This window comes from Pelmatolapia mariae, linkage group LG4 (assembly GCF_036321145.2).
Source record: "Pelmatolapia mariae isolate MD_Pm_ZW linkage group LG4, Pm_UMD_F_2, whole genome shotgun sequence".
In the NCBI taxonomy this organism is placed as follows: Eukaryota; Metazoa; Chordata; class Actinopteri; order Cichliformes; family Cichlidae; genus Pelmatolapia; species Pelmatolapia mariae.
This window is the reverse complement of record NC_086230.1, coordinates 12,081,347-12,182,280: the sequence shown is the minus strand read 5'-3', so window position 1 is coordinate 12,182,280 and position 100,934 is coordinate 12,081,347. Positions and strand designations below refer to the sequence as shown.

The 100,934-nt window shown below is 41.2% G+C and overlaps 4 protein-coding genes across 5 annotated transcripts; 3 read left to right on the top strand and 1 right to left on the bottom strand.

Moving 5' to 3' along the window:
* The first annotated feature begins 1,305 nt into the window (after positions 1 to 1,305).
* On the top strand, positions 1,306 to 45,063 carry myo15aa (myosin XVAa). Its single transcript, XM_063471472.1, has 64 exons — positions 1,306 to 1,388; positions 1,747 to 1,810; positions 3,368 to 3,477; positions 3,688 to 3,762; positions 6,014 to 6,104; positions 6,259 to 6,264; positions 6,503 to 6,606; positions 6,706 to 6,769; positions 6,856 to 6,969; positions 7,080 to 7,241; positions 7,444 to 7,557; positions 11,540 to 11,598; positions 11,879 to 12,002; positions 13,114 to 13,209; positions 13,637 to 13,768; positions 13,858 to 13,983; positions 14,102 to 14,179; positions 14,274 to 14,428; positions 14,519 to 14,564; positions 14,648 to 14,772; positions 16,087 to 16,204; positions 16,411 to 16,586; positions 16,948 to 17,032; positions 17,266 to 17,319; positions 17,477 to 17,558; positions 17,877 to 18,007; positions 18,201 to 18,296; positions 19,081 to 19,316; positions 19,462 to 19,652; positions 20,098 to 20,170; positions 20,299 to 20,490; positions 20,584 to 20,696; positions 22,493 to 22,584; positions 23,705 to 23,840; positions 27,891 to 27,955; positions 29,237 to 29,374; positions 29,485 to 29,545; positions 29,833 to 29,980; positions 30,085 to 30,178; positions 30,629 to 30,749; positions 30,855 to 30,970; positions 32,470 to 32,529; positions 32,794 to 32,869; positions 32,985 to 33,100; positions 33,199 to 33,317; positions 33,531 to 33,672; positions 37,345 to 37,456; positions 37,564 to 37,638; positions 37,791 to 37,993; positions 38,260 to 38,384; positions 38,510 to 38,573; positions 38,703 to 38,775; positions 38,967 to 39,040; positions 39,143 to 39,225; positions 39,321 to 39,451; positions 39,532 to 39,626; positions 39,926 to 40,003; positions 40,156 to 40,252; positions 40,370 to 40,530; positions 40,794 to 40,927; positions 43,166 to 43,299; positions 43,673 to 43,806; positions 44,098 to 44,238; positions 44,893 to 45,063. The coding sequence occupies exons 1-64, from the start codon at positions 1,306 to 1,308 to the stop codon at positions 44,992 to 44,994; spliced, it is 6,975 nt and encodes a 2,324-aa protein (XP_063327542.1). The 3' UTR covers positions 44,995 to 45,063.
* A 1,160-nt stretch (positions 45,064 to 46,223) lies between these two features.
* On the top strand, positions 46,224 to 80,162 carry llgl1 (LLGL scribble cell polarity complex component 1). 2 transcript variants are annotated; one of them, XM_063471474.1, is made up of 24 exons: positions 46,224 to 46,669; positions 50,607 to 50,704; positions 62,555 to 62,636; positions 62,770 to 62,930; positions 63,085 to 63,231; positions 66,097 to 66,259; positions 66,374 to 66,509; positions 67,438 to 67,492; positions 68,629 to 68,783; positions 68,879 to 69,099; positions 69,751 to 69,818; positions 71,489 to 71,666; positions 73,032 to 73,136; positions 73,390 to 73,682; positions 73,832 to 73,982; positions 74,067 to 74,205; positions 74,377 to 74,690; positions 74,836 to 75,027; positions 75,120 to 75,192; positions 75,442 to 75,556; positions 76,023 to 76,087; positions 76,921 to 77,056; positions 77,135 to 77,214; positions 78,310 to 80,162. In XM_063471474.1, exons 1-23 carry the CDS (start codon positions 46,589 to 46,591, stop codon positions 77,208 to 77,210), a joined length of 3,204 nt encoding a protein of 1,067 aa, XP_063327544.1. In that variant the 5' UTR covers positions 46,224 to 46,588; the 3' UTR covers positions 77,211 to 77,214; positions 78,310 to 80,162. The 2 variants fall into 2 exon arrangements, with proteins under 2 accessions (XP_063327544.1, XP_063327543.1); XM_063471473.1 differs by having other exon boundaries at positions 46,225 to 46,669; positions 77,132 to 77,214; positions 78,310 to 80,161.
* A 156-nt stretch (positions 80,163 to 80,318) lies between these two features.
* flii (FLII actin remodeling protein) lies at positions 80,319 to 93,150 on the bottom strand. Its single transcript, XM_063471471.1, has 31 exons — positions 93,023 to 93,150; positions 91,863 to 91,973; positions 91,289 to 91,360; positions 91,042 to 91,122; positions 90,669 to 90,916; positions 90,410 to 90,513; positions 90,151 to 90,326; positions 89,807 to 89,964; positions 89,591 to 89,675; positions 89,096 to 89,243; positions 88,838 to 88,968; positions 87,710 to 87,817; positions 87,176 to 87,280; positions 86,858 to 87,037; positions 86,687 to 86,769; positions 86,421 to 86,495; positions 86,157 to 86,240; positions 85,889 to 86,060; positions 85,431 to 85,538; positions 85,124 to 85,315; positions 84,900 to 84,998; positions 84,724 to 84,813; positions 84,492 to 84,631; positions 84,180 to 84,399; positions 83,898 to 84,052; positions 83,746 to 83,806; positions 83,522 to 83,650; positions 82,245 to 82,351; positions 82,016 to 82,121; positions 81,872 to 81,937; positions 80,319 to 81,793 (listed from the first exon to the last, which is right to left on the bottom strand). The coding sequence occupies exons 1-31, from the start codon at positions 93,083 to 93,085 to the stop codon at positions 81,659 to 81,661; spliced, it is 3,792 nt and encodes a 1,263-aa protein (XP_063327541.1). The 5' UTR covers positions 93,086 to 93,150; the 3' UTR covers positions 80,319 to 81,658.
* Positions 93,151 to 94,512: 1,362 nt separating this feature from the next.
* Positions 94,513 to 100,564, top strand: desi1a (desumoylating isopeptidase 1a). Its single transcript, XM_063471470.1, has 6 exons — positions 94,513 to 94,702; positions 95,013 to 95,034; positions 95,501 to 95,570; positions 96,846 to 96,955; positions 97,087 to 97,209; positions 97,929 to 100,564. The coding sequence occupies exons 1-6, from the start codon at positions 94,612 to 94,614 to the stop codon at positions 98,017 to 98,019; spliced, it is 507 nt and encodes a 168-aa protein (XP_063327540.1). The 5' UTR covers positions 94,513 to 94,611; the 3' UTR covers positions 98,020 to 100,564.
* The last annotated feature ends 370 nt before the right edge of the window (positions 100,565 to 100,934 follow it).

Genomic DNA, 100,934 nt, shown 5'->3' with positions numbered 1-100,934 from the left:
GAGTCCACATCTGCAACCTCCCTTTCCTCTTCTACACTCTCCTCTGCTCTTCTCAATGCTAATGTTCGTAACGCCTCTTATCGATTACCAGACGGTTCATTTCTCACACGTCCAGGAGAGCAGACGCAGAGTGCAGAGAGCTCAGTAGCCTCCCCTGGGCTTTCTAGCGCCCTGATGAATGCTAACTTGCGTAAGGCAAAGTTTCAGCTCCCAGAAGGATCTTCGTTGTTCTCACGGAACCAAGCTCAACCTTCTTCCTCTGCTTCTTCCGGCCCTGTCCTTTCTGGTGCATTGTTAAAAACCAACATCCGTGGTGCCTCTTATAGGCTTCCAAACACATCATTATTTAAGCAGCCTGGATCTACTGATGCCTCTCAACCGCGCTCACTTGACCTTTCCAACGCTCTTCGCAACCAGAACCTCCGATCTGCCACTTACCGTTTGCCAGACGGAACTCTCATGACCCGCCCTCAGCCGACCTCGGCACCCAAAGCGCTTGACCTATCTAATGCTTTATCAAAAAACCCAAACCTTCGTGGGGCGAAATACCGTCTCCCTGATGGCAATATCATGACACGACTCGGTGCCCCCAAAACACCAGAACCTCGATCACTCAACCTATCTGGTGCTTTGCAGAACCCTCACCTTCGGGGGGCCTCCTTTCGCCTACCCTCCTCATATGCAGTAGTATCACCCCAGGTCCAAGGATCTGGCCCTAGACAGCACTGGGCACAGAACGCTGGAGTTGAAGCCCAACAAGATGAAGATGTGTGGGGGGCAGAGAGGGTTTTACCTCATGGGACAGTGCAAAACTTAAATAAGTGGTCCATGTATGGTGAAGGGGAGCTGCTGGACCCCCGCAGCTTGATGGGACAGGAAGGCTTGGGGAATGAGCAAGGAGAATGGAATCTCAGCAGGGAGGGGGAACCACATGGGCAGTGGTTTGACAAGGTAATTTCTAAAAACGAATGTGGCATGACACAACTAAGTATCCACAATGGCTAAAATTGTCATGGTGTCAACCTGTGAAGTGCTTATGTTTATGCATTGAGTTCGAAATATCTAGTGTAACATTAGAGTGAAAAAGTTCCATAAATTATGTCTTGATGTTTTTGTTTTGAAAAAGCAGAATGTTTTGCTAAACAGCAAAAAAGGTAAAATTTCTGAAATGTTTTTCATAAAGTTTGAGGGTAAGCAAACTAATAATAATTCAAAAGTAAGAGAATTAACAGTTCCTTGTGAGTGAATGTGTTCTTGTAATATGTACTTGCATTTCATTTCTGAATGTCTACGTGCTTGTTTTAGATGTATGCAATCAGAAGCCTGCCCACCATGGTTCAGCGGGAGCAAAGAGAGGAAAATGGTGTTGAAGATATGACACAGCTAGAGTAAGTTAAAAACAAAAATGCCACAGTACACCACAGTTACACTTCGAACAAAGACTTACAATTACAGTGGGGACCTCGAACACTGTCTGGCTGTTCAGGATTTGTATATATTTAAGTCATATTTTTGGTTATCAGATTATGGAGGCAATGCATTGTGCTTAGCAGGCAGTGTTGCACAACACATTTTAAACCTTTATAACTAAAGAATGATGAAAGGGTGGATAAAGTATTTGGCTGTAAGAAAAAAAGGCCCAATTTAAATTCAGTTGAACTCAAACATGAAAAAATAGTGTGGTTTTGGGTTGCTTTTTTTGTTCATAACCCCATAAATAATACTCTAATTGCTTCTTTCCCCTAGTGACATGCATGAAGGGGCTGTTCTGCTGAACATAAGGAAAAGGTTTGAGAGAGAGGTTATTTATGTAAGTATTTAAAGTATTTAAGCAATACACACATTGCAAAAACAACCCTAAGGATGTTTTGTTTTTTTTGTTTTTTTGCAGCACTCATGTATGGTCAAATTATCTTGTTGTCTTAAAATTTTCCTTAATTTTTATTTAGTTGGATGACAAAAACTTTGTCTATAAACATCTATGGCTACTTCACAAACTACATTCAGTTTGAAAGACAAACAAAACCTGACCTGTAAACCTTGGGTTACACCAAAAAGCGTACATTTTTAACCTGGAATTAAGAGTTATAAAAGGGACATAGTGCATGTATTTATTTCTTTGGTCAATAATTTCAGATACCAGTTTTAATACACATTGTACCCTGATGGATTTACATCTTGGCTGTACATCTAAATTGACCAACAGGCTGATCATTTAACCTAAGTCTGCTGCCTTTAGCAGTACTTACTGTGGGGTTCATGCAGTCCTGGTCACCAAAAACATCGCCTGTCAAGTTAAATGTCTATGATATTTCAGGACTTTTTTTGTAATTCTTCATTCAATATTTGGTGGTGACTAAATGATGACAGTACGGTGGCCCTGAGAGCCCAAATGGACTGCAACTTAAGAAAACACCAGCAATAAGAAAAATGCTGCAAAAGCACACAAAACAGAATGGAAATAGGAAAAATGACAACGGAAATAGGAAAAAACACAAGGGAAGTGTTTCTGGGGAGACAATAACCTGACAGACCAGTTCCAGGAACCCAAAACATGGTAGGCATGTTTTTTCATGATTCATATAATACTGATGACGGATTTTTAGTCTAATAGTCAGGCTAACACACTTACCTCTCATCTTTTCTTTCCTCACAAAACCGATAGATCCTCCACTTCTTTTGAGTGTCTCCCAGCGCAATTCTTAGCATATTTTGGTTCCTGTAACTGGTCCGTCGGATCTCCCCAGAAACACTTCCCTTGTGCTTTTGGAAATCTGTTTTTTCCTATTTCCGTTGTCGTTTTTCCTATTTCTGTTTTGTTTTTTCCTATTTCCGTTGTCGTTTTTCCTATTTCTGTTTTGTTTTTTTCCTGTTTCCGTTGTCGTTTTTCCTATTTCTGTTTTGTTTTTTTCCTGTTTCCGTTGTCATTTTTCCTATTCCTGTTGTGTTTTGTGTGCTTTTGCAGCGTTTTTCTTATTGCTGGTGTTTTCTTAAGTTGCAGTCTGTTTGGCCTCTTAGAGCCACCGTATGACTGATACAAATTTTGGTGCCTTTTAAATTGCGCCAGGTGATGTATGTTGAACGGGACAAACAGTGAAATTGTAAGACTGCATTTGCAGGGGGATGGTGAAATGCACATATAGTAACACAGAAAATCAAAAGAATTGGGATTTATAATTAGTGTTTTTAAAAAATTTATTAATAATTGTGGTATGTGTGACAATGTTCATGAAAAGTTTTTGTTCAGATTGGTCCACGTGTTAAGGGATAGATAGGGTACACACAGACACATGTTCCTACACACATACACTACGATCATTATGGTAAAATGACTTTCTTTGTGAACCTCTTCTTTCTTTTTTTCCAGACATACATAGGCAGCATTCTGGTGTCTGTGAACCCCTATAAGATGCAAAACATCTATGGGACAGACATGGTGCTCATGTACAAGGGCTGTGCCTTGGGAGAAAACCCTCCGTAAGTCACTCTAAAATTGTTGAACCGTGAACCTTATATTTAAAAAACAAAACAATAAATGTCAAATTATTAAGTATGTTTCATCCATGCTGACAGCTGTTAATAACTGTCAGCAATAGAGGATCAAAGTGCAGAAAGAGGGAAGCACAATACTTTGTTGCGCTTCCTTTAAGTGTCTGAAAGCTTGTTGTGTATCTCTTTCTCCTTCAGGCATTTGTTTGCCATAGCAAACGCTGCTCATTCCCAAACGATGGATGCCAAAAAAAACCAGGTCATAATAATCAGGTAAGAGGCTGACTCTCATTTTCTCTTCAGTCACTTTCTCTGTAAATATGAATCAAACAACAGAGACGTGCATGCAGTTAATTATACGGTGCATTGTATTTTTAACATCTGAGTCTTGCAATGTGAAGCTTTTCTTTTGTATCCTTTGATATATCATTGGTAACCTTTCAAGGTTGTCCATGAAGCTTCTTGGTTAAAGGTTTCCATCTACAGATGGATTAGTGTTTGTAAATTCATGAGTGTCTGTCTGTGGTTTACTGGCCAGCAAACTTAAGATGGAGTGTTTTGCTCCATGTCAGAACTGATCTCTTGGAAGAGAAAACACACACACAAACACACACACATGCACATAAACCAGTGAAGTTAAATTTACCAACAGTTGAGTGTGACTTCATTTAGTGGCTGCGCTCATCTGTGAAAACAAACACACCGACATCCAGAGGTTTGCACAAACATAGGTCTATGCTTTTAGATATGACAAAAGACACTCATAATATACACATAAACGCACACTCACACATGCACACGCTCTCACAAACCTGGAACACTTTAGCCGTATTCGGAAGGAGACACCTGTAAGGAAAGCCCAGCCAGGTCTGGGTTGGAGCAGGTTATGTTTCAGAGGTGTGTGTGTGAGTACATTTGTGCGGGCTGTGTGCTTGCAAGTGTGTCTTTGTGTTTCAGTTAGTATGTGTTAAGGGGTAACTGAGGTCTGGTGTACAGTGACCAATAATGGTCCTGTTTTTAGCTAAGCAGCCATTGAGCTGAAACCCTATGCTGGAATGCGGTGAAGGTGCCAGCGTCCCTAAATGCACACACACAGCCCCCACCCCCCCCTTTGGCCAAGCTTACATAATGGTGGTATTTAGTGCTTGGCAGTGGTAGAGCAATGGACCTGTGTGTGCATGTGTGTGAAACTCTTTCAGGTGGTTTAATGCAAAAGTGGAACCGAAGCCTTGCCTAATGCAAGATTAGCCTTGTCTCACATCACTTAGTCAATTAAGTCAAACACTCCGCAAGCACCACCACAGAGGTGAAAAGGATCAAATAATGGATGCTCTAAATGATTTCTGGAAGTCCTGAGAAGCTGTGCTCTAATTCAGGGTAATGGTCACACTTGGTGAGCTTTTCCTTGCTTCAAACCTGTTTCTGTATTTCCACTAGTTTGTCTTTTAGAATACAGATGATCAAACTAGTTCAGAGTTATTTTTGCCTACCATTAAAGAATATAATCTTTTACACTGCTCAAAAATAAAAGGAACACTTTTTATTCAAAGTATACCATCAAGTTAGTTAAACTTCTGGGATGTCAGCATGTCTGGTTTGGTGGTGGGTCAGGGATGGTCTGGGGAGGCATATCCATGGAGGACACACCTCTACAGGTTAGGCACTGACACCATGACTGGCATTAGGTATCGGGATGAAATCCTTGGACCCACTGATACACCCTACTCTGGTGCAGTGGATACTGGATTCCTCCTGCTGCTCAACAATGCCTGGCCTCATGTACCGAGAGTATGCAGGGCAGTTCCTGGAGGATGAAGGATCTGATACCATTCACTGGCCCCCATGTTTGCCTGACCTAAATCCAATAGAACACCTCTGGGACATTGTGTTTCAATCCATCCGACGCTGCCAGACTGCACCTCAGACGGTCCAGGAGCTCAGTGATGCCTTGGCCCAGATCTGGGAAGAGATCCCCCAGGACACCATCTGTCTCATTAGGAACACCCCCCAACGTAGTCAGGCATGCATGGAATCAAGTTTGGGCCAAACAAACATTTTGAGTTGCTGCAATGAAATTTCAGCGAAAGGACTAGCCTGCTGCATTTCACGTCTTTTTCAGATTTTCATTTCTATCACTTGATGTGCCATCATTTCATTCAGCACATTGCCCAGTCCATATATGTGTAGATATCAGCATAATTTCTTTCCACTGAGATCAGTGTTTCCAAAGTGTTCCTTTATGAAATGGCACCTCATAATTAACCCATCATGGCTGTATAACAATAAAGCTTTTTCTATCTGGGCTTTGAAAAAGCACACACAAATTTTAAACATTAAAAACTGGGCATTTTAATGTTTCATAAGCTCAGTTTGTATGCACTAATATTCAAACTTTCCAGGTGCTGGTTATCTGAGAAAAAGTTGTCTCCAGCTCAGCTGAGCACTGGGGCAGTTCTTTATTGTTTTCATTGCCGTGTTGATGGGTTTTCTGTATTCCCAGTGAGACTCTGTTACTGTGTTTCAGTGGGGAGAGTGGGTCTGGAAAAACTGAGTCTACCAAACTCATCCTTCGCTACCTAGCAGCTGTACTTCACAAAACTAATCTTGCGCAACAGGTATGCACACACACTTCCTGACATGAATAAAGAACTGCCATCAGAGTTGGATATTTGCAAACTAAGACACTTGAAGTTTTCCTTTTTGTAATGACGACTAATGTGCTTGTGCATATTTTTTTATTTTCCTGTATCTGGCTTTCCTTGGGTGCAGATTGAGGTAGTTGGGGTTTTCTGCATGCTGCGTTTTATATTTTACAAGTAGTTTTCATTAATGGCCATAAGAATATCAGGTTACTGTGTTTTGCCGTGGTGTGTTTTTCTATGATTCATTTGGCCAGACATTCACACTGAAACAGCTTCTTTCCTGTGTGTTGTACAGTTACAGTTACTGCTCCCTTTATAAGGCGACCTGATAAAGGTTTATTTATTGTTTGTATGTTTGGCATCCCTGATAGATACTTGAGGCAGCTCCTCTTCTGGAATCTTTTGGAAATGCCAAAACCGTGCGGAACGATAATTCCAGTCGCTTTGGGAAATACATTGAGGTCTTTATGGAGAAGTGAGTTTTTTTTAAAAAAGCAACAAGCAAAACTTTGCTTCTTTTAATTCTGGAGCTGCTTCTTTTTCACGTGTGTTTTCTGTTTCCTTGTTTTCCCAGTGGTATGATCAGTGGTGCCATAACCTCTCAGTATCTGCTGGAAAAATCCCGCATCGTCTTTCAGGTGAGGCAAGCTGACGCAAAGGTCTCGATAGCTTGTTTATTTCTGTATATGGAAGTGTTGAGGTACATGTGGCGTGTGTGCTTCAGGCCAAAAATGAGAGGAACTATCACATCTTCTACGAGATGCTGGCAGGTCTTCCTTCGCAGCAGAAGCAGGCCTTCTATCTACAAGAAGCTGAAACCTACTATTACCTCAACCAGGTAGAAGATTGTTTGATCATCATCATTTTTAGTGTTTTTTTGTCACGACCCTTTCAAAAACCCTTCTCGGGTCACGTTTAGCACTGCTGGTCTTCTCGTTCTGCACACAGGGAGGGGATTGTGGGATAAAAGGGAAGAACGATGCAGAGGACTTCCTACGTCTGCTTTCTGCCATGGAAATCCTTCACTTCACTGCGGATGACCAGTCGTCCATCTTTAGAGTCCTATCTTCCATACTGCACCTGGGCAATGTTTACTTTCAGAGGCATGAGGTGTGAATTATTTTATTTCTCAGGTTTTTCTCGTATGTCATCACTTTTTTTTATTTTGATTAATATTATAATTAATCTATATAATATAATAATGTAATATATAATAAAACTATGTAAGATAAGCAGCAAAGATTTTCCCACAGGTAATTCTTCTTTTCTTTTTTTTTTCTTTTTGCATTTCTATTTTCCTCCTGAACTGCAGGCTGATGGCCAGGAGGTGGCGTCAGTGGTTAGCACTCAGGAGATCAGAGTAGTTGCAGAGCTGCTGCAGATCTCACCAGAAGGACTACAGAAAGCCGTCACCTACAAAGTCACAGTCAGTATCAAACCGTGTCCCGTCTGCATGTGCACTGATGTTCTGTCTTTTGTTCGTTCAGTGCTTGAAAACAACAAGCATAACACTGCAGTCTGTGACATTCCTGAACCTGGAGGTGATTTTTCTACATTGTCAACAGGAAGGTGATGTGGCACTATGCCAGCGTTTCTGCCTTACTTACACAGCTGTGGTTACATTAAAGGCATTGTATCGCCCAGAGTGTCGCTTACGCAGACACAAAGGAGACACATGTGTTGATGCCACACACAGAGTGAACGAATGAAAGACAAGAAAGCGGCAAACTGCTGTCATCGACCTACTTGGATGGTTCTTTTATCATCCTGACCTCCTCTGGTCAGTTATTAGGATCGTTTCTATCCAAGCTGACTATAAAGCAGGGGGTTTTGTGGAGTATATGGTTATCAATTCCAATGAACCATGTCATGTTTTTCAAGGGGAATTTAAATATATTGGAGTGCAAAACATTGGAAGATACTTTGTTTATGTTTGCGTTAAACAGAACCTTAAACAGAGCCTTAAACAGAACAATGAATTTAGAAGTGAAAGAATTGAAAAACAAATCAAACATGCGCATATAGCAGCCTGTAAACTAGGAGAGCCTTCAGCATTTGTGAAGGAGGTGTATGATTATTTATTGAAAGACTTCACTGCTGATTTAGGTTAAATCTAGGACAGATCATATCTCTGTGTAATGCAGGAGAGTGACTTAGTTTACCAAAGATTTATTGGAGCAGTCTGATTTTTAAAAAGTTTTGATTCCTTTATTAAGAGCCAAACATTCAACCCAGTAACTTTTTTGACCCAGCTGATAAACTACCAGCAAGATGGCAGACATCCTCAAGTGAATGTACAGCATGAAAAAAAAGTCTAAAACTGAGTTTTGCAAGTTTAGCTTTTACCTTTGTTGGTGTATTAGTGGTATTCAAATAAATGCAGATGTGCCTTTAATAGGTCAATTTTAATTATCTGTATCACTTTCACATGGTGAAAACAAGACTTTGCAACATTATACACAAACAGCACAATGGTGTCATTTGATTAAGCTCTTGACATCACTGAGGAGGAAATGTCTCTCACCAGGACCAAGATCAGGAAGGGCAGCCATCTGCCTCAGCCAGTGAAGGTAAAAGGGGCAAAAAAGTATGATGCACAGACAATATATAAAAAAACAAAACCAAAAAACAAGGACGGGCCAGTCTAATTCAATTCAGTTCTATTCAGTTTTATTTATATATCACCAAATCACAACAGTTGCCCCAAGACACTTTATATTGTAAGGTAAAGCCCCTACAATAATACAGAGGAAACAGAGAACAACAATAACCCTCTTTTAGCAAACACTTGGGAACAGTGGGAAGGAAAAACTCCCTTTTAACAGGAAGAAACCTCCAGCAGAAAGAGCCTCAGGGAGGAGCAGCCATCTGCTGTGACCGTTTGGGCTTGAGCGGATGGAGCCAGGACAAAAGACAGACTGTGGAAGAGAGCCAGAGATTAATAATAACTAATCATTAAATGGAGACTCCTAAAACGAGTGACTGAAACCATCAACTCAGCAGGAAATTGTATACAGTGGTCAAGTCAGAAAGTCCTCTTTCTCATAGGCTTCTATAGGTCTGGATGTCTTTTTGCAGCCATCTGGTGGTTTGCAGTTAGAATGCAATTTGAGGGCACTTCCACACTGGTTTAATTTTTCCAACCCAGAAGCTGCGTCCATATTTTATACTGTCTATGTTCGGAGCAGGAGGCAGCCCACAGCTCTGGAGACTCGCAGAAAAATACAAGGGGGAAAGCATGAATGTAAACGGCTGCACACATCCACACATCCTCGATACATCACAGCACACAGAAAAAATTCATATACAGTATTTAGACTGAGCTATGCTATTTTAAAAGGGAAAGCATCTTTTTACTTCTTTTATTTTTAGTGTGCCGCAGAGATGAACAGCCACATTCAGCTTATAGCTCCAGGGCGTGAATCTGTCAGTCATGCTTTTGTTGTGATTTCAGCTTTTTATGCTTCTGGTTTTTGCATCTAACCAGCTGGGAATCCTCTTTGTCCAAAGAACGCGGTTACTTATTTCCACAGGGTTTGCTGTTTGCATCTTAGTGTCTTTATTTCTATACCCTACACATTCTCCTGCATAAAGGAGAAATGCTGTTTTGTTTTCATGTGAACTTTCTTGAGGTCCATTGAATTCAAACTGGGACAGGATGGTAAATTGGTCATTTTTTTATGCTCTGAAGGGATTTCTTTAAAAACAGTAAACAGTAAGGTGGTGACAATTTAAAAACCTAGACTGTTTGCAGTACAAACGCCAAAAATAAATAAATTTGGTTCCGTTTTTCCTTATTGTTGCCCACATATAGCCAATTAAGTCAAGTTAAAGCCTTTTAGTCTGTTTAAAGCTGCAATTTTTATTGATCGCTACAAGAACAAGTTAATTCTCATTAGATTTATGGAGTTGATTTAGTGTTCATAACCCAGTCATGGTCAAGTGTGGTTAAAAAACAAACTATTTTTGTTATTAATTCCAAACTGAACCAAAGTGGGTGTGAAGAAGTGTCACAATACCCTTAAGTATTAAAACCAGAGAGCATAAAAACCTTTGCAGATGCCTGGCTTTTCTTGAACTTATCTCCTTTATTATTTTAAAGCAGCAGAAGAGATTTCACAGCTCCAGAAAGTTTGATGGAGCTTTTGAAGGAACTGTCAGTGTTAACAGCGCAGTTAAAAGACTTGCACGTGACTTGCGATAGCCAAAAAAAGAGAGGATCCTCCATCGCATTTGCTGTTCTGTTATCCTTAATTACCAGTACATGAGCTATTAATGTGGTCATTATCGTCCAGCTAGGAAATGAAGTGAATCCATACCAAATCCAGGAAGGGAACAATTAAAATATCCCACTGTCCATGCAAGTGTTCCAGTTGGTCATCCACCTATTTGTGTATTTCCTTGTTTGCTTAATTTCCATCATATCCATGAACAAAGTAGAAAATAAAACATATTTGTTTGGTAAGCAAAGTATTTCTCCTCTTAGTATTCCTTTTTTGGATCCATTTTCTTTTATGTATAAGTGTCCAGTAGTTTCTCTGTCCGGTTTAAGGGCTGATTCAACTCGTCCTGACCCCTCTGGTGCTGCCTCTGATGAGGAATGAGGGTGATGGGAGAATTAAAAGAGAGAAACATCTAATTGTGACCCACCTTATATCTTCCACATACACATGCTCCTATACACTAACCAAGGACCTTTTGTATAATTGAATTCCTAATTACAAAGGTGCCTGTGTAACAGGAGAGGGGTGATTCGTACCCACTCATTTCCTCTCACTGGAGGAATCATGTGTACACATTAGTGTCTGTGTGTGAGCACACATGTGTGTGTGTGTGTGATAATTAAGTGTGTTTAGGCAAGAGAGGGTCTCAAGTCTCAAAGCATTCTTTATCTGATCAGATCTCAAGTTTAAGACACCCGAATCAATGAATAAGAGAGTAGAAGAAAGGGAAGAAGGGAAGAGCTGAAAGGATGCAAAGGGGTGGATACAAATATAGGAAAAGAAGTTAAATAGGAAGCAGTTCAGTAAAAACAAAGGGTGAAAAGCCTAACTCTTCAGCCCAGAACTTATGGCATCCTGTTGTGATTCTTCAATTGCAGAAGAAAAAGTTCTGCTTCTACAAAATATATATTACAGTGCAGGAAATAAAAGGAAAAACAGACTGGAAGAAGCAGGAAGCAGGTGGAGGATAAGACCACCTGATCTGTCAGCCCAAGATGAGAGCCTCACCACAGTTACTGAACAAGCACCAATGAGGGGCACGTTAGCAGGAAACTGGGGTGCAATTCCATTTTTAATTTGAACTTAAAGCCTTTCAACTTCAAACCAAGATGAAAGGAGGCTTGAGACTCTATATTATCAGGTAGACGTCTGCAGAAAAAGTGCTGACTTAATGTTTTTCCACAGGAAACAATGAGGGACAAGATCTACACCCCTCTGAGTGTAGAAAGTGCTATTGATGCCAGGTGAGAGACAGTTACACACAGAACATGCCGTGCATAAAAAATCATTACATTTATTACCATTAATTTATTTAAATAACATGTTTGCATCTTTATCATTATGTATGCATGCACACTAATACATGTGCACTAAATTACTAACACATATGCAATCTTAAAATCCCTTTAGTCTTAAAGTTTTACCTAATAAAATTCTTGCTAATGACAATGCATATGTTTTCTTTCTCCTTTTAATTTCCTATATCACTGTGTCACTCGCTGCCCACCACTCACACACATCCAGAGATGCTGTTGCCAAGATCCTGTATTCGCTGCTCTTCCGCTGGTTAACAGAAAGGATCAATGGTCAGGTGTACCCTCGCCAACACACCCTCTCCATCTCCATCCTGGACATTTACGGATTTGAGGTAACGGAGCCTTGTTGTATGTTTGACCTTAAACCCCTCAGAAAAAACTAGAATGCAATGAATCCTTAGTAGGTTCTAAAATTATTTTAAGCTTAACCACAGATGAATAACAGTGCATGATATATTGCACCTTGTCATTATTTATTTAATAATTATTAAGCCAAAATGCAGAAGCAGCTTTACTTCTTCAATAGGAATTATAGGAATGCTACTTTCAGCTGCTCCTTTGCCACATGGGGTCGTCGCAGCCGGCAGCTCTACATCTTTGATTCATCAGAGTTTTGCACCAGATGCCCTTCCTGACACCACCCCAAAGGGGATTTGTGGCTTTGGCTGGAATTGAAGCAGCAACCTTTCACTCACACTACATCATGAGAATGATTAGTCAGAAGTGGAAAATATTCAAAACTGCTGCCAATCTACACAGGAGTGAACGACGAAGCAAATTCACCCTGAGGTCATACCGTGCAATATTCAGAGAAACTGCAAAAACCCAAGAGCTCCATCTCAACTCTACAGGCCTCAGTTAGGATGTTGAATGTTAAAGTTTATGACAGTATAGTTATATAAAAGACTGAACAAGTGTGGCCTGTTTGGAAAGGCTCACAGAAGGAAGCCTCTTCTCTCAGGACAGTTTAGGTTTGCAAATTTGCGGTGCACAAGCAGCTTATCAACACAAACACCTGATACCAGCTGTTAAACACGGTGGTGCAGGGGTGATGACTCTGGCTTGTTTTCCAGCCACGGGGCCTGGGCGCCTTGCAGTTACTATGTTGACTATGAACTCCTCTATATACCGAAGTACTCTAAAGTCAGATGTAAGACTGTCAGCTAAAGCTAAAGCATTTTAAATAATCCATCGCATTCCCAGTAATGCAGTCAAAGCTTTTATTGACATAACTTATAACTATAAGAGAAAAGATTCAGATTATTATCAGCAGGGAAGGAAGGAAGGAGGGCTTAACAATGTTGCACGTTAAAGATACTCAGAGGGACGTCCAAATAATCACTTTGTAGGCATGATGGTGAGACAGAATTACCATAAGAATTACCATATATGTGTGTGTGTGTGTGTCTGTGTATGTGTGTGTGTGTGCGTGTGTGACAACAGGATCTGGTCCTCAACAGCTTCGAGCAGCTTTGCATTAATTATGCAAACGAGTACCTGCAATTCTTCTTTAACAGGATCGTATTCAGAGAGGAACAGGTGAGTCCACGTCACACTTCCCGATAAAAAGCACACACTCACGCACTTGTCATATAACAACTGAGGACAAAAAATGCACATATTTGAGGCATCATATGCACGCAAATGGATCTCATTAAGTGTAGATTAGTGGCATATAAACATGTGAATCCTTTGCTTATTTCAGGCGTTGGCAACTTTCAACATCAAAACAGCCATTTTACCTCCTCCTACCAAACAGCAGGAGCAAAAGAGCAGCACTTGGGGGATGAGGGATAGACGGGTGGATGACAGATGTAACTGGGGGAGGATAAATTAATGTATTGCATATAGTATATGTATTAATAGGTAACCCTAACCTGTACCTACCTAGCTGCAGGTTGCCAACATCTGGCTTAGGTAATAATAATACTAATATTTTATGATCTTTTATGTGATCCTCTTGCAGGAGGAGTACAGCAGGGAGCAGATCCCATGGCAGGACATCACATTCAACGACAACCAGCCCTGCATCGACCTCATTGCTGCTAAGCCTCATGGGATACTGAGGATTCTGGATGACCAGAGCGGTTTCCCGCAGGTGAGGATGAGGAGGAAGTACTGACAGACTTTCAGATTTCTCTTATGGATCGTAAAACTGGGACTTTTGGTGTGTTAATTTGTTGCCAGGCAACAGACAACACTTTTCTTCAAAAGTGTCACTATCACCATGGCAGTAATCCACTATACATGAAGCCAAAGATGCCGGTCCCAGAGTTCACAATTAAGCATTTTGCCGGGCGGGTCACTTACCAGGTACTAAGCTCCTCACTGAGATTCTCTTGGCTAGTTCCATTGCATTATAATTCATTGAACTATTGAAAATGTGGTGAACTGTAATGATAAACAGAGTGATCATCTGTCTCTTATGCAGGTTTACAAGTTCCTGGATAAGAACTACGATCAGGTGCGTCAGGATGTCCTGGACCTGTTCATTCAGAGCAAGAACAAGGTTGGCTTGGTCGAAAACTTAATCTAATCCACGTAATCGCTAAGCAATGTTTTTGAAAAAATCTGTGTTAATCTGTGCATTTGTGTGTTTCCAGATGGTATCGAACCTCTTCCTGGTTCATGCAGAGGCCACGGGTCAGCAGAGAGGTCACATAAGGAAGAGCAGCACAGTCACCAGAAAATACCAAGCTCCCACCGTCAGCAGCAAGTTTCAACAGTCCCTCCTGGAGCTGGTGGAGAAGATGGAGAGGTGAAGTACATATGTTCTCTCTCAGATCATAAATGGTTATTGATTGTTTTCATTAAAAAAAATTATAATGTTTTTGTTGTTCCATTTCAGGTGCAATCCTTATTTTGTTCGCTGCATTAAGCCAAATAACATGAAGGTAGATCTTGAAGCGTCATGTATTTAAAGTTATTTACGTGCACATACATCAGTGTTTCTGAGCATTTGGAAATCTGTCTTTAGCAACCAGGTGTGTTTGAGGACGAACTGGTGAACAGCCAGCTGCGGCACTCTGGTGTCATGGAGACCATTAGGATCCGCAAAGAGGGATATCCAATCAGAATGCCATTCTATGTCTTCCTGTTCAGGTAACACAAACTCTGATCCTCAGCGTATTTGTTGAGTTTGTGAAGCTGTTTGTGTTCCCAAAAAAATGAAGATAATTGATCTCACAGCTGAGGCAGAGGAGAACCTCCTATAACAGAAAATCCCAGCAATAAATAAGCAGACCACGAAGTGGCAACTCACAGCTGATGCTCTTCTGATTTGCAAATATCATATGTAATGTCTTATTTAAGCTACTTCAACCGGTCCACAGTTGCACATGCCTCTGCAAGTCACTTTGCAACCCACCTTTAACTCATTTTCTTCTTCTCATGCTTTGTCTGACTTAATCAGTGTCATAGCTGCTGTCATTGCGCTGCTCTTTGCTGGGGTCTTGCTGCTGCCCTCCCAGTACAAAGCCATGCCACCAAATAAAAATGAATGCAGATGCAAATAACTGAATTAAATTAATAATAAATAAGCCTCATATTGGGCTAAGGTTCTATACCTGTACATTTATATATATGACACCCAATAATTTATGTTTGTTTACCTACAAGTGAATTAGGAGTTTAAAATTTTAATTCATGTGTAACTTTGTTTATGGTGTTGTCTTATTTGGCAAAAAAAAAAAACTGAACTATGGAAGAGTCTGTAACCATATGTATAAAAGCACACAAAAAGAATAATTACACATTTCACACAATATACACTACATTGACTATATGGACACGTACATGGATATGTATTGGGCGACTTACAGATTATGCCTATAGGAGCCTTTATTACATCCCATTATAAATCCACAGGCATTCATAATGTGTCTGTTGGAATTTTGACCCACTCATCCCTAAAGAACATCCCCATAGCGTTTTCCTTCCTCCACCAAATTTTAAAGTTGGCACAATGCAGTTTGGTGTTCCAACCCAGACTCATCCATCAGACTGCCTGATAGAGGAGTGTGATTAGTTATGCCACAGAACAAGTTTCCACTGCTCCAGAGTTCAGTGGTGGCATGATTTACTCTGCCTAACACTTGGCATTGTGTCTGGTGATCTAATGCTTAAAGTATGGCCTTCAGCTATGGAGAGCCATGAAGTGAAGCTGCCAGTACTCCAAGAGCTTTGGTGCAAGTTGGCGACCCTGCTCTGTAACTTTGCATGGTCTGAGCTACTTTGGCTCCTAAATAATGCAGCTGTTAAACAACAGTTTAACAGCTAATCATGACCCAATACTTCTGTCCATATTATGTGTCTGAATTGCGACACAATTCAGTATTGATTTATATCAGTACTTCTTTTTTAAAAATCACTATTATCGACTGAGCACCCCCTGATTTGAATGTGTGTCTCTGTCAGGTACAAGTCCCTGGCGGGGATACAGACACTTCCTGTGGCAAATGGAGAGAACTGTGTGTTGTTGCTCGGCAAACTGTGTCCTCTCCGACCAGGAGCCTACCATGTTGGAGTCACAAAGGTGAGCTTGTTCACATTAAGTCTCACAGTTAAAGACAGACCCAGCACCATCTCAGCTGATCTAATGGCTGAGTAGAGATTGTTTTCCTGCTTTGCTTGAAATTTGAGATATTATGGTTTGTTGGATCAATGTTATATCGAAAAAATTTTTTGCATGAACTCACACATTTATCTGATTGCACATATATGTGTGTGTATGAATGGCAGTTGTTCCTACAGGAGGACATCTACCAGCTGCTGGAGTGTAAGCGAGAGCGTTCTCGTCATCTTGCCGCCCTCACCCTGCAGCGTTACACTCGCATGTTCTTCGTCAGGAAACGCTACGTTGACTTCCGCAACAAAATCAGCAGGTTTCAGGCACACTGCCTAGGCTTCCTCGTTAGGTGAGGTGTCCCACAGAGATCTTACATTTTCAGTAGACTTTATTGCAAAAATAACCACAAATTTGGATTCTGATTGGAGTCCTGCATTCTTTGAATGCAATCATTCTGAATTACAGTATGCACTCAACCACATAGTTTAGGTTAAAAGGGCAGTGAGGTAAAGAAAATGTAAATTGTGTCTTTAGGGTAACGTTACATTAAAATCACTATAATTAAGAAATAAAGCTTTCAGTAAACTTTTGTGCTTGAGCTTGTAGCATGCTTGTAAAGTTTATCTCTGTGAATGTGGCAAATGTTAGGAAACGAGCTCAACAATCAGTGTGTTAGGATTCATTGTACTGAGATTCTCTTCATCTTCTAGGAAACGCTATGTGAAAATGAGGGAAAGTCTGGTCCGTTTCCGCTCTCTGGTCCACATGTATGTCAACCGGAAGCAGTACATTAAGGTACATTGAGATACTGTGGTTTGTTGGACTGATGTTGTACCTTCTGCCTGTGATTTTTTTAAGTAACACATGTATTTGATGCAGTGTCCTTTCAAACATCTTCATATTTTCTTCATTTCTAAGAAAATAATTTCAAATATGACCCACCCTTAATCCTGCTTTGTGCTTTCGAGTCTTTCTGCTCTGGATTTACATTAAAACACTGACTGTGTGTTTTTGGGATCTTATTGAAGATGAAGTTTGAAGCCAGGAGGAAAGCAGAAGAGGAGAGGAGGAGGAGAGAGATGGTAAGATGAAGGACTAGCTAAGACAAGACTTCAATGAGAAAAGCATCCGTGTTTTTGTTTTTGCACACTGGCATGAGTTCAAACCAGCAGCCTATGTTAAATCTCTTCTAACCTCATTGTCAGTTTGCAGATAGATTAAAAGTGGTGTTTCTTTCAGGAGCTGACCAAAAGGGAGGTTGTTAATGTGACCCACTTGGTGATCCCTGCAGAGCTGGGCGCTTTGCTGCAGGCAGCAGGAGGTGTGTAGACGTCTGTCCGTCTTTCCCGTCAGTGTGCATCACATGCACATAGATTATTCATGTGTGTGTGTGAGTGCTCCAGTCAGCTGTTTGAATGTGTCTTATCTCATCAGCACTGACAGTATCAAATTAAGAAATGATATGAACAGTTCTGACAGGATGGACCAGGAGGCCCATCATCTAATAAATAAACCAGACACTGAAAAATTGTCAAGGAATATAAAAAAGTTTTAGGATTTTATACATGTAAGTTTTTGGTGCTCTTGCATTACTCCTGGCTGACTCCTCGTTTAACCTTATCTCTGTTACTCTCTTCAGTCCGGAGGGAGTTGCACTCAGACTGCTTGGCTCTGCTTCAGGCTCCTCATATCCAGGATGATGCTGAACTCACGTTGCCTCTGGACATCAACAACTACCCTTTCTTCCGCTATGTTCAGATTTACTTCAGGGTGAGATGCACATGCATCAGCATGTCGTCATATGCTGTGTAACATACTGTGTATGTGCGTGGTTACTCAGATTTGAGGAGAGCTGTTGAAGTTTGTGTTTAGATTTATCGGTTATAACATCATTTTGAAAGGTTTTAGGTAGATTTGTTTGAAAAGCTGTTTATTAAACACAGCAAATCTTTTGTTGCTATAGGAACCAAAGTTTGGGATGTTGATGGCTCCTCTGGAGTCACCTCTGACCCGTGTGGAGGACGACCTGAGAGGGGAGGCTCTGGAGCTTTTCAACATGGTAGGCTGATCTTTGTTCTCCCCTTAAAAGGGAGAGACTATGTAAACTGTTCTTTTTGGTTGTTTGCCTGTCTGTCGTTGCACAGTTTTGAAACATCGATGAGCTTGAGCTGATTTAATTTTGGTAAAAATCGCCCAAAGGTCAAGGTCAAATGTGAAAATCAGTAAAAACCTTCATATTACCCAGTTTTTATCGATCGTCTTCAAACCTCTCAACAGTATAGCAGGTCTTGGGGAAATGAGTACATATGTTAGCTAAGTATTTGACCTTAATCTTCATTGTTAGTGCTGAAGGTCAAATTTAACCTTGAAAACAAACTTCAAGAAATCATATCAAGTGTCATACACTTTTTTAATGCCACGCCCTACGATGTCACAACTATGCCATAACAGGTTGTAATAAAAACATCATAAAACATCAGTTTTAGTTGCCCATGTACCCTGAATATTCTTGAGCACTGCAGTATTTTAAAATGATAACAGTTTCACAGAGACACACTTGCATCATGTCATTATGTTACTCTTGTTACACAGAAGCAAACCATCCTCTAATTATGAGGTTCTGCTACTAACTGGGAAGCAAATAAGAAATTTGGAACATGTTTTTTTACATTGTAAAAGATTTAACAGCAGAATAAAAAAGTCTCTTCCTAGCTCTTCTATTTTCTCGTGTTTGTAGGACAAACCCACAAAAACACACAAAAATACGTCACCAGACTGCCATAAATCTGTAAAACCAACAGAGTTAGCTGTTACAGCTTTCACCTGGATTCTGTTTTCTTCAGGTATTACGGTTTATGGGGGACCCTCATCTGAATGGGGCGCAGGAAAACATGTTTGGGAATTACATCGTCCAGAGAGGCTTGTCGTCTCCAGGGTTACGAGATGAGATCCTGGCGCAGGTTGTCAACCAGGTGTGGAGGAACATAAACTCTGAGAATGCAGAGAGAGGCTGGCTGCTGCTGCTGGCATGTGTCTGCTGCTTCGCCCCATCGGCCAAGATCGACAAATATCTGCTCAAGTGAGAAATCATAAAATGACCTCACAACTAATTATTTTGCAAATAGTTTGAGAGGAAGAAAATACGTGTTAAAAAGCTATAAGTAAGTAGCTGTAAGTAAGAGATGACTACTCCACTCATGAACCTCATTTCACCTCTGCTCCAGGTTCGTGTCGGACCACGCTCCTGCTGGCTGTCAGGTGCTGCTGCAGCACAGACTCATCCAAGCGAATCAGAAGATGCAGCTGGGATCAGGCTCCGCCCCCGAGACTGCGCGGACGTATCCGCTGTCGCTGCTTGAGTGGACCTCCAATAGGAAGAAGGCTAACATGGTGTTGCACGTGCACTGTCTTGATGGTAATATCTTGCCTGCTTAATATTGCATTGTTCAACTTTTCATCGGTCTGCTTCTTTGCTCTTTTCCAAGAACTCCAAACGATTCAAGCGAAGTAAATAAAAAATTCACAACATTTTCCTTTAAAATCAGTATCTTTCTTTTGAGGTGCACAGAAAAAAACCAAGAGCTCTTCAAATATTTAGGAAGTCTTTCACACCCGGGGTCTAAACTGGCACACACCTCAGAGAAAAGAAAGAGGGACAACCTGGCATCGCTTTTATTGTGTAGGATCAATTACATCCCCAGATCATTGATTATTCATTGTCATTCAGGATCAGGTGATGTGACTGTGGGGCTCATGTGCTTTGTATTGCGCAATTAACACAGTTTGTTATTTAAAGAGTGTCAATTAGAGCAGCAAAGGAACTATTTGCTGCTTGTTTATTCATTTATCTCTCCCTGCAGGAGGGTCCTTCTTGTGTCCTGTCCATTCCTGGACCAACGGAGAGGATTTAGCAGGAAACATTCTGCGTCACAGGTTTGGTTTTGTACTTTTAGCTCCATAAAGTTTAATGTAAACATCTGAACATGCCATGATAATGTTTAGAGAGCAGCTTTAACACGTGTGTGTAGATATTTTGAACATCTGAATCATGCATCTTGCAGGGGAGTGTCTGACTGGTGGAGGGGGAGTTCAATTCTGATGAAGGAGCAGGGCCAGTGGGTGGAGTTAGCTGGTCATGACTATGTCATGGACCTGATTGCAGATATGGAGCTTCCTATGGACTTCCCAAAGCAGAAGAGTTACTTCATCATCAGCACTGACAACCCAGCTAAAGTCAGAGCTAATGCCAGCCTGTCAGTATGCAAGATGCACACATGCAGTTCATTACTCACATAACTAAAGCTACACCACATGGCACATTACTCCTCTCTCCTCTCGTCTCTCAGTGCTTTGTTTGGCAGTGGCTTTGACTCAGACGAGGAGCTTCCTTCCTCCCTTCCTCTCAGCAGCAGCAGACCAGCCTACAGCCTGCCTGATTCAGATGGTTACTACAGCCACGGTACACACACACGGGCACACACACATACACACACACACACACACACACACACACATACACAAATACATATAAATATTGTGTATGCAGTTAACTCATAACATAAATGAATTTTTAAGCACTTACAAATTAAAGATTTTCAAATGATCTGATCAGATGTAAAATGTACAAACTAATCTTTCTGTGAATTGAAGCCCCCATTGGCTGTTGTTTTTAACTACTTACTAGCATGTATCACTCCCAAACTGCTGAACCCAAAGCTTTTATGCTCTTTGTGTTTAACAAATGCTTCAGCTGTGTTATAGATGAATCCCACCTGTCCAGGTGTTTTAAGCTGAGTACCAAGGATGGCACTCAGAAAATAGCTTTTTTGAGTCGTGAAATCAGAGGTTTCAGGTTTCCATGCACTCTGGGTTCCAAGAGATACAGTTAGCAGGATTATATGCAAATTTAAAACTTGTGCTAGTTTGAGTTCACAGACTATAAGAGGAACACTAAGGAAGCAAGCTTGATCCTTGCATATTTGCCACTGCATTTTTGATATGCAAGAAAACACGTGGATAGGCCTGCAGGGTGCTGGGAGTCTGTTTATGGACTGATGACACTAAAGAGGACCTGTATTGACATCTGGATGGGCTACGTGTGTGGTGTAGGAAGAGCAGGCCCTATTTGACCATCATGACAGCCAATCCCTCTGATGTTCTTTGTTGGGACTTAAAGAAAGCAGTGGATTCATAACTGAGCTGGATGCTTTTGGCTTCTTATTAGGAAATTACTGGAATGTCTTATTGTAGATTTTAAGAGTTAAAAGGTGCCCAACAAAGTAATGGATTTGTTGAGGATAACCTTTTTTGGAGAAGATTAAGCCTTAGTGCAGCCATTAAGCTTATTAAGTTGTATAAAAGCTTTAATTTGAATAATTTTAATCACATGACAGGAATGTCTCTTACATTAATGCAGTTGAATAATTGTTTGTACAAGTTTCTGTATTTAAGTAGTTTTGTTTATTAGAGTTTTGGTTATGATGTATGCTCTTAGTTTTGGATTTTCTAATTCTCACCACTGTGTTGTATGTTTCTAACTCTAATTAGTTACTTCCTGGTTCATTTTGCAAGCACTTGTTTTTTTGTGTCTTGTGTTTGGGTTTTCATTAGGTTATTGTCTTCGTTTCCCACATTATCTGGTGTGTTTGTATTGTGTGAGTCTCCATCTGTTCCTTGTCGCATCATCCAGGTTGTGTGTTTCCTTTGTTCAGTGTTTCCCCTACGTTTCCTAGTTTTGGGCGCTTTGCTCCAGCTGTGCTTTTGTTTTGTATCTTTGTATTATTTGAAAGCATTCAGCACTACAGCTGCCGTTTGAGTTTACATGCTGTTTCACGAGCCCTTGATTTGGGTCCATGTCCTGCCTGTCACAGAGCTGCACTTTGGCAACAACTAATGGAAGAGTTGGGAAAGTTTGAAAGTCTTGTGATCTTGAAACAGTTTCCTGTGTGTTGTCCGAAGAGAGAGAGAGAGACATAGATAAAAAGCTCGATCAATTAATCAAGGTTTCTGCAACAAATGTGGCAATCAGAATCGTGAAAAAACAATGACCTGACTTAGGTTACATTTTTGAGAATAAGATATTTTGATCAGTGACTAACAACCTTTTCACTACAGTTAAAGTGAACCTGATCACCTGATAAAACATGCTTGATTAAAAGAAAAAAATATCAAGCAGACTTTAAGATTTTTGCATTTGTATGCAAAAACACTGAAAATACAATGTTTAAAGCATTATTGCTGTTCGTCTGTGTTCAGAGTCGGAAACATTCAGCGAGGGTCAGCCTCAGAGAGGGATGGACCGCTACCTGGACAGCCTGTTTGACCCTGTGCTGTCAGACAGCAGCACGGTGAGTACTCGTCCTGATTTCCCATAAACTACACATGTCAACCAACTATTTCCTTTTCGTTTTCAAATAGCTGTAGTGCAATGAAACTAACACGCCAAATAGTAATACATGATTGCTTGGTATAATCTTTTAAGTCATCTACCAGGTGAAACACTCGACAGATGACCATATTACTGCATTACCACTGCTTTCATTTTGACAAAGACTTTTCACTATAAATGTGTCTATGTAGAGCTGCAAGTACTTTCCTGCCACTGCAACTCAAAGCTTATTACTTCTTTGTTCAGTTATATCAATTATATTATAAGACCAATCAGTTAATTGCCAACCTAAAAGAAAAGTAATAATACAGGTGGATAGTTGTAGCTCTGTGTCATTGATCTGTCATCTGAGTGTGAACAGAAGAGTGCTGATGGAGGAATTGAGCATGTGATCCTCGGCTTCTGTTTGGGTATGAATGGAGCACACAGGACGGCTGATTAGGTTACCGAGTGACCTACCGTATATGACCGCAGCAGCAGTCAGCATAAACGAGTCACCGTGTGGGGAATAGAGTTCCGCTCATAGCTTCATCTTTTGTTTATTAGTGGAAACAAAACGAGTTCAGCGTCCTCATCACTCGGGTTGCACAGGAAAGGTTGCATCAGGAGTGTTTTAGGGCTTTGAGTAGTATATATCAATGGCAATAGTGTAAATGAAAACATTATAATATCTGTGTTTGGCAGAAGTCTTGATAGAGTCGTTAAGATTTTCTTGAGCGGTTTTGGCTTTAAAATCTGACACTGGAAACAAAGTAGCTGAGAATTTCAGTCAGCTCAGGAGAATGAGGTCTGTTATGTAGTGAATTTTGTTATAGTCCATTTAGTGTGTCTTTATGCTGGAGCTTCTCCTCCTGTGTGTACGGTACTTCCTGGAGAGTATACTGTTCCTGCAGCTCTGGCTCAGAGAGGGTCTAAATCAACCAATCCAGTTCACTCCCTCTTGCTCGTTGTCTTAGTCCCTCTCCTTCCCTCTCTCCTTCTGGCACACACACCTTTTCTTTTTCCCCTTAAACTCCAGTTTCTCAACAATAAGCATCCCTTTCCTTCTGCTGAGTCTCCTGCTGCTCTTTGCTCACCAGGACATGGAGAAGAGTGGAAGTTTGTCAGAAAGGATGAAGGGAGGAGGAGGTATAGGCATCACAGGAGAAGGAAGGGAAGAGGGAGAGAGTCGTCCAGCTTCCAGCCGGCCTTATCCACCAGGAATACATCCTGGAGGTAAACACTGAGTGCTGTGTGTGTTTGTTGTTACGTGCGTCAGTGCTGATTGGCCATATGTTTGTCTCTGTACTTCTATTTTTTTGCTGCCTGTATTTTGCGTCTAAGCGGATATTGCTGTTTCCAGAATTATTTAGTCCTTTCTCCCTTTTTGTCTGTGAATATTTTGCTGGATTTTCCATTTTCAGACATTTCTTTTGTCCTCACAGTTCACTCTCTCTCTGCACTGACATTAATAATTCAGCATAACCTAAGTGCTCCTAAATCATTGGCTTTTGTCTCAGGCTAATAGAGTTTCCCTTTGTTTCTCCTTTGTAAGCTCCTCCTCAATAAATTAATAATAACACATTTAAAATGTTTTGGTGATGCTTTATTATCAACCTACTTTCATTCCCATAGTAATCAACTAATCAGAGTATTTCTTTATTGTTATCTCAAAGGCAATGAACAGACCTGAACTTTAAAAGTTTAACTTTGAGCAGTTGGCTGTATTGACTGTCCTCATAGATAATACATTAAAAGCCATTCACTATAACAGGTGACTGTTATTTCTCTTAAACACCAGTCATTACAAATGGATCACTTTCCACACAGCTAGTGTCATGTTTTGGCTGTGTGCAGGCAGGAGAAGGACCCAAACTCAAAAAACTGCTTTATTGCAGAATGGCATGAAAAAAACCAAAACTAAACTGGGACATGGATAAACTGACATACAGGGAAACACAGCCATGAAGGAGACTACGACACTGACAAAGAGAAACACAGGGCTTAAATACACTGAGGGATAACGAAGGAATGAGACACAGAAGGAGAGCACAGCTGGGAGTAATCAGGCTGGACGAGACAAGGGAAGCAAAACTAGAAACAGTGACATGAAACACGGACCTTCAAAGTAAAACAGGAAACACACTGACTGAACTCTAGACATGTAAACTTAACAGCAACTGGGGAGACAGAACATAGGAACCTGAAACATGGTACAGAAAGGCACAGTAGACACAACATGGAACACAGTGAAGCCATATTACAAAACCTAAGAACTAAACCTATGATAACCATAACTGAAACCTAGGGAAATAATAACTATAAAGATCAAAACAGCACAACCCACATGAACATAATGAACTCGCAGGGAAAGAGTAAAACTAAATACAGTGAACATAGAAACACAAGACCTCTTCAAAATAAAACAGGAAACATAAGACGCAAACATGACAACCTGAACTTGACAACGTAAGACACAGACATGAAACACATGAAGGGCAAGGGAGACTTAACAGGGGTTGGAAGACACAAGGGGAATCTAATAACAAAGAACTATAACAACCTAGGCATGATAAAAAATGAAGTTAGAAAACCTAAAAGGCTTAAACATAAACCATAAACAGGAACAAACTAAAACTCAAAACGCTAGGACAAAAGACCCAGGATCGTGACATCTAGTAATGTTAAGTACCTGGTACTATTTTTACCGGCTCTTACTTTCACTGTGTGCTCGACTGTAAAATTCCAGAATTTTTTATTTATTATTTTACAGTTTCCTCTTTTTTCCCCTCTAATGTACCTATGCCAGGCTTACGGCACTGAGCAAAACTCACATAGTGACAGTGCCAACATGCTGATGTTACGCTGGTTTGATGTTTATCATCAGCAAGCATGTTTGCTTTACTTCTAAACCAGGGTATTGGACAAATTGAGATTTTGACCTGACATGTGTTCAAAACGCAAATCTAAAAAGGGGAAACATACAGTATCAAACAGCATATAATGTAGAGAAATATTGGACTTTTAAGACCAACACTGATAACAATATTTGATGATTTAAAAATCTGATATTCTGATATATCACCAATGCTTTTTTTTCCCTTTCAGACACATTAAACATAAACAGATTTCCCTAGCGCTTGCTTATTTACTTGCTTGCATATTTCCTGACTCTGATTGGATAAACTGGTTGTTATGCTTGTGATGTTTCAAACATGTGTGTTGCCCTCTGCTGGACGACCTAAACAACGTCAACTCCCAGGACACGATTGAAGCATGTTTCACCTGTCTTTACTTTTTTTTTACATTCTCATTTGTCAGCCGTTATGTTATAAGTGTGACAAATAGCTGATATTGGCCAGTAATATCAGTCCACTGATGTGCTCTAACAGTTACTAAACGTTACTCAATAGTAAAAATGTTAATTTTACGATGGCTCCAGCGTAATGCTGAAAAATAAACCGAGCATTGACATGAAACTAATTTCTGAGATTTGTAGAAAGACCCTTTGCAACAGTGTTAATTTTGACAGCAAATTTTGATTTAGTTGTAGTCACAGACTTGACTATAATGTCATTTAGTTTTAGTCGACTAAATACCTCATGATGAAGTCAAAAGCTGCCCAGCAAATTGGGGAAGTTGGTTGTGTTTTCACTGATGAGATTTGCTCAACACGATTTACAAAGTGTCTTATTTTCCTTGACATCAAATGTAAAATGTGTACATGTGTCTACTCTTCTCTTCCTCTCAAGCGCTGACGTTTTGTCGTGTTTTCATGAGAATCAGGGAGCATGGGAGCTGGTTGTAGTTTCCCTGGGGCGGATCAGACGTGCGTGTCCAACCTCACAGCACAAGATTAGTTCTGCTTGGATCACTGCCAAACTCATCCCGCTTTTCTGTACAACTTAATTAGTTCTGATTGGATCTCGTCTCTCCAGAATGTTTTCATCTTGTTTTTTATTTGTTGAAGCATCAATACATTTTATCATAGCTTTTGTCCTCCTGCATACGTTTTTATTAAGTTATTGTTCTCATTCGAAAAAACAAGGTTGTTGATGAAAACTTTAATTAAAATTATTTTTCAATATAATTAACACGTTTTTTCAAAGTGATAAATACATCTTCACAAACATCTTCACACCAGCACTGATATAGAGCAGAAAAAGATAACAGCTTCTTCATACAAATTGTATGAATACAGACGTTGTTTGCTCAGCTTTAAGGACTTTTCTTCCCGTAGTCATGTCAGCACCTGCCTGATAACAAAGACACGGAAAGTGCCTCATGGCCTTGAACAGAGTTTACAGTTAGATTTGAACCTGTTGCTTCCCATCTTCACACACGCACGCACACACACACACTTTGTACTCTTTGTACAAGATGTTACAGTCACATACCAATAGAACACAGAGGTTAGAAAAGCTGAAACAGGTTTTCCATTACACACTCAGCAGGATTTGTCTGGGTCAAAGATGGGGAGTAATAAACACATTAATATTGATGTTCTATGAACCACGGCATCAGTGTGGCTAATAACGACCACTCTGACATATTTTATTTCTGAATCTGATCTTGATCATACATTGTTTGTCGTAAAATGTGAAATATTTCCCAGTCACTAACAATGGGTGGACTAACTGCCACTTAAGACCTGTCTATCTTCCTTTTCCCTGCCTGCTGCTCCTCAAGCTGTGCCAGTGCTTCCAGTAGCAGGAGGAATGATGCCCCCAATCCCTGCTATGCCAATCCCCTCCCACCACCATCATCACGAGCAACATCAACAACAGCAGCAGCAGCAACAACAATACCACCAATACAACCGACCTCAACACTCCTACCACCGTCAGCAATCGTTTTCTGCCACCACTCCTTCTAGTCATGTAGCACCCACGCAATCACCCACTCGCACCCCTGCTGCTGCCCCCGCAGCTACCCCTGCTGTTGATACCGATGTAGCTTCCAATGTGTCTGTTGTCCCTGGTCTGCCTGCGGCGCCCTCACTCCCAGCCATGCCTGTGGTTCCAGGCTTGCCTGTGATGACAGGTGTGCCAGGTAGAATAAAAGGATGTGCGTTAGGTTTTCCAGCATGTTTGGCCTGAAGTGTTTGGGCATGATGGACTCCTTTTTTTCTTTTTGTTAATTAAAGCCAGTTTCAAGTTTTTTTGTTTTTGTTTTTTATGTGAGGTTGCAAAGTTCATTCGTGTGGTTTGTTTTAAACAGATAATTCTGTTTCTTGTGCTCTTAGTGCAGCAACAACATAACAGTTATATATTTGTACTTCTCCAGGATCAGAGCAAGTGGTACTGACTCAGCAGCAACAAGCCATCATCAACCAGCAAGCCATCATTCTGGTCTGACATCATTTCTCTGAACAACTCTGATATTTAAACCACTGTTCGTACTGGGTGATACAGTTCTGTGTAAAAGAGAGACTGTGCAACACTTACACCTAATGATTCAGTAGTTTGTAGAAACACATCTAGCAGCATGTGAATGATTACTCTTGAAGTAATCATTTTCTGTGTGACCGGTTTGTCACATAGTTGTGGAGGAATTTTGGCCCACTCTTCTTTACAGCGTTGTTTCAGTTCACTGGGGTTTGTTTATGCTTTCTCTTAAGGTCACATCACAGCTTTTCAGTCAGGTTTCACTGGACCATTGCAACACATTGATTCTTTTCTTTTTCAGCCATTCTGTTGTAGATGTGCTGCTATGCTGGGGATCATTGTCCTGTTCAATGACCCAGTTTAGGCCAAGTTTTAGCTGCCTCATGTAGACAGACACCACATTGTATTTTTTTTCTGCATCAAAAATATGACACAACAATCTAGTTTTTTGTTTGTTTGTTTTTTATACTTGTTCAGTATATTTCCAACTTATCAGACATTTTCATATTTAACATGCTAACTGATGGCTGCAGAGGCTTACATGTAGCTCATGGGTGTTTTGCAGTTCCTCTGAGTATTGCACTGTCTGACCTTGGGGTGAATTTGCTGGGTCGTTCACTCTAGGGGAGATTGTGGCATTGAATTAACTCATGAATGCACCAGAGCAGCAAAGCGCCAAAACATCTGATTTTATAGATGTGCTCACACTTGCTGATGATCAGCTAATCCATTACATTTGATTTGCTGCTACTTACCCTCTTAATTTCTATGGAAACATTAATGGTGAACTTAGTTTTTTACAGGACTGCACAGAGTCTTTTTCACATGGCTGTACGAGCAAATGAAGTATGATAAAATTGTCTTTATGGAGTCAAATGCTAAAAAGATAATGCTGCACTCTGAGCCCTAAAACTAATGTTTAAGTGAAAGATACCATAATCAGTACCACTTTCACATTTGTATGTCACAATACACATGAAGCTAAAGGCTGTACTACCAAAATACTTGGATAATCTAAGCAATTAATTCATTTATTGAGTGAAAATTGACAGCTTTACAGATGTACCACATTACTGTACTGACTCCTGACATCAAATGTCTCGCTTAAACAAATGATATCAAGTTACAAATTGACACAGTTAACCTAAACATTAAGTTAAACCATAAAGATGAATATGTTTTAAACATAGGTATAAACTGTTGTTTACTAAATATTGAATATATGTGCAATTGTTTGTGTTGCAGGCCCAGCAGATGACGATGCAGGCCATAGCAATCCAGCAGCAAATGTTGTCTTCTTTCCCCCCAGCTGCTCCAGCCCCCCAGTCACCACCCTCATACTATCACGCGCACTCACAACAGCGCTCACGCACACCCAGTCCTGTGAGTAAACACACATGCTGCTGTGGTGATGTAATGTTCAATACAGTTTGTGCATGCAAATCTGAAATATAATCTTGAAGCCGTATCACTTATTGTTGTTTTTTCTGCAGACCAAAGAGAGTGAGGCGTCTCCGCACAAGCCGAGCGCTGCCGCTGTTCAACGGAAAACGAGTATGTGGTACACTTGCTGTGCGGTTTAAACGTCAGTGATTTCAGTCAGGGATCAGGATGCCTTAGTCTCTGAATCAAAAAGGAGTGGAAATAAAAATATTGATGCATTGCAGCATAGTGATTTGTGGTTGGAAAGCCCACTGTATATAATTGAAAATGCGGAATTGAGTAACTGCCCTTAAATAAGTATATGATTATCACTTTAAGGGTTTCCCCCTGTGGCTACAGGGGTAAGGGATGAACCCTGAACAAACCGGGTTCGTGTGTAATCGAACTTTTCATTCCAGGTCCATCACGTGGCCCCCCTCCCGAGGATGTGGTCCGCTCCACTGTGAGTAACACTGAGCACTTGGACCCTAGCCATGATATCAAAGACATTGTCAAACAGCATCAGCCTGCAGGCACAACATCTTCCTCTGGATCTCCCACGCAAAGGTTAACACACACACACACACACACACACGTGCGCTGATGTGAGATATTGATGATTGTCATACTCTGTGGTATTTAATCTGTTCTGACTACTGTGGTGTGTGTAGGAGAAGTGATGGAAAGTTGTTTGGAAAGAAGCCAGACCCTCATGATGAGGCGATGGAGATCCTTAAAGATCAAATGGCAAACCCACCACAACCGGTATCCTAACTCCACACCTACCACACATACACACACATGCGCACACACACACACACACACACACACACACACACACACACACACACACACACACACACACACACACACACATGTCTGGTTTGCTATCCTCGTGGGGACATCCCATTGACATAATGCTTTCCCTAGCCCCTTACCCTAACCCTAACCATTAAAAATGAATGCCTAACCCTAACCCTTACCCTAAACCTAACCATAACCTAATTGTAACCCTGACAGTAAAACCGCATTTTGAGTGTGAAAATTGCTTTCAACCCCGAGGGGACCTGGATTTTGGTCCCCACGGTGCAGAAAGTCCCCACCAGGATAGTAAAAGTCAGATTTTGGTCCCCACCAGGATAGTACGAACCCGTACACACACACACACACACACACACACGACAAAACAATATCTAACCATTTTCCATATCTCAGACTCACAGAAAGACTTCGTCCGCCCAATCTAAAGAAGACAGAGGACACAAGACTAGCCAGAAAGCCAAGTCTCGCCCCCAAGGGCCATCTAGCTCCAACATAAGCCCCGCCCCTCCTCCAGGTAAATTTACACTGTAGAAATACCTGTGAATAAGCTCCAGATTAGACTGATACAGGTGTGCATTGTTCATGATATAAATAAATAAATGAATGTTCTTGCTTCCAGTCTCCAGAGAGTTGCCAGTTGAGGAGGAGATCATTCAGACTCAGCTCCACAGCAGAACCAGTGATGAATATTACACTTATTCCAACGTCCCGTGGAAACTCTACATGAGGAAAGAGGTGTGTTTTTACTAGAGATGGACCGATCCGATATTAAGTATCGGTATCGGTCCGATACTGACCTAAATTACTGGATCGGATATCGGCGAGAAATAAAAAATGTAATCCGATCCATTAAATATCAAAAAAGCACCTCACAAAACTTGCGACACAACGTAACTCGGCTTGTAACCGTAGCACGTCGAAGCAGTGTGCTCACGTGATAGAGCGGCTGTGTTTATTTGTAGCCTCGCTAGCAATCCAGCATTTCATCTCCGAGGAAGTTATCCCAGAGAGAAGTAAAGCAAGTGTGTAAGTTCATCTCTGAATGTTTGTAAAGCGTACCTACGTTAAGCTTAACAACCGATATATGGAGCCTCTTCTCTCTCTCTCCCTCTCTTGCTGCTACTTCAATCGTGAAACTGCTTAATGATCAGCTGATCGGCTTTTCTGTCGCGAGTCCGTCTCTCTTCTTTGTTTTTGGCCCACTTTGCACCAGAAAGAGGAAACCAGCGGCTGAACAACAGCAGCACGTTTAACCTTGATAAGCTGTTGTTAGAATTTATTTAATATTACTTTCTACACCAGGATCCTTTTCTACGTAGCTGACGGCTGGTAACTGTGCAGGGGCGGATCTAGCAAAGTTTAGCCAGGGGGGCCGATAGGGCATTAACAGGGAAAAGGGGGCACAAAGACATACTTTTCTTTCTTATTCTCATTTAAAATGTCTAGCTTTTAATAAATAATTATCTGAATCTTACACCCAAAGTTTTAATCTGATGTAAAATGTATAGAAGTCCATTACTGTATATAGTAACTGTTAAGTCTGATATACCCTAGTAAGCTATAGTACTTTTTCCTTTGGGAAAGTACCATCTGTGCAGTTTGCAATTCTGTAGAAGAAAGATGTTGAATCTATTTAATTATTCTTGAAAAATAATTTATTTCTGTGCATTTTTTTGACACTGCATCAAATTAAAGTTGATTACGTCGATTAAGCATCATGAGGTGGAGGGTGGGGGTGGTTCCCTTTTTTTTTTTTTTGCTGGGAGTTTGCAACCCTATTAGTTAGGTTGCTTAATATTTCTGCTAAGTACTCTTTAAAATACCAGAATAGGAAGGATGGAGTAGGTTTAAGTTTATTAGATTGATCAGTATTGCTGAACTATGAAATATTTTGGGTGCAGTGTATTTTTTACATACAGGTATAACAGAATAGCTTTAGTGTTGTTGTTTATTTAAACTTGAGTATGAACTTATACAAAATGCAGCAAGATATTAAAAAAAACAGTTTTATTGATTAAAAAACACACTATATCGGATTAATATCGGTATCGGCAGATATCCAAATTTATGATATCGGTATCGGTATCGGACATAAAAAAGTGGTATTGTGCCATCTCTAGTTTTTACCTCAATTTTTTTTAGCTAAGTACAAAAAAATGGAGCTGTAAAGTCCAACGTCAGTATAATTATTTACATAAAAATACAGTTGATTTCTGTCTGTCCTCCATTTACAGGTTTTTTATCCTAAAGAGAACTTGAACAATCCACTGATCCTGGATCTGATCTTTAGACAGGTTGGTTTATAAATTCAATAACTGTCAATACTCATCTTCTTTATTTATTTTGCTTTTATGCAATTCTTTGTGTAAACTTGTGTAAATTATCACAGAGACCTCAGGGTGTCTTTCAGCTGGTCTAGTTAACAGTAATTATGGCAGTAGTTCAGATGGTCATGATTCATTAATATTAAAATGCTAAAATTGTGTCTATGATGTAGTTATTTTTCACCCTAAGTGTTTCCCATTAGCACATTCCTATTCCTGGCTGTGTCTTTCCAGATTGTACATGACACCTTTTCTGAGGCTTGCATACGTATCACGCAGGAGGAGAGACAAAAGATGAAAGACCTGTTGGGTATGATGAAACTAACATGCATGCTTTAAGGTTTATGACTTACTTGCATCTATGTGACGCTCTCTGTTGGTTCTCAGGAGTTCAAACCTTAACTGATCCTCTGTTTCTGTGACAGCGGAGAACAAGGTGGATCAGGTTTCAGGAACATACAATGAGAACGTGAAGAAGAAGGTGGTCACCGTGGCTAGAGACGAATGGGAGATCTACTTCTCTCGCCTCTTTCCAGCCTCTGTGAGCTGTTGTTTTGCTTGGCATAGATAAACTGAATTAATAAATAGTTTCATGTGTTTATATTGTGGTGTGTGTATATGGTTGTGTGTGTTTTCCAGGGCAGTGTCGGGACAGGTGTGCAGGTGTTGTCCGTGTCTCATAAAGGTATCAAGCTGCTGAAGATGGTGAAGAGCAGCTCTTCTGCTTCAGACTACTTCAGAGTGCTGAGGCCTTACAGGTGAGTCTCATACAACATGTTCCTGTTAAAAAACCCTGTAAGTTAGATTGTTTTAAATGCATTTTCTTGTTTTAAAAACACAAATCAGATGCTAAAAAGAAGATCTGGCCATAGATCTTATTTAACTTTCTGGGTATAGATGTCAAATGCCTGATTGCTTTGAACTATGACTTTAAGTTGACTTCCTGGTTTGGCATATCACTTCCTTTGCAGCTATTCAGACATCCTGTTTGTGTCTATTCCATCTAAGAACATGCTTGAGTTCAACCTGACTAATGAGAAGCTGATCTTGTTCTCCGCCAAAGCCCCGCACATCAAGCATATGATCGACTACTTCCTCACAGAGCTTAAGAAGGTCAGAGGAATGTTGTCAGTGTCTGCGTGTATGAAGTGTGAGTTATAAATGGATGAGTTTTTATAATGCACACTGATAGGCACAATTAAATTAGGTAACATTACTGTGTAAAAAAGTCTCATATAATTCTTTTTTAATATATGTATACATGGGCTTTACTCCATGTCCTCTTTGATTACAATCGGAATTTGTTGTGTTTTACGGAGCCCCTCTAATGACATGGTCCACAAAATAAATACATTGTGGCCACAAAATACTACTTCGTGCCCTCGAAATAGTATAACGTGCCCACGAAATACTATTTCGAGGGCACGAAATAGGTATAACGTGTGCACGAAATGCTAATTTGTGAGCATAAATTGGGTATAACGTGTTAACAAATTACGCATTTGTGGCAACGAAATAGATAACGTGCGCACATCATATTGATACAATTTCTGGACAGCTGCATAGAGACATAAGCATAAGATTAGGCTAAACCTATACACCATGGACAGAGACAGTATGATTGAGTTTTATTTTAGGCTGGGAATGAGCTACAAATGCATTTTGAAAAGCCTGGCAATGCAAGGAACCATTATTACGGAGAGACATTTAAACAGGATATTGAGAGCCCAGTTGCTTTACAGACGTAAGTACGACCTGGACGCCGGTATAGATTTTATTGTAAACCAACTGCAAGGGCCTGGGAAGGATCACGGTTATCGGTCAAGTGTTTCGTGCCCACAAATTAGCATTTCGTGCGCACGTTATACCTATTTCGTGCCCTCGAAATAGTATTTTGTGGCCACAATTTATTTATTTTTTGGACCATGTCATCAGAGGGGCTCCGTAGTGTTTTGAGGGTAACAAGTGTTTTTTTTTTTAAATTAACTTTCTAATTTTTTTTTTTACTTTAAAAAGACAAAATTTCAGGTGTAATCCAAATTTAAACTGATGCCATAACATTGACATCTAAGCGCTTTCACAGGGTGTGTAGTGCTTTTTATCCACGTGTGAAGCTGGCTCAGTTTTCAGTGTCTTAAAATTATGTGCAAAAATTTTTTTTTTTTAAATATTTTGCTTCCAAGAAGCCAGACTTTCTTGTATTTTTTAAAGTGGTTTTGAGCAATACTTTTCTTTCTTTCTCTTTTAGAGTTTTTCTTTGGACATTTTTATGGGCTCAAAATGTGGTCATAAATATTTTGTACTTGTAAATCAGTTTTGTACTTGTAAATCAGGATTTGTATGTGTAAAAAGAATTTGTGTGTGTGTAAAAAAGATTTGTATGTGTAAAAAAGATTTGTGTGTGTGTAAAAAAGATTTGTATGTGTAAAAAAGATTTGTGTGTGCGTAAAAAAGATTTGTATGTGTAAAAAAGATTTGTGTGTGCGTAAAAAAGATTTGTGTGTGGACTTAGACAAAAAAACCCTGCAAGTTACACGTACGAATTTTGACCCTATTTTTCTTCCTTTCATCTGATTGGTCAATGTCATGTCAATCACAAATGTAATAATCCAATCAGAGAACAGATGGGTTTGGCTGTCGGAGGGGCACTTTTTTTGAACTGCAGGTCTTTGAAGGGAATAAATGCCTTTTACATGCCAACCCAGCGTTTTCCTTCATCACCACGAAGGAAAACAGTCTGTGGTCTGAGTTTGGTGATTTTTGTGTCACAGGTTTACGTGCTTAATACAGGGACTTCCACAGCCTTTTCAACAGCGCTGCGGGCCGCGGGGGCGGGCAGTGTTTTGGAAATGACAGTCTTCATTACAAAGCTTTCTTCGTTATAAATTAGCATACATGTTTTTATTGAACATTTGAAGAACTAGCAAAAAAAACCCGAAACTCTTGTAGAGGACATAAAGTCAGAGATAGAAACGACAAGGAGCAGGTGCATCTAGTACAGGTAGAGCTGCTGCAAAAACCCACAGAGCCCAGCAGTCAGCGCAACAAATTCTGGATCCTTTGCTTTTAGTTAGCAGTTAGCATTAGCAGCACATCCTGTGTCCGATGTGAAAGGACTTTTATGCTGCGCACTGTGACTCACAGCAGTGGTCCCGGGTCAGCCCTGACTTTGTGTTAAACTAATCCTAAAGTAATGATGGTATTTCTAACCACTGACATACCACAACTTTATCCTTTCAACAGCTGCTGAAAGTTAGCGGACCTAGCTGCTATCGGATATTTATATAGAGATCCTCCAGCTTCAAACTGTATTACCCTTCAAGGACCTGCAGTTCAAAAAAGTGCCCCTCCGACAGCCAAACCCATCTGTTCTCTGATTGGATTATTACATTTGTGATTGACATGACATTGACCAATCAGATGAAAGGAAGAAAAATAGGGTCAAAATCCGTAGGTGTAACTTGCAGGGTTTTTTTGTCTAAGTCCACACACAAATCTTTTTTACGCACACACAAATCTTTTTTACACATACAAATCTTTTTTACGCACACACAAATCTTTTTTACACATACAAATCTTTTTTACGCACACACAAATCTTTTTTACACATACAAATCTTTTTTACACACACACAAATTCTTTTTACACATACAAAACTGATTTACAAGTACAAAATATTTATGACCACATTTTGAGCCCATACATTTTCTTCTTTTCCCCTCATTTTCACTCCTTGTCTCTGACCATTTTCAGAGGAATTTTTTGTTTTGTTTGTTAAGCCACTTAACACTGACCTCTGAATCATTCAAGCACCAAAAAAGGCACCTGAGTCAAAGGATAAGTCCGTATTTTGTCTACATGTGACACACAGCTTAGCAAAAAACAACAACAACAAAAAAAAACTAAACAGGCACTTTGTTTCTAGCAGCCTGTAAAAAAAATCCCCATTTCTGGAGCTGAATCTTCAAAAAATTCCAAAGACAACAGACATAAAATAGCAATTAGCAATTTTACACCAAACAGGTCCTTCCCAAAGAGCTGCTAGCTGAAACCTGGGTGTATATCGGCATGGTGTGCAGTGTGTCCTGACACGTGACCTCATCAGAAATGGTCTGAGTGGAAGCCATTCTTAAGGAAGGGAAATGGGAAGAAAAGACTGAAGTATGCCAAATAACCCAAGAAGTGGACTAAAAGTCAGTGACAACAGGTATTATGCACTGATGAATCCACATTTCAAATGATCGGTTCAAATCATCATCAGTATGTACGGAGGAGGGGGTCGGAAGAGATGTACAACACTGCGCGTCTCCAGCCATCTAAAGCATGGTGGAGGCTCCGTCATGGTTTGGAGCTGCAGACTACTTAAACAAAGCTTGCCTGATGATTTCAGGCTGTGCTGAAGAATAAAAATGGTCACACAAATCCTGTATTTCTTGTATGCTTGCACATGTTTCAATAAATCAATGCACATATTTCCCATTTTCCTTGTAAAATACAAAGCCGTGAGGTGTGACTTTTATACAGTACTATATTATATGGCACTTTAACCATAAAATATCACTACCTTTATTTCTTTATTTTTTACTTATGGAGATGTGATCAGTACGCAGGAATAACTATTTAAGTTTATAAACTTTAAAACAAACCTCTGTCTTCGACAGTGAGTAGCGCTGACAAACCCATGAATTCAAAGTGGACATTAAGCAGTGAGTGAGGAAAGTGATTTTCTTGGCACAAATGTTCTTTGGCTCTCTGCTGGATGTCAGCATGCCCTGTCTTTATCAGGACTCAGAGTATGTGGTGGCAGTGAGGAACTATATCACTGAGGACAGGACTCAGCTCAACTTCCACAAAGGCGACATCATCAGACTCCAGCACATGGATGGACTGGAGGCTGGTGAGATACAGGAACAATCCAACATTGAAAATTGTCACAGTGATAGATCTGCGTTCTGCCTCTGAATTATTTCACAGTGCCCATTTCATTGTGTGGTTGTATCTCAGGTAAACGTTATGGCTGCATTGTGAGGAAGAAGGTCATGCTTCTGGAGGAGCTAAAGAGAAACACCGCTGAGTTTGGTGCGTGTGGTGTGACCTTTTTTATTCTAGCTTTCTTCTAACATTTTGGAATTTATTTATGTTGGTTGTGTGACGCAAAATATTGAAGACATTGAAGAGTCTTTATTTTGTGTGCAACCTTTTACTTATTATGTGTGTGTGCACGCGTGTAGGCTGGCGGTTCGGCGCCGTGTATGGAAAGTCTGGAGTGTTCCCCAGCGAGTTCATCCGTCCTGTGGCTGCTCCGGACTTCTTGGTCCTGCCTCCTGAACGCGTGGAGCCCCGAGACCGGCAGGGACGAGTCGCCGCCTCTGCTGCTGTTGCCGTTGCGATGGGCTCAGCTGTAGCTGCTCATGAGCTCGACCTCTCCACCGAGGTGCTAACTGCATTTTTTTACTCTTTTTTTCTGCTTTTTCAAGCTTCCCACTGTCAGAATAATAGGTTAAAGGCTAGTGTAACATACAGAGCTCAACATGAATAGCACCCTTACATTATGGTATTAGCCAGTGTTTATACAGCATACATTGGAATGCTTTGGTTAGCAGAAATGGAAATATTTTTTAGATAATTACACTGTTGGTGCTCCCAGTAAGTGGCACTCTTGCTTTTGCTCTTCATGCTGTGGATTTGTGTGTGTCTCAGGTAGTGAATGAGATCTATGGAGACAGCCTGGGTGTCGAACTGGACGACCTGCCTCTGCACAGCAGCCAGTACCACATGGTTGAGTTTGCCAAGAAGTACTTCAGAGAAGCACAGAGGAACAGGAGGTCAGACACACACATGTGCAGTGTCAAAAACAAAAAAGAGTTAGAAGGGTTCAATGTAAAGCTAAAATTTACACTTACAGTGATAAATAAATAACCAAGAGTTGATTGTCTGCTTTTCCCCACAGTGATCAGAAAACGAAAAAGGGGAAGGAGCCCAGGGACCCTGCTGACATGGTCAAATTCTCCAAGGTAATTCAAATCACAATCATGTCTCTGTGTTCAAATATGTAGTATATGTTTCTCTGTGCCTGTGCACAGACATCTAAAATGTTTTTCTTGCCATCGTGTTCTGGTTTAACATCTTGTTTCTCTTTCTAGTCTCCAATCCAGGAGTCACTGATTGACTTCTCAGACAGTGGGATGAACCGAGTGGCTGCTGACATCTTCTTAGGTGAGAGCAGAGTGTGGAAACGAAAAGAAACATAGGAGGTTGAAGCAGAAGATAGCAGCATAAAATACGCATACATTTCGTGTTTCTTTGTGTTTATTTTTAGTTTATTTTTAGTATAAAAGCATTAATGTGCTTTAAACGAAATACATCCGAAAAGATGTGGTCCAGCTCCTTCTGTTTCGTTTTCCCAGCTATAATGAAGTTTATGGGAGACTTCCCAATGAAAGGCCAGACCGAGCAGGACCTGGTCACCACTATATTAAAGGTATGCTTACATCAGCAAATTGTCTACCCATCGTAATACTAAGACGAGGTCTGTGTGTGTGATTTTATGTTTTTCTTCATGCATGTGCTTAAATAAATCTAGTTAAGTGGTGACCATGGCCTGATGAAGGATGAAGCCTACTGCCAAGTGATGAAACAAGTTACTGTCAACACCAGCTCCAAACCGTAAGGCTTCCAGCACTCGCTTGTTCTTAAAGAGCGGTGACATGATCGTGGAGAGGCTTTAACCTGTGGCTGTGTGCGCGCTTCTCTGTGTGCAGGGACAGCTGTCAGAGAGGATGGCGGCTGATGTATATTCTCACATCTTTCCATCGCTGCTCTGATGTTATGAAGCCGTTTCTGTTGACGTTTCTCCAGGATGCATGTGCCAGCCCTGGTTTGCAATACCAAGGTGGGCATCGTGTTCATCAGTCCATCTCTTTTGATCTTCACTGGTCTAAAGTGTTTACTAGCTGCTCTTCCAATTGACAGGTATTGCCAAGGCATGCGAGCAGAATCTGAGGAGGACTTTTCAGTATGGCGGGCGTGTGCAGTATCCCAACAACATGGAACTCAAAGCAATGATGGTTAGTTTGTAAATAAGCTACACGGTGTTCCTCTGTGGCTTGAAATATGTCAAAATTGTAACATTTATTGACTGAAAGTGTCAACAGGTGTTTAAAAATACGGAAAAACAATCAGGATTGTCCTGTATAGTCTCCTTTATCAGGTAGATCAGGGCGTGCTAATTAATCTACAGCGATATCTTTCATACTGTGGTGTCTGTCTGTCATGTTCAGATGTGACTTTGCTACATGACTTCTCTCAGTAACAGCTGTGGACAGCAGTCTGTGACGTTTCCCTCTGATTTGTTGTCCGTGTACAGGCCGGGCGTAGCTCCAAGAGACAGCTGTTCCTGCTCCCAGGTGGCATCGAAAGGCACTTAAAAATCAAGACATGCTCTGTGAGTGGAAAACACACACACGCGCACACACACACACACACACACACACACACACACACACACACACACACAGAATGGCTGCAGTCTCTAAATGTAAAACACAGATGCCGAATTTGTAGCCTGTAGTGGCAGATTTGCTTTTTCCTTATCAGGTTGCTTTGGATGTGATCGAGGAGCTTTGCTTTGAGATGGGACTCCAAAGAATGGAGGCACTGGATGAATATGCCGTCTTTCTGGTCACACACAAGGGTAAAAAGGATCTCTTGTTTTAGTGGAGCTCTTAAAGGCTAACATTTCTTTTTGCCGAGTTAGATATTGTGACACGTTTTGGATAATAGATGGTTACTAAAGTGTCTTTCTGTGTAGGTCAGAATGTACGTCCCCTGAACAAGCGAGAGTACATCCTGGACATCGCTACAGAGGCCGAGCCTGTGGATGCCAACTACAGTCTTTGGTTCAGAAGGGTTATATGGAGTCTAGCTCTCAAACTTGACAATGAACTCTATGTCACCATGCACTATAACCAGGTATAAATCTCATTTCACAGAGCTGTAGATTGTAGCAGTCCTGAAATTTTAACTCACGTGCTAAATATATGTCACATCCTAATATTTCATTGGATAGCTGACCTCTTTTTTTTTTGTGGCCACATACGTCATCACCACCTGATGAGGTTTTTTTTTGTGGTCGGGCGGTGTGCATAGAAGTACATCTTGTTTCGTCTTCTCATCAGTTGATATTTGTCATAGAAACAAGACGGACTAATGCACATTGTGCATCTCTTTTGAAGGTGTTGCCAGACTACCTGAAGGCCTTGCTAAGTGTGGTTCCTCAGGGTAAACCCAGTGAACAGCATCTGCAGCAGATTACCAGGCTGGCTGCCCTACAGCATCGTGCCAAAGACACCATCTACCTCCCCACCCTGTAAATATACCCATTTGTTGTTGGAAACCTTTTGCATGCTAATATACCAAGTCACACTTGCATATCAATTACTTTTGGGCAAGTTACTAGTGATACAAGGGACAAATTAAAGGTAGGTTTGTGTTGATTTTTTGTCACCATCATATCTAATCATATCTATGCAATCAACATGTGACTGAAGTGCAGACTTTTAGCTTTAATTCAAACGGTTTAATGAAAGTGTTCCATTCACTTTTTAGGAATTAAATTGATTCAAAGTGATTTAAATTAAAGTTATCTAAAGAAACCAGTGATTGAGACTTTTAGTAGCTTAATTTTTTCCAAACAGTAAGACATGGCTGACTTACAGAAGAGCACGTTTTGCCCAGATATCCCATTTCTACTATTTCTGATATTGTGGCTATATCACAAAGGGCTGAGAAAGTTGCTGCTGCATCCAGGGACTAAGTTAGTTATCTAAGGGTTTTATATAACAACGCCCTTTAAAATGTAGTAAGACAATAATAGTAGACCCAGGACTGAACCTTGGGGAAACCTACAGGTTGGAGAAGCAGTGGTAGAAGAGAATGTACGGTATCCCTGAGAGGTCAAACGTACTGCAACGTAAAAGAACACAAATAGAAAAATGTTCCAAAAGCACACAAAACACAATAAAAATTCATCAGGTTAGACCATTACATGGTATGTTGAACAACTAATATAAAACATTCATCTACAGTGTTATATGTATCATCCATAGGGATGGGTATCGTTTAGGTTTTATCCGATACCGGTGCCAAACCGATACTTTTGAAACGGTGCCGGTGCTTAAACGGTGCTCAAACCGGTGCTTAAAGATTGGAGAACACAAAATTGGTCCAAAAACCTCTCATGTTCAGCTGTTTTTTGTAAAAAGATAACAATGTTAGCCTTTTCTGCAGCTATAGGGCATATATGGTATCACTCTTGGCTGGAAGCAGTGCTTAAACAATGGAAAAAAACACAAAACTTTGTCCAAAACCTCTCATGTTTAACTGATTTCCACTTTTTCTTTGGTCATTTTAGCCTTTTTGGCCAGGGTGAAGGGAGTATCTGTCATCAAACAAGAAGACAGCCGCATGTAACTACGACGGTGTTTGCTAGTTCACCTTACATGCATTAATTTAATAACATGGTTAGCCTACTCAACATAAATTACACACGAACAACATTAAGCTACTCACGCAGAGAAGAACGGCTGCTGCTACCATCATCATCCGTCATCATTTCTGCTACACTGGCAGGGCTAGGGGCCAGGACTCTACTCTTCGGGTTTTTGGGGGATGTTGCTAACTCCGGGTCTGATAACAGGCACCACACCCCCAGTAGATATGCTCGGTGTGAGGTCTCGCAGCAAGCTATCAAATATGGCGCATTTCTCGGCTTTTAAAAAAAACGCTATGCGTCGCCAGGTGTTTCATCGGATTTGAGGTGTTACCTTTGACAGTATCACAGTATCAGCTTAAAGCACTTGTTGCAGGCTGCTGAGTTTGCATCTTTTGCTGTGAAGTACAGCCAGACTTTTGACTGCTTCGCCTTGGGCATTTTTAATCTGTAGCTCTGCTCTAAAAGAACGTACGTACCTGGGCCCGCCTACTATCCTCGGAAACGTAAAATGATTGGCTAGAATCTAAAGTGTATCACAGCTCAGCAAAAAAGCACCGAAATAAAGCACCGAAATGTGCGCTGCTTTTCGGTCTGGTTACTACCGTTTATGTCAGAACCGGTGTCATCATGGCACCGGATACCGGTACCCATCCCTAATCATCCAATTACACCTTTACTTCCTCACAACAGCTACAAATCCTCAGGTTCTGTGTCTCAGTCTAATCCTTCGGATGTCTCTGTTTCTCTCATTTCCACAGCTGTTCTGTAACAATTTCTGCTAAAAAACACTTCTGTTGTGTTTTGGGAGCTTTTTTTTTCAACTTCCACTGTGCTATTTATCTTTTTATTTTTTATTTTTTGCTTTACATCTGTTGTGTGTTTCTTTTTTAATTCCATTGTGTATTTTTGTGTTTTTTGTGTGCTTTTGTAGCATTTTTGTATTTTTCTGGCCTTTTCTTATGCTGCAGTCTTTTTGACCTCTCAGGGCCACCATACTCTGCTTTGCACATTGTCGACTTGCACAGAAAAATACACCTAACATGCACATGTATAATTTGATCTGCTGTCTCTCAATTACACCTTGTTCACTCTTTGTGTGTGCGTGTGTGTTAGCCGTGAGGTGCAGGAGTGTATCCCTCCGCAGTTCTACAGCAAACAGGGTTCACAGGAGTGGCTGAACATGACAACACAACACATGCAGCAGGTCCAGCCCTTAAACCCACACCAGGCCCGTGCGCAGTTCCTTGGTAAGACAACAGTTCTTTGTGAGTGTGAAAGATACTCACAATTTGTCCATTTAACTTTTACATATGTCCTATAATATTAATAACTTTTGTACTGTTAATAGCAAAGCCCATTGCATATTCTGTCACAATTCTATTAGGATAAACATCTGAAACATCTGGTAAACAAAAAAAAGGCTTATTCTGATCCCAAATAGCAGTTCTAAGTTGATATGAGTGCAGCAAGGTGTCTTCTTAGAGCATTTTTGTTGGACCAGTGGGAAAGAAAATGTTCAAAAGCACGCTGATTTGTCACGATATTTTCTGTAAACATCTTTACCTCGCAATTTGAATGCGGCAGCTTATCAGAAGTGAGCTTTGGTGTGTTTTTGCCCAGGTCTGGTCAGTGCCTTCCCCATGTTTGGCTCCTCCTTCTTCTACATCCAGAGTTCTGGCTCTTCCTCCGTCCACGCCCCATGCATCCTGGCTGTTAATCTGAACGGGCTTCATTTTCTTAACAAGGACACACATGTGAGTCAAACAAACATTTTACCCTTTTACTGATCTATTGTGATTTAAAAATACAAAACAGGCAGGAATTTTATTATATTTAAACAAAGCTTTTGGCTCCCTCTTTTGGTTATGGTGTTTACTGGCTCTCCCATCCATCATTTTTTAATAAAAATTAAATTACAAATAAAAAAAATCTGTGCAAGAGAAAATATAACCTTTAAAACTTGAGATATTTAATTTTATATTTGATGTCTGTGTGTCCCCTGAATGCCTATTTATATGCACATTGGTGTGTTTGTGTGTGATTAGGAGACTATGGTGCGTTTTCCTCTGAAGGAGATTCAATCAACTCGCACTCAGAGGCCAACATCTGGCTCCAGTTACCCATATGTGGAGATCATGATAGGAGACCTGCTTAGCCAGCGTGTCACACAGCTGCAGCTGGAGCAGGTGGGTGTATAAGACATAGATGGAAGATTTAGATGTGTGTGTGTAACAGTGTCTGTATTTACAGTGACATATTTCTGCAATCAACATGTGACTGAGGTGCAGACTTTTAGCTTAATTTAAGGTGTTTAATGAAAGTGTTGCATCAACTTTTAAGGAATTAAAGTGATTTTTATACGCAGTACCCCATTTGCGAAAATCTTTTACAGTCAATGACAGCTTGAAGTCTACAACCCAGGGTCATCACCAAATGCTTAGTTTTCTCTCTTGAGATGCTCCCCCAGGCTTTTACTCCAACCACATTCAGTTGCTGCTTATTTATGGGTCTCTGCCTCCAGTTTTGCATTTGAAAACTGAAGAGCATGCTTTATTGGTTTCAGAAAGATATCCCATTTCTTTGCCTTGAGAAACTTTTGGGTTGCTTTTGCAGTTAATGTGTTATAATCTGCAGTCTGACTCTGCATCAGTCTGAAAGTCTGGACTTCAATCACATATTGATTGATTTAAAATTCACTCTGATGGTGTACACAAGCAAAATTACAAAAAGAAAAAGTGTCCACAAACTTTCGCCCCTAACTGTATCACTGTGCAGTCTAAATTCACTCTTCATCTTAAGTCCAGTGTTGTTTCTTTAAGGGTCTATATGATGTTTTCCAGGGCCTGGAGCTGTGCCGAGTCATCGCCATGCACGTGGAGAACATGCTGTCAGTCAGAGAGAAGAGACTCACATTGCCACCAAGTGAAATCACCCTGCTATAGCACAAACACGAGGATGACATATACATAGAAATCACAGTTTATGCCTTAAAAATGTACTCTACCTCTATTCGTAAGACAGGTTATTTTTGTATGTAAAGGCACTGTTATGTAAGTTGATAACTTGTTTATTGTGATGATTTTGAAAAAGTGCTTTTCCATTATGGCCATGAAAATTTTATTTTTTCTTAATTGATCAACTGTTTTCTTAATGAATGATTTAGCACATAAAATGTCATTCATGTCAGTTTTAGGAGAAACTTGAATGAATGCCTTAATCTTTACTGTTTATAGTTTTACATAATCATCCAGAAATGTTTAAGATCTTGTCCAATATAACTATAAGGGTTAATGTCTCCTTGTTTCCATGCCCCCTCTTTAGAAGAATAGCATGATTTGCTTTGTTCTTGGGACAACATTAATTTAGTGTAACGGTGGTCTTCCACATGAACAAAATCAGGACGCCAGTTTATTGCTGTATAACAAACAAACCCTTATAACCTCATCTTGGTTTTGACATTAATGGAAACTTTTGGTTTGATAGGATAAAGAACTTTTTCTGACACATCTCTTATTCTCTGCTTTGCCAAGGGGCAAAGTCTTTGAGCTTTGAGGCCACATCACTAAGAGTTTGCACTAACTTAAATATTTTATTTTTACAATTAATTTTTTTTTGCAAATAGCAGTTTTACACAACTATTGCATGTGAATAATAAATTAAAGCTTTAGTATAACAGTAGTGGTGTGTGAGTACTTTCTTATTTTTTAGCAAATACACAGCAATGTATATGAGTTAGGTGGAATTAAAGAGTATGGAAAATCATTGGTGAATACAATACTACAAAAAAAAAAAAAACCCAACTAGTAAAATATAATTAAAATAAAATATATGCTAAATATAACCTTCAATTAATGGTCAGATTTACCATTCTTTTCATGTTTTTCTTCCTAAACAGGACGTATAATCATGTTCGAAGGACTACTTCAAACATGATTGAATCTATCTGCTTCCATTATTTATCTTAAACCCAGTTTTTGACATCTTAAAAAAACAAATTTACAATAGTTAAGGTAAAATATTTACATTTTCTCCACAGTTTCGAGTGAGAAAAGTTAGCAGTTATTGGCTATTTAATCTCTGGCCGTTCCATTTTGTTTAAAGGAACTCCCAGTTGTCGCAGTGTACAAACTCAAGCAGCTGGGACATACCGCCGGTGTACCCTGTGCTACAAACCGAGCATCCGTCTCGCGAGCCCTTGGTTGTGTAGGCGTTGCTGAGTAATTGCTCGCAGATTTCCTCGTCCCTATTGGTTACCAATAACGGGATCCGTGTGAACCGGGAAGAGGGGGGGCTGCTGTGGTCAAACCCACCACGACCTAAACAGCACCAGGAGGGAGAGGAGGGAGGGAGGAGAGCCGCAGCAGAGGCAGTAGTGTTGTACCCCCGCTTTCAGCCTGCATGGGCTAGTCCGTTAGCTAGCTTAGCATCTTCCGACTGCGCCGAACCGCCTCTAGTCCCGCCGAGAAGCTCGGGTTGATACCTCCGTGTTACCCTCTCTGTCCCCTCGGTCCTGCCTCCCCCGTGACCGGCTTGAAGATGATGAAGTTTAGGTTTCGTCGGCAGGGCACCGACCCGCAGAGAGAGAAGATAAAACAGGAGCTTTTCGCCTTCAACAAGGTAAAGTAACGGGACAAGAGGAAAGAGAGGGAGATGGTATTCCTCCTCTCGCCTGGTTCCCCTAAACTAAAAGACTTATTTTTTAATTATAGATATATAAAAAAAAGCCAGTACTTTGCAGCTGAAGTCCGGCCACTCCTCTTGCGCTTGCTGTTTTCTGTCCTACTTCGCGGACAGAAAAACAGATTAGCTGTGAAGTGCGGGTGGTGTGTTTGCAGGGCGCTTTGTTGATGTGTGTTTAGTGGCTGTTGAGTTGTTTTCACGGCGTGTTAATTACCCCTCACCCAAACCAGGACCTCGCTCAAAGTGAGCACCGAGCAGCAATCAAGGAAAACTTGTCGCTGTAGCGCTAATATTGCTGTAATTAACAGAGGATTGTGTGGGTGTTGGGGATTATCAGCATGCAGATTAACGGGATTAAATTACAATACATGCTTTTCCAGCAGTTCGATGCTTCGTGTGGTGTGACCCATCTGTCATGCAATGAGCAGGGGTGGCTCTCAGCGTGATGGCACTTTTTACTCCTCTCGTCTCGTTTTAGTAGAAGCTGCCAGAACTCTGCGAGCAGAAGGTTTTTTCTTTTTTCTTTTTTTAATCTCTGCTGCTTTTTGTTATGCAGAGTCCTCATACCCCTTGTTCCAGTTCTTGGGGGTCTGTGGGTGCAGCCACGAGTGTCAGGTTTCATGCTGGCATCACATCCACATGGATATGAACCAGTTCATGTACAGTAAATCTGAGCGTCCTGTGGTAACATTCAGTGGTGGTGATGGTGGGTTTCCCCTCTGGACAGTCAATGTAAGAGCTCATTTCAGTTCCACTTTCAGTATAAGCTGAACCTTGTCACCCAGATCACTGTTGCTACGCTGGTGGGAACATAAAAGCAGCTTGCACCACCCAGATCTGTGGAATGTACTGATAATTCTGCATATCCAGTGTCAGCTGTAGTAACTTACCTAACAGGGTGTTTCTACGCTCAAACTGAGCACTGCAGTGGCCTTGAACTCAGGTTAGGTGAAGGCATGGTCTGCATGCTGTGTTTCAGAAAGTGTCCCAGAGAGCCGGGCTGTCTGGACCTTTTTAAATGTTGAAAGAATCAAGTTTGTCCTGCACACTGGATGCGATAATGACATTAACCCTTCTCAGCAGGATTGTTTAGGACTGCGGTGATGACTGATGATTGTTAAGAATCAGCACTACAGTAGATTTTTCTCCAGAATTAAGTACTTCAAGTTGACTTGCACTCTGAATTAAAAAGAGTCCTCTTTTAAGCCATTTTAGCAAATGAAAGAATAAGTAATATAAAAAGCATGAACCAGCGCATGTCCTGGAAAATGTAAATCAGCCTTTCGTGGCTCCTAGAGTCGCACTTGCATGATCTTGCAGACTTGGGTAACCTCAGTTGTCTGAGTAGCATGAATGAGATGGCTCACTGTGGCCAGCACAGTGACATGAGCGCTTTGACAAACTGTCCTTACACCGTCCCGCCTCAGTATCTGCATTCCAGTCGAGGCCCTCATTGAGTTTGCCATTGAACGGTTTTAGATTGTGGCTTTCCTTAGAGCCACAGCAAATAGTCGATTGGTCAGCTGGTGGATCTGACCGAAAATTAATCAGCATCTCTTTTGGTAATAGAATGAACAGGTGTTTGTTTTATTCATTTAACTTTTTAATTTAGTTATGGGATAAAACAACTCTCACAAATTTGAAAGTAATTGCTCTTGTTAACTTCTCAAAAATGAGGTGTGATCATTTATTGTTTTTTTCTCTTGTTTCTTTTTTCTTTTTTTCTGTTACTGATTCCTGATGATATCCTATGTGGAAGTAAGCTTTTGTGTGAATGTGACTCAGGCGGGCAAAAACTCCAGAGCAATCAGTTTGACATCATTGTTGCCATTACAAAGCTATTAGAAATGTATTGACGAGAGTGATTTAACGAGAGCTGGTCTAGTGCCGAGTCATATCTGATAAATATATTTTGTATTATGTCTAACCAAACGAGACATCTGAGAGAATCGCCCACTAGATAAATGCCTTTGTGGTAGGAGAGTACAGTTAGGGCCATTATTTGTTGGACAAAGACATCATTTTCTGTTGTAGATTTGCTTCCGTATACCACCACAGAGGATTTATAATCAAACAACTGGGATGTGATTGAAGTGCAGACTTTCAGGGTCATTTTAATAGGTTCAACAAAAGTGCTGCGTTAACTATTTAGAATTCACAGCCATATTTATTCACAGTCATCCATTTTTAGAGACTGGAAATAAATTGAAAAAATTAAGGATTTAAGGAATCCATGGAGATCATAAAATGCTACGTTTCCCACCATGAGACGCTCTCCTCGGCCTCTGCTGCAGCCAGCTTCAGTTCCTGCTTGTTCGAGGGTCTCTCTTCCTTCAGTCACTAAAAAGACACACTCTGTTGGGATGAGATCAGTTGATATTTATTTTCCTTGACAAACTCTTGGGATGCTTTTGCTGTCTGCTTTGAGTCATTAACTGTCTTCACTGTGAAGTACCATCTGGTCAATTTCAGCTGGATCTGAGCAGAGGCTCTGGTCCTGTACATGTCACAGTTTATCCTGCTGTTTCTGTCAGACTAGACTGTGGCGATGATGCACCTTCCTTCCAAAGGAATGTTCTTTTGCTCGGTTAGATGTCGAAAGTATTTCTGTCATAAAACATTTTAGCTGTCTTCTGTGGTCTTTGAGGCCTTTTGGCTTTTCTAAGTATGTGTCAGATTGTTTGGTCACTTAAGTTTTTACTGTTTCTCTAATTGGTTTATTTTACTTTTTCAGCTTTCTCCTTCACTTGCACTGACATCTCTATTTATCTCGTACCCATAGTTCCAATAAACAGATACCAAATGGGACATCAACTACTGATCTTTTATCTTCTATTTTGTTATGGAATAATGAGGGAACAGGTTTCACCTGGCCATCCAATTAATTTGGACTCTCTGAAAATGAGGGACTGTGTATAAAACTGACTGTAATCCATAAACAGTTAATGCAACACTTTTGTTAAACGCCTTGAAAATAAAGTCTACACTTGAATCATATCTTCTCTGAGTTGTAAAGAGGCCAAAGCTGCAAAAATTTTGTCTTTGTTCAAATACTTACAGACCTCACAGTTTTTAGGTGGGGAGACTCTTAAACAGTTTATGTTCATGTTAGCCGAATGATGATTCTTTGTCTGAATCTCTGATGAAAGTCCATGGACTGTTTGTTTTGCTGTAACAAACACACATGCATGCGCGCACACACACACACTTTTGTAATGTTTGGCAGCAGCTGCCAGACTGTCACAGACGTTGTCTCTCTTCAGGAGGGTTGCTTTGATGTGACTGTGTTTGTGTGATAGAGACAGATCGCACTGCACCGGCACTTTAAAGACAGAAGGAGTTAATGTTTTACGTTATGTCTGAGTTCAAGCAAACAGCCAGGTTCAGTTTTTTCAGTTAGCCATGCCGAAACCTCGAAGACCTCCACAACCTGTTTTTAAACCAGTTTTAGGTGTCTCTCTACTGGTTTCTGTTCCCGTTTTCTTTGTTGACATAAACACTTCTCCAGCTGTCTCGCCATCTCCTGACATGGGCTTGGAGAGAAAAAAGCTGAGATTTTATGTTAACCCAATTTAACAAGGTCTGCAGCGCATTACAATAAAGCAATGCTGCTACCATCAGTACTTTTAAAACTACTTTCCTGTAACTTTATTAAGGGAGTCCTCCCTTTTAGACGCCTCGCTGAATATATTCAGCGAGTCTGACGAGCAGAAAAAGACACGCAAACTCTCAGACAGAACTGGGTGCATTTATGGAGGAAAGTCTGGAAAAATAAATGCAAGTGTACTTGTTGTTGTATTTCTTGTGGCATTTGATAAATCTGTCTCATCAGTTTGTCTTCTCCACTCTTTCTCTGCCTGGCTTTCTCTCACAGACTGTGGAGCATGGGTTCCCCCATCAGCCCAGTGCTTTGGCCTTTGACCCCAAGTTGCAGCTCATGGCCATCGGGACAAAGTCAGGAGCCATCAAAATGTATCCTTCTGTCAGTGAGCTCATGCATCTGCAGAAGTTGTTTTGGGGGCTTGGTAAGGGTTGACATTTTCAAATAAGAAACCTCAGAAGGGCAAGAAATGAAGAAATCTCACAACAGCATCACAGTTTTTAAATGAATACATCGCATTAGACTAGATTAACAGATCATATTGCAGTCCAAGTCTCAAAATGGTCATGCTGTATTAGTCAAGGCATGCATACTACAAGTGAGCTAACACAAAGCTGAGGTGACTGACTTGTGTTTGTGTCAAACAGATTATAATTTATCATATTTTAGGTTGTGTCATGAAGCTGATAAAGATTTTGGGGACAGGAAAAGATCTAAGAGTACCTTGGATAAGATTACAGAGACTGTTTCTCTTTCACTGCTGTCAGTTTGCATCTTTTGAAGTGCTGCTCTGCTTATCTCACTGCAGTGCAGATACCGTTTTGCTTTAGCTGTGGGTTTGTGGCAGAAGTGTTTCATGGATGTGTCATTTTTTTTCATGCTCTTTAGTGAAAAATGCACATGTTGTAGGATGACAACTAGTCATTCCTTCAGCTGCTGTTATTACACCAGGTCTACAGTGATCATACTCTTTATTGCTTTTCAATAGAACTATATCTTATGGTCTGACTTTCTCAAGCTCCACTTTTTGGCTTTTTTTTTTATGTTGAGGAATGTCTGATCAGTCAGGATTTGCAGAAGAGCTGTTTATATAACATCAGTTTGGTAGAAGTATGTGTGGGTGGGTGGGTGGACCAGTGTGTCTCAAGATTTTCATGTTCCATGTTTTTTTTTTTTTTTTTTTTTGAAAGTTGTGACGTTAGTCACATATTTTTACCACGCCAACTGTGTTTCTAGAAAGAAGCCTACCATGTGACGCAGCCTGTGACCAGAGAGGTTGTGAAGAAACCCTCAATTTTACTATAATTATTTCTCTAAATAACTGACATTTTACTTGCACTCACATTCTGACAAGTGGGTTAGAAGATATGATTGAAATGGTTTTTTTTTATTTACCATCAGTAGCATCATCTGGTCACGTGTACTTGCATCCCCAAGTAAGTTGCTGGCGAAAAATGTCATCACAGCCAAAAGGATGGTCAACCAGAAGTATGAGAATGACGCCAAGCCTGGAAAAGAAAAACTGATAAACAACATCATCTTTGTTGCAACAGAATTTAGATGCTGGCGTTGAAGAGGATTTCATCCTCAGAGGCTTAGAATACCTTAAATGCATTTCTTGGTGTGCGGTCAGTGGGGGAATCTTAACCCCCCCACCCAGGGAGTGGCAGTGCGACGTTCACTCTGTTTGAGTAATGCCGGATGAGCCGAGTGAAGCTGTGCTGGGAATCTGTATCGGGTTTGGCTCATGATATGCATTATGACAAAGCCATAATCTGGCTCAGTGTGTCGGTTGTGTCAGAAATTCCAGCAGCTCTGAGGCTAGTGCTTCATCCACACCAGCAGCTCCGTGACGTGTTGTTGATGTCTGTTATCTCTGTGGCATCCAACTCTGCCGTATTTACACCGCAGCTTCTAGAGTGAGTAGCAGTCTGCTGCTGTGGTGTTGTATTCAGGATTGCCCAGAGTTGGGCCTTCCTCCCTTTCATCGATCAGACAGGTGAACTTCACCAGAGTAAGACCTTAGGTTGAAAACGAAATGCTGGGATATGTTAAAACTTGCATTAAAGGTGTTTCTGCACAGATTATAGTAACTGCATGGATGTGTGTGTGTGTGGAGGGAGGCTGCTAGCTGTGTGTGCATTAGGCTGGAGAATCGACTCTTTCACATTCGGGGGGGGGGGGAGAGACTGGTGGTACCAGGCACTTGCACTGCAGAGAGGGATGGATCGAGGGGGAAATGGTGAGATGGAGATAAACGGCAGCAGTGAAGACAAGGGAGTGTGAAAGAGACAGTGGGGGGAGGCAAAAATAACTCCACTCCACGGATAAATGTCTGTATCTAGCAAAACTAACCCGCCATCACCCTGCCTTTTAACAAGATTCCAGCTGCTGGAGAACATTTACCTACATTGCATTAAAACTTCAGCCTGTGGCTCAGGACCACCTAAAGCTGGTTAAGTTTCCCAGGTAGTTACACGAGACACTGTTTTAGAGGACTGCACCAAAAAGCTGACCTCAATATTAATTTTATCTCTTTATTAGCTTTTTGGTGCAGTCCTCTACAACATTCCAGTTTCTCATGTGGCCCCTTGGGCAAATTAATTGCCGACCCCTGAGCTAAAGTTGTAAGTTGTTTAAAAAAAGTTTTATGGTGCCCAAATCTGAGAATTCTCCTAAATGTAATAAAACTAAACACTTGATGGCAGTGAGATGGGTTTTTTTTCCTTGGAAGAATGTTTGTCACAAAGAGCTGCAGCTAATGATTTTCACTGATTAAGGGTTTTTATATTAACCTGATGGAGTTACAGTAATGTGGCGGCTGTGACTTTTGGTGTTGGATGATGTTTGATCTTCAGTAGAGGTTCTTAGAAAAGAGGGGTCACAGAAAACTTGGCCAACCCGCTGGCTAATCACTGCTTTCCATTCAAGCAAGAGAAAAAAGCGCCAAACCATACACTACAAGGACAAAAGTATTGGGCCACACCTCAGTCTTTGAATTCAGGTGTTTTCAGTTTCATTGCCACAGGTGTATAAATTCAATCACCCAAGTCATGCAGTCTGGCTTTACAAACATTTGTGAAAGAATGGGTGGTTCTAAAGAGCTCACTGAATTTGAGCGTGGTGTTTTAATAGTGTAGGTTTAGTTGTAAATGCTTTTATTTAGACCGTGAGAAGCTGAGCAGGAGCTTTTTTTCTTTTTTTTTTGTGGAGGTGAAACACCATGTCCAGCTGGTATTTTTTAACAAAGTGGCAGGTTAATTATTTGTAGATTTCCATCTGGTGGTGTTCCTATCTGTAGATCCACCACATTTGGTATCAATAAGAACAATGTGAGAGCAACAGCACCAGTTTCCTTAGGTTTGTTGTTTTTCATGAGTGTCCTGTTGTCTTTGAGTCTCAGCCTCCGGTCATCTGCATCTTGTTTTCTGTTTGATTGTAACTGCGTGTCTGAGATCTGGTTTCTTCAGAGAGTTATGAGTGAAACTAACTGCTGTTTACTAATGAATACACTGGTGTTAAGGTCATCTTATGGGTTTCCCCAGAAACTCTTCATTTCCCCAAATCTCTGTAGACACTACAGAGATCTGCATGACACTTTGAGCCACAACAGCCACTTTAGTGGGAAATTCATTGGAATTTCCCTTTAATCTCTCAAAGCCTACTACTTGTTTGTTTTAACCTTTACAGTGATATACAACCAATAATAAACTTGAAGAAAGCAACAGTTTTATTCCACTTCCGAATTCAAGGTTGGGGGTAAACTAGACAGACAAGCAGTGAGAATGAGGTTCAGGTTTGTGTATGTGAGTGTGTGTCCACATTCTTTGTTAATCTGACAGGCTCACTGACTTTGGTTTGACCTAGAAGTGGTTGCCAGCATACCTGTACTGTAGTACACATTCACAGCCCTGTAGAGCCAGATGTGCAGGCCTGCTTTCTGACGCTGATGCCTGGATTGTGCGGAGAGCGTGCTGAGTAGTAGGACTAGAGAGTTTATTCACAAAAGAAGAGTAGAAAATTGCTAAATTTGAGGTACTCGTTTCATTTGAACTCATGCTCTCCGTCCTGGCACCACGTCTCCTCCTCTCCTCTTGTTCACATTCAGCCTCTCGTTCAAGTTTCTCACTTGCTCCCTCTCCTTTTCTCCTTCTCTCGTTCTCTGTGTTTATAAAGGCAGGGTCATATTACACCCTGAGAGTTTCTGCTTCGACCACAGACTGGGGCTCAGCAGAGGGAAGGGGACAATGTAGTGTGGAGGGGTTTTTTTGTTGTTTTTTTTCCCCCTATCATCTGTGGGGGTGGTGGGGCGACTTAGGAGTCTGTCTCCTGTCATGGAATGCATGTTGCGTTGCCCTGGGTTAACCCTCCCTCATTGTGTGTGTGCGTGTGTGCAGATCGGGTGAGTAAGAGCTTTGTTGCTGAGTCGAGTCTTAATAAAGGGCGCTTTTGAAATGGTTTCCAAGACGACCATTGCAGTTGCCTGGGATGAGAAGTACTTGCACACTGAAGGGGTTCAAAAGTCTGCAGCTAAGCACATCAGACATTAGAGTTTGGTGGTAAGAAATGCATCGGTTAAGGGTAAAAAGGTCAGAAAATGCTGCCTACAGTATTACAGAACCTCTTTGCGATGAACACATTTATTTCAGAATGACAAGTCGGGGCTCTGATTACTTCTAGACAATGTGGTACGTGCTCAGTCGCACAGACACTCTGACCATTAATCAAAAGGACCGGCCATCCAGCAGCCAGGACGAGCTAATATTTACACACTCGGGCAGCAGAGCTTTGATCTGTGTGTTTGTGAGTGTGCTCCAGCTGATGGCTCTGCGTCTGTCTCGCTGACATCCTGCTGCTGTTGTTGTTCTGATTCATCAGTTCCTATCTGACACTTTATATTTGCATCTTTATTCAGTATTTTTATCTGTACTGAAGTCACCATAGTCCAGCTTAGTTTAGACCACAGGGTTGTTCACTGATTTTTTTCTTTTTCAGGAATTCAAGAGAAATCTGTCTTTAAGTTTTAGTTTAATGCGAGTGCTCATGTCTGTGTAGTTGGCGGTGAAAACGGTGCATTTCCTTTGTGCTTGTTGGTGCCATCAGTTTCCCTTCTAATTGTAGTACAGCTAAAGCTTCTCCTGCCATTTCCCCGTCATCAGTCTCCAGCTTTTGATCAAGTTATATGCATTTGTGTTTTCATGCACAACTGTGTGGTCTGTGTTGCAGGGGAGTCTGCAGAGAGGGTATACCATTTTATGTAAGCTGCATTATTTTTGGTTGTGTTAAACAAATCAATGCAAGTATTCATTGGTATAGTTGAGATCAAGTTAGACTTTGATTTAATCTGGAACACTCCTCCTATGCTTTACCTCCTACCTTCTCCTCCCCCAATCACCCACACACAGCCTACTCTCCGCTTGCTTATACGGATGTCTTATAAAGTACTTTTCTCTCTACAATATTTTTAGTTTCTCCCTCCTCCTATCATACTTTTGTCTTTGTTTTTTCTTTTTCACTTTCTGTGTCACTTGGTTTCCTGACTATTCCTAGCTCCTCATTGATATTCCTGAAGAATTGCAGGACCTTTTAACCCCACCCCTTCTGCTCTCTCTGCTTTCACCCTCCTCACGCCTCATTCTCTGCTTTTAGTCCCTGCCCGCCTCCTCACCCCTTTTACACCCACACACATGAATTAATGTGCACACACTCGCTCGCCCAGTTGGCAACAAGTTGCAGGAGTCTGTCTGCGGGGATAAAGACTGTGCGGGCTTACCAAGTAGAGCAGATTGGATGGGTTGTATAATAAGAGAGTTGAGGCATGAAAAAGAAAACATTTATCTGAACTGACAAATCAAAGTTGTCTGATTTGCTGAATGAGCAGGGTAAGGTGTCTGAATTAAAGAGAGCAAAATGGCAGCATTAGTATTGTACTTGCTAGCTTTACTTTGAGTTGTATGTGTTAGCCATTACCTCCCAGTGTTACTGGCTCTGGCATTGCAGATAATAAGCCTGTTAAAACTATGTTTACATCTTTACATAAGTAACACTCAAAGCACAATTTTTATTAATTTTTTTTAAGTTCCTTTTCTTTTTTGTTTTTTATTTTTTTGTGAATGAATCGGCAGCTATGCTTCTGGGTTTGAGGCTGTAATTTCAGCAATACTGTTTTGTAGTGATTCTCCAATGTACATGTACATCCACTCCTTCAGGTTTGACTGCCTCGGTGTGACAGAACGTGCACTGAGGGGGCTGCACAGAAAGGGGAGTGTGGGAGGTGGAGAGGTACTAGCAGAGGGAAAGGATGCAAATGAGACAAGATTGTTTCTCTAGTGGGTGGGTGGAGTTGTTTGGCTTGTCTTGTTGTAGACTTTTTGCCAGACGTCTGAAGAGTTTGTGCATGTGTTGCTATGCATGTAGGGAGGTGAAGGAGTTAGAAAATGCACATAAATGATGTCTTTCATCAGTTCAACTTCCCTGAAAGTCTGAAACTTTTAGGAATATATTTTTTTAAACCTTTTTTAGGGCTTTCATTCTCTTTCTGTGTGTGATTAACTTGTACTTCATCTTTAGGTCTAGTGATGGGGTCAGGCAGGAAGTAAGAACATATCTTCTGTCACTGTTTGTGGGTGGGTGGATGTGGGTGTGTGTTTGCTGCTGCCTGTGTGTCCACATGGAAGACAATGCCTTCTGTTTGTCTGTATTCAGACCGTGAAATCGCTTTATCCTTGCTAACGCACTCTCTCTGCATCAGCGGGCAATTGTGTGTGTGTGTGCGTGTGTGTGTGTGTGCGTGTGTGCGTGTGTGCGTGTGTGCGTGCGTGCGTGTGTGCGTGCGTGCGTGCGTGCGTGCGTGCGTGCGTGCGTGCGTGCGTGTGCGCATGCGTGTGTGAGGACGAGACAGTGATTCAGTGATTATAAGTTACTGTAGGCCTCCATTGTGTGCTTTTCAGGGTCCTCTGGTGAGCAGTGAAGCAAACCTTTGCGTGCTACAAACAGAACATATAGATCAGTTCAACCAGTTTGTCATTCAACAGGTGTCGTTCTTTTTCTTTAAAATTTTCTCTAAACCTTTGGCGTGCTGTTTAGGAGTGGTTTTAAACAGCTTGAGTGTCTGTTGATACTTTTTTCCCCAAACTGGATGGAGGAGGACTTTAAGTTTCTGCTTTGAGTCAGCGTTTTATTCTGTTTACGAGTATTAAAGTCTGACTGCCTTTAGTTTTTGCTGTTAGAGCCTTGTGTATGTTCGAACTGCCGATGAAACTTCTGCCTTATCTGGTGAGGCACCCTGAGACTTTGCAGGCGTTCCTCTTTACCTTCCTTCTGCATTTTGTAGGCACATAGTTTAACTGTTTCCTCCATAAAGATGCCGTTTGATGTCCTCCCCCTCTACTCTTAATGACAAGCTTTGACACCTCAGTAATAGATCAATAAAGACATGGTTCAGGTTTTCCAAGGGTACCTCCATAAGCAGAGACCACCCTCACCAACTTCTGATGCTGCTCAGTTTAAAAAAAGAGCTTTCAGGAGCTAAAGAGCTGAGCCTCAGAAGGGTATTCTGTACATGATAAAGGAAGCGCTTTCCAAATCACCTTTTACAGCACATGTTCCTGGTCCCAAGAGGATAAATCATTACATATTTTATTACAATCATACTTATTTGTGTATCAGCATCAATATCAAGTCATAGATATAAAAATAAAAAGTGTGTATAATGGGTAGATTGCCATGTCTTCGATCTGTTGAGCACATTTGTGCTTCCCAGAATACAAAACCATTTGAGGATCAACACTGCAGCTCCAGGGATATCTAGTGAGCCTTCAGAGTTTGTGTGTGTGTGTGTGTGTGTGTGTGTGTGTGTGTGTGTGTGTGTGTATTATTCCTATAAATATTTAATCAGTTCCCCTCTGATCACTTTATTCCTGTTGACATTGCTTTATCTTTTGTCTTGCTGGAAATTGATTCCTCTCAATTAAGGTATTGGATATCAAATTACCTGACGTTTCTGAAGGGAACAGTACTAGAGTTGATGGGGAAATTGAATCCAAACACATTTTAAAGAAACTTTTATTGAAATCAATAATATATGTAGGTTTTTAATATTTTTTTCAGCTCACCTGTTTTTTTTGTTTTTACCCTCAGTGCTTTGTTTGTGTTTTTTAGTGCGATTTCTCAACATTTTAATGGTCCAGCCCTTCTGAATAATATTCTAATGACATTTCCATCAGCCTTAGTCACACTTGTGGTTTGTGCTTCTTGACAAACATTTGCATGTTAACAGGCTAAAGTAAGACCATGATCATGGTGAACATTATACCTTCTAGACATCAGAAATTGTGAGCCTGTTAGCTTTTGGCTAGTACTCAGAGGTGTCACCATGCCTGTAGACTCTTATGCTAAAACTTCTTAATGTTTATTTTAAGTTTCGTCATTAATCAGAGTTTACTGGAATGAAGATGACAAAGCTGTGAGCACAGGCACGTAGTTGTAGAGGCAGGAAGGGTGACACATTTACTCACTTATTATGACTCCACAGCTATTGGGGGCTTGTATTATTGGCCAATGAGCAGACCTCTTGGGGTAGGGAGCTTAATTCAGACATGCACATAAACTTTTAATGAGGTCAAAGCAACAGGGTGACATCATCCCTGGGAATCCCTCTACCAGCTGTCTGCTGACACACCAGGAGCAGGAAATGTGTGTGTGCGTGTGTACACATTTTTACTTATTAATTTTTCTAACAGCTCCTGATTGATAAACGTTTTTATTCCTGGTTATGTGGTGGTGGGCTGGTTTCTGTCTGAGCTGCTACAGACCAGCCAAAAGTCAAGTCTCCGACAGAGTCCTAAATATTCATTAGTGGTCTTCTTTCTTTTTTTTTCCCCCCTCAATGTGCTGACAGCTTTCTTTGCACTCTTGTTTTTGCGTAGCCAACCTAAATGTGTGGGAGCTGCGAGATTTGTGATGAATGAGCTGTGGTCACCATGACATAGCTGGAATATATGCACAAACCGCTGCTGTCCGTCTGTTTTTCAGTCCCTCTCATCTTTCCCACACAGCTGTGATTTTTCTCCGTTCACTTATTCTCCTGTCGGCTTTTTCACTTTTACCTTTAAGTTACGACAGAGCACTTTTAATTTGTCTCTCAGTAATTTAACTCTTACCTTTCTGTGGAGGCTTATTTCTACTGCTGGAGGGGAACAAAATGCCATCCGTAACTTAAAATTTGGGTATCTCAAAAGTTTAAGTTGGTAAGATTGACAGAGCTAACACAAAATTCAATCCGGAAGCTTCACGAAGGAAAGCAGATGGAGCAGACGCATGCACACTCAAAAGCATCAGAGAGCTACCAGTGTATAGTAAACGTGAACAAAGACCAGGATGAGTGTGTTCATGTCAAACTGCTGGGCAGTGAATACTGTCAGCCACCTCCTTGTTACCTGCTTCCAGGTGACAAGGAGATGACATATCTTCATAGACCTTCCTGATTGGGAGAGCTAACTTTAAATTTCAAGTTATTTTTTTTTTTCCTCTCCCCATTGGCAGTAATGCGGTTCTGTACCTTTTTGCCATTATTGCTACTCTTTAGATCGTGATGCCTACTCTGCTCATTGTATCTGCTTTTAACACAGATGTTTTAATGCAGAAATTCTGTCCTTTTAATATTTTAGCACACATGCTGTTGTACCTTGCACAAATTGACTCACAGCTTTGGCTTTAAAAAAAAAAAAAAAAATCTGCACTGGCAGTTCATGACCCACAAATGAAAGCCCTCCTCACACCTCCACCTCCAGCTGTCTGAGACTTGTTACTGCCGTGTATAAAACACAGGGACAGGAAGTGACAGCACTCAGGAATGCCAGTATAACACCCAGCTTGGCCTCCAGGGGATCGGCGCCGTTAGGGAATGAAAAAGAGGGATTTAAGTTCTCTCCATCCTGATGGAAGAAGACGGCTTCCATAAACAAGAGGATGGAACTTACAGTTATGAAAGCTGTAGGAGGATTATTTTTGTTTTGTTTGTTTTTTGCACCCCCTCGTCTGACTATAGAGCAGTAAAGCAGTGAGAATGATGATGATCGAATATCTGTGACTTTCTTAACAAATTCCTGACTATGGGGATTTGGAGTCCTGGGAATAGGAAGTGAGGGGAAAAAACTTGTGGAAGAAAACATATAAATGAATGTAATTATAATATTGATCTTTTCTTTTTCCTCAGATAAAACAGGAATGTAGAAAACCCGCTGTGCACACAGTAGAATACAAACATGCTCTCCCCAGATTTCCTCTTATTTTTCTGCATTTTTAATCCACATTCCTACAGGCTTATGTAAGCAGTGTGCTGAAGTGTGTCGATATTGCTTCCAAGCACGCGTGTGTGTGTGTGTGTGTGTGTGTGTGTGTGTGTGTGTGTGTGTGTGTGTGTGTGTATATGTGTGCAGCTTCTAGTGAGGGGGGTGTGTGTATGCGCGCTAACTCACAATTTAGTCCTATTTAGTGCAGTTGTCGTCATAGATCTTGAGAGTAATCTTTATTTTATCAGCTCGGCTTCATTTCCTGGGCTAACAAAGGGGTGACTGCGGAGATTGCCGCTGATTACACACACGCTCAGACATACATATATATACACAGTGGTGGTTTCAGGCATCTGCGTCATCTGGTTTTGGTAATTGCTATGAGCTTTGTTATAGTGTTCTAATTCCTCCCCTCTATTACACCTAAACTGTGTGCGTCTAGTTTACAGCTCAGAATTATAGCACTCTGTCCTCTTACTCACTAGTTTTGTTTGTTTGGTTTCTTTGTGTTTTTGTTTTTATGCTTTTTTTTTTTTTTTTTTTTAAATAAAGTAAAGTGAGATACTTTAAGGTACTCCCCTCTGCCTGCTGGTGTGTACGTGCATCTTTTTTTGTGCCGTGTTTGTTTTGTGTATTCACGTTGTCTTGTAATATCTGAGACCGCTGAATTTTGTTACAGAACATATGCATCTAAACAGACAGGAGGACACGGACGGCTATGTTATGGTCCCCTCTACCTCGTGACCTTTCTGAAAAACTAAAAATATCCACAGTTTGGTTATCTTCTTTTAACAGCACTGGTGTTCCGTACCAGTCACGCATATTTTTAAACCATGACGGGAGTCTAATTGCTTGCCCTGGCAGAGTTGGCGCCACGCTTGGTGCACAGTGTTATACTGATGTGCAGGGAAATAGGAAGGAGTAAAAGAGTGATATTTTAAACAGGAATGTTAATTTGTTAAGGGATTGTTGGTAACTGCATTAAATGGAAAACACGGCATGTGACAGAGAGGCCGATATATCCAGGTTTATGTTTTTAAACCTCTCAAGCTGTGTTTTAGGAGTGTTCTTCGTGTGTATAACTAGCCATTGACTTAAAAAATAAAATGTACTTTTGCCCATCTCTCTGCTGAGACCACTTAGTGTCTAATAATTCATGCAAGTTTTTTGCCTGCAGAAATTATATTATGTCTTCTTGCTGCACCAGCTGTGGCCAGAGGCATCTTCTCTATAATGTGATATCTCAGGATACTGAAAAAATGTAATTTTCTGATTTTTCTATGAGTTTGAACACAAAAAATAAAATGATGACAATTTGTCTTTTATGCAATGACACGCCATGGGTTATGTCCTTGTCAGCAAGACGATTGTAAGACTGATGAAATTGCAGTTAAAGGTTCAAATTTTGTCCTCCTCCGTTTGACCATATTTTTGAAAGACCAGGGAGCAGCCGGGACCCTCTGGCAATATGTTTGACTCTCCTGGTCTAAAAGAAAAACATTATACATGGAAAAAGCCAAGCCTGGAATGACAAAGAGGTAAAATGCAACTTTACTGACTGGTGGAAGCAGAAAGTTTAGTTTTGATTAAGGTGAAAACTTGTAGCATATAAAGTGTCTTGGTAAGGTGTGCAGCCAGAACAGCCTCAGTGCACGTCTCTGGAGGGATGAAGGACCATTGTTCCAAACATTTATTAATTTGCAGTGAATCTTCTCTTTAAAGGGAGTAGTGGACACAAATTATACAGAAGAACAGAGATTCCCTCCTTCCAATCTGTTTTTTTTCCTCCTTTTATCACATGTCTGTAGCTCTAGACAGTAAGTATGCCTGCTGCTTGTGACATCTTAACTTTAGCCCACTGCTCTTGTCGTTGCACAGTCTAAATGTCTGAATGCCAAGTTGTGTATTTCTTTAACGAGATACCTGCAGCTATGGGGCGCCTGGTGTGGAGTTCACAGGTCTGCACAAAGACACCACTGCTGTCACACAAATCCACTTCCTGCCTGGACAGGTGAGGTCAATTTTCTCCTGAATGTTTAAAAATGTTTAAAAAAAACCAAAAAACCTCCAAAACATTAAAAATTAAGTTAAGGTTTCGGCAGTGAATCATGGCACACATCGTATATTAATTCTTTTCTCCCAAGGGTCGTCTGCTGTCACTGTTGGATGACAACACGATCCACCTGTGGGAGCTGGTGGCCGGACCCCTGAGAGAGGTCGGTGGGGTTAAGAAAGAGGGCGTGGTTTCTCTACAGGAAGTGAACACCTACAGTCTGCCCGGCAGACCTGGCATCGAGAGCTGCAGGTACACGAGTCCTCTTTACAGAAACCTGAATGAAAATTGGGAACTTTTGAAAGTCTGTAATCTTGTCTCACCTTCTTTCACACCCCAACTTGTTGTTGGTTGTGCCTGTTAGAATTTTGAGTATCATAAATTTTCCTAATTTCCTTTCTCTCAGTGCCACTCGGGTGACTGTCCTCCTCTTGCTGAAGTCATGTGATCTCCTCTGCGTTGGAACAGAGGGAGGAGGCGTCTACTTCCTAGAGGTGCCCAGCCTCTCGCTGAAAGATAACCAGACACTGCTCCAGGATCAGATCACACACAGGTGAGATTGTTACACAAAAGAAGGAATTAATACAAAAAAAACATGAACAAAGAGACAACCCAAGTACAGATCAAGCAATAAATCTGTATATTTGTCGTTAAATTGCACTGTTAAACTAAAGGATCTGGTGGATACACCAGCTAAGCTGATGTTGGAATGGAATAAATTGCCATATTGTCTAACTGTCAACACATGTGGAAGGGTTATATTTTTTTTATATTGCAAACATTTATTGCAGAATATCAAATTATCCTTGTAAATAGCTTCACATGCTTAAATCTTTTATTGACTTTTCTTCACCATCCTTGTTCTCCACTCTTCTCCGTCCTCCATCACAGTGAGCGTTCCTGTAAACATTAAACACTCCAGCTTCCTCTACTCACAGCTCCAGCTGAGCAGCTCACACACATGCGTGCAGATACAAATATCCCCACTGACCCTAGCAGCAGCAGGCAGGTCAGGTTCACTGGGTTCAGGCTCCATTAAACGCTGTCAGATGTTTTATATCATGTCAAAAAAATAATTACACACCTTAGTGTGAGTGAGGAGCACTAAAGATGAAGATATGGCTGCTTTTTGGTGGGTGAGGTAGGTGCTGCTTTTACTTGCAGAATAAAATGATCAAATACAGTACAATAAAATAGAAGCAGTATGAAGTCATGACAGTAAAGTTGACCTAACAAAGCAGCCTATCACCTAATTTTAGCTTTGTTCCGGTAACTCACTTGCACAATTTTTGACAGACATGTTCTGTGAAGCTTATTAAAAATGTACTTGTGTTTTTTCCCTTCAGTGCTTTTGTTTTCACATAGGAAGTTTCTGTGTGTTAGAGTTCATTTGAACAAAGGTAATGTCACATAATGGATTTTTTGTTTGTTTGTTTTAAACCAGATTAGAAAACCTTCTTTAATTATGTGTGAGGGTCTTGAGCTTTAATTCTTCATTTTCTGCCATATAAATATTATTACAGTGGTATTAAATATGGCCAAAGTTGAGCCTCATTTTTGTGGTGTTTTTTTTTTTTTTCTCTTTTGTCTAAGATATCAGAGTGAGGGGAATAACGTTAATATTGGTCCTCTCAGGCTGTGGCCGTGAGCACAGTAGCTCCAACCACCTGCTGATGAAAACCTTCTCTATGCTAATGGCAGCCAACCATTAGAATTAGAAAGGTTTAGAGGAAGGGTGGCCTTAAAGAAAAGCTAAAAACGCCTTGTTTCAGACTGGGGGTTGCACCATGACATCAGTTGTAAAGGCTGCAAAGGAAATCGCTAACAAAGCAGTGTTAACTAGATATACAGACACTTGAAAGATGGCTATGTTACTGCAGGGCTGTTATTTGTAAGGTGTTTTTACCCCCTCCCTCTTAATGATGGTGAAGCCTCACTGTGGCAAGCAGTGGTGTGCAGTGATGTGAGAGCTCAGCAGTGAACTAGAACAAAACAAAGTGCGAGTGGAGCACAAACACAGATCATCACACATGTAAAGGAATTCAATTGTTATCATAGAAGAACAGAAATGCAGAATGTTGTATGATATCTGACAGAAAACAAATGTGATTTTTTTTTTTTTGCCTCCCTACATACCACAGACTGCTTTGTGGTTCGTGCTTGAGCTTTGCTGTGCTGCCACACTGGCTGTGTATCAGTGCTACTGTTGTTTCTTTTTCATTCTGCTGTGACTGTGTGACTGCTTGGCCAAACCCCTCATTAACCGGGCTTGTCGAGGGAAGTAAGCAGAACTGAAGCCTAACGAGGGCGCTGATAAGGCAGGCGTGCGTGTGTGTGTGTGTGTGTGTGTGTGTGTGTGTGTGTGTGAGTGTGTTTGTGCGCAAAGGAGGGGAGGTTTTAGACAGTAAAGCTTTGTACCAAATGCCAAAACACAGTATTCCGGTTGGGGAAGTGTTTCAACACACACACACACACAAGCGTACATAGGATCATCTCTAGGACTCTATGGCAGGATGCTGGATTCCCTAAAAATACTTATGAACAGGGCGACAGAGACAATGGAATGCTTTGTTGGGAATGTTTCTGCCGCTGTGCTTCCGGAGAGGATCTTCCTCAGTGAAGCCTACAACAGCAGACAGAAGTTATATATATATATGTGTGTGTGTGTGTGTGTGTGTGTGTGTGTGTGTGTGTATGTACACTTCACCCGGCGCTGCTGTTCATTGATGCTTGTGTTTCATCTGCATTAAAGTCCATAAAGCTGCAGTACTTTCTTTCTTTATCACTTCATTTTCTCTCTCTGTCTTGGCTGTTTAGTCTCCTTTCTTCTTCCTTCGCTTAGGGAATCCTCTGACATCTCAAGGGTGTGTCCTGCTCTACATTCCTGCTCTGGCTCAGAGGAATGTCTTGTTCTCAAACTTCAGCAACTTGGGTCTTTGCTCTGTGCTGATTATACATGTTTTAGCACTTTTGCTTTGGGGTGTTTCGGTGCAAAGAACAGCTTTGTGTATTTGCAGCAGTAACTTCAACATTTTGTATAATTCTCCTTGCACTGTTTCCGAAACTCTGTTGCGCCGTATGTGTACTGCATTATTTACCCCCTCTCTCCACACACCATAATTTCAGATGATAACAAACACTAAACCAGTTTGAGGATGTAGTTGTTGTTGTTTTGTTTTTCAAACTCAGCTGTTTACTGTGTCTGTACAGTGTGACCAAAACACAGAATTTCTCTCGCATGGAACCAGGTGACTCTGTCCTCTTGTATCTCTCGTATCATTGGATAATTGTTTCATCAGACAGATGTCTGACCTCGTTAGGATGTGTAGATAAATGTAATTTATGGCCTTGTGGATCACAGTGAAGCGGGAAGCTACAGATGTGGGATAATGGATAATGTTTGTTTTCATTTTCCCAGTCTGCCAGATGACTACAGATGTGGGAAATCTCTGGGGCCGGTGGAAGCTCTTCAGGAACACCCTCAACAGTCAGGGAAGATTCTGATTGGCTACAGCCGAGGCCTGGTGGTCCTATGGGATCTGAGCACTCGTCACGCTGAGCAGCTCTTCCTGGGCAAACAGGTACCTGTTACAGTTGGTGCTCATTGTTCTTGCTTCCAGTTTTCAGGGTGATGTTATAGCTAGATGACCTGCAGTGATGACTGTGTGTCTTTGTGTCTATGACCCTCCCCTCAGCAACTGGAGAGTCTGGTATGGGAACGCTCTGGAAACTTATTTGTCTGTTCCCATAACGATGGAGGCTATTCAGTTTGGGCTGTTACCAGTGGCAACACCTGCAATCACCAGCCAGTGTCCTCCACTATCCCCTACGGTGAGAAATACACACATGCATACATCACATGTCACACACTCCACACATTTGCATTTCAAGTGTAGGAGTGAAACATTCTCAGGTCTGGAGGACAGAGTGGAATCCAGTGATGGACAGTGGACTCCACAGTGATGAGAATAAGTGCTTCAGCTGAGAGCTTGCTGTGCTTCCAAACAGAGGCTGTGTTAGATGCATTTTTCCCAGTCATGCAAATTGTTTTCAGAATCTTTTTACCTGTCATTTTACATTTCTTTTATGATCATAAACATTTCTAAAGCATTTAACTTTTGTTCAGTAATGAGCTCTAACGTGATAAAACTCTGTTCTGCATCTTAGTTAATTCTCTATACCACACTGCAGACGTGTGTAGAGATTAGATGAAGAGCCACAAACCACATAGAGACTTTTCATGCTTACCATTTTATTTTTCCCGTAGTAACAGAAGCATTGAAATAAAATGGACTAAAACTTAGTTCACTTTAAAGAGAACCTGAGAGAACTTTGCACCTAAATTACTTTTGGTGTGAATGCTGAATCCGTACTTCTATTACAGTTATGAACTCGGAAGAACCCTTCCTGGAAAGTGTTTCAGAAGTCATCAGGACTCTGAGCATGGGACTTTCTGTTCCCGGGGAAAATCTTCCAGCATGCATTCATTCTGCGCCAGGGTACAGCTTCCTCGAGTTGTGGTGGATTCTGTAATGATTTTGCTGCTTAAGATTTGATAATATGTTAAGAACAGACCGCTACTAGTGCGTACACGGTTTCTCTCTGTGTTGGCTGTAAATTATTTAATATTCCCGTGGATTACCCTGAGTGCTGTCTAACAGACGGCCCCTTTCATTTGCCCTCTCTTGGACTAAAAAGGATCTCTGGTAGCTTTTAATAGTCTTCTTTTTCTTCTTTCTTTTGTAATTGTCTATCACAGGTCCATTTCCCTGTAAAGCCATCAGCAAAATCCTGTGGAGGACAACACAAGCAGGGTGAGTGTTAAACCTCGTTTTGCAACCTTCCTGTTAAAGTATGGCTACGTTCACACTGCAGGTCTTAATGCTCAATTCCGATTTTTTGATCAAATCCGATTTTCTTGTCTGCTTGTTCACACTACAAATAAAATGCGACAGCAAACGCTCTCTAGTGTGAACGCTCAAAGCGGCCCGCATGCGCAAAAGAAGACGTCACACACAACGCGCTCTGTTTAGACCCAGAGCAAACAATATTGTTTGACTGATGGCCCTTAATATAAAGACTTCGGACTTTATGTTTCCCAATTTTTGCTTTAAGTTATTTTGTTATTTACATAATAATGTAGATAACCTAATAATTATCCTTATTGCTGTTTTAGAGGAGCGGTGCTTCAAAGGATAGTTGCAGATTTCGATCAGAATCTGCAGATTATACAGTACAAATAAAATGTTCACGTTTCTCCAACGTTGTCTTCCCAACAGTTTCACTGACATCTACACAGGATGGCCAGGAAGCATTTGCGATGTCTTCTCCGGCGTTAATAATTGGCGTCTGTCTCGTGTCAGTGACGTAAAAGACGGATTTAATGCGACATGACCGTTCAAACAGCAGTCGCTTTCTAAACATCAGATATGTGTCGGATTCAGTACCACATACGAAAGTGACCCAGATCGGATTTGAAAATATCGGATTTGTGCCGTTCACACACCATGATCGGATATGGGTCACATAGGGTCAAAAAAATCGGATTTGATGCGCTTTCGCCTGCAGTGTGAACGTAGCCTATGTTTGAGTCCTTCTATCAAACAGGTCATTTGGAATCAGCGCTGGCAAATTTTCACTTATGACTCTTTTTTTCTAGTGTTTTCTCAGATTCATTTTCATTTTATTTTTATTGGTCTTTTCTTTTGCATCCCTATATTTATGCAATTGCTGATTATTTTCCTAGTTTTGTAAATCTAAAAGGTATAATTTACCACATCATGTAACTATTATCTGTGGTGAGAAAAATACTATTAAAACATAATAAAGAGAGAAGTTATCTTTTTGTTTGCAAGTAAATGTAACAGAATGCAGTGATGCAGAGTGAAAATAGAAACCAGACAGAAAATTGGGAGGTAGAAAAGTAGCTAATCTGTGTTTCTCATTGTAGTCCTCCAGTGCTTTTATACAGTGGAGGGATGCCCAGAGCCAGTTATGGTGACCGCCACTGTCTAACGATCCAGCAGGACAAAGACCACGTCACCCTCGACTTCACATCTCGAGTGATTGATTTCTTCACCGTCCACAGTGTGGAGCAAGAGAGAGGTCAGAATCTGACCTGCGTTAAAGATGGTGTATGTAACGTAACATTTTCACGAGTATCAATCCTTTATCCCCTGTGTGATCTTTTCTTCTTATAGAGTTTGATGAGCCATCTGCTTTAGTGGTGTTACTAGAAGAAGAACTGGTTGTAATTGACCTCCAGACCCCCGGATGGCCCTCTATGCCCACTCCCTATCTTGCTCCTCTTCACTCGTCAGCCATCACCTGCTCCTGCCACATCTCCAGCGTCCCTCCTAAACTCTGGGAGAGGCTGGTCAACGCTGGCAAAGCACAGCAAAGCCGGCAGCACACACACAGGGTAAGAAGCTCATTGGCACTGTGAATGACAGGATTATTTAGCAAATTGGTTTATACATGGCAGTACGGGATATTCAGTCGCAGGAAATCCGAGATCCTCATAAGAGGCTTAACCTGAAAACACCTTAGACAAAGTCTGACCCATCAGCTGACGTTTTATTTGGATTTATATTAAAATAGCTTGTTTCAAATCTCAAAGGCGTCTGTATGAAAGAACAGTTGTAAGTTGATCAGATGAGGCTATTTGCATGTAAATGGAAGTAATAAGTCACAGGCTCTCAGCCCAGCAATGAGAAGAGGAAATAAACAAGAATGTAACCATGAGCCACTGGTAGCGTGTGAGCTTTAAGAGCAGGTGTAGACAGTTAAAGGCTTTTGAAAAGCTTTGTGGCTTAGATCGGTTGTGCGATCAGTGGGAGATTAGCAACACACACGGACACACAGCTGTTACGCTCTTCATCATGGCTCTTTGTTTGTCTATGTGAGGCCAAATCAGATTGGCAGATGCTTTATCAGAGTGTGAATCTCTGTGGTACATTTTTCTGCTCTAACTTTTAAGACAAGTTCATGAGAAAATATGTTGATGTGAAAAATGATGAGTCCTAGCTTGGTTCAGAATTATTATTTATTTATTGTTTGTTTGTTTGTACAGAGCTGGCCGATATGTGGTGGGAAAAATCTGGCACCTCCACCTAAACAACAAGAGCTGCTATTGACAGGGTATTTATACACACACACACACACACACACACACACACACACTCTCTTTGCACATGTCTACCCTGCAAGTGAATTCAGTTCTCTTGTTTTTTCCCACAACGTAAATCTGATGCTTTCTAGTAAGATTAGGTCACTAAAAGCAGCGTGAAGAAAGGATATCCTGCATTCAAAAAAATGGTGAAGGGGAAATCCCGTGAAACTGTTGGTGTTGCCAACTGCACACTTGGCAGAGCTTGTATTGGCCCAAAGTGCAATAAGAAGAGTTATGTAATAGAAGTAAGTGGTTTAAAGACAATTTGAAAACTGAGAATAACGTGAAAGCAGGAGGAGAATTTTGATGCTGCTGTTAGTTTTGTTAGCAACATCCTGACTGATGTTATCCTTGTTTTTCTCTTTCTTTGTCCTTTGTGTTTCTCTCCATTGTTTAAAGTACAGGAACTTGTTTCCATCACCAAAGATGAGTTAACTAAAAGCAATGGATTGCAGCAGATAAACACTTATATCATTTTAAAAACTTGGTCGGAAAGTGACAGGTTTGAATAGCTAGCTAAAAGTATAACTAACTGTTGAAGTGGGTAGTCGATAAATTGGTTATTGTGTCTATTAAAACATTTTATATAGCGACCTAAAATTCAGAATTAAAAAGGAAATTATTACTTGCAAGTTTGTTTAGCATAGTGACCAGCTGGTCACTCAGAGGTTGAGCTTGCAACACCCTCAATCTCTGGGTGACTTTTTTGGATTGCAAGGTGATTGCACAGGTCGTTGAGAAATAACATGTCTGCAAACCATCCTGCTCTGACTGGGACTGACTGCAGTCACTCTCATACAGTTTGGTGAAGGCAATCAAATAAATGCTGCCCAATTTACAAGCACGGAAGGATTGCCAACATGTTGCGATCAATTTGATTCTGCATTAATGAGTGCAACTCGTCTGGGCTGCGCTGCTTTGCTGCAGGGTACTCGACTCAGCTGGTTGTATTTTGGTTATGTTCCTATATAAAAGCAAGTTGCTGAGTGCTTGTGTTATTCTGCAACAACTGTACCACTACGTGTGGAGGATTTTCTCTGACTGACTGCAATGTGTTGGCAGTCTGTCTGCATTTATAAATTGGATGGTGATTATTTGCAAACTTTTGCCAGTCAGTCTGAGAGTGATTCCAATCGATTCAAGTCAGACCACGAGTGCTTTAACTGCCATACCAGGCAACCTGAAAAGTAGCAACTACGTATCCAGCCAGTAAAAGTGGAACAAATTCAGTCGTTGAGCAGACACAGATTTTTATTTTTTTAAATAATTTTTTTCACTAGTAATAATAAGGTTGCCATTTAATTTTTACTGCAGTGTGACTGACCCATAATTTGAATGTCTCTGTACGAACACGGCAACTTATGTAGTCATTTCTATGCCAGCTTTTCCCAGTCAATCGCCACGTTATCACGTGATCCCATTCAGTCATAAACTGATAGAATCAGGTGAATATGCTATCTTATTGCCTTTTTATTGCTGTCTTGATGCACCAACATCACTTTGAACATGGCACCTGACTAGCTGGACATAATAGACTAATAGTTTAAACTGGTTACTGGCTGTTATAGATGGCTGTTAAAGGGAGCAGTTGTTGAATTCTCTGTGATTGTTATTTATTTTAAATCTGTTGTGATTACAGCCATGAGGATGGCACGGTGCGATTCTGGGATGCTTCGGGTGTCGCCCTCACTCCGCTGTACAAACTCAGCACAGCCAACGTCTTCCACACTGACTGCGACCCTAGCGATGACCCGCAGGACCCCAGCAACGACCCCGATATGCAGCAAGAGGAGGAAGAATGGCCTCCGTTCAGGAAGGTGAGAAGCAACGAGGCTTTTCACGAAAGGAGGTGAAATGGACATAAATATAGGTCTCTCCTCAGAGTTCAGACACAGGGTCTGGTTTTACAAGCTGAGGGAATAAAAGCAATCTGTCTTTCGCACACATGCAGCCCTGTAATGCTGCATCTGTGGCCCTAATTTTCTGATTGTTTTCATGTGTTTGGATTTGAGACTGACCCACCCCATTGTTCCTCTTATTAAAACTCGACTCCAGCGTAAACCGCAGTCTGTTTCTGGTTTAATGGACAGTTTTCTGCGCAGAAATACATTCAAATGAAGTGATTCACAGTCTGGAGGCAGAATTTTGTGTCAAGGGGAATCTGGCTGAGCTGTTTGGCTTCATTAGTCAGGAAACGGAGACGGGAGATTTTAAAGGAACTGTTTCTACAGTCAGAAATGTTTCTCAGTGCTCGGGCATGTGATCAGGATAAGAGTACATTATATCTGGGATTTGATATGAATGGAGAAAAAAAATAGAGGCATCACACCAGTAGAAAATAGATTAAGTATTTGTACATGCAGATACACAGAATGGCAAGTTCCTTCTGCTCACTTCTTTTCTTCCTCTTCGCTCTTTAACTGCCTTACAAACACATCTCCTCGTGTATCCTGTGGTAACAGAGCTGCATGTTCAGGAATGTGGCCCTCATATGGGATGCAGAGCCTTTCCCTTTTTTCTCCTCTGTAATGAAAACCAGACCCATCATCCCACTCTTTCTGCTGTGTGTGTGTGTGTGTGTGTGTGTGACAAGCTTCTCTTACTCCTTGTTTTGCTAAGACAAAACTCCAATGTGAGAGGGATTCCTACTGTGTGCGTGTGTGACGGACAGATTAATGCGCATTTGCAGAGACTGTATCAGGGTAAAGTAGGGACTGTCCTGGCATTTGGTTGATAGTAAGAGGAGAGAGGCCTTTAAAGGAGGAGGAAACCATCAGGAGGGCATTTTGCCATTAAACTAAATTTGTAATTGGGCCATTAAGACAAAATGTTTTAGACTGATGATGCAGTTTTTACAAGTTTTCAAAAAAGGTCTGCTTGTGAAGTCAGGTAGAGTTTATAAGATAATTCCTGACATAGGTACATTTCATTAACTGATTTGCAGCTCACTACCTAGCACGTATCTTTTCCATGGGGATATTTATGATGAACTTGAAGTGTGTGGGAAGTAATCTTCAGCGTACTCCTGTAAGTTTGCGTGGCTTAGTGTCACTCACTGCATAGTTCAGTTTTGCTTTGATCATCTAGAAAGGCAAAGTATTCAAAATAGTTTAATGTTAACAACTTACAAGAAAGTGGTTTTATATTCAAATGAATTAAATCCAATGTGTATGTGTGTTTAGGTGGGCTGTTTTGACCCCTACAGTGACGACCCCAGGCTTGGCATCCAGAAGATAAGTCTGTGCAAGTACAGCAACAAGCTGGTGGTGGCCGGAACCGCCGGACAGGTGAAGATCAAAAACACACTGTCACAAGTTATTAAAAAAAATAAAACCAACATTAAGTAAGTTTGTTTCATTAATTATATCATAGAAAAACTGAAATCTAATTTTAGCCATTTTCCAAGTGTTTGCTTATAGGGCGTTGTGTGATTGTTGGTTTATTTCTTTTTATTATTGTGAATTGGGGATATATGTAAATAAAATTGAATTGCTTGAAAACCCCCCAAAATGAGCCACAGTGTTTCTGTACTGTTTCTAGGTGATCGTGCTGGGTCTGAGTGATGAACGTTCGGACCACTTGGTCGACGTGTCAGTGGTTGATCTGCTGTACGACAGGGAGGGCTTCACCTGGAAGGGCCACGACAGGCTGGAACCGCGCTCTAAACCCGCACCTTTCCCCCCGGGCTTTCAGCCGCTGGTGGTGGTGCAGTGCTTGCCCCCGGCCTCTGTGACGGCAGTGGCACTGCATGCCGAGTGGAACCTGATCGCCTTTGGGACGAGTCATGGATTTGGCCTTTTTGACTACCACAGACGAAATGCTGTGCTGGCAAGGTTAGGCGCACACAGTCATGTGATTTGTATTCTTTGGTTATCGGGCAAAGCCTGACTTTTTTTGGGATAATGAAGATATACTTAGTCCCTGCTTAACCCATTTCCCCGCTGACTTTACATTCATTCTGGTGCTCTTTATGCTCTCCTAGGTGTACCTTACACCCTAATGACTCCTTAGCAATGGAGGGTCCCCTGTCAAGAGTCAAGTCCTTGAAGAAGTCCCTACGACAGAGCTTCAGACGCATCCGCAAAAGCAGGGTTTCAGGAAAGAAACGCACCATCACTACGCCCACCAGCAAGGTGAGAGACTGTGTGTCTGAGAGTAAACTGTCCAAAGAGAACACTGTTTATACTATTTATACTATGTATTGTATGTGTGTATAGGTTCAAGAGGCAAATGCTGCTCTAGCGGAGCAGGAGGAAGTAGCTCCGGTGCAGAGGCGGATAGAGCCGCGGTCAGCAGATGACTCGCTCTCTGGAGTGGTCCGGTGCGTCTGCTTTGCAGACACATTTCTGCGTGATGGTGCGTTTACTTACTTTTCAAGAAATTTCCACTCTGTCTTTACTTCATTCACTTTTTTAACTTAAACTGTTTGAACTGCATTTGTTTGTTGGAGAAAATGTCAGGATTGAGATAAGGAAGGTTGTCGTTTATCGTTTCTGCCGCGCTAACAACACGCTCGGTCTTACTTAGGCACACATCACGGCCCCACGCTATGGGCAGGCACCAACTCGGGCAGTGTGTACGCCTACGCTCTGGAGGTGCCCGGTGTGGGTTCAGGGCGAGTGTGTGAGCGTGGCGGTGCGAGTGAGAGCAGTGTGTGCGTGGAGGCAGTGTTGGGTAAAGAGATTCAGCTGATGCACAGAGCGCCTGTGGTGTCGATCTGCGTGCTGGACGGTCGGGGGAAACCTTTACCAGACCCGTACGAAGCCTCTCAAGACCTCGCCATCGCGCCTGATATGACCAACGCTCACTCTGTCCTGATCGCCTCGGAGGAGCAGCTCAAGGTATAGTCTGGAAACAACCTCACAAAGTATTTGCATTTTTATTGTCATTTTTTTTAAGTTTGTAATGGATCTGGGCTTAAAAAGCGGTCTGTTACTCGTATATCGTTTTAAATCTTACCTTTCTTCCTCCTCTGCTCAATTCCAGGTGTTCTCTCTTCCCAAAGTCAGCGCTAAGACGAAGTTTAAGCTGACTGCACATGAAGGCTGTCGGGTGAGGAAGGTTGCCATGGTGGTCTTCAGCTCCACAGCTCAGGAGGATTACAGCGAACACACACTCGTCTGTCTGACCAACCTCGGGGACATGCACCTCTTTAGCATTCCTGCCCTCCGACCACAGGTACAGCCTCAGGGTTTGATCAAGAGCTTGACAGCAGTGTGTGCTTTCAAATGTGTTTTTGTGAGTCATAACTGTGTTTTATGTGTCCTCAGGTGCGTTATGACTGCATCCGTAAGGAAGACATCAGTGGCATTGCATCATGTGTCTTTACCAAGAATGGACAGGGTGAGAAGAATATGCTGGAATTTAAAGTGAAAGAAGTTATTTCAAGACACCTAAAGAGCACAGTGGGATTTCTTTCGTTATTTTTCATCACGATAACATTTGCCTTGTCTCTGATACACACACATGAGAAAAAAATTAAATTAAATGTGGAGGCAACATAAAATGAAAGCTATGTATGTTCAGAAAGGTCAGCGTATGAGTAAAAGGATGTTTTCACTCACTAATATAAAAAAATGTTCTGCTCTGCAGGGTTTTACCTGATCTCTCCTTCAGAATACGAGAGGTTCTCTCTCTCTGCCAAGGTCCTCACTGAACCGCTCTGCTTCGTTCAGCTCGACCGACCATTAGAGCCCACACCCACCAGGTAACACACACACACACACACACACACTCCGATTGTAAGCATCATTAAATCTCAGGCTGCTTTTACTCTGTGATTATGAGCGAATATGTTCAAAACTTTAACAGGTGTGTTATGAAAAGGTGAAAGGGAAGCAGATCCTTCTTTGCTGAAATTTGGTTCTAGATCTGAGGATCCAGTTAAACTAGGGTTGGCTATATGGATTAATCCTTTATCAGAATATACGTGCTAATAAATATATCATAAATAATAAAAAAAATTTAGTGTCATTGTTACTGATTTGCAACATTTCCCAGGACCAGTGTAAGTCCCTGGGAGGTCTCTGGACACCGCACTGAAAACCACTAAGCTGTGACTGTTCATTATGATTTCTCATGTGAAACCAAAGAAATGATAATTTTATTGTTATTGCTGTATTATTCCATCGACTGCCAAAGTAAATGGTGCATGCTTGTGTGTGTGTCCACAGCGATGGTACGACAGTGCAGCCTCAGGCCAATGGAACCCACAAGAACCAGATGGGTCAGGCTGAGGGTAGGTCTGGAGACACACACACACACACACACACACACACACACACACACACACACACACACACACACACACACACACACACACACACACACACACACACACTCTCTTCTTCCTCCTGCCCTTCTCTCCCTTTTTTTTTTCTTTCTCCTCTCGCTTATTCTCCCTCTTCATCACTCTCTCTCCTTTCTGTAAACTTCTTACAACCCTGACCGCGCCTTGGCAGGGGTCCCCCCTCTGGTCTCCACGGTAACCATTCAGTATGCCCCACTCGCCTCTCCTATCCAAAACCACCTTCCACAGCAGGAAACTGTGGTTGCTGTGGAGACCAGCAGGCCTTTCACCTGGGACTAGGTCATTAAGAACTTTACACGCAGGCACCAAAACATTATCTTTCTGTCAGAAATGTAAAAATATTCAAATAAAAAGGTTACATCCTGGATTATGATACATTGTTGTCTTGTACAAAGACAGTAAAAATTGCCCCAATGTCAATTTTGGCACATCAGAGCAGCTCCAGTGTCTTGAGACAGTGTAGCAGGGCGCAGATGTTTAAATGTTTGGATCACATGCAAATATTTCTAATGAGGAGAAAACAGTAAAGTCCAGCTCAACACACAATAATGAGCAAGTTATTGGAGGAGGGAGTGGTGGTGGTTTGTTTCCGGCTGTTCAGATGTGGCTTGTGGTTACAAGTCTACAGAATACAGTAAAGTGCTTTATAAATATCAATCTGTTAGCCATATTTAAATCATTTGTTTTCTGGGGGGACCAATCAGTCACTCTCTGTCACTCTCTATCAGATGTAGATGAATCTCTGGATTTGTCCCTTGCAGGGCAAACAGAAGAGCCTCCCAGCTGCTTGTCCTCACCAATCCTGGACACCCCACTGGACTCCCCCCTTAGCTGTGCTGACCTCACCCTCGACTCGACAGCAGAACTCACCGTGGAAGACGTCAGGGATTTCCTAACGTAGGTACACACACACACACTTATTAAACGTATTATCGGCAAAGACGATAAATAATTTGCGTATCTATGCTACAGAAGTGTGGACGAGGCAGAAAATAACCTGAAGAATATCAAAGAAGAGGAAGGACGATCGACTGGCATCCTCATCAACTGAACAGGTGAGAAACATTGGTTTATTAACCTGATAGCCCATCCACCTCTACGGTGAGGGTATCAGAGCGAGTGGACACACACGCACACACGCGCGCACACACACACACACCTGTTTCTAATGGAGCGCATCCAGACTGTGCAAACTTCAAAGAGCTGCTCTGTCTGAGCGCTGCATTCCAATAACGAGCTGTCCACACTGTTTCCACCCAAACTATGTGTCTCTGAAAGCCAGTCGAGCTGAAAACCTTTGCACCGAGGCGCACTGAAGCTTCAAGCTGTAGCTCAGTATTTTTGGTTACTGTCATTATAAAGTACGCGGAACAGGCTCAGGAACTTTTTTTTTTTCTCCTTTTTTTTCCTTTTTTTTCCCTCACTGTTCTGGTTATTATTTCAAACATTTGCAACTTTTACTTCACATCAATCAGATTTTCTGCAGCTGTGACCAACACGAGTGTCCTCAACGGGTTTCCTTAAGACACTGGGGTTTCACAAATAAGAGCTTGTTTACTTGAGTTAGATTATAAGGTTATTATTTATGACAGGATAGTATTTATTTTAAGTCTCTGCTTCCCTCTTGTGGTGCTCAAAAAAAAATATCTTTGCACAGATTTGACAAAGGAAACTCAATATCTGTCGTCACCCCACCCCTCCCAAAATAAATATGACTTCAGTTTTTTTTTTGTTTTGTGCAAAGCAAGATTGTCAGTCGTACTAACAATGTGACTGAAAACTGCTATAATGTTGCCATAAGACGGCGTTACTCTGCATGTAATTGCCAACGTGACCCCATTCAGTTGCAGTCTGTTTCAGATATTACAGCAAATAACTGATAAATCATTGGAAAGCACGTGTTGCGGTGTACACAGACAAAAACATTAGACAAGTAAACATTTGAAAATCTTTTCTTCTTTTGTGGATGTGAGACGGCTGCTCTTTTTTTTTTTTTTTTTTTTTTTTTTTTTTTTTTTTCCCCTTGTGTGTCATTAGCTTGTTCTGAATTAGGAGTTAGCTTCATGGAGCTCAATGTGTTGTGTGTTTGGTTTGTTAGTTGAGCCAATTTATTGTGAATTTGCTTGTAATTATGTATTTGTTTATTTCAGTATTACAGGGAGGGGCTCAGGTGGTCGTGATGGATTGGATTTCAGTGCTGGACCACAAACATCTCCCATCAGCCCACAGTGGAGCCCCCTGCCAGCACTCTGCACTCTCTCGTTTACCTGGCACAAGCTGGGATGAAAGTCTTACTCCAGACACAGAATCCAACGTTAAAAACACTTGTTGTGGTTCCTCCTGCTGGAAGAACAAATTCTTCATTGTCTTCTTCTGGAACCCCTTTGGAAACATGACGTTTCCTCCGATGTGGAGACACAAAGTGGGCACAGTGTGGCGTGGGGGTCGGCCTTGGAGCTGATGGTTCTGATTTCAAGAGCTCAAACTGAAACGTCCGTCTTTGAGCTCTTTGTGTTCATCTGTTATCGGCCCTTCAGCTCAGTATTCGAGGAAAGAGCCGTCACAGTCTACAACGGAGACTCGATGGTCACTTTTTTTCCCTCCACCTGCAGTCTGTGTCGCGCCAGGCTCAGCCTGAGGTTTTGCAGTTGCCAAATTCCCTTCTTGATCTCTTCAGCACACGAGCGGATGCGATGGACCGCTCTTCCTGACGCGTCCTGTGAATAACCCGTTTAAAAAGAACCGAGATTGTCCAGCAGAGCCTGAAGGAGAGCACTGTAGTGTTGAAGACAGACTAGCAAATGAAGTATTTTGAGTATGAGTCTTAAAGTTGTAGCATTTCTCTATAGGTGCCAACAAAGGCAGCTGACTTTTTCTCCTGTGGGGGTCGAGGCAGCGCTGAAATTGGCAGCAGGCTCTGAGAAGCTCTCTCCACTCTGTGGGTACTGAGGAGAAAGCTGAGTGTGGGACAGTGGAGGTGTTTTTGTATTGCAAACTTTTCTATGGCTTTTGGAGAAAGTGAAGATATTTTCATTGATGAATGGAGTGAGGAAATATTAAAAAATTCATACTGTGACTACAAAGGGAACCAGCTGGGGCAGAGGGCAGATTTTGGTGATTTATTTTTTAACTTTTGAAATATCTTTATTGCTAAAGAGCCGGGCAGTGATGTCACAGGGGTAATAAACACAGAATCACCATCCTCGTGTTCAGTGACTGCAGCAGAACATCTGCTTTCCCCCCCATGTTAACACCTCTTATAAAGGACCCCCGTGGCATCACTGTCCCCGACTACAGTGGGCGTCAGCGGGGCCACGTGATGTGAGGTTACTGTGCAGTGTCAGCCTGTTTGAACTTTAAAATATATTTTGTCAATAATTCAAACATGTGGATGAAGGTGGAAAATGGGTCTCTCTCCTGAACCCTCCTTCATCGCAGCATGCAGAAACCTTCGGACAGGACTCAGGGAAGTGTTGCAAGCTAAGCAAAGTCAGCGTGGAAGTGGAGTGGGACTACTTTTTTGGAGGGGGGTCTCTGAGTTGGTGCATTCTGCGTAGTGTTGGTTACACACAGAGCTTTGATTGCTAGTATTTTTACCCCCCTTGTTTTTTTTTTTTTAAGACGTTTTACTGTATATAGAAAAAAATGTATACAGCATCTATATCTGGGTTCACACAAGAAAAGAGGGAAGTATTTCAAACTGTCATAACCTTAAAACCACTCAGTGTTCCCTCGCTTTAACACACATCACCACTAACTAATGTAGCTCAGCAGGTAGGAGTCATGTTAATGCCTTTTTAAAATGTTAGCTTTTTCCCCCTCTCGGCGTACTGGTTGATACACATAATTAACCCTTTCATGCTACAGCTGGCACGATTTACCTTCTTAATTCCACATTTAAGATGAATCTGTTTCTATTTTTGTCATCCAGTTTCGTGTGTAGGAATTTATTAATCGGGTCATTTAGCAGTTTGGCTGATGAAGAATTGAATGTTAATAAAATTATTTACACTCAAACTCTCAAGTTTGGTTTGTGCTTACAAATCACCTCTGCTTTATTAGAGCGCTTAAGAGGTTTGACACCTTGCTTGAAAATGCCTCAGTTTGAAGATCTGATGCTTTAAAAAAAAAAAAAAAAAAGACCAGATGGACAAAAAGATGTGATGTGAAATTTTATTTTTATATAAAATACATAAATAAAGCATCTGCAGGTGGCATCAGGAGCATGTGCACATTTTCAGATACACACATGTATGTGTGCAGGACTCAAACACACCGACAGGCATACACCCCACAAAATATTAACCAAAATGATGGAAGTTGCAGCCATCTGGGAACACAGACTGGATTCTGCCTGCACCAGTGCCTACGTCCGACACAGGTCACATGATCACTAGAAACAGCGCAGCAGTTTAGTTTGATGGCGCCGGCTGCAATGATTTTAAAAAAGTGCTTTAACAACTCAAAGATTAGCAGAACCAGAAGTCACGATACAATGCTCGAGCTCTCCCATTTCAGAGTTCTGTCCCAATAAGGAATCTATTTGAAAAGCAAACGTCCGCCTAAAGTTTTAAACCTGTAGCATTTTAAATATCATGCATTTACTTTTTTCAAATGTAGGTACACTTTCTTTTTTTTTTTTTTTTTTATTTTGGAAAGAAATATCTTCTTTCTTCTGATTCTCTCCAGAAAATAAACATTTGACAAGTTAAATGCAGCCTGTGATGAAGAGAATACAGTATTGTTCAGTTTCAGAAACTCCTGACCTTCACCAATTGCACAAACATCCGTCCTCAAACATTACAAAAAAAACAAGACTTCTGCACTGACCTTGACAAGATTTCTTTGGCCAAATAAACGTGACTGTTACTTTACTAAAATTACTGTCCATCACGCTCTTAACAGGATCAGGAGGTGAGAGCAAAAGTATACAAATGATGAGAGGAAAGGGGGATGACCCCATTTCAGCGAAGGCGCACAGGGTAGACACTCACACTTCATGAAAAATATATAATATATAAATCGACATTCCTCAGAAAAACTATTATAGTGCTGTTTCGTGTTCAGTCCCTCAATGACGACGAGAATACACACTAGTCCCTGCCTTAAGCTGCGTGAAGGAGCGCCTCCTGTAGCAATGAGCGCCTAGCCCTCCCCCGCTGACGACTGTCGACCATGCAGCACGAGCCACGTGAAAGCAGCAGAACAGATCGATATGTTAGATGGTGCAGCTCCCTTAGGTTTTCATAAAGCCCATTTTTATCTCAAAACATAATTCTTTAACTCAGACTTGCTAAGAAAATAAAAAAGCTTGGGGAAAAAAAAGGGGAGGGGGTAATTTGCAGTCTATATCAGATACTTAGCAGCCAGCAGCCGCTTGACCAAAAAGGCTGCTGAGCATGGATGGAGGGGAAGGGTCTCGGGTAAAGCTGGGATAGATTTCTGTAGAGAACTCTGGCAGTGTGTGTGCACGTGTGTGTGATTGGGATAGTGTTCGGCCTATGCAGGGGGAGTTTTGAAGGGTCCCCAGGCGTGGAAGCAGCGCGTGAAGCAGTGAGGCTCGTTGCCCTTCCTCACCAGCCGAAGCTTCCTCGGTTGTTCGGTATCCTTGGAGCGCATGTGCTGGATGTAAACCTGAGAGGGAGGAGGAGGAGTTACAAAGATGTGGATAACACAAAGCACGCACACAGAAAGTGCACTTCCCCTACTCACCTGGCAGGCTTTGAGGCTGAGTTTGATCTCCACCTGGCTAGTCTGGGTACCAACCCACATGTACACCTGAAGGAAAAATGACATCAAGTATGATGATAAAATCTAACAAAGTCCATCAACACACCAATCCTTAACTGTTTCTACCTCTTTGCCGTTATCCAGCAACATGATGTCATCATCAGCCAAGTCATCCTGACAGAAGTCTGAGCACTTCTCTGACACAGAGAAATAACCTTTCTCGTTTGAACACCTGAAGCAGAAGAGTAGAGGGGAAAGGAGGAAAACGCCACAAAGATAGAACCAATGTGATGAGTGAAAGAGAAAAGCAGCTGTTTCATACTGTAATGTGTAAAAACACGGAACAGTTACTCACCGGAAGAGACGAGCGTGTTTCATGTACTCTGCGTCTTCATCATAAGGTTTCTGAGAACCAATGCCGACCCAGAAGAAGTTCTCTGGCTCCTCCCCTTCATTAATCACCTAGGAGACACATTAATTGATGGTGCTGTGACTGCATTTCCACTGCTGAAGGCACACAATCTTCTTTAGAGAGTTTAAAAGAGAGGCCAATGCTTCTATTAGTCACAAGTGAGTCATTTCCTGTATGATCATTTTTACCCACACACACCTGCCGAGCCGCTGAGGGGGGGAAACTGTCAAAAGCTGTGACAAACAAGTTTTTGGAGCTAAATCTCAAAGTGACGATGCTGTGAAGTTTCATCACTGCCGAGGAGACGTATGAAGCAGTCTCAGAAAAATTAAAGATTCATTATCTTGCTTTTCAGCGAGGATGGATTTTGTTTTATCGAATGACTCATAATGCCAGCAGCTGTCACCTCCCAGCTTTTGAAGAAGGCCCCTGTGAGTTGGCTGTTTGGTAGCCTACTTTTAGAACTTGCTTATTTGTCTGACTGCTATGACCCATTATACACAACTGTTTCACACAAACTTTTTTTAAAAAAAGGTTTGCGGGCAAATCTGGTAAAGGTCTGACTTTTTGTTTTCCTCTTTCAAACACATGACACACAAATAGGTTTCCATAGCAACTGCTGGGTGTAGTTATTTGTGAGTCCTTAATAAGATAATGTTACAGTATAGTATACAGATTTTGCCAACACGGGAAGTTAGTTAGAGTGCCCTCTGGTGGACAAACTATGCAACATCAGCACCCGTAACATGGCTGAAGGGTGTTCCTCCTGTGTCTTTCTCACTTCTACAGACACTGATACAGATAAATAACAAATATCAGCCAGGCTACAAAGAATTAAAGACCAAATTAAAATTAAATCATGTTATATAATGTAATGGAACATGTAATAAATCAAGAAGTAATTTATAAAAAGGTATCTGCTGTGTAAGCACTGAGCAGCTGTAGTAAAGGATGAAAGCACTTGAACTCAAAGTTAAAGGTTAAGTTTGCTGAGAGGTTTCTACTTGACTGTATGCAGAATAAATAAATAAACACTGGCGGGTACCAGTGGTCCCCCTCAGCCTCCCAGTAGACACACCTATGGTGTCAATTTCAAACTCCTATTTTGCCTTTCTCTTGAGTTATCGCAGTCACAAACTTGGGTGCCTACACCACCTGTCTGTCTGTCCGGAAGGGTGACGACAATACCCGTGAAGATCCATGCTTGCACATGATCTCACCTGCTTGCTGTACGTGTCGTCGAACATGCTGTTCATGATGTCCTCGGCCAGCTTTCCTTCATCGGGATCGGCGGCTCGGCCCACCCAGGTGTAAACGATGCCCTGATTATCTGTGCTCTCAAATGGTACCTGCAGAAAGCACATTTTGGGATTGGATCCACATGATCATGCTTTGTCTTTATTAAGTTGCTTGAATGAGAGATGTTCGTTTTTTATATCCAAACCTTGAGTATGTAGCAGAACTCAGAGTTGAGATTGCTGGAATCTGTACCAATCTGGATGGTCCTAAGAGAGAGATGGAGGGTACATGTTTAGCTTCAAATGACATCAAAACATTCAAACTTTTCTGAGGACCAAAGAAGCAGGTTTTGCATGCCTGGTGCAAAGTGCGCTGCCATTGGTGCGTATGTGGTAGAGGGAGGGCTGGGCAGAGTCGGTGTTCTGTTTCCTCTTCCCTTTGTGGATGATGAACTTCCTCTTAAAGTGGGACAGGAACTTGAGGTTCTCCTGCTGCTGAGTCATACGCACCACCTAAACAACAAAACAGGACGTGACTGTCACTGTGATGCTGATGTAAACGGATGTAGTGTGATAAACATTTCTTTCTTATTTTAGAAAAACAAAATTCCAGAAACTAGATTAAACTCTTTGCTCGTACTTGCAGTTTTCCAGGGAAAAGACTCTCAAACTTCTTCTGCAGGGAGAAGGTGAAGGTGAGCCAGCCCATGTTGGAGGCCTGCCTGCCCTGCCAGAAATAAACTACACACTGGAAGTCCTCCTCGGGCTGTTTGTCCTCCTCCTCCCCATCTCCCCCTGCTCCCTGCTCACCCTCCTTCTTTTCCTTCTCTTCATCCTCGTACTCCACAGGCACCCAGTATCTAACAAAGCACAGAAAGTCACCAGTAAAATGAAGTTTTTCTTTATCTTTGAAATAAATTCCAGCATTAGAGCCCCAGAAAGACTTGTCTACCTGCAGAGGAAGACATAACAATCTTGGGTGTAGAAGTGCCCAAACTCCTCCTCAGGGAGGCGAGCAAACTTCTTTCCCTCCAACACAAATCCTTCCATGCCATCCAGGTCCTCGTTCCACTCCTCCATCAGCTGTTCAGCCTACACAGGTAATACGGTAAATATGTTGTTTTACTGTGCTTTACAAAGTCAACAACAATCAAAGGTAGAAATCAACTGCACTGCGTTGTTACCTCAGTGAGGGGCATGGGTGGCTGCCTGGGAAGGAAGAGAGCTGTGAGGTCAGCTTTCATCTGGTCTTTCTGCTCTGCATCCTTCTTCACCTGAAAGAAGAGCACAGTTTAACACGTGCATCAAAAAACAAACAAAACCAAAAACAGTCTGATGCTGGTCAGCATGTGTCACTGACCTTGCCCTGCAGATTATCTTTCTGTTGCACAGTCTCCGCTGCTCTGGTGTAGTCCACCTTCAGCACATCATCCCAATTCTTAAACTTGGACTTGAAAACCTGAGGAAGAGGATGAAGCAGAGGAGAGGTTAAGCAGGAAGAAAATAGTTTTAAAGAGTGTAGAATAAAAAGTAACAATGATATTTAAACAGTATTCAACTGCAGTGGCTTCAGTAGATGTTTACCTGGCACTCTGTGCCCTCCAGGTTGCGGGTGACACATGCGTGTTTGGGCCGGTGCAGCATGGAGCACAGCTCCTGACCAAGCTTTAAGGCGGCGGCTCGGACGAGACGGGGAGACTTCCTCCCGATCCAGATGAAGACGTCAGACCAGCAGTCCAGGATGTAAACGCACTTTGTGTCCAGCAGGGACTGCAACTGAGGAAAGGGGCAGACATAGAAGGAAAGGAGGGTGAATTTATGGAGTGCAACATGAAGGGAAGAAAGGTGAAACAGGACTTTACTGCTGCTCATTTGCAGCAGATGGACGTACCAGTCTGAGCTCAGGCAGGACGTCCAGTTTGGCCTTGTGATCTTTGTGCTCGACTGAGAGCTTGTAGTTAATCTGAGGCAGCTCCAGGTAGCCAAGGCCCAAGCCCACCTAGAAGAGAGAAAAAAGTAAAAACCACTGATGAATCTTTGCTTGGAGTCTTTCTGATATCTGAGTAATGTCTAAGAGCTGTAAATTAAATATGGGCTGTCATGCAGATGATTTCTCAGGCTACTGAAGGGTTACGGTTACCTGATGTAAACAAACAAACAAACACCCCCCCTCCAAAAAAAACAAACAAACAAAAAAACAAAAACACATGCAGCTTTAGGTCTTTGTTGAAACAGTAAATCCTGCACATCCCCTACAACACTGACCAACACACTTTACACCTGTGCCACCTTAAAACTTAATGTGAAGTTCAACTAAAAATATACATGTAAACATGAATAAATATTTACTTTATATAGTTTAGGTCTTATTGGAGTGAAGTCATCTGGCACGTGTTTCTTGATCTCCTCTGGCTGCCCTCCCAGCGTCTCCCAGAATCCTGGAGGCTCCTGGTTGTGCATGAGGGTGATGATCTCTGCCTTCCCCTTACGTTCGTTCTTATTTATCTTTTCAGCAAACAACCTGGAGGATGACAACAAAACACACATGACATTTCACCAACTTTCTGGGCTGAAATAATCTGTAAAGTGTCTCCAACACTGCCGGTTAGCGTCTCACCTGGCCTTCGTGGTGGCGCTGAGAGTAGCGTTGGCTCCTCTCCAGATAAAGATTTCCAGGCCTGAATCCAACAGGAAGACGAAGCTGCCGATAAGGAAAAACGCAGGATGTTATGGACACAATGCTCCGAGCTCCAATTGGAGAAATTAAAGCTTGAAGATTTAGGATATAAAGAGGATGATGATTGTGTGTCAACTGTGCTGAAATATGTAGAGAGCTGGTGGGTGTCAGAGAGTGTAGCATCAAGAGTGTGTTCAAAGTCACCGTGGATCGAGGGACGAGGCCTTTACAGGAACAGACTCCAGTTTGATGTTTTTCTTGCCATAGACTCTGTACAACCTGATAAACACATGAAAGCATTCGAGCCTGTTAAAGTGCTCTGAGCCTGAGCAGACGCAGTACTTTGAATTTACAGCTGACACGCTTACAAAATTAGGCTCCACATAAACATGTGAGCAGCTGTTTAAAGCTAACGTGTTACTGCACATTACAATGAGTCATTTTCTAAGTAAAAAGGTGCTCCAGCCTACCTTAGTGGATACTGTGTCTCTTCCACAGTGTAAAATCCACTGGCTGTTCCTCCCTCGATGTAAGAGATGTCATTGTTAAAAACCTGAACACAAGAGAAGGTCCTTTATGGCAGCACAAAGCAAATAACTGCTCACACAGGTACGTGTAGTTGTTTTAATGTTTCTACATACGGCAGTAAACTCGTCGCTCTCGTCTCCCATCTCTTCCCTTATCGTCCTGCACTCTGCTCCCAGGAAATTTCTGAGGTTGACTGCATGGATGGCAGAGCCGGCCTTCTTGTCCAGAGTGGCTTCCTGACCAATCCAGTAGAAGATCTGCCAGTTTAATGCCCCATTGTCATCCAGATATGTCTGTAATTGAAAATTGTAAGATTAATGACTGGAATATTGTTTATACTGCACATTACCATGACCAAACAGACGAGTTTAGCCCGCTTTGTTTCGCTGATCAGACTCCTCTGAGGCAAACACACTTAAATGACACGTTACCTTGAGGATGATGTAACAGTCGGCCTCGTAGAACTTGCCGTGCAAAGCTTCGTCCACTTGTAGGGGAATGAAGTTCTCTATCTGCCACACTGTCACACCTGGAATCTGGAGAAGAACAACAACAGAAATATTTAAGGTTACATTTAGTTTAGACCTCTAAACTGTCGACTGACCACTTTTCTGTCCCATTTCCAGAGGGGAAATGGGACAGAAAAGGATTTTATTATGTGTAAACATTAGGGGAGGATGTGGCTCAACAGGGGGTTTGATCCCCAGTTCGCCCAGTCTTCATGTCCTTGGCAAGAAACCCAGCCTAAAACTGCCCCCAGCTGTGTCGGAGTGTGGAGAGAAAGCCTTCTGAGAGAATGTGAAGTGCAGCATACAGCACTCTGAGGAGCCAGCAGGACTTCATGTGATGCAGACTGTAAACAGTCATTTAAACACAAATAGGAAGTAGGAGTTGCTGAATGTTGGAGTTAGGTGTTTTTTTAAGGCCATTTTGACTGGCTGTAGTTGAGCGCGCACACACATTACCTGCCCCACATCCTCCATATAGAACTCCGAGTAGTCCAGCTGAGGCTTCTCTAGGCTCTTGTCCCAGCGCCGGACTTTTAAATCACCATATTTCAAATCCCCGTTTTCCTGCAAAATTAAAGGATTTCTTTGTAAGGATTACGCAGCCATTTCTTCTACCAGTCGTTTATATTTCATCTAAACGTAATCTAAAGAAATTCACATGACAACAATTACTTAATAGAGCCAAATAACCTGGCTTTAAGTTGGAGTAGGCTGATCTTACTCACTTATCAGATTACTGTAAACCTTAGGCCTTGATTATACTCTGCTGTGGACACAGACAAACAGTTGGAGACCCAACAGCTGAGCAGTCATTCCTACCATACGAAGTCCACCACCTGGACCACATGTATAGTTGGTACAGTGTCATTAAATTCTTTGCAGATAAGTCCAAAAAGCAGACATCCATACTGACCATTGAGCTCACTGTCTGATGATTACATTTAAATCACATGGATCTGAGTGGACCTGTGGAAGTGTGAAGCGTAACCCCAGCTTTAGGTGCGTTTACACCACAGGGCTGCAGTAATCTGAGGGAACCACTGCGGGTTGTTATCTATATCACAAATCATGATGTCATCACGTTACCTAACAACCACCTATCAGTAGGTTTAAAATACCCTTCTGTTGTATTTACTTATCCTGTATAACACTGTATAACCTTCCAACAATAAAATCTAAGTCATAACCACCTAATGTTATTCTGATGCAATCATGTTGCTTAGTAACAACCTACCAAAGGGCTAAAACAACTCATTTATAATATTTATGCACCTGCAAAACATTTATTGCTAACCTAAATAGCACATTTTACACATATTTAACAAATGAAATTAATTTATATCCACAATACTTGCATATTACATAATATATTAAGACGCCATCATGTTGCCTAGCAACCACCTAACAACTGATGATTAATGACTAAACTCACAGGCCAAATAATCCTGAAGCATTACTAGTAAATTTAATTCCAACAGCCTAAAATAACGTGAATAATAACTGTCATGCAGAACTAAAATCCCTATTTCTTCTTTGTGAAGTTCCAGGATCTGTTTGATGTCCTTAACTTGTCTTTTGCCTTACCTCCAAATTCTTCTTCTCATGTGCGACATCACTCATGCCCTTCAGCACTTGCTTTGCCTGATCATCCTGAGAACAGTCCTTCCTCCTCCTCAGTCGCATCCTCCTTGCCATGGGATCCCGGGGGCTGGCTCCTGGACAAATGTGTACAAAGATGCAGATCTGAGCCTCCAGGAAATAATCAAGATGTATGCAAAGAAGGAAACAACAAAACATACTGTTGTTACCAATACATTCATTCATATTTAGAAGCTGTCTTACCTCCTCCTGCGGCTGCAACGGTAGCAGGGGAGGCTCCGGCCAGACGGAGCTGGTTCTGTAGGGAGAAGTCAATGTTGTACCACTCTGCTGCACGGTCGACTGGTTTAGGAGGCATCACGAGGTTGGGGTTCTCACGCACATCAAGCACCTACAGAGAGACGGGAGTGTGTTTTCAGGCAGAGATTCTTTTTCTAAATTACAGCAGGGGGAAAAAAAATAAGGCATATTTAATGAGCCATTTGTTTGTTACAAGGTCAATCATGATTCTAATTTGTTTAAGCAAAATATCATTACATAGTTCCATCTCATTACATTCACTGCTCAAACTTTTTCCTGGACTGTCTCTTCAGTTATGACTGGAGCTTGCTGGGGGGGTTTTCCCCAATAAAAGGATCACAACCACTGTTGGGCTCTATTTAGCAAAATATTACAAACATTGTGTGTAAAGGTACTTTAATTCTAATATAATCTGATTACTTTACTAGAGTACTGTACCTCTAAGTCTGTCAAGAAGTGGATAGCCTCAGGTAATGTAACCAGACGGTTTTTATTCAGCACCAGCTTCTTCAGCTTGCCACACCTGGACAACACAAAAACACGAGAAGCTTTAATATTTCTTGGTGTAAACTGGAATGAGCAATGTAAACTAAATTATTTTAAGTGGCAGCTGATTGCCCAAAAACTGTGTGTTTGTTTATGGGTTAAACTGACCTGCAGAGTCCCTCAGGGATGAGTTCCAGGTTGTTGTTAGCAGCCATGAATTCAGTGAGGTTGGACAGTTTGCCCACTCCGGGTGGAACCCCATCAAAGTCCAGTTTGTTGGAGTTGAGGTACAGCTTCTTCAGTTTGGACAGCTTACAGATGGCAGACTGGTTGGAGAAAACAAAACCAAACTTTATATTATGGGAAATTCCACATGAATTACATTTCTTTTTCCTGTGTCTCCGCTTCCCCTCTGCAGGATACTAAAGCAACAAATTAGTTTCTGCTTGTGCTTCTAATGTTAGTTAACAGAATAGAATAGAAAATGGCAGCTGCCTGCTCATGGTCCGTACAGGCAGTGAGGTGAGCTGGTTGCGGCTTAGGTTAAGCGTCTCCAGCTGGGTCCACTGGTCGATGCAGAGCGAGAGCTCAGAAATCTGATTACTGCTCAGGTTCAGCCTCTTCAGACTGCTCAGTGAATACAGGCACTCTGGTACTCGAGTCAGGTCGTTACATGAAAGGTCAACATCTTGGAGGGAGAAAAGAATAGAATATGAAACAGAGAACACATGTTTGCAAAACGCGGATTGGTGAGTGTATTTATGGTGTTACCTGCTAATTGTGTTAGTCCCTCCAGGCTGGTGGGCATGTTGCTCTGTGTTCTCTGGGTGTTCCTCAGGTGCAGAGTCTGTAATGCCACCATTGCTGGGAGCTGACTGCTCAGACAATAAAAGAAGAAGCACTAAAATCAGTAAGGAGGTTTAAAAAATAAAATCATCCTTTCTGGATGTTTGTTTAAAGGTATAAGGTGATTGGTAAATTGAACAGAGGTTGGCAAAAAATGATGAAATATTAAATCTTTTTTTTTTACCGCAACTGGGCATGCATCAGCGGGTTGTTGTTTAGAATCAGAGTCTGCAGGTGCACCAGGCGTCTCATCTGGGGTGGCAAGCTGTCCAGCTTGTTGTCACTCAGGTCCAGATACAGCAGGTCTGTCAGATTGATGAACAACTGGTTGGGGATGGAGTCGATGCTGTTGTGGCTCAGATTGAGCACCAGCATGTTCTTGCTGTTCTCCAGGTCCCTGGGGATCTCTGTCAGCTGATTGTAGCTCAGGTCCTGGTGGAGAAGAAAGTGAATAAATAAAGCAAAAGTAGTGGACTGGAAGCAAATGATTCATGCTCAAAATGTTAGTGTTAAATTTACTGTTGAAAGTGTGAGATAGTTAAGAGATGTTTGTGTACCAGCACAGAGAGGTCATCGAGCTGAAAGATGTCATCTGGGACTCCAGAATTTTTCAGATTGTTGGCTCTGGCTACCACCGCCTGCAGACAAAATTTAGAATACTAGATTACACACTGGTGTACAAAGAAAGAAGCAATCATGTGGCAGGAGCTCTGCCTTTTAATATATGAGTGGAACATCATTTCCATTTTTTTTTTTTTTTTTTTTTTTAAAAAGGCATGCGGTTTTTATGTTTTTTTTAGTTACCCGTAGATTCGGTAAGCTGGACAGTTCCCCATGTAAAGTGGTCAGGTTGTTGTGACTGACTGAAAGGTGCTCCTAAAAAAGGGAAAATACACACAGACACATGTCACTGCTATACTTTGGTCTTCACAAGTCATGAGAATACAGGGTATGTGTGTGTGTTTCACAAGTAAATCAATCTGCTGATTGCACACTTGTAGTTACCTGCTCCTATCAGATTAAACACTTCTATGTTTTGACTTCAAACACAGTTTAAACTTGTTCATGTGACCACAAATACAAAGTGAATCCAGCAAGGACAAAATGAAAATATATTTGAGCTTTGATCTATGTCTCATCTCCTATATAAATAACTTTCTTGCACGAATATCTACATCACTTGATAAAATAAACAGTTCCTTGATCCTTTTACCTTTGGAAAACTGCACAGTACAGATGTAAAACAAAAAGACTGTGCCCATTACAACGAGGTCTACTCACAAAAAAATCTTATTTAAATTGAATTATAGATACACATACACACACATATAAATGACTTAATGTATGAAGATGCTCCTAACTAGTCAGGATGTCTCACCAGCTTCTGCAGAGAGGCCAGCTCCTCTGGGAGGTAACACAGTCCTGTCCTGTTCAGTTTCAGCCATCGCAGGCTGCTCATACACTTAACGTGCTCTGGGAAGTATCCACCCTGAGTGAGAAGACACAAAAATACGTGACTTTTGACAGCAACAATGCAAGAACTTACTTTCTTGCATTGGGCTGAATTTGTCAGCATTTACCAAAGCACTGAAACACCTGAAACAAAATCCCAGATATGCTACCAGAGAAAGATTCTATTTTTAAACAACTTCCCCCAAAAGATACTCTAACAATTTCATTGCCAATTATAGGAATGAACTGCACTTTAATGTTCAGGTTGCATAAAGAATGACAGCAGTACATTTGCATACAAATGGGCAGACAGCATTAATCTTGATTTTTTTAACAGATGAAAAGTGCACACACCAAGGAAGAGAAATGCTAGGGCTACATATGTTAAAGCATTTGGAATATAAGGAAATGATCTCATCATGTACTGGCAGATTTCAATCAAAAGCCACCGATCGACTAACAGATAACTCAGTTGTTTAAGTAGCATATTTCCAATACTTTGACGGGGACACGTAAATAGTTGTGTCAGGACAAATACATGCCAGGTGATCGCAGCTGTCAATCGGGCTGCTTTTTCCACTCTCCGAAAATAAGCTCACAAAAGGGTGTCACAACCTAAAATCAACAGCAAGCTCTATTAGTTAGCTGACGCTGTTTGTCCACTTCACTTTCTGACAAGTTACAACACGGAGCTTGAGCTTCTGTAACAGACATTTAGTTAGCCATAAGTGTGGCTAGATTACTTAGCTAACATGACGATGAAAATAAGACCTGGCTCATCAACAACTTCACAAAAATAATATTAACGCTAGCTGATGAGCTAAAAATATATACCATTCGCAAAACAACAGGTCAAATAAGAACTGTGTTAACCACCAAACTGGGCGGTGGTGGCTGAGAGCAGACTGTGTCACTCTGACAACTGGCTAACGCCCAATGCTAGTAACGTTAAGCTAAGCTAGTTTATAGCTAGCCCTGCCGTTTGTTGCTCTGAGAATGACTGAAGTCGCTCCAGCTACGCTAACGTCGTATTTACTAAACATCGGAGGGTGTGAAAATCAGTGAATGCTGTTTAAAAATCCTTACTTTAAAGTCGTTTCCACTGAGGTCTACCCCCCGTATAAAGGGAAGAACTCCGGTGGCAGCCATTTCTAACTATTTGATGTCTGCTGCTCTATTTTGGTCAAAAGAGGGTTGTGGCTGAAAAGACTACCGTTTCTTTTTCTTATTCTTTTTCCGTGTCGCAAACCAACGCGATGAGTGGCATGTCGCCACCTAACGTACACCCACTGAGTAACAGCTGTCCCAAGCCTGGATGAGTGGAGTACCAGGAAGGGCATCCAGGGAAAAATCTTCGCCAAATTTAATACGCGGATCATCAAATGGTTAAATCCCACAGATTGTGAAATTGCGGCAAAAACAGTCAAAAAAAAAAAAAGAGTCAAACACAACCTCAATAAATACATAAGAAGGTCAACAATTAAAAAGTAAAAATCTAAAAACAATAATATGCAAAAACGAAGTTGCATATTATAAAATGAAATAGCTCAATAAATTAAATAAAGCAATATATATATCTTTTTTTTCTTTACAGTCATTTTTTTCTTTACAGTCTTTAGTGCAGAGTGAAAATAAAACATTTGCTCTCATCTAATTTCTTTTTTCGACCCTTCATCCCAGTTCCTGCTGTTTGTTGCCCTTGTTTAATATCTGTGTCCCACTTCTTCTGCCAGGAATACCACACTCCCTCTCTTCTTAACCAGGTCGAATTTTCTAGAGAGAACCTTCATAATTTCAACCTTCCTCCAAACTGCAGCACTTTACTTTTTTTTTGTATAATTTCACCTGCTTTCTCGAAAAAAAGGGGCAAGGACGCAGCAACCTCCAACAAGCTGTATTCTCTACATTATGGAGAAAAATATCCACCAGTCAGTCATCTCCGTTTATTTCTGCTGGATTTAAGCTAACATGGGCTGCTAAAGAATGTAAACAAATTACAGCTCCCTCGGGCCTAAACTTCTTATCTATTATCATTTCCTTTGCACACATGGCCATCGTCTCATATCTTGTCTCGGAATACAGCGCCCTCCAGTGGTCACCACTGATCATAACAAATCCAAGGACTCACTTGTGTCCCACTTTTTCCACATTTTTCTCGCTAACGAGCCAAAACCTGTTGGAAATCTCTGTATAGAGGTGATATATTTATATATTGTGGTCTTTATTTTTGTTTAAATAAATAAACAATTGAAAAAAAATCTTTTTAAAAATGTCTCCCTTTTCTGGGTGATATTAGTGTCAGCTATCAGGCTACCGAAGCGTTTATTTCTTCTTGATAAGCCTTGTAATTATTTTCTATTCGAAATAAAAACACAAGCTTTGTGTTATCAAATTGAAATTCTGTCAAGTCATTTACAGACAGCTAACTAAAATCGGAAGAGCCACAGAGATCCTTCAAAATAAAGCAATCTGACAAGAAAACAGTCGACCTTTCATTAAAAAATTCTCGCCAGCCGTTCTTATTTTGAAAGCAGTGAAAGCGGAAGTGCTTGGGCTATTTAAAGGCCTGACATCATTCCTTTCGTTTAGAACCTCGCAGGAGCGTATGTTGAGAAAGCTTTGTGGCTTAGCTAGCTAACGAAAAAATAGAAAAATAAAATTTCTGAGTTTGAGTTATGGACAAGAATCCTACGCGATACAATGTACAACTGTATATTTATGATTTGTCCAGAGGAATGGCTCGGAGCCTTAGTCCTATAATGTTGGGTAAGTAGCCTGCAGACAAATACTGATGCAGTCTGGCCTTGGGGGACAAATAAGTGATGATAACCGGCTGGAGAAGCCTTCTTTGACGGTAGTCTAAAGCAGATGTTGCTGTTCTCTGGTTAAAATATCAAGGTCAAGGGACTTTTATAAATATTGTTTGGTTTAAAATAAATGGCGAACTTAACCGACTTGCACCCGTACATCATTAGAAATGGCTCATCTCTTGTTTTACCGGCTTCTGGTAGCTTCTTGCATTAGCGACCATCTCCTGCCTTGCATGCATTAATTCCCCCCCCTTTTTCTATTGCAGGAAAGCAGCTGGATGGGATATGGTAAGTGTAACCTCCTTATCACGAAAACACAGCTTTTACTGTAGATACATCAGGTGTAGGCCACTGACCTAATTCTGGTCCCAGGGAAGACAGCAGTGGCATTAAAAATGGTCAAAACACCTCCTGGTGCTCTGCCTGTTTGTATTTATTGTTGAAGGCGTCTGGGGATGTATGTGAACTGACCAAGTGAGCTATAATTAAAAAGATTAGGCAGATACATATGATGTTTTAACACTAAATAAACAGCTAGTTGTTCACTCATTCACTCATCTGTCTATGGATGGATTTTTAGTCCTTATAATTGTTGCATTCAGCAGATTGTAAAATGCACCGTGACTGTATTAATTGTGTTATTTGGTGTGCCAAAGTGGATTAAGCGTCATGAATGGTGCTAATGTAATTTTAAATATGCTGTTATGCCACTGAGATGCTCTGACCTGGATTTACCAGTGTAATAATTTTGCAGGCACACAGCTATAGTGGCATATGGTGATGAGTTCTTCTTTGGAGGGGAGGGGATCTCCAGCTGTTCTCCGGTAAGAATGTAACAAGGATGTGACGCCCATTTCACTTATATCACCAAACACCTCAACCTTCTCCAAGACTGCTGCACACATGTGGAAAATAATTATTGAAGGTGTTTTAGACGTGTGTCGGCTGCCTCTCATTTCTACAGTACCTTTCATTTTTGCAGGACATACAAAGTACACCCTGAGTTTTGAAATGGTTGTTGTCCCGAAACAAACATTTTTATGTTTGTCCCTTGGGGCCACAAATGAATCGACCAGATGTTTGTGATGTCATGATAGCGAGCAGGGGGAAACAAACAAACAAACAAACAAACAAAAGCTGTGCAAAGAAGGCAAATCACAACGCCTGAGACCAGTGTGACAGTTATCAAGAAAGAAAAAGTACAATTGGGTAGGTGATATTCTACAAAAGAACTCAAGAAATGAAGTTCTATCCATTTTCTTTATTTATTCGTGGGGTGATGGGTTGAGGAACCTATACCAGCTGCTGTTGGGTGAGAAGCAGGTCACCAGCCTGCACAATGCTAACACAGAGAGACGCTTCATATCTACATAGAATTTAACTATATCTATATGTACTACTCATACATATGAAAGTAGTATATACCATTATATATACTACTATCAGTAAAGAAATGTTCAAATTTATAGTATAGTATTCATAGTATATCATATAATATACATTTCATACATCTATGGTCTGCTACCACAGCTTTATTATCATGACAAAAGTCCACCTATTAAAAATAATAATAAATTAGTTAAAAATAATATAAATGGGTTGTTTTAATGTTTTGGCTGATTGCATATTCTTACCTGTAAGTTGAAGTATTTTACTTTTTTTCCAAGACCAAATAAATGATGTGAATTCAATCATCTTCTGATTTTTCCAAAAAGAAAAATTTAAAAACCTCGGAGTCATAACAATTAGCTTATTAGCTTAGCATTTTTTCCCACCTTGGAAGTAAGGTAACACGGTAAGGTAGCTGGTATAATTGGCCAAGTTAGCAAGCCACAGAGCCAATGCTAACTAACTTAAGCGTGTATCACAAATACAGAAAACTGACTCAAGAAGACTTCTTTATTATTTATCTAACATTTCTTTATGCAGGTAATTCCATTTTATAATCAATGTCTCACTTACTAGCGAGACTTGTTTCAGACATGCGTAATAAAATTAAAACAATAGAAGCTAATAGTGCAGCAGCTTCCTCAGACCATCACTGATTTACTCTTTAATCATGTGTCTGTTTTATGACACATTTTCTTTGTTTTTGGCAGGGTGGGACTATGCTGGGGCCTCCTGACACAGTGGTGGAGCTCGGTGAGACTGAAGTCTCTGAGGAGATCTTCATGGATTACCTCTCTTCCCTGGGAGAAAGCACATACAGGTCAGTTTCTTTCCCGCATACAGAAAAGCTCCAAGCTCCTTACATAAGTAATGTATAATCAGGAGATAGTCAGCTTTATTATTTGAACTTTGCATGTTACTGAGTCTTTTGTTGTTGTTGTTGTTGTTCAGAGGTGACAGGTATCGTCTGTTTGAGCACAACTGTAACACTTTCACCAACGAGGTGGCTCAGTTCCTGACAGGCAGGCCTATCCCGTCCTACATCACCGACCTTCCATCTGAAGTCCTCTCTACGTGAGTGAAACTCGGGCTGTCAGCTTACATTCGCTTCATTTGAGTCTGTGGTATTAATAATGTCCCTGCTCACCACTGCTCACCCCATGACTGTGAATGTGTCCCATTGAAATCTGAACAAGGCTCCGGTTCAGCGGCAAGTCTTTGAACGCCACATTAGTCGTCTAGACCTCCAATTGCAGTGAAGTTACGCACTATTAGTCATGATCGCAGCTAAATTATGAAATGTTGTGTTTATTATTAATCATTAATTATAAACTACAGTGTAGCTTTATGATATGTTGCCATACAGTCTTGGATGAAGAGGAAGAAATCTTAAATTTGGCCACTAAATGTTAATATAGTGCAGCCTGCAGTGGAGTTGTTCGTACTTTGCCCTGGTTGAACTTTTTGTGGTATTTAACTGTTATGAAAGCTCAGTTTGAGCCTTTTTTTAGCCAACAACAAGGGCAGTCATAGCAGAGGCACAAGTTTTTACCACAAATTCAGTGTGACTGCATGAAAAGGGAACAGGCAGCACTACCTTATGCTGTTTTGATGACAGGGATCACATTTTTACACTGTACTGCTCCTATACTTTAAACATCCCTGCAGAGATTTGCTTCACATCTGCTGATGCATAAAACTAAATATGTTGGAGGGAGTTATTGGGTTAAAAATGGGGCAGTAATTATGCATATGTGTTTTTAAAATGTCAAATGAAATCTCTCCATCTTTAGACCATTTGGCCAAATACTGCGGCCCATCCTGGACTCTATTCACATCGCCCCTCCGGGAGGAAACGTCATCAACGGGGGACGAAACATGTAACCTGAGAGAGTGCAGAGTAATCTCGAGGTCACTTCCAGTGTAGTCAGTCAGTGTGAAGTCTCAATCGTTCTTTTTTTCTTTCTTCATATACATCACTAATATATAATATAATGAATGACTTGGGATTGGGGGGGTATTATTTGACACTTTAGCTTTTCAGGAGTGAAAAGCCGTCGAGTATGTTGAGTCATGTTTTGTACAGAAGAGGTTTGAAGCACTGAAACATTGTTTTGACTTTAAAAAAAACACAAGACTTTGTAGTATTAAGAACAGCTCATGTGGTAGCTGTAACTAATCCACCTACGACATAACTTAGTTTTGTACTGAGGTACAAAATGCTCTTTTATCTTAAGCTGAAATATTAAGCTGAAATTCATTTGGTCACGTGTTTGATCACAATTTTCTCGCTCCGTTTGCACGACTAATATTTTTAATAACACTCACCTCTGAGGATCTTCTGCTGCTGACTACAGTGGATTTAAATCTCAGCATATCGATTTCCAGTGGATAAAGACTGACATGAACACGATGGCTGATTAATGGAGAGAGTTGTTTTTTGTTTTGTTTTTTTTGTTTTTTTCCATTTTGGTCAATCATGTTTTGATTTTGCACTTTTATGTTGTTAATTTTCCATCTTCTGTTCTTTTGTACCTGTAATCTTTGTCTTTGTTTGTATTTAGGTCAACTAATGTTGGATGCCTACTTACATGATCGCTCCATTTGTCACAGAGTGTGATGTAACATACAGCAGGTGATTGATTGTCTATACCACGCCAAGGTTGTAAGACTAGAGTGTATAGACTGTATATAAAATATGAATGTAGCCATGGTGGTGGATTGGCTTGAGAGGTCACCAGTAGAAGCCTCCAATTGAGCATTTTGGCCATGCCCTTTTTTGTACCCAGACTTGTTAACAGTTAAATTCCTGGTGTTTTTTAAAAAGACCGTAAATAAGACTATAAACTCCTCAGACAGCGTTTACTGTGATAATAGATCATGTGATTAGTACTATAATTCTACACAGTCAGGCTTCTTTTACCTGACTATGAGTCGCCTCCTGCTGGCGATTAGAAAAGAAATGCAGGTCTGCTTCACTCGTCAGATCTGGAGGCTACATCTGTTTTTATATACAGTCTATGGAGTTGACTACTGCTTAAACTTGTTCTTATGTGTGCACATCTACAGCAGGACTGTAAATTCTCTGTATATGCAAGTAATCCCTGGCTTTCAATAGTTAATTGCAGAGATGATTACAGGCCGCAGAGTTCCACAGTGCTGTAAACTAACTTTCCACACAGTCTCTCTCTCTCTGTCTTCTTAAAACAAAGAACAAAGCAGTGCGTTTGGCTGTTTCCGATTAGGCCGAAACATTTTGAGAAACAACCTTGTTTTGGTGTCGAGTCTACTGAAAGCGATGCGCGTCTCAGTCCCGCTTTGACAGAAAGTTGTCATAGGTGCTTCGTGGTCTGAATTAACTCTAGAAATAGATGCTGATCATAGATACATTTTCTTATATAGATATATTTTTACAACTGCCTGTGATCCAGATGCCATGACAGTAATTCCAAACAATAGCACATCCACATTTGCAGGCAAAGTTGACCTGTACTCTTAATAACATCCCGCTCGAGTCCTTTAACAACCACCAGAGTGTGTTTAAAAATACAATACACCTCTGTGCCTTCATTCCCCTCTGCTTGGCTGTAGTTACACTGTTGGCAGTTGGCGTGGTTTCCATATAGCACGCATGATAATGCCCCGTGCAGGCTGCGTTATAAGCATCTGATCCTACGTGAAGAGAAAGGAACTAAAAGTAGTAACAAGCAACACTCATTAGAACATTTACCGTAAACTATCAGAAATATTCAGATTTAATATCAGTAAGCGCACACACAGCTAACTTCAATATAATGCATTTAGTAGGTGTCGATCTGTTAAGGCGATGTTAAACATGTAACCCACATTTGAACTTACTAACTTTTCTCTGCTTAAACAGAGTGACGGGTGAAAGAAGCACAGAAAAAACAAGAAATTCTCACCGAGTGATTAAACCAGCATTAACTCTCCTCATGTGTTCCTGTAATAAACAAACCCCACACACACTATCTCCATCACTTTGGCACAGCACCTGTGGCTCGACTCTTTCTTTGTTGCATGCGCACAAGCTAACCAGACCTGCAAGCTTTTTAAAAGTTTCTTTTAAAGTTTAAGCTGACCTTTGCAAAGCATTAACCGTACATGTTTGGAATATTTCTCTTCAGCGAACTTTTGAAAACTCAGGTGATTCTGGGTTCTGTAAATCTGCCTTCTGCTAACCAACTAACTCATATAATAACCCGGCCGCTGAAATGTTTTTAAAAGTCACCCTTCGTTGCTCTGATTTTTGTTGTTGCTGGCTGCTACTTGTAATGTGAACTTGCAACAGATGTTTATGGATATTATTTCCTGATTTAACTAATAACTATGATAGATATATTTATGCATATTGTTTGTATTGTTTGTGTAATTGTTTTTTGTAATTCTACCTATACATAAAGCCATTGACTGCAAATACTAATTGTATTTTTTTATTTATTTTACCCCATAAATGTAGCATTTTGCCTCTTTTACACTTTTTCATAGGCATACATAGATTCATAGGACCTCTCTCTCCCACAGATGCACTGCCGCTGATGTTCATTTCAGCTTTGACCTTTGGCCTCTGGGGGCTTCTTAATATAAGCCTGGTCTTTACCCTATTCAGTTTGATGCTTTCTGTTTCAACAGGAATAAAACCCAGAGTGAGAGCACCTGGTACCACTGTGTACATCTGTGAGGAAAGTGCTTTAAAAAACATGATTAATGCTGTAAAACTGAATGTAAGGAGGCACCATTAAAGGAGGCTGATTACAATAATTCACACACATCTGCAGATG

Excerpts from the sequence above, each read along its gene's own strand:
- myo15aa (XM_063471472.1), top strand. The coding sequence starts at position 1,306 with ATGTATGCAATCAGAAGCCTGCCCACCATGGTTCAGCGGGAGCAAAGA. Across the intron at positions 20,171-20,298 it reads GGAAACATTCTGCGTCACAG|GGGAGTGTCTGACTGGTGGA; the intron begins GTTTGGTTTTGT and ends TGCATCTTGCAG. Across the intron at positions 32,870-32,984 it reads AAAGATGAAAGACCTGTTGG|CGGAGAACAAGGTGGATCAG; the intron begins GTATGATGAAAC and ends TTTCTGTGACAG.
- llgl1 (XM_063471473.1), top strand. The coding sequence starts at position 46,589 with ATGATGAAGTTTAGGTTTCGTCGGCAGGGCACCGACCCGCAGAGAGAG. Across the intron at positions 66,260-66,373 it reads AGCTCTTCCTGGGCAAACAG|CAACTGGAGAGTCTGGTATG; the intron begins GTACCTGTTACA and ends CCCTCCCCTCAG. Across the intron at positions 71,667-73,031 it reads AATGGCCTCCGTTCAGGAAG|GTGGGCTGTTTTGACCCCTA; the intron begins GTGAGAAGCAAC and ends ATGTGTGTTTAG.
- flii (XM_063471471.1), bottom strand. The coding sequence starts at position 93,085 with ATGGCTGCCACCGGAGTTCTTCCCTTTATACGGGGGGTAGACCTCAGT. Across the intron at positions 90,917-91,041 it reads TCGATGACCTCTCTGTGCTG|GACCTGAGCTACAATCAGCT; the intron begins GTACACAAACAT and ends CTTCTCCACCAG. Across the intron at positions 83,807-83,897 it reads GGCAGCGCACTTTGCACCAG|GACCATCCAGATTGGTACAG; the intron begins GCATGCAAAACC and ends TCTCTCTCTTAG.
- desi1a (XM_063471470.1), top strand. The coding sequence starts at position 94,612 with ATGGACAAGAATCCTACGCGATACAATGTACAACTGTATATTTATGAT. Across the intron at positions 94,703-95,012 it reads CCTTAGTCCTATAATGTTGG|GAAAGCAGCTGGATGGGATA; the intron begins GTAAGTAGCCTG and ends TTTCTATTGCAG. Across the intron at positions 96,956-97,086 it reads CTGGGAGAAAGCACATACAG|AGGTGACAGGTATCGTCTGT; the intron begins GTCAGTTTCTTT and ends GTTGTTGTTCAG.